Source organism: Perca fluviatilis, chromosome 19, assembly GCF_010015445.1.
Source record: "Perca fluviatilis chromosome 19, GENO_Pfluv_1.0, whole genome shotgun sequence".
Classification (NCBI taxonomy): Eukaryota; Metazoa; Chordata; class Actinopteri; order Perciformes; family Percidae; genus Perca; species Perca fluviatilis.
The window spans coordinates 14233968-14378146 of NC_053130.1; the positions used below are offsets into that span (position 1 = coordinate 14233968).

The 144179-nt window shown below is 39.1% G+C and overlaps 2 protein-coding genes and 1 long non-coding RNA gene across 6 annotated transcripts; all 3 read right to left on the bottom strand.

Annotated features, from left to right (window-relative positions):
• Positions 1 to 1261: 1261 nt before the first annotated feature.
• adam12b (ADAM metallopeptidase domain 12b) lies at positions 1262 to 100019 on the bottom strand. 3 transcript variants are annotated; one of them, XM_039783615.1, is made up of 24 exons: positions 99960 to 100019; positions 98793 to 99340; positions 73509 to 73630; positions 70594 to 70667; positions 47234 to 47312; positions 45079 to 45155; positions 43851 to 44040; positions 41562 to 41627; positions 39929 to 40000; positions 39338 to 39507; positions 38418 to 38502; positions 35792 to 35940; positions 24772 to 24949; positions 21444 to 21533; positions 18840 to 19035; positions 18612 to 18720; positions 17957 to 18155; positions 15831 to 15908; positions 13043 to 13151; positions 12594 to 12780; positions 11928 to 12036; positions 9678 to 9929; positions 4030 to 4205; positions 1262 to 3080 (listed from the first exon to the last, which is right to left on the bottom strand). In XM_039783615.1, exons 2-24 carry the CDS (start codon positions 98905 to 98907, stop codon positions 3029 to 3031), a joined length of 2934 nt encoding a protein of 977 aa, XP_039639549.1. In that variant the 5' UTR covers positions 98908 to 99340; positions 99960 to 100019; the 3' UTR covers positions 1262 to 3028. The 3 variants fall into 3 exon arrangements, with proteins under 3 accessions (XP_039639549.1, XP_039639551.1, XP_039639548.1); XM_039783617.1 differs by lacking the exon at positions 99960 to 100019 and adding an exon at positions 99622 to 99729 and having other exon boundaries at positions 12594 to 12732; XM_039783614.1 differs by lacking the exon at positions 99960 to 100019 and adding an exon at positions 99622 to 99729.
• A 3125-nt stretch (positions 100020 to 103144) lies between these two features.
• LOC120547625 lies at positions 103145 to 109615 on the bottom strand. Its single transcript, XR_005637087.1, has 4 exons — positions 108956 to 109615; positions 106056 to 106119; positions 105412 to 105511; positions 103145 to 103259 (listed from the first exon to the last, which is right to left on the bottom strand). It is a non-coding gene; the product is annotated as an uncharacterized LOC120547625 (long non-coding RNA).
• A 1528-nt stretch (positions 109616 to 111143) lies between these two features.
• LOC120547621 lies at positions 111144 to 116553 on the bottom strand. 2 transcript variants are annotated; one of them, XM_039783141.1, is made up of 4 exons: positions 116368 to 116553; positions 116140 to 116239; positions 113550 to 114658; positions 111144 to 111441 (listed from the first exon to the last, which is right to left on the bottom strand). In XM_039783141.1, the coding sequence occupies exons 3-4, from the start codon at positions 114295 to 114297 to the stop codon at positions 111266 to 111268; spliced, it is 924 nt and encodes a 307-aa protein (XP_039639075.1). In that variant the 5' UTR covers positions 114298 to 114658; positions 116140 to 116239; positions 116368 to 116553; the 3' UTR covers positions 111144 to 111265. The 2 variants fall into 2 exon arrangements, with proteins under 2 accessions (XP_039639075.1, XP_039639076.1); XM_039783142.1 differs by having other exon boundaries at positions 116494 to 116516.
• Positions 116554 to 144179: the final 27626 nt, after the last annotated feature.

Here is a 144179-nt window from a genome sequence, read left to right on the forward strand (position 1 = left end):
CTCACGAAAGGTCACAATTGTTGCCAGCATGTGACTATTAAAATGGATTAAATGCTCCTTACAGCACAGGCTACCACAAGTTTGTACATCTGTTATCACCACAACAGAACATTAGTATGATGTGAATTATACTGATCTGTTATCAGTAACGGTTTGACAAGTTTCTGCAGAATTAAGGCAAGACAACACAATAAAACTGGAGGGAAGAGAAGCGCTTCAGTTTTTGTAATGACCAGTGTTTTCTGATAGGTGGCAGTGTTGAACAACCATGATGGGCTGCTCCAACAGGACAGCAGAGCAGGCCCTCAGACAAAGAATGAGGCAACACTTTGATTGGGGAAAGTGACACACATACCTGAAGTGTTTTTCTTATTTTTGTGTCATTTTAAGACATCGAGAATGGTTGCTACTTTTTAGCGGAAAGGATAAGGAAATCATCTTAGTTTTATTGTTTTGTTTGTCACAACAACAAACAAATGACGCCAGTTAAAGGAACACGCCGACTTATTGGGACTTTAGCTTATTCACCGTAACCCCCAGAGTTAGATAAGTCCATACATACCCTTCTCATCTCTGTGCGTGTCGTAACTGTCTGATGCCCCCACCGCTAGCTAAGCCTAGCACAGATCCTAGAGCTAACAGGTTCCAACTAGACTACTGCTCCGATCAAGGGAGAAAATAATGGCAAAAAAACAAAAACGGGGAGGCACTGCTACTTCTGCTACTTGGTCAGAGTGATTTGCTAGCAGCACCTGAAGCCCTGTGGTGAGTAGCAGAGAGTTCGCCTGGAGTTCGCTCAGAGTTGAAGTAATAGAGTCAACAATTACTAGATAGTAAAAGCATTGTGACCTTGTAATTTGTACACCCTGTAACTATACAAATCACAACATGTAAACAGGAACATGTTGGCGTTATTTTGTCACTTATTGTGAGCAGTAGGCTAGATGGAGCAGGTTACCTCCAGGATCTGTGCTAGGCTTAGCTAGCGCTGGGTGCGTCAGACAGAGTTACGACACGCACAGAGATGAGAAGGGTATGTATGGACTTATCTAACTCTGGTGGTTACGGTGAATAAGCTAAAGTCCCAATAAGTCGGCCTGTTCCTTTAATTTTCCATGTTGATCAAATGGTGAAAATGTTTTTCTTATGAACCCTTTATTATTTTCTTTAACACACACTTTCTCTAAAGCTTTTCCACTGTAACACTTTTTGAATTATTTTTTAATAACTATCAAAGTGAGAATGCAATTAATACAATTTGTTAAACAGTCATGAAGGAACTTTTATTTGACTTTGATTTCATAAATAAAATCTCTCAGTTTAAATGTTATCCTGAAACCTCTGTTTCTGGCCTACAAGTTAAAGGTTGAAATCTTCTAAATCATGTTTTTACCACCCAGTGTAAATGGGGCACGACCTCAAAGTGCTTGTAAAAAACAATAAATAAATTTAAAAAAAAGGACCAAGAAGGAGATAAATGATAACTGACATACAATATTTACACTTTACAATGGTTTTTAAACATGATACAGTTATGCAAATAAACATAATACATTTAGGATTTACAAATGGCATAAACAATTAACGACTAATCGACACAGCACTAACAAATAGTTTCCAGCGGAGAGCGGTTACTGACTGTTGAACACATCTAAACACTTTTAAAACAAGAAAAAGCATTACTTGCACACTTCTGCTGGGCTTTACAGGCTTCAACCATTCTGCAGTGGTGAGAAGACAAGGACTACATTTGGACACTTTGATATAGGAAAAGGAATTGCACTGTAAAGTTTTTACCAGTTGAATACCTCCTTGTATAACAGCAAGTTAACAACAAATAACATAAAAAGTGGCAACTTAAAGTGCAACGCCAAGCTCTGAATCTAATGAACGATGCTGTGAATGCATGAATAATCTCAGAGTTCAAGAATATGAAAACCATACAAAATCCAAAAGGAATGTTATGAAGGCAAAAAAAACATACATACGGTAAAATATCTCGCTGGACAAGGTTGAATAGGAGCTTGGAAAGCTCACAGCACTGAAGTCATCCTGCTTGGCTCGCGCACTCAAGGACAAAGTGAGCGTAAACGTTAAACATACAAACACCAGAGTTAATGTTGAATTATTTGGTGTTGGTGTAATTCTCTGGAACACAATCAGTCTGTCAAATCTGTTGAGACTCTGCAGTGTCTGCCAGTATCAGGAGAACATGTGGAGCATCCAACACGTGCTCACAGCAGTGTGTCAGAGCCAGTCTGAAATGTGTGAAAAAGTACTTTTCCTGTTAAGTACTTCACCGCAAAAGTGAACTTATAAGGGAATAAAAGAGCCTGACTGTGAGGCTGTAAAATGAGCGGATCGGATTAATCCCACAATAAAAACAGTGTGAGGGGTTAACATGAGTCCACTGTATTTAAAAAAAAAAAAAAAAAAAAAAGAGAAGATTTGATTAGTATCTACTTTGTAGAACTGTGGCGAAATGGATAGAAAAGACGTATTTGGTATTGAATACATCATAAAAAAAAATGTAAAAGCTACAATGTGCAGAATTGGGCTCCATTTCCCTTTATCATCCTTTCGTCCAAAAACAAAACGTCTTTGCGCTTCAATTATTTAAGCAACTTAACTGGTTATAAAAACATCATATATTTCAGATTTTTGATTTTTGAGAAAAAAGTATAAAAAAATCACCAAATAATGAAAAAGAAATTTTCTAAATTACACCATGTTTCTTCTTTTCTAAACTTTTCCGTGGGGAAAAAAAAATCACTCTTAATCAGAGTGCTCTGTGCACAAACTGGTAATATCGCAGTTAAATACATAAATAGTTGATTGGTACCTGAGCGAGGGCAACAAAGCACCTTTTAGAAGCGTAGCACCGAGGTGTGATGTTAGCCCCCTTTCTTTGGAAACTCTGTGATACTTCCGACTGTCCAAAAGGTCTTACAGAGTCTCAGTAATAAGTGCAAATCAAGAAAGTCTCCGTCTGTTGGAAGGAGATCTACTCGTCCATGATGTCAAGAGCTCAGCAGTCCTTATGAGTCTTTGGTGGTCTGTAGGGCAACATCGGCACAGGTCTGAAACGTAAGCATGGATACATGACGTCATTACCACAGTAAAGATAAAATGTTAAAGATGTTGTGAAATGTAACTGTGTGATCCCAAATGCAATACACAATGTAACGTGCATGATTTAGCATTTGTATGAAATACAAGTCCATGTTATACTAATGCAAAATATCCCCTTTCCGACACGCACCTCGTTACGTTAATCTGATAGCAGTGACGGCCCTCAAGTCTGAATAAGCACGAGTCACTTAAAAGTCTACTTAAAAGTCACGACGGTAATCTTATTAGGTCGGACCGACTGTAGTAAAATCTTTGATTGAATTGAATGCCCCTGGATTAATGCCAAGGCTGCAGTAGAACAAGGTTAGAGCAGTGTAAAAAAGCTCTAACATTAATAAACCAGGAAACACTGCATATGAGCCTATTTTAAATTGTTGGGGAGGGTTTTCTCAGATAAAACATTTTTTTTCCACATGGGGTGGCACAAAACAAAAAACAAAAAACAGCGTAAAACCACAACAACAATCATACAGCACTCAAAATCGCATGGATGAAATGATGTCCAGCAAAACACTTGTGAGCAAATAGGAATTTTAACAAGAGTCTAAAAAGTGATGAAATATATTAGAACATTCACAAGTTAGAAGAGCGGTCAAGTGTCCCTTACGCTCATCAATTAAGGTTTTTAATGGAACAATAACGTGCAAACCCTCAGTGATGCAACCTTTGACAGAACAGAAAACACTTATCTGTCTCTGTGATCTCACTATTTCCCTTCAGTGCCACCTCTTCCTCTTGTCCACCAGGTGCCAAACATTGTGCAATACAGTATATATCACGTCTAAAGCCGTGACAAACGTTTACAAAATCACATTAAGAGATGAAGCCAACAATGATACATATTCCATGTCGGAAAAGGGCAATAAAAACAGGGGATTCCTGTCCCGTTGCACTGACCTGCTGGGTAAAGGGATGGTGGGTGGAGGCCTGGGCACAGTGGGGATAGGTATGGGGAGGGGTCCAGTTCCGGGGATGTGGACCCCCCCGGCTGTGAAACTGTGACCCAGCTGAGAGCTCCTCCCTAGTGGATCTGCAGGTAGGGGTTTCTGAGGTGGACTGGGCTTCTCAAAGTCCTGAAGAAGAGAAAAAAGTCAAATTCAGTCCATCTGGTCAATACTGTATACGTGCTCATTATAATATATAAAATGAAAGAGAATAGTGTTGTCCGGTATTTAAATTTCCCATTCACTGCATGCATAGAGATACATGATCAAGGTGTATCTGTCTTGAGGAATGATAGATTTGTTTCTGAATTAATTGATTTTTAAATGCAGATTAGCACTGTACTAAGTTGGTATTGAAACATCTATAATATATCCTTTTTGCTAACTGACATTAATTTGAAAAACAACACAAATCACATTACTTGTATCTTTAGACACAGCGTAACGAAGCCTGAATAATATCTCACATCATCTTCTACGTCTCTTTGAATATGGATCAGCTGTATAGCAGCCAAATCTGGAGACAAAGGCAGACATGTTTCACTAGAGGGCGCTGTGTTATCAGTATCTTCTCTGAATTCCTACAGCTAACATGAGATGAATCCCAAACCTCCTCCTTCTGTCTCCACCACCTCTGTGGCAGTGGTGTGTGAGTGTAGAAGGTTATCTGAATGAGGTGCCATCATGTGTTACTAATCTACAGCAAGGAGGCGAGGCAGTGATAAACATCTGTTACCAGCGGCCCGGATACCGTCACAAATGCACACATATATGCACAAAACCTCCACACACACACACACACACACACACACACACACACACACACACACACACACACACACACACACACACACACACACACACACACACACACACACACAGAGGAATACATTGACAAACTTAAATTAATTAAAATGCACAGAGAGAAAGAGAGAAAGAGAGAGAAAGAGAGCGAGAAAGAGAGCGAGAAAGAGAGAGAGCGAGTTCCACATCATGCATGACTGAGATTTAGAGAGCTGGAAGGTTTAAAACATTCATGAGTGCAGTCAAGACTTGACTAAGTTTATCACATCAACATACAGACTTCAAGTTATAAAACCTGTGAGCGAGAGCTAGAGGTTTTATTTCAGGAGAACTTTGCATGGAGGACATGTTCAGTAACATATTTCTTCACTATATGGCCAAAAGTATGTCAACACCCCATCCACATACTTTTGCGTTCTGGGCTCTTTGGTTCCAATTAAGGTCAATCTTAATGCTACAGCAAAAAATGATATTTTAGACAGTGGCATGGTGCTTCAACCTGTGTGGCAACAGATTGGAGAAGATCCGTACTTGTTTCAACACGACATGTTTCAACACGACAAATGGTTTGGCATTTTTTTGGTGTGGAGGAACTTTACTGGCCTGCACAGACAGAGCCCTGAGCTAACCCCATCCAACACCTTTGTGATGACTTGGATATCTGCTATAGCAGATATAGCATGGTCAACAATCACATATGAGCATAGTGTTTGGGTCTCCACATACGTTTTGGCCATGTATGTGTTGCTGCAGGTTGAAATGAGTTAGGGAAATTTGAATGCATTCAATTAATCTGATGTTTATTTTCTCAATTAAACCATTTTGATTTAAACAGGTCAAATCCCCATCACATTTTCCCACAGCCCAAGCTGACGTCTTCAAATTTTTTGCTTTGTCTGACCAACAGCGAGCATTTTAATTATCATAGAAAACAAGCAAATATTGACATTTGAGCAGACAGAACAAGATCATTTTTGGCACTTTTTGCTTAAAAATGTACTTAAAAGATTATCAAAATAGTTGCCTATGCCCATTTTTGTTGATTGACTAATCAATTTATCAACTAATTGTTTCAGCTCTATATGAAATACAGTCAGTGATGTCATAACATAACAGACATAACATTGTATTCAAAGGGTGTTTTCTTTCCAAAGTATCACAAGTCACACTATAGTTTATTACTGTCATTATTAATGTCTACTGGTAGTCAGTAAGAATTTAACAATTGAGAGAAAATTGTTTTTACAAACTCAAAATTGGCAAAACTCTCCATACAACAGCCCAAAACTTAATGTGCCATTAATGTCCATTAATGGTACAGCAGGTCCGTTGTACTCTGCGTAATCTGCGTCACAGTCCCGTGTGCATACTGTCCTTACTTGTTGAGAGTTTGGGGGTAATATAATGTACACAGTAGAGGATTCCTGTGATCCCATTAGATAAACTCTGTGAATCCTAACTAAAACTAACAGCATCTCACAGACTTCAAACATACGGTGACCCACCCACTGTGATCTAACATTCATTTCTGACAAACTCCTACATGTGTAACTTATGGATGGTTTAATTTGAGTTAAAAATAACCCCCAAAGCAGGCTTCAAAGAAGTGCACAGACAAAAAAAAAAAGATGTAAATGGACAGATGCATCTACTCAAATGCAAGAATAATCCAGGACCTATGTGCATTATAATGTCGCTCTGGGCAGATAACCTCACACTGTAACTGGAGTCTTGGTGGTGTTCACGTCTTAATTCAAAATGAAGGATTGCACTATCCTCCGTGGCTTGAGAAAGATATATGAGCCTTGGGCTTACAAGCACCTTTAAACCTCCGGAGGAACTGAAAAATGCGTGGTCGTCTGTCCAAAAGCATAGCAATTTTTTTAAGTTCCTGAAAAGATGACATTCTGGAAAGGCATGATTTTCACTCCTCAACAGTCTGATGCTGCACTCTGCTTTTGCAGTGCATCTCAACAGGGTTTGAGATTGTTTGTTTTACTTTTATATGGCTCTACAGGTATCGGATATGTATTTTTTCAAGATAATAACAAGCAGGGTCTGTTTGTGACTATACCCCAGCTCCCACACTCTTTTCATATACTCGCTCATAGCAATAGATGCAGGATAGGCTTTCTTCCCCTGGAAACACCTCAGCATTAATGGGGTGCAACTGGCACACAGGTATAAGATAGCCTGTGAAAAAAGTATTTTTAAATGAGACATATTGGCACAGACAGCAGGGGAGGTTGTGTCAAGTATTATAATAAGCTTGTAATACACTTTCTATTGAAGGATCGATGTCTTGTACGTCCTTGCTGGCATGTTGTTAAATCTCAACAGAATCCTCTCTCCTCTCAGCTAAAGTGCATCTTTAGTTGGCACACGTTAATATCAATCAAGGTTGATGTGCTGCAATGCTTGATATGGATGCCAAAAACCATCTAGAACTGGATATGATACCAGTTGTTTCTGCTGCTCAGTGGTAGAAGAAGTATTCAGATCCTTTACTTAAGTAAAAGTAACAATACCAATACAATACAACAATGTAAAAATACTCTATTACAAGTAAAGGTCCTGCATTTAAAATGCTACTTAAGTAAAAGTACAGATGTGAAAGTACTGGTTCAAATTAGAGCTAGTTTTACCTACTTTACATACAGATGAAGTTCTGCTACAAAACTGATGGAAATTAGTCAAATCTTTGCCTTTTTGTGAAATATCAAATCATTTTACATCTTAGGGCCGCAGTTATTCAAATGAAACCATCCGAGAAGTTTGAAGGGAAATTTTTTGGTGGAACTGCTAACAACTCCTTGACATCTGAAATGTGACAAGTGTCCCCAGGCAACTAGACCCTGCTTTCTTGTGAGGACTCACAAGCCCAAAAAAGGTTGGTTTAACCTTAACTAAACTATTGTATTTTATAAGCTTATCGTATGTTTTTATGTAAAGTATTCATTTAAAAACGTAACTAGTAACTATAGCTGTAAAATAAATGTAGTGGAATAAAAAGTAGTCTACAATATTTGCTTCCAAAATATAGTGGAGTAGTATAAAGTAGCAGAAAATGAAAATACTCAATTTAAGTACAAGTACCTAAAAATTGTGCTTAACTACAGTACTTGAGTAAATGTACTGAGTTACTTTCCACCACTGCTGCTGCTGCTCACCTGAGTGATTAACCTTGGAGGTATGAGAATTGGATCTCTTCACACCTCCCTCTAAATCCTTCATGGTTTTATTTTTGCTTTACATCTGGGATTATGTTATGCTCTTTTTCCAGCAGAGAGAAAGTGTCACATTGCAAAGGTAATGTCTTCCTCTTTTTTTTTTTTTTAAGCAGCACGTCTCCGATGATTTTCCTCTGCACCCTGCTGCGGCTCACAGAGTGCCAACATCCTACACAACTCTCCTTGCTGCGCTGGTACATGAACGTATCAGGATTCGGATGCACCACCAAATAGACCAGGCAGATGGATTTACTATCTCCACTGCATCCAATACTGCTGGCTCAGCAGAAAGCAGCGCCTTACTCAGGAGTGGGCTAACAGGGAGAGAGACGGACTGAATAATGCTGTTGATATGATGGCAAGCAAGCTGACCGAAGTGCAGAAATGCAGTGATTTCCGGTATCTGACGCTTTACTACAACCTTTAAAAATGACCATGCAGGTGACTCTACAAGGTTTAGACCATTAACTACAATTTGCATATATTTTACATTACTGCAGAGCATTTGTAAAGAGTACCTCGGTTTTTAGATTAATTTCCTACCTTCCATTTCACGCCAGTGGTTTCTGTTAATTTCAGTACAGTTTGAAAATCGTGAGATTCTAAATTTGCTTGACATAGATCATCCATCACATTGAGCATTTCGGATTTATTCTTAAAGTTACATTACTGTCACGTGGTAATGCAGCATGAGCAGGGAGTGATTTTAAAACTCTTCATCTGTGTGGCCATGTAAACTCTAACATCTGAGAAATGAGTAGACCTACTGTATAACTTTACCCATGTTTATTTGTTGTTTATCTCATAGGTTGGATTTCCCAACAACATATCTCATTTAGGTTAAAAGTTTAGTAGTTGACAAAATCATCCCACCTCCCATGGTCTTTCTCAGCAGATGGAGTTTATTCAGTAACCATGGAGTTGTAGATGTCTCAATTCTCATTTTTCTTTAAGGACTTAAAACTTGCCTGTCAGCGACTGTTTCTTAGGTCAAGGATGAACTTTCAATCTTCATTTTTAAAACAACATTTAAAGTGCTTCAGAAAATGGAAATTTGAACATCTACAGTTTCATAACAATATGATTGAAAGCTTCAGAGCAGTGAGATAGTTTTGTCATCATAGCCTATGATTGCAATACTTTTTTAGAAGGTGACTAAAATCTCAGATGTCAGTGTCCTTAAACGCAACACCAAGGACTAATTAGACCCAATGGGAATTAACCATGACATATACATGAAAAGAAAGGGCCATTGTGACCATTTTCAAGTCTCAGCAGGTTATTTTCATACTTTATTAAAAATAAATAAAATTGATGGTTGCCTAGATTACACTGTAGAAAATCAATGTAGAAACCTGTAGTATGGTTTAGAAAATGGTTAGGAATAATGTACAGTAAAATATACACAACTTAAATTGAATGGGCTTTGCCGTATATATGGTCCATTAAAGCTGTGGTCTACATCATTTTTAAATTTTTTTTTCATTTTAAAATATTAAAAGACAATTTATGACAAAGTAAAAGCTATAACACTTGTAGAATTTATGAGTTCTTGAGTCAAACAAACCTGGTCTACTCTGTATGATGACTGCTGGCGAGGCAGACTGAGAAAAGGTGGCACTCGAGGTGGTGAGAGGGACTTGTGGGCAGGCAGGACCCTGTGGTGGGCTGGGAGAGGAGGCAGAGTGGGCTGGCCCACGCTCAGAGACACCGGCATGGGCTGGCTGATGTGTAAGGGCTGGTAAAGGGGCAGCCTGCGTAGGCTGTGAGAGTGGAAGTTGTGTGGGGGCAGAAGAGGCTCTGCACTTAGGTGAGATGGCTGAAAAGACAATGAGAGGAAGTTATTTTCAGTAATTCCAGCAGTTATGTGTTATCATTTATGGCAGCAGTACACAGGCTTTTATTTTAGGTGTTACTCATAATGTTAACAATCTCTGTTGTATTTACTGTAAGTGCCCCAGTAAGCCATGACAGTGTGACAGTGAGCCAGCATGCCCAATACTAGCAACCTGAAACCAAAGTATGTCCCCTAAGACATATCAGATCCAACTTTTTAACACACTTTTACACTTCAACTCTCACTACCCCTGATAATCTTGTACCCTCCAAAATGGTATATTGTGCAGTGCTGACACAATTAGCAATGTTGTTTGACCAAAAGAAATCTAAAGGGCAACTATTTTGAGTATTCATTATTTGTCTTTTATCAAGCAACATTTCACAGATCTGCTGGTTCCAGCTTCTCAAATGTACGGAATTTCTGCTTTTCTTGGTTTTATATTGTTGTATTTTAAATATTAAAGTTTTAGAAACTTTAGGTCAGACAAAACAGGCAACAGTTTGAAGTACCTGGGTGGAGTCGCATTGTATTGGCATGGGTCAAGCATATGTGTCAATATGTATATCAATATAATTTATATTATATATTATTCTTAATCATGGCTGCTAGTTAATTGGTGTCATCATGAGATGCCACTTCTGGTATTCTCATTCTGTTTGTGTCTGTTTGGGATCGGGTATAGTTATCCTATGGTCTATTCAGAGTGTGTCTTACTGTCTTTGGGTCCCTTTTCAGACCAGGTCTCCTTAAAAAAAGAAAAAAAAAGAAATGTATGCATGTCCAGTCCTGGTACGTCCTCCATAAGTTTAGTATCAGGTTCAAAAGTCTGGACCCAAGGAGACCTCTAATTTAAAATGATCAATTAAATTGAGAATGGCCTTATTTTCAAAAAAATGATTTTGGACACCTTGTCGACTAAGTTATTTATTAAATTAATAAAAAAAATAATCAACACATTAAATAATTATGGAAATAATCATGAGTTTCAGCCCTAGTCGTGTGTAATGATTGTAGTGCAGGCATAAAAGGTAAAACTCCACTTTAGTCATGAAGCTCTCATTAGTGTGAAATAGCTGATGTCAGAATCAGTCATAAAACTGGAGAACAACATTATTAGATATGACGTTCTGAAATTGTGAAAGCCAGAGTCTGACCACATGTCCTGACCAGCTGTTACTTCTCTGCTCCAGAACAAACCAATAACACCTAAAATGGGCGGAAAGAATTTGGCTGCTGGATGACAAAACACACACACACACACAATGCAGATGTATTCAAAGAGAGATGTTGACTGACATGAGCGAGTGGCTGAAGCGGTCATAATAATAAGAACGGACAGGCTGTTTCAAATAGTCATTCTGGTGGACTGAATAATACTCAACATGAACTGGATGAACCTCTATGCTCAATTATGATATATGTATAACTTCTATACACAGTTGCTGCAGATACACTACAGTGCTAACACAAATCACATCCACACACTATGAATATAAATGCCTTTAGTTTTGTAGCAAATAGATGATAGTTCATCTACTGCTGTGCTTATCATTTCCAAGAAACAAATCAAAACCTGCTTCAAAACAAATATCAAGGGGGCTCAAATAACCACCTATGTCTCTTTTAAATGGAGCAATCTCTCAATTACAGTTTCTCTGCCTCTTGTCAACAAAAGCACAGTAATTAATATTTCTCAGAGAGAAATATAGTAAAGCTGAATCAATTATCTGGCATCTTGTTTTGTCAACAAGCCTGGAAGCATGACAACTCTAAATCGAAGCTTGGAGTTTAGTGAAAGGATCTTATAGAGTGTAATTACAAAGGAAATCAAATCAAATGGGCCGTGACAGAAATGAGCACACAAACACACACACACACACACATATACTGCAAACATATTTGTGAATAAGAATTTACAGTATATGCCGATACATATTGATTAATGCAGTAACAGATATATTGTAGGGAGTGACTCACCTTATAAATGTTGGCTGCAGAGGGTTTGGGTGGAGGCTTGCGCTGTGGGGTGGGCCTGTACATGGACTGAGTCCTGATGGGGCTGGTTGGCCTGTTGGCCTCCACAGATCTATAAGAACAACCCAAGTACTTAAAGGTCCAATCAGCACTTGATTTTTATATTTTGTAATATATATTTCATGTATATTTATATTAAATGTTTCAGGTTTATTTAGATTACATTTCTGGTATATTCACAAAGTTTAACTGTAGATGAAAAAAATAATTTTAGAATTGTTCAATAAAAAAATGTTACTCAGCTAATCATAATTTAAAAAACAGGCCTGTCTTCCTTTGTTTATGAATATAAACAAGAACAGTTTAAGATAAATACATTTTTGACACACAAAAACAAGCATTTATTGATTTGCCAAATGATATGTAGAGCCATCCAGGTGCACCCAAGCTAAAAATGTATAAAATAATAAAGTAACTTGTGCCAATAGAAGACATGAAGTAGGAGCCAAACTGTAAGATGCTGTTTACAGTAAAATGGTTTCGGATCAATGACTGATGAGCATTAAAATAAGTTGACACTTTCACTTTAAGACAAGAATTTAATTAACACAACAGGTGACAATCAAACCTCACTGGCTCTTTGTTTTGTTTCCTGAAGAGACATGTTACCTGAGTTTCTCCAAGGTGCTTTTCTTATTGGTGAAGATGAGGCGCAGCAGAGTCTTTCTCTTCAGAAAGATGATGACGGTGGTTACCAGAAGGCTGACCAGGGTAACCAGGATTGCCACAGTAATGACCACACTGTCGGCTGATGCCATATATGACAACACGCACATTAATACACACACACGCACATCTACAGCACAGAATGACAGGACAACGCAAAGACTGTTATAGCTGGGCCACGGTCAGCAGCACAGTTTGTAATTCACATTTCTCTGTTCTTTACTCTAAGGACTAAAATTCCTTTTCTTTCTCTTTTAGAGCTACAGACTGTACACAGCGTAATGTATTGCTGGGTGGAAGGGGTGTTGTGTTACAGGAAAGTTACATTCCAGTCCAAACCACACATCAATCCAGTACTGATGATGTCTCGATGAGTGAGGATAGAATACTACCTGCTAGTCTCATTGGCCCACTGTCGATGCTCCCACCGAAGCCTGTTTTCCCACAGAACGGAGGGGCCCAGTGTGCTTCACAGTGGCAGTTCATCTTGTTGTTGCACACCTGCAAACAAGGTAATGTTACTGTATATTACATGCTATACTGTAACTCCTTTTCTCCTGCATAAAATAGTATCAAAAGGTATTTGTATTCCTACCAGCTAAACTCCAGATATAAATGATGTCTGGGTCTGAATGAAAACTGAATTGGTTTATTTTTCATAAATAAACCAATGTCATTCAGAGACTTTCAATACAAGAGGACACTGGCTTTGCATGTGTGTACTGAGAGTCATAATAGATAAAACATGTGCTTGGGCGAGTCCATTCTGTAAAGCCTCAGGTTTTTAGTGCAGAAGTTAGATCCAGGAGGAATCCCTGGCAAGGTAACATAGTCTAGCTGTCAGTTGCGGGGAGGATGGAGGAGTGAGGGAGGTAAAGAGGGAGTTGTGCAGCTGTGGGACATTTACATTTAGCACAGACGTGCAGTCAAGTGCCTTCCCTGCCTCCAGGCCATGGACACTCCTTCATACTGGGTTATGGGGTTAAGAGGCACTTGGGGGGGCTCAGAGGGAGGTATGATTTTATGTGTAAGTGAAGGGAAAAGCAAATACAATCACAAGGACACATTATCTATCTCTCCTGATTAACACTCAGAAAACCCTAAATGTGAAAAGGCACCTAATTCTTTAAAGTCCTGTTTGCTGAAGATGCTATGCTGTTATGCAGAGACAGATTATATCCACTGTATGCTCATTTGCAAAAGTAATTTTACTATGTCTGAGGATATCTCATATAGTTGAAATGGTAATAAGATGGAACTGCAATCAGTCACTGGCTCTATCTTCAGTTTCTCATAGTATTTGATCATCAGAAAAGATGACACTTCACATTTGGATCTATTATTGTTGTTGAATATGTCTATATGGGCATATGGGGTATAGAAAAGCAACACATTCAGATACCACCTGAATACAGCCAATACATTCCTGGCAAGATAAAGTGAGTTGACTTGCAGGCAAACAATATTCTTTATCCCACAGTGAATTCAGATAACCACTTCTTTTCCAGTCAGGTCTCGTACTGTGTGTGAGGTGTTTGAGAAAATGGCAGACAAATTGATTCGGCAGATAATTCTGCAGGGGGCAAAATGAAGCTCAAGTCCAAACTCTTAATGGGAAACCGTTTCCCTTTACTTCATTTCTCTTGCAAAGTATTTTCTATGTGATTATTTTTATTGCAGTGCGGCTCACTCAACTGGCAGCTTTGTTGTTGAGCACATTTTTTTATCAACGGACTAATTTGGTTCAGGGGTGTTTGGTCATTTACAAGATAATAAGAAAAAAGTCTAAGGACTATAACATTTTAGGATCACAGCTTTGGTTTCTCATCTATCTATAAATTGCAGGAACGTCTGTCTGTCTGTCTGTGTGTGTGTGTGTGTGTGTGTGTGTGTTATGCGCATATCTCTAGAACCGTTAGTCCGATGGATTTCAAACTTGACAGGTGTCTTGTTTGGATTAGAAATGCAAAAGATATCGTTAAATATATATCGGTAAAAGAAGCACACATTGGCTCTCTCACACAGACACACACACATACACACACACACACACAAACACACACACACACACACACACACACACACACACACACACACAATCCGGTTCTGGTGATTGATTAAACTGTGCTGATGTGCTGATTGGCTCTCATAACGGGCCAGGTGGGTAGCACACTGCCATGAGTCCATGACGCTAATGTCTGATTACTCCACATTTCAGCTAAATCAGTAAGTTAATAGTTGAGTATACAGGGGAGTTGCATATGAAGTGGTTTGGGGTCCTTCTGTAAGTAATTTGGGGGTACAATTTGGTTTTGATGAACTATACAAGCAGCAATACCACAGGCCAAGCAATCGGCCCATTCCAAACAGGCACATTTTCAATGTGCACTGCACTAGTTGTATATAATCTCTGTGCCGTAAATTGCCATACTTTCAAGATTTATTTTGTTGTCATTTCTGCTTTTTAGTCAACATGGAGAGACAGAAAGGAAAGGCAGGGGAGAGAGAGCATATGACATGAAGCAAAGGGCTGTGGGCCGGACTGAAACCCAGGCTGCTGCGGTAAGGACTCAGCCTTAATGATACGCCCTTTACCAAGTGAGCTACAAGGGCGCCCCTAAATTGCTATAATTGACAATAAAGATCAGAGGTTACTGTAAACTAGCCCCTGGTGAGTGTTTTATTCTACAGCTAAACAACAAAGTAAATAAAACATAAAACACCCCCTTTTGAATTACTGATATGAAATACTAAGAGAGAAAGGTGATCATTTCTTGGCAGGAAGTGTTACTTTTATACTGCAACCAAACTCCTATAGTGGTCTTTCCCTGCAGTGCTGCTCTGTATCTTCTCTCACTGTACAGTCACAAGATGATGGACAACACCTTAAGTAGACCACAAATGATGCTGTTAAATGGGATTGATTTAACCTGAGTAAGTAATGAAGATTGATCGTACAGAGTAGGAGTATCTGCCATTACTTACAGGCTGCACTGTAAATACACTGTTGCTCTGCTATTGTGTGCAATTATTGGGGAAGTAAGACTTAATTTTGTTCAGTTAGTCAAAATGTAACTAAATAGATAAATACAGAGTCTATCCAGAGGTGTTGCCCTGTTTCACAGGCTGCAGTGTATAATTTAACACTAAATATTGAGATAGTAGGTACTTTGCACTCACCCCACGTCCATTGCACTTCCCAGAGCACTCATGCACACCAAAGACACTGACATTCTGGCACTCGCGATTCAGGCACACCTATAAAGGGGAAAGCTTCATTAGGCATTTTTAAGAGTCATAGAATTGGACATACTGTATAATGGATATGAATGAATATCTGTCTGGTATGTGCACAGGTTTAGTAGCAGTTGTATGATTGATACCTGCTGCATGATCTCTACTCAGATAGGAGAGTACAGTTGCAGTTTGCCTGTGTATAAACAAAAGTAACAATTCTGATTGAAATATATGAATAAATGTGGAATTATTGGAATACCATTTTTACGATTTACCAAATTAAACAACTTTTTCAGGCGAAAGTGCAGAGCAACACTCAGGTAGCTGCACCACATACACATCACAACCCTTACTGCAGTTAATAAGGTGAAGACACAAAAGGCACAATATGCAGTGTATCCCTCCTAGAATAAACAACAACATCAGACTGGCAAAACCAGTTGTTGCTTTTATGTAGAAAATAAGGCTTTCATAAGGCAAAGCAGTTTTGAGGTCTTCCTCAAATTGCCACTGTTGTGTGGGCCATGTGATGCCAACTTAACACCTGATTGGCATTGGAAATAGAAAATCTTTTTGAGAAGTACAAATGCCCATGACAATGACCAACCTTCAGGCCAGCAACATTTCAAGATAATGTCTGGAGCTCACTCACATTTTGCAGAGACAACAGCCAAGAGACAAGCTAACGGCCATTTTGCACAATAAAGCTCAAAGCCCTTTTAGCTCCCAGTGCAAGTCCCTTGAGGTAGCTGAAAAAAAGGTATGAGTAATTGTAGGACTGTAAGACACCACAGTTTGGTTCCATAGTCCAAAGGTGGACAAACTGGACAGCACATTGCACAAAATTTTGTAGGATAACACGGCCCTCACACATTCAGCCAAATTTAGGAGGCAAGTGCTCCAGCCCAAAGCTCTTTTTCTGCCTCGTTCTTGGCAAAAAATAGGCCATGATGTCACTGACATGGTGAGAGAGGTTTTGAGGGCAGCACATAGAAGGAGAAAAGTCGAGAGGCACACCTAATTAAATACTGGTTGCCATAATGGTCTTATCCAGTCCTGGATCACTGGGTTCACTCCAGAGTTAACTTCATTAGCCCTTTTCTTTAGGAAGGGCAACTTCTCTGTCTCTGTCTTGGCAGTACTCTTTAGTCAGCACCCAAAGGAATACTACATAGGCTCATACAGTTGTCAGCCTTTTAGGGTCTCTAGAGGACAAATAATATAGCTGCATGCTGTGGTTTAAGGGCAATAAACAACAAGCTAACAGCTACTTCACAAGCTTTAGAAAAAACATGTACATTAACGTAGTGAACAATCATCAACAAACATCAAATAGCAGGGATGGCCTATACATTTCTGGTCTATATCATACTTTGTCACTTGTGATTTAGTATTATGCATAGGTGTGTATTGTGCATAGGTGAGACCTATGTTGAAGCATAAATATTGAGCATTGTCTGTGCTACCTAAGAAGAATTAACAAAAAGTTGAAATGGTTGACAGTTTTACATACCCCGGAGTGACACTTGATAATAGACTAGCTGCGACCAGCAAACTAATGACATCCAAAAAAAGAGCCACCAGAGACAGAGATATCATGTAATGTTTCACCTGCTGCTTTAACATGTTATCCATTACTAATCGGGCCAAACTCACATGCCTAACCAACACCGCTTTCAGGATAATTGGTCTCCCCACACCCGACCTTGCAGAGCTACAGTACAATAAGGCCATTGCACGCATTTCAACCTAATAGGACAGGAAATCACAAACTCAATTACCATCTTACCCTACTGTTCTCCAGGCACAGGTACAGTGCACTGAGATGGAGAAGGGCTCGCTTTGGGAAAAGCCTAATCCCTGCAGCCATAGCCGCCTTAAACAATAGGCCTCGCTGAACAGGCCTGAGTGTGTACTGTGGTCTGTCATTGTACAGTATGTTGTTACTGTGTGCTGTTGTATGTACTCTTGTCTGATGTGTACAGTGCTGTGAAAAAGTAGGACAATAAGGTCTAAATACAACCTCTTTAAATGTCTCTTTACAATGAAATGATAAACTGATCACTCACCATGCCGTCTCCACACTTTGTACCAGCCAGAACCAGCCCAGGATCAGGCATGTCATCGCCCAGATAAACATGAGTTCCTCGACACAGGATACGCCCTCCTTCTTGAAGCGGGATGTTGGTTTCAATGGAAACGGCGTTTGTTCCGATCACTGGCCGGTTGGCTCCTCCCTGGCACTGAATTTTACCACATTTTGCATCCCTGGATACAACACACATGCGTGCACACAAACATTTAAAGACACATAGTAAAACACCTAATCAATAAAGCCTCAAACATAAAGGCCTGTCAATCACTGACAAAGATAAGTAACTGTAGAGACAAAAGACTGCTGAAGAGAGCTGCAGTGCTTCAGTCCTCCGTTTATTAAAGCAATTACATCAATTAACAAAGAGCTTGATTACAGAATTCACCCAAAGGGAAAAGATCTTTAGAACAATTAGCCTACAAGAATAGGATGAACTGATTTATGAATACTCTCCTAGTCCGTAATCAGCTGCTATCTTCCTCAAATTACATTTTTCACCCATGTGAACTTTTGTTTGAAGATCACATGTCAGATTCCACACAATAATGAAGATTGCTAATGACGCTACTTAAGCTAATCAGTTGTGTTCTTTGTACCTTTACCACATCAGTACAGCTGCACAGTCTTACCTTGCATCACATTTGGCAAAGGAGCCTTTGGAGTCCTTCCCACAGTTCCCATAAGGATCACCTGCAGAGTTGACTCGCTCAAAGCATATCCCAGGGGCAGGCTTGGCTCCTGCATACAAAGACAAACAAGTAACATACAAAATATAGTCACCTAAATTAAGTGAAAGGTTTCCTTATTAAAGTGAGTATGATGTACACAGTCCAACTTATTAACAGCCATTGATTTACCTGGTCCCCACAGGGTGATACATTGTTGCTCATGAGTCTGGCAGATGCCATTGTAGCAGTAGCCTTCAACGCTGTGGCAGGCATGTCCATCATGCAGATAAACGTTGGCTGGGCAGTGAGGGTTTGCACCAGTACAAAACTCTGGCAGGTCACATGAGTTACTAGAATCTCGACACATGGTGCCAGCTGGTTTCAGCTGTGAACACATACAAGATAGTACAGTAAGCCCTTTCAGACATGGAATTTGAAGAATTGCTGACTTCATCTATCTGTTAAAGTCAATGATTTTGGTTAAAAGTTCTGTCTTCATTTAAACATGGCAGGACTGTTGTTGAGACATTTAACTATGAACCAAAAATGTGAACCTTATTGTGGCGCTAGATGAAAAGTCAGAGGATTACTAATGCCATTAGGATTCACCCTCAAGCAAACATGAATGTCAGTTATGAATGTCATGGTAATCGATTGAATGGTCGTTGAGACCTTTCAGTCTGGACCAGAGTGGTGGCCAACGTTGCGATCCATAAAGCCATGCTGCTAGCGTGGTTAAAAATGAAATCAAGGAAGAAAATTGTACTTAATTGTCTACAGATGCATCAGTGATGGATTTTACAACTGGTTTTGTAGGTGAAGGCTTAATTAATGACCACTGTGAGCGTGAAGTATGATGTCCCCCGCCTCTCACTAGTGGATCTATTAATAATAAGCATTATTAAGTTCAAGCTCAAGCACTTTATTGTCATTGTGTAGCACAACAACATTACTTTGTGACAGCCCAAGGGTGTGCTAAAAAGTGATAAAATGCATGTTCGTTAGTACTGAAACAATTAAATAAATATAAATATATAACTAGGAGCTAACCATAAGTGCACATAAACTGCGTTATAGCATCAGGTTTTCTTATTGCCACATGGTTATATTGCACAGTAGTATTACATAAGCAGCGACATTTGTATTGCACATTGCCATCCTGATTATTGTTACATGCCATTTCCAGAGATCAGTAGTGTTGGCAGTTGAGAAAAAGTTATTAGTGCATATTCGGGGTAATCTGTAGCGCCTGTCTGACGGGAGGAGCTCAAACAGTCCATGTCCAGGATGAGTACTGTCCTTGACGATGTTCTTAGCCCTTTTCACACAGTGGGTCTTGTTGAGGTGTTCAAGTGATGGCAAATCAGTGCCGACAATGTCCTCTGCTGTTTTGACGACACGCTGCACAGCTTTTTTGGCGGCTTTGGTGCAGCTACTGGACAAGGCTGTCATGCAGTTTGTCAGGATGCTCTCTATCGTACACACAGAAGTTCACCAGCAGCTTCTGGTGGAGGTTAGCTCTCTTCAGCCGTCTCAGGAAGTAGAGGCGTTCTTGTGTTTGCTATTGCTGCCGAGGAGAGGTCCTCTGTGATGTTGACTCCCAGAAACTTGAAGCTGGAGATTCATTCCACATCATCTGCCTTGATATTTACAGGACTGTGAGTGGACTTTTTGGTGGTCCTAAAGTCCAAATATTTTAGAGACTTTAGAGAAGATCGATTAGGCTGATTCTATTTTTCCAATCACATCCTTTATGTTAAGTGTTTTTCTGGATATACATACCGTAATCACTTTGCATGGATGATTTTCATTTGTATTGTGATGATTATTGTGATTTTAAAACACATTTTTATATCTTCCATAATGATGTTGTGTACAGCATTTTGTGGATTCTTTCTTTTCTTTGTGCATAACAGAGAAATTCTAAAGGAGAAGACACATTTTCTATTGAAGATTATTATATATTTTTGACAGTGTAGAAAGGGGGAGGGAGAGAGAGAGGGGGTATGACAATCAACAAAGGTCCCAAGGCCAGAATCGAACCCAGTAAGTTGCAGTTATATGGCATGCTATGTTACGACTCGGCTATCAAGGTGCTCCACGCACTTAACCTTAATAACGTAATAACGTACTGCTGGTTAATTAGTGTATGTACAATAAAACATTGTACAATATTGATGTCTCATGATGGCTCATGCCATAAAGTCAAAGATGCTTTTGTGTAAATCACAGGAAGGACTCATTTACCCTAAAAGGGGGTTATGTACAGAAACATGTTTAAGGACACAATGAGCGGAATTAATGCGTTTAATCATCTTCAACAAATGTTCTGATTCAAAGAGAGAACACACATCTAAGATACTTTGTAAAAAGATTTCCATGTCAAAGCAAAAACCACTAATAACTTTCTGCAATCAAACTTGTGAACTGCATAATTGAAATTGGCCTATTGAGGTAAAATATAATAAATACAATACATATACAAAGTTGGAATGAAATGATCTGAGATATTAAAGTATATATGAGGGCACACTCGTATGAGTCTTAATAATCTACCAAAGAGAATTAACAGAGTTTTAGAAGTTTTTAGATCTTGCCCTTGAGTTTTGAAATTAAAAATGTTCATTTTTGCAGAGTAAAGCTTTGTGCAGTACTCAGAGGAGCAGAGGCAATACAATTTGAAAACTTTTTCAGCTATGAGAATGGCAGAAGAGCATTTAAAATGGGAAAAATGAGTTCCAAAGTGGCAGAAGAATGTGCAAGACAGACCCAGGCCTGCATGAAAAGTCTTACCCTGCAGTCTTCACAGCACTGTCCGTGGGCGCACACAGCGTCTCCCTTGAGGGTACATGTGGTGGCGTTACAGCATGGGTTCATACATTCCTTGAATGAGGGAAAGAAAACAAAATTTGTTGGACATGTGGACCTGATCATTGCTCTGGAGTTGCTCTCTCTGGAGTTGCTCTCTCAGCTGGTCCCCTGTCAGATCAAGACTTCCAGGTCAGGGGAACACACTTCCTGTCCGGGATTTCTCGCCTTACTTACTCTGACCTAGAGACCTTTGAATGGAAGCATATTAACTTAAGCTCATATGCTCCTGATTTGGGAATTCTGAAGACCTTTGGACCAGTGTTTAATGCGATGACCCATGTTGGGTCAAAAAGTGGGAGCTGTGAAGCAGAGGAGAAAAAGATAGAAATTGTGTGTAGCAATGTTATGATCTTTAACTCTGATTTGATAGTAGAAAGATTGATTATTTTGCAGGATTGACTATAGATTGACAATAGCAGAGTTGACCATTAGGGCACCGTGGACAGGAGCAGGAGTTGGGTTTGAAAGGCCATAAGAGGCAAAGATTGTAGCCACTTGTGAACCACAATGACAAGATCAGCTGGCAGCTGGCAGAAACAGACAAGAAGGTAGAGGACACATAAGGAAAAGTTGAAAGCGGAGGAATGCTGTAAAAGACTTCAGGGGAAGGTTTTGCAATGTTTATCTTTTATTGGATGCCAAAACACATCAGCTTTGTCGCTATCACGCAGAAAATAACTCCCACTAACATTTATCTTCTCTCGTGGGGCTTTAAGGTAATGAAAAGATGTGTTGAAGGCTGGGAACTGGAGGCAGCTGGCTTGTTGAATGTCTAATTTTCAGTTGATGTGTGGTTTTATGAGTCTGGCTGTTTACCTCTTGGCTCTGACGTAAGCCTATTGTTTAGAGAGGAGAGAAAAGGTTGCTTTCATCCCTCGATCTAAGTGGGCCGGCAGATAAAACAAGCAGGCCCCTTTGTGGTGACATCATTTAGGTTATGGAGGGGCAAGCTGGCAGAGACAGAGTTGGCAAATGTAAATCATACAGTTGGTTCGTTGGTGGTCAAACACAATGACTCCGCTAAAATACTACCAACAGCCTGTAAATGATGGAGTACATAGTCATAACACCATTTAACTAAAAAATCAAATACATTTTTCAGTCAGTTATAAGAGTTAGTTGAGCAAAATTACAAAAACTTAAATGCCCACTCAAAGATGAGTCTTTTTTACAGAAACAAAGCTCTGGTTAGTCCTGATTAGGGATGGACCCTGATAGCCGGATCCATTTAGCCAAAATACCTGGATTTGTTAAGCTCCAATACTAATGCTAACATGCAAACAAATCTTTTATCTAGCCTTTTCTTTCTTATTAAGCCTTTTTAGCTGGTGCTGACCATCCTTTCATTGGGTTAAAATGACTAACATCACTGATCATATCACATCTAGCTAAATAACATTTAATAATAATAATAGAAATATGGTAATTATTAAAATGAAACTTTGTGGGGGGAAAGTAACATCACTCTGTGACACCAGTTGACGACTGCAAGTGTGTTTTTGTGGTTCAACAAGACCAACGGAGTGAAGACTCTGGAGAAATGATCATGCTGATTGCATTACGTCAATTTCAGCAAAATCTCCTAGTTAAAATTTAATGCTTATAATATCAATATTTTAAGCTTATCAACTTAATAGCTCTGCATCGTGACCACCACTATTCTGCATAACAGCTTGTGAAAAATGAAGTGTAAAATTCAGTAGGCAACTAATTTCAATCTATCAGATACATATTTAATACATTTTTCATATCTTCTGCTGATCTAATTTTCAGGTTGTGAATATTAATTAGACTCAGACTGCCACTAAAATCTAAGGGCTTTATGATCTGAATCTTTTCAGTTATTTATAACTTCAGTTACCTGCAAATGTTAAAAACTATGTTTGATAATGTATTCAAAAGGATTCAGATTTGAGAAGCAGATAATGAAATGGGGCAATATGAATTTTTACCGGATGAAGATCTGAAATAATCAATTAATCAGTCAAAGGTTTAAAAAGGTTTAAGCAGGAATGCCACACCTCAGTGGTTCCAGCATCTCAAATGAGAGGATTTTCTGTTTTTCTGTTTTATATCATCATTAATTGAATACAACATTAACTGATTTTAGATGTTGGTTTGACAAACACGCAATCTGAAGAATTGTGAGGGGCATTTTTCAATATTTTTTCACCACCTAAAATTCCCCAGGAAATCCATCAATCTTGAGACTTTTAAGTTTACTAATATTCATCCTCAAATCTCCACACAGCTGCCCTGCTTGCAACCGATGGATACTGCTTCCCATACTTGATTCTCACTTCACTTCCCAGGGTGCATACAGTGTACGTGAGCCAGAAACTAAATGTGGGTGGGTGGGTGGGTGGATACGTGCATCAGAGCGTGCCCAGTTGTTTGGGTGGCAAAGCCAAAGAAAGCTTATTTCAGACTCGACCCGATTACACTTTTGTTTGTTTCCTTTGTCACACAGTTGGACAGTGGTTTGATTAATGGGCTTTCAGCAAGGACATGACATCACTGTGGCAGCTTGTCAGAGCACTGTTCTGCACATGTGGGAGACTAAGAGAAGGTGTGACGTAAATAAAACACTTATATTGGAGGCCTCGTGATATGCTGAGCTTTTAGGCTTTTTTTTTGCACAGCAGGTTTTGATGCTTTTAAGCTGCATACACAACGTCAATGTCAATAGAAACTTTAACCTAAAGTTTGTTATGGTTTGTCGGGGGGGTCTGAGGGAGCTGTTGAGATTTGCAGTGGTTCTGGATGATTGCTTACAGGACAGTCACTGTTGTTTTTTTCTGGACAATGGTCTTTAGGGGAATAGCAAGTTAACAAGAAAGGAAGAAGAAAAGTGCACACTGACTTTTTTATCATGATTCCTTTCTACCCATTCTTTCCTTATGTTTGAGTATTAATAAATATTAATTTGAGGAAGCAGTTTACTGTAAATAGAAATGAGAAACTTAAGAAAAATCAGGCCTCTTGTTTGGACATTTTGGGGAAAGGACCACCCATGGAATTCTTCTGAATCACATTACCTACACTTCACTAAATTTTGATTAACCGAAGACTTAATTGATTTTCTGATCTGCTTTTGTGTTTTCACTTCTGTTTAATCAGCAAGAACATGTTCTTCGTTACACACTGTTTCACATTCACATAGTTATACTGCCCAGTACAACCACAGTGTTGGAGACTGATGCAATCCACTGAAGCAGGTTGGGATGAAGGCATCTGGTCTCCACCTTACCTCTGGCTCCCCGCAGTCACACTCTTCTCCCTCCTCCACGTAGCCGTTGCCGCACTTCTGGCCACCGTAAAGCACCTTTACCTCAGGCATGTTGTCCAAACACATGCCCACACCTTTCTCCAGACTGGCAGCAAGGTCCTTCTTACTGCATGTACTGAACACTGTTGGGAATGGATACCTACGAGAAGAATAAAAGAACAAGATGACTGTAATGAAAGAATTAAGAGACATGACAAGATTTATTTTGGAAAACAATTCCACAAATTTGCCCGAGTCAGACGAAATCCTGCTTTGTGTGTATTTTTACTGTTTAGAAACCAAAATGATCTGGAAAAAGTGGACTAAGAGGCCTTTTAACTCTCCACATCAATAGATTTCCAATCCTACTCAATACATAAACAGGCTATCTAGAGAAACATTTTCTCTGGCAGCTACATTTTCAAGAGGCATATCATGGCACCGGGACAATTTAAGCAACTGACTGGAGAGGAGTGTGAAGAGGGGTATGTTGGATGTGAATAACTTGTGTGTGTGAGCATGTGTGTACGTGAAACTTTGACAAAATAGCGAGACCAAAACCACATAATTTCTAACACATTAATTTCACTCCCTGGTATCGCTTACCTTAAGGGCAGACTAATGTCTAATTTATTGAGGAAAGAAATTGGATTTCGTATTGAAAACGAGAAAATGTTATGACTTTAAAGATGAAACTGTGTGATGTGCCAATAACAGCTGTGAAGCCCGGGGGAATGGTTCTCCTGCTAGAGTGAGCTTTTGCAAGTTTAGGAACCAAAGACCAGAAATAAATAGGGAAAACGAGATGGAGAGTGAAAAACAAAAATAATATGTAGATAAGTACGAAAAAGAAACATAATTATACAGAGTGGGGACAGAAACAGACCAAAAGACACTGAGGCATGGACAAAGGGACTGAAAACCATCTATGCAAGAAATGAAATCATGGACCAGATGTGGGGTCATAGGGTTGACACAGACCACAAAGAAAAAACAAAATGAGGGGTAAAATGACAACACAAAATGACTAAAAATGGACACAAAATGACCACAAAGAGACAGAAAAGGAGAAATTAAATAATGGACAAGACTGCTTAACCTAAACAACCACAAAAGCAACATGACCACAAAGAGATGTTTTGTGTCTCTTTCAGTTTGGGTGTCTTGCTACTTTGTAGGAGGGATGGGAGGGTTTTACACGTCTTTGTCCAGGGACCCGTTGTTTTTCATGTCATCTGTGGCTGTACAAATAGCAGCTATTGATAATATTTCATATTAGAAAAGTTGCTTTTGGCATTCATTTACACTGAATGAACAATGTAACTTTTAACTGTGCTTTTTAAAAAGGCCTTTGTCCTGCTTTGACCTCTAAACACCTTGTGCTTCATGCCAGCTAACAAAAAAGAGCAGCCTCACAAAAGGACTGACAGAAAAGCAGGCTTTAGGGTGCAAAATGAGTAGCCCACAGCACAGTCATATTGGGACATAGTCTAGCATCAAAAAGAAGATGCGGGGTGGGAGGCAGCAATGGATAGCAGAGAAGATTGGCAGACATGGCACAGAGAGAGGCAGCTGGCATCGGATACTTGAAAAGCTTGACTTCAGACAGAAACATGTCATACACGTACTTATGCAGCGATAGACTGACTGGGGTCTTCAAACGCAACAGGGCATGGAGACTGTCTGCAAAGCTTGAGGCTTGATGGGGCAGATTTGTGAAAATTCAAAATTACACAGAATGTTTGTGGAGCCTTGCGCTGGACAGAGGGGGAGGTTTGTGTGTGATGCTTTGCCTTTGCCTAAGGGGGATTTGGCTGATGCAATTGCATGGATATTTCACTGCTGTTACTTGACTATAGTGAAGCTCCTCCTGAGGGGACTGGAGATAACAGTGGATGCATTCAATGGGAAAGAAATCAGCTTGTTTTCCCAAGAGAACACAGATTTCCAGAGAACATGGAACACATGGAACATGAAAAAACATCCTCTTCTAACGGCCACCCATGGGTGAAACCGCTGCGACCACTTCACTCAGACTGTCCACCTTTGAGTGTTGGCTTTCATCTCTCACTGACCAAAATCCAATCTACCTATCTGTCTGTCCTTGTCTGCTCCCATAAGCCACTTGTTAGAGCCATTTTACCACAGTAACACACATAGAAAAAGAGCTTTGCTGCCCTGTGCGTAGAGACCCATGCGCAAAGTCAAGGATAGACAGACTATGCAGATCAAACTACGTCACAGAGCAGACCATGCCCCTTGTAAATAGCATGGGCTGCCACTGATAACAAAACACAGGCATGCTTTTGGATCTGCATGAGGGGCTGGAATGTATATGACGGGTAAACAAAGTCTGTTCTCAGTAAACTGGCATTAATGGTAGAAGTTGGGAAGGTTGTCAGTTGGATATTTCTTCCCTGAAGAAAACAAGGTTTTTTAGTACCAAATTAGACCCACAAGATCCAAAGTATACATGAATTTTAAAAACAACTTAGAATTATTGCTATGTACAGTATAGGCAGCTTCGGGTTAACTCCCCTTTGCAGACTATTGACTGATTCATCTTCTGAAACACTGACAGTCTTTAAGCATAAACCAAAAGCACACTATCTTCGTTAACCTGTCCACGCATGTGTTGACTATCACTAAGATGGTGTTCAGTTCTCCCATTGGTTTGATGGTGTAAATGAGAATGCTATATGTTAGTAAATGCCAAAGTTGAGTGCAGCTGACTCACAAAAACAAAAAAGTAATGCAATATTACTGATTGGATTTTGAATGAAGTGAAATGACATTTAAAGCCAATTAAGCACAACTCTCTACAAGTGAGCCATTAGGACGTGCTCTATCATTTATATGCTGGTTTATTTAAAGCAGAGGGCACCTCAACAGCCATGGCGGAAGCCAAGAAATCATTCTAAATGATCTATCTTAAACCGATGTCCTGATGTGGCCGGTGATTGAGTATACAAACAGGGCTTTGACAATTGAGCTGCACCACTAAATTGTAGTTGACATTCCTCTAGGTAACAGGTGCAGTGTCAGCCTCACGCGATGTCCAGGGATGCTGCAAGAATATCTTGCTTCTCCGTCACTCACTGCCAGGTGCAGTTCAACGAGCACATACCAGACCGCAAAGGAGCTTACTGTCCGGACACTGATAAGTACAAATGCTTTCCAACTGTTTCTGTGCCATCGGCTGAATGTCTATGGCTTTCAGGGGGAGGACGGAAATTAATTAATGAACAGGAAAAGACAAAATTAAATTACTGTTCACTTGGTATGTGACGCAGATGCTGACTAAGAATTTTGAATGTTTTAGTGCAATGAGCAATGCAACTGGACACATGGTTGTTGGTGAACTGTAATATATCATAAAACTGTCAAAACTGTTGTAACATTGGCATAAAATTGTGTCTTCATGTAGGATTTCATCACTCATAGTAAGCTGCTGTTGTATTTAAAGGCAATACGTCAGTCAAAAGAAATTAAAAGGCTAGAAGATAACAACCATGTTCACACCATAGACTGTTCACACTATCAGGAAAAGAAGTCACAAAACCACAACCAAAATTGTCTATACAGAAAGAAACACCCTAAATCAGCATTAAATAATGTATGCACAGTTTAAATGTTCAGATCTCAGTCTGCAAATGACCAACATCGAAGGTGTGTATTATCACAGCTGAGACCACACGGCTGCTCTGCTGTTCAGGAAATTAGCCGAGCAGAGAGTGTAGGTTTCCCTGGATAATATTAGCATAAAGCCCTGCACCCTCTCCAGGTGTAGTTTGCTGGGGTGGAACTAATTTGGCTGTGCACAACAGTTATACAAAATCTAATTAGTCAGCTCTTTTCTGGCTGTTGGTAATGTTTGAAAGGCAAATATGTCATTCACACTGTAAATAACACACTGTTAACGATCATAATCTCATCAATGTCTTACAGCCTCATACATCTGTGATACCGTCAGAGGAAAATGTGTGGTGCTATCTCACTGATGAGCAGTAGACTCGGTTTGTTTAGCTGCAAAATCACAGAGACAGAAAAAAACATTCTGCTTTTTTTTCTGCTGTCTGTTGATTTTCAGAGAGGGGTATTTGGTTAAAGGGGCACTTTGGAGTTTTCTTGTAAACAAACAAAAGGTATGTTTGCAGTCAGTGTCACTCACCAAAATGAGTGCATCCTTGAGCTCTAACCAACGTCTTTAATGCATTTCCTCCTCATACAACATTTGCAATGCCAATTTTGAAGTATTTAAAATATTGTTTACTAGCTTGCAGTCTCCGGTTTCCCGATCTTTGTTGACGTACTGTATTGCTGCAAATCTTGGCAAATTATTGGCATCTGCAGCTCAGTGGAATAGTGTGAAACCACTGGCAGGAATGTGTATCACGTCACCCATGTACGTGTGTTCTTGTGCACATAATATACAATAAAAGCACTTACTCATAGTAAAATATATATATATATATATATATATATATATATGTCAGCCTCAATTTGTTTTCCCACAGGCACATACAGTATGTGCACACACATAAGTACCTCTACTGCTGTTTTCACTATCTTTAATTGAGCAGCAGATGATCTACACATCCCAAATAGAACAACAAAATATGATCATACTACTACACAACCTAAACAAGCCCATGTTCTGCAATTTGACAGACCCACTAATAAACTACAACACTGGCCTTAAATTAATGATTTAAATGTGTACTACAGCAATAGTATTGCATTTTCATTAAGTTGGGGGACTTGCGAGACAGATTTTAAAAATAGAATGGTCAAAATTGAAGCAGCAGAGGTTGAGATACCCTAGATTTTTGTTCCTAGAATGGGTCAAGCTCCAAAAACACTGAATCCTACATTTCCCATAATGCACCTCAATAGCATATTTCTAAGACACAGCCTGCCTCCTAAATGTGGGCTTCTTCCAAACGGTACACCTCAAGTTTGTCATGCTGGCTTTCTGTTAAAAAAAAAGGAAAATCTGCCCAAGCCCTTACACTGTACTGAGATGCAGAGATACAGTCTCTTGTGCACCAGGCAGCTTTTCCTGGATCTAAAGCCATATGTGCAGTGCAGATGATTCCTGTCAGTTTGATCATCTCAGCACGTGACGGAAACAGTAGATGCATTGGTCACATGAGGGCTAGGAGTGCTCTTCTATTTGCAGGCTTTCTGACTGACATTAAGCTGTCTCTACTGCTCTCTAAGCTGCTCTACAGACTGACATGCATTTAGTCCAAGCTAAGCAGGAGAGACATGTCTGACCTTTCGGTAAATGTTACACTGCATCACTGGCAGAAGCCTATGGTGATTAAATATCAGAAAGAAAAGCAAAACACAAGCTAAATTAACTGCAAACATTTACCCACTGGCAACCTAACTAGCTTTATCCCTCCTCTCCTCAGCACACATATAATGATATGTTGTACCTTCTCACTTCACTTGAAAAAAACTACTGTGTTGACAAAGAAATCCCTTTCTTGGTCTCAAAGTCCAGCCACAGCTCCCTGCTGGGCTTCACTTTCTTCCCAGTAACACATATAGACACAGGAAAGTACTTTTGAGCTTTCTCCCCACATTCATATGATGCAACTCTTAGCTCAACTTCTATAAGACATCCCCACTTCAAAATGTCCAACTCGGTTCCTCAAATTTCCACTCATTGTTAAGACATAAATCTCTCGTGGCCAGTCTTCATGGCTCATAGGCCTGTCATAGACGTTAATGTGTACCCAAACAATTCCTTCATTGTCATCTTTCTCCTTTTTGTCTCTTTACCTCTATCTCTCTGTGTTTCTCTTCCTGCTTTACCACTGAGGGAGATAAAAGACAAATAAAACCACTGCATCCTCGCTCCGCCTGTCTATCCAGGCATAAAGCACCTCTCTGCGGATCTCTCTCTGTGTGCCCTGGCCCTGATCGCAGCTGGCAGCGTCACTGATAATCACGTCATTTAGATGCAGCCTGTCCTTTCCTCCATTAGCAAGTCTAAGCTGAGAATATCCCAAACACACAGCCAAACTAGCTATGCCGCTTTACAACGATGTGTTTAACATTCTGAAGGGATCTGGGCTGAAGGTCATATATATATATATATATATATATATATATATCCAGAAACCATATAAAGAAACCAGATCTGTGATGGGGGAAATGAGTTCTAGATTGGTTTGTGAAATTATTGGTTTTGTCAACAGGACACTGAATTTGGGCTGATAGTTCAGGAAATTCAATTTGAGAGATAACTGGCTAAGTCAAGTTTGAACTCAGCTAAAGTCATACTTTTCATCTTTCAAGTTGGCTCAGAAACTCTGCCGAAATGTTTCCCATGACAAACTTCAGACTATGAACTCCATGGCTCATAGTCTGACGCAGCACAACTGATATCATCTAGACAACAACATTGTCTAGACACCACAGTTGATATCTCACCCTTAATTTCAAACATCAAAACAAAGGAAGTACATGTAGCAGTATTAATTGTTTTTTTTGGCCACTTGGAAGCAGTGGAATAAGCTGTAAACACAACAAATTGCCTATTTACACATCAAGCAGATACAGAGCAATATTAGCATTCATTTGGAGTTGTGTTTGTGTCCACCTGACACGTATAAGTCCAATATTTACTCTCCTTTTGCCATGTAGCATTTAGAAGGAAATATCTGGCTCATTAACTGCTAAATGCTCTACATTTTACTTTTTATTTTTTTTGCTGAAAACAGCTGCCAGTTGATGAGAGAGGTGAGTTTGAACCAAAACAGTAAGGTTATGTACCGTGAAACCGAAACAATGAGCAGAAAAATGCTAAAACAGTCCATAGATTGAACACCCAACATTTTGGAGGTCGAAAGAAATTTGTCACTATGAGCAACCGCTCATTATATTATATTAATTTTAAAATATTAGTAGTGCAATTAACTGGTCACTCAGTGTATGACTTTTTACTTTATCATCTTCCAGTTTTCATTTTTTTCATCTCAGTTCAGTACTTTTTATTGCAGTGAATGAAATTGAATTCAGGTCTCAGGTTCTATCTGGTTGACAACAGCTGGAATTTTGACATGCTCCTGGATCCATATTCTTCATATATGTTTACATTCTACTGTATGTATAATTTTTGTCATTTTAAATTGTCTATATTGTAATTGTATTATGTTGGTTATTCTGTACACACAACATCTATTGCATGTTTGACAAACATGTCCGTCCAGGGAGAGGGATCCCTCCTCTATTGCTCTTTGTGAGGTTTCTTCCATTTCTTTTCCTTTTAAAGGGTTATGTTTGGGGGAGTTTTTCTTGATCTGAAGTGAGGATCTAAGGACAGACGGTGTTGTATGCTGTACAAATTGTAAAGCCCCTTGAGGCAAATTTGTGATACTGGGCTATACAAATAAAATTGACTTGACTAAGATTGTTTGACTACACCATCATACAAATCAATGAACTCCATAAAATAAAGTATTCACCTTCACTGAGTACAAACATAGAGACTGCAGTAGGCAATAGTTAATGCGCAAATAAAATATTGATAATAGGGAAATATTGATACTTGGAGTCAGTCTACCAACACAATATTGACATGCAACATGTCAGCGTACACACTGTGTATGGATTTATTCCGCACCCTGTACTGAGCAAAAAGAGGAGAGTTCTAAAATGAAAGGTCACTGATCACCTCTCTCAACTATTAATGTGTCTGATCTCATAATTATATGGCACAGTGTGCTGAAAAGGAGTGACCGTGTTTCATTAACTTACCCACTTACATCATGTAGCCTAGTTATTTTTCTAAATGTCTGCATGACATCATTAGATAGCTTTGGCCAGTGATGAGCTAAAGCAAAGTCATCATGTCAGTACGCCAAATGCGTAAAAACTACACTGCATGAATCCAGTGGTGTTATTTCTCAGAAATACATGTTGTAGCATGAGAACAGCAGATGAGCTCACTGTTGCCAGAGGCTGCACACACATGCACAGTTTTGGACAGCCCCTCCCCTCCCTTTTGTTCTATTTGTGTAGTAAAAGGTCGTTCAAGTTTTTCTGGGACGAGTCTCGTACATAGTAAGTTACATTATTGATCTGTTATTTTGAAGATTTTGTGGCTTTTTTGAAGGATGTGCTCACAAGCCACCCATGGTTTTCTTCTACTATGTCTCTGCTGATTTATAAACATAACTGAAGCCTTTATCGTCTACTCTCTGTCAGTGTTTAATGACAATTGCTACAATTAGTGCCAGTAAAATCACACATCCATCCACAGGGACTTTTCAAAGATTGTAATGTATCTGCTCATTGCTCTAAACTCAAGCTCAGCTTCTCAGACCTTAGCAGATTGTTCAGAATGTAATTCTGAATAGACCACTTTACTGGAAACAACTTGATTTACCGGTTTCTACATGTCTATACATTGAGCCTGTTCTCATTAGGGCTGGGCAATATGCAGAAAATCAAATATCACGATATTTTTGACCAAATACCTCGATATCGATACTGCAACGATACTGTAGTGTTGACTATTGGTGCTTTCACAAAATATTTACACAATGAGATTTTTGATAAATAATCATCAGTATGTGGATATAATGACTAAGTGGGTAAAGACAAATAATAGAACATGAATAGAAATGACATCACTTTACTGTAATGCAGCCTTTAAAACCAGGAAAAGACAACACTTATGCCATATTACGATATCCAAAATCTAAGACAATATCTAGTCTCATATCACGATATCAATATAATATCGATATATTGCCCAGCTCTAGTTCTCATCTGTTTGTCCACCTAATAAACTTCCCCACGTGTGTAACTGTGTCTTTCATACCACACATCTTCTCCCTTAGAACACATTAGGGTGCAGGAAGAGGGAAGAGGAGCTCGGCTCACAGTATCAGAAATGTCTTGGCAAGTGGTCTGGCTCATTCTATAGCCTAACGCAGAGATCTTCAACAGGGGTCCGGGACCCCAGAGTCACTGCAGGGGGGCCTCCAATTTTTTTTTTTTTTTTTTTTTAAGTTTTTTCAAAAATTAAAATGTCTTAACATGAATTCAACATATTATTATCAAATATAAATCCCCACTGATGATAGGCTTACTGGCCTAGAGGTAAGGTAGTCACTAAGATAGCCATCCATAGATACAGTATATCCTAAGGATTCAATGTGCCACATGTACATGTAACATTAAAAGATGATTTATAAAATCATGCTGACAATTACTATTTTATTAGCTTAGTATTCTATACTCACTATGGTATAATAAGGTACGTATAAAGGCGCTAAGCCACCCTACACTTTCTTGTAGACCCAGTTAAATATGCAACTTAATTTTATACAATATTAGTAGTAGGGGGAACCTGCTCTGTCTCTCTTTCAGCTAAGGGGTCTTTGGCCTAATGGATACTGGAGTTCTAGGTTGATACTGAAAAAACGCTATAACTTTATATCAGCCAATAGTAATTTAAAACACATAACATACACAAACAATCTTGATACAGATACCTGGCCAATTTATCATTACATATTGTTTATTCCATGGAGGCATGGAATACTACAGTTTAAAGTACTTCACAGGCTCCATCTGACCAGCAGCAAATTAACAAAACTCTTTCAGGAGTAGATGAGGGTTGTGGGTGTGATCTGGGCACCCACAGCCATATGTTTTGGTCCTGTCTGCCACTGGAGGATTTTTGGGCAGGTGATTTTAATACACTTTAAAATCTATGTAGCATCGTTTTTTATCTTAACATTCTGATAGCCTAGATCACAGCTAACAAACCTACAGTTGCGGCCTACTTAACGGCCTGATTGACGACAGATTCACCTCAAATGAAAAAAGACTGCACTGCGGCGCCATCTCATAAAAACTTTCTGGAAGATGTAATGGCACACCTCAAACTCAAACAGCTACAGTATACTACTCTTAGCTCACTCAGAAAGTTTTATAAGATCTGGCAACCTTTCCTGCTACATTATATTCTCAAAATTGGACTATTCCACATTAACATCATTAATGTGTGGGACAGGCTATGGTTTATTTTTTGTGGTGGATGAGTCTGTGTGAGCAGTTTCTTTAATTTGTATTTTGAAACTCCATAACATATTTGAATAAAAACAGTAACTGTGTCTTTCAGCCTTTTTGTCAGTGCTGTGAAATCTATTCTGACCACATGCATCCGTGGTTGTGGGACTCACCATCAGACAAACCAGACTGGCACCAGACCAAGAGTGAAATCTGGTATTGCGTTCTGGGTTTGCCTTATCTGCTTGCTGTTTACTAACAGTCACAGAGTCCATCACTTGCAGCAGCAGTGTTATCACAGCAACCCAGGCAACACGAGTAGAATGCTAGAGCAGCTGCTTTAGTCTCAGGCCAAACTGTGTGTGTGTCTGTGTATTTGTATGTGTGTGTTTGAGCCTCCTCTCATACAACACCACACAAACAATGGAGCATCATGTACGGATGAAAATGATCCAACCTCTGGAGCTTAGTGGAGCTTAATAAATCTTTTTTGACTGTTCAGGTGAAACAGAAGGCCTAATTATTTCAGAAACATTAAGCTGATAAACGAAATAAATTTGAATCCCATAGCTGTGTGAAACAAGGCTTTTAAAGGTTAATTGTTTAACGGCTCTAAATCAATGCACTCACAACAGAGAGAAACAGACTAAAGTCCTGATTTTTAAACCTCTGGCTGAGCTAATGTTTTTTAATTATAAATAAAATTAGCCTAAAACTACAATATAAATACATATATAGTAAAAAAAACAACAACAACAAAACATACAGTAATCATTGCAAAGACAGTGTGGCGCAGTGGACATTTATTTAGAATTCTGCTACAAATTACAGCTGCCCCAACCAGTCCAGCAGCATGAACATTTTTTCTCACATTTGTCTTTACTTTTAATCGTCCAGCTTAATTATGACGCTTATAATCTCTTCATAGATACCGTATTGTATGAAAATGTCATCAGAATCTCACCCTGTGGAGGGGGTCATGATGCAGCCTCCACGGTCAACTGTCATCCTGCAGCCACAGCCGCGCTCTGGGGTGTCGTGGTTCATCCCAAAATTGTGTCCAAGCTCATGTGCCAAAGTCACGGCTGCACCCAGTGGGTTCTCAGAGTGATCCTGTAGTGGAAAAAAGGGAAACTCCAGAAAATTAGTTATGTGTAGTTACTGTTTGTGTAATCTTGTATGTTCGACTGTGCGTAAAGTGAAATCAAAGTAACAAAGTAAAAAACCAAGCCAACTATAGTGCACTGTCACTAAAAAATGTTCAGGACAATTTTTAAGCTGCAGGTTCCCAAAACAGTTCAGTAACTGTCCGATCTGCCCCCTCATCCTTCTTCTATTACTCATTCTACTCATGGAGGCCTGAATTTATCTGCCATTCCATTACCCCTGCAGACCCAATCATACCTGCTGCTAGTGGAGACGACAGCCACTGCAGGACGCTCCGTGAAGCTAACGCTGTATGACTCGCTGCTGCATTGATAAGCGAGACAACTGCCCTTCACAAGGCAGACAGAGACGGAGAATGATGAGAGAGAGGTGGAAGTTTCTTTTTTTGTAGACGCGTTGATAGGGAGACTGGGAAGACGAGGCAGACAGGTAGGGTGACTGAGAAATGAAGTCAATGTAGTTCTGTACATATGTATGCCAAGGTGAGACTAGGAAAGGAAAAACAGATGGAGACGGTAACCTATCAACTTCCAATGGGATTGTCTTTTAACGATAAGATCATTTTGTGCCATCATTTAGCTAAATTCTGCTGGTTGCAGTTCAATATACTGACCAGCAATTTTTTTTTTTAACATCATTTTATGTATGATGTTGCATACATTTCCAACATTGATATATTATTCTTTTTTTATGTTGTCACATTATTCACTTTCTTGGAGTTTAATGAGAAGATTGATATCGATCTCATACATGTACGGTAAATATGAAGCTACCTGTGAATGTTCACCTAAGTGAAGCCCAGCAAAGCATGTTCCAGCCTTAAGACAGATACATGTTGTATAAATGGTGGTATGTTGGTTACATATTTAACAAAGCTGATCGATGTATAACAAAACCCCTAACTCCTAATAATGTGCATGAATCACCATTTCAAATCTGGCAACCCCTGAGAAAGAGGTCACCCACGTACGGACGCCTACTGTATGTCTAACTGTGGTATCAAATGTTCTCTACATGAGAAATGTACATCCTTTGAAAGTGAGGTCATTTGTCAAAGTTGAGGGCAAGCCGTGCTATTTTCTGCTCTGATTACAGAGCAGCATCATGGGGGAGCTGCACTACGCCTTTTAACAAGAAGGATGGGAAAACTTTCCTCTGCTTCTGTCATGTTTATCAGTGTGTGTGTGTGTGTGTGTGTGTGTGTGTGTGTGTGTGTGTGTGTGTGTGTGTGTGGTGTGTGTGTGTGTGTGTGATTCATAGTTGAGTGCTTCCTCACAAAAAGTGTAATATCAGTCGGCAGAAATAGATGAAACTCTTGGAAGCCACAGTCCTTTCTTTGAAGCAGCTATAAGCCATTATTGTGACGGTGAGAATTTTAAAGTGTTGGTTACAAGAAATGCTCTGATAGTCTTTCTGATATCTTTTCCAGCCATGTGAGAAAGTAACTCCCTAAACAGAATACCATGTAAAAAGTGGATATTGCTAGCTGTCACAGTTTAAACCTTACCATTCACATATATTGTAAGTTTAATGGAAAACAATAAATACATAGCATTATGATGTTTAAACTGAAAGAACATGTGGACCAAATAAAGGATTTGAGGCTGATTAACACACATGGCAGCGAATGGTTTGAGAAATGGTTAATCTTAACTGGCCGCCCTCTATCTGGTTACATGGCCCTTTAATCTCAGTCCAAACCATCTGCCAGTTGTAAGTAATGGGGAAGACAAACATCTGGAGATGCCTCACCGCAGCCACGGCCAGCAGAAAACACATCAATTAATGAGGGATACACATCTGGGCTGGGGCGTAATAACATTGGGCTGATACCCACTTTGTGATTTGGAATGGTTGTCAAGTGCTACAGCAGGCAGAGGAGCCCAACAGGCAGCTAATTTACTATGTGTAATAATTTAGTGTAACAGGGGTGCGCAGTTGAGTGAAAAAAAAAAACTCAAATGTGTGCTCTGTAAGAGCTGGTATAAACAATTTATCACATCTAATAAAAATTTAAATGTAGTTTTGTTTAAACGCTGTGGCCTTTGATTTACCTCTTTGCCCCACCAACCCTTTTAGAGATGTCACAGGAAAGCCTGATTAAATGATAGCAAGACTTCAAATGACCTTAAAAGGGGGTGCGTATCTGCAGTCCAATCCTTCTGAGAGTATATTTTTACATATTCCTTTGTGCACGTGGGTGTGTGTGGTAATGATGAGGCCATGAATGTTGAGGGAGTGCCAGCACAAATATCATTATGTTTAAAAGTATGACTTCCTGCCAGCAAACAACGAACACCTTTCATGTGTAAATCATGTCTGGATTGTGTTAGCCTGCTGAATCTGAACAATGTCCACACTGATACAATCTGGCTACACAGAGGAAGAGGAGGGTGGGAGCAGTAAGAAGGTTTTATACTCACCATGACAATGCCGCCAGACTGCTCAGCTGTGCACATGCTCATAATGGGCGCCATGCCAATGGTGGTGCCCTGGAAGTAAACCCCGCTGCAAAGAACAGAGGACAGAAGTAGGGTGGAGAGAAGATAAAAATGTTGAATGAGAAAAGGGCTTAGAGCTACAGGACTACACCAGCTGTTGTGCATTGTTTTTGCTTGTTATCCACAAAGTGTGAATTTATTATTGCAGTTTGTTTTCCATTAAGGTTTAGACTAATTTCCTACCAGGTTCAGATGTAGTGTATCAACTTTGTTTGGAAATATATACCATATTATTTGCATTTAAAAATGTTATTTTCTGCAAGTACCCACAGTTATCAAACAGGTGAGGAGAGGTTTCATAATGTTACTACAACCAAAGACCACGAGTTAAACTAAAGGGGTTATTTTTGAAGGCAGGCCTAAAACATAAATAAGCAAAGTAAACTTTAACCTTCTTTGCATTATCAATGTATTATTATGTATTATTATGTCCTTGTTTTTGTCAAATGTTTGGTTGATTTAATGGTGTAATGGTGATATTGCAGCTGCTTTATTTACTGTAGGCGGTGTTAAGTGCAAACATTTGTTGATTATACTGTATATTCTAATATGGACCGTAGGAGGAGGTTGTTGTTACCAAAGTGACAACTAATGGGGTAATTCCAGTATACTATGGAAATCAACTTGCAGAAAGATGATTTACATACAACAGTGAAATCAATGGAGAAAAAAATGGCTCACTGGGTAGAAAATCTGTGTAAAAATCCATGGGATACACTGGGAAATGAAAATGTAAAGTATAAGTGACTTTGTAGCTAATGGCCCTTTAAGGATCGGTTTTCGTGTGTACAGTACCAGTATCATTTCTGGACTAAATTTCTTCTGTTAAATTAAATGTCCACCTTATGAGCTGAGCATTGTCGTGAGGTTTCTGCGGCAGCAGTTTGACTTTCCTCCAATCTAGGAACTCGTGCAGGGTGGTGAAGGGATCCTGGGTGATTGGACATTTATCAGAGTCACTCCACACCTCCAGACCCACCAGGGCCACCCGGATGTTCAGGGCCCTGTAGAACTGTTGATAAGAAGGGAGAGTCAGTGTGGATAGAAAGGCCAGGAGATTTATAGAGCTTAGATTACATGAATGATCAAAGACCTTCAAATAGATGTGTGAGACACACTGACCTTTGGTTAGTAATATGCATCCCTGAATAAATATATTACTAGCTCCTGTGTGCATTAGCACAAATTTTTCACATGATCAACATCTTTTCCATGTCTCTATCTATGCTCCCCTTAAGCAAATCCATCTGCCCACTGTATCTGCTAGCTATAGATCCACAACTGTGGCAGAGGTTTTGGACAGACTAAAAGCAGCTGTTTTAGTAGGACATTAATACATCACACAGTCATCCCATTAATCTCAGCTGGCAGCGATATTTCTATTTTAAAAAAGTGATTTATTCCTCCTGTGCAACGGGGAGAGGATGTTTTACCTTGTCCACGTAATTGGCTATCTCTGCCAGTCTCTGTTTCACCTTCTCCACATCCCTCCCCTGTTTCTGAAACTGAAAACAAAATGACATGTAATCAGAAATAGGAACATTTACACCTAGAAGACGTTCAGTTGATAAAGATATGAATGATACTGTAGTTTCAGTCATTTTCAGAACTAAAACCATGAAACAACACAGAACACCCGCAAAGTTAATATGTTTTACTGAGTGTAAGGCAGCTTGTCAAGCTGTGACCATCTGGATCTAGAAAAATCTCCTAGTGTTAGAGAGACAAATGGCAAGGCCTCAGGGAGCAGGTATATTGGCAGATCTGACAGCCAGCAAAGGTTGTCATCCAAATTGCAGCAAAGTCACACTACTATTTCCACCCTACTGTGTATCCACCTGCATTGGTGCTGGACCTCCAATCTGAGCCCAGTGCCCCCCACACTCACCCCACACACACACACAAAAAGAGCCCCCACCCCCCCGGAAAGAATGACAAAATTATATAATTATGCTATATATTCAACAACCCAAAAAAAATGGATGCACTGTTTTCACACATACAGGCAATTCGCTTCTCATTCCTCACCTTAGAAATTCAATTCATTTTAACTTACGGGCTGGCAACATTGCACGCGTAGCGTATGCGGAGCAGACGTCCCAACACTACGCTTTCACTATAACCAATGAAACTGGCTACACCGGCAGCGTAATGTACGAGAGCAGCATGTAATGGTGTGTATGCTCTGCGGAGATCCGCTCTACAAGCGTAAAAATAGGACAGTCTTCTATTTATATTTTTTATGCGAGGTATGTGTGGCCCTTTTACACAGAAATGGATCATAAAGTGTCATTATTTATTTTAAATTAAACTACCAATATACAGGAAACGACTTAATGACTGTGAATAAGCGTATTGGCAGTTTCATTTTGAGAGTTTCTGTTTTTTTTCTTGTGTCCCTCACCTTCGTCCTCTGACAGTAAATTGATGTTTTCACAGTGCTGTGCCAGCTCCAAAAAAACGGAAGAAATAACAACAATCCCAAAGCAAAAGCTCTCTGTCTCGTCTGTGTAGCCAGTTAAAACATACATTGCGCGGCACATACGCTCCGCTAACTGTCCGCATATGCTACACATTCAATGTAGCCAAAGTCGCGCAACCTTGCCCCTATTTTCAACTGTAACTAATGTTGCTAAATAGTTAAGCTCAACAACTTTTTGGGGGAGAATCACCACCTGCCCTGGAAAAAATCCTAGGGGAAACACTGGAGCCTGACAACATACTTGATCCCTTATCCATTTTTTTAATTTCCTTTTAGGTCGGGGTCATTTAGCAGAGGGCTGCCAGGAGGAAACCCCACAATGAGCTCATCAGTGCTTACGGGAGACTCTTCTGTATCCACAAGGGCTTTTCCTGTTTCCTATCTGTTCTGCTGGAGATCAGTTCAGCACTTCCTGTCAAAACTGAGCGCCACAAGACCACACTGCTTGCTGCACACTGACCTTATTCTGCAGCCCCAGTGGGACCTGCTCTACTGTGACTACAGCTTACCCTGCTTTTTTCTGCTTATAACATGAAGGGTTGCATTGTTTTCTGTTGGAATGGAAAGCAAGGTAGGTGCATTACCTCTCTGTTGTCTGCAACAATGATCAGCTCAACGTACTTGGTTGTCTTCTGAGCCTGCCTTTTATGCTGAAGAAAAAAACAGAGATGCTGCATGTTAGAAATATTTGGAGATTTGCTAAAACGATGTCTATCCATCTGATCCTCACTTTATATTTCAATCACTGGTAAATATCATAAACACAAAATTGATGTACTATTGTTCCCTGTGTACCTACATATAAAGCCTTAAGATAATCACATAACCCCGTAAAACCACAATTTATTACACTCAATTTTTTCTACAGATCAAAAAACATGATTTAACATGTTAATTGGTGAGCTTTAGAGATGCTGGTAGGCAGATTTTGTTACTTTTGTAAATAGCTAGCCGTTTACCCCTGGAAAAAAATTTGACTGCTAGCTGTAGCTTCACATTTAGCATACTGTAGAGATATGAGAGGTATCAATTGTTGGATCCCCCGGCGTGAGTCCCCCCTGGTGCAAGTCGCCCCTGATGACACGCGGAGCTCACGAAAGCGGCGAGGCAAAAGTCAGGAAATTTCACTAAATGCGAGCTCCAAAGTCTGTAGTGAAATGCAATAGCAAATTTCCCATTCATTGAGTAAAAGATCAAAACGTTTCTACCTCAACTATAGCGCCCCCTAAAGGCTGATCATCACCAAATCTTGTATAGAGCCGCAGAGTGGCATGTCGAACAATAATCTCAAGTTTTGTGATGATAGCATTTACTGCGGCAGAGATATTGCCATTGCAAATGTCCCATTTAAATGCATTGAGTTATGTGCCAAAACGTGTCTACATTCATTATAGTGCCCCCTAATGGCTGATCCTCACAAATTTTGGTACAGAGCCTCGGAGTGAGATGTCGAACAATTATACCAAGTTTTGCTCTAATACCTATTAATTTGGCCAAGATATGCTAAAGTTCGTGTTTTGTGACTAGCTACGAAAATTTGTTTGGTTGTAAATTGCACATAGTTTAATGTAGCAAAATTCTTTTGATAACTTTTGGTCCAGTCCATCTGGAGATGCTACGTACCGATTTGTGCAGATTCGGCGATTCAAGGAACACGTGGATGTAAGGGTTTCTAATGTGTAATGTGGGAGTTACAGGCAAAAACACATTTGACGTCATTATAACGCCACCTAGTGGTCCATATATGTAATTGTTGGTATGTGAGTTCCCTGACCCATTGTACATCTACACTGTAAATTTGAAGTTGCTCACATTAGTGTAAGTGGTGAATCCAAACCTGGTTCCCATAGGCCACGCCCACTTTGACGAATCACTACCCCACTGTAGGCGTGGCCTCAGGAGTGGTCCTAGATGGTACCCTCAAAATTTCGTAAAAATTGCATGAGCCGTTCATGAGATATAAACTTTTTGTACTTGTAGCACCCCCTAATGGAGCCCCAGAGGGTCATGGCAAACAACAATCTAAAGTTTCGCTTTGATAGCATTTATTTTGGCCGAGATATGGCAAAGTTTGTGTTTTTGTAGCTAGCTACACAAATTTGTTTGTGTGTAATTTGCACCCACACACACCACCACCACGGTTTAGGCTGTAGCATGAGTTTTATCAACGGAAGAATCAACGGAAGAATAATAATCCTTAGGAAAACAATAGGGTTCCGCAGCTCCGCTGGATCTGTGAACGTTCCCGGCCCCCTCGGGCTTGGACCCCGAATAAGCAAGTTTCCCAAAAAATATGCTACTAAGCCAACAGCAGTTTTATCCCATTTCACTATTAGCATTGTATATGTTAGAAAAAAATGGACGTCATCCCAAAAATGCTTAGTCATACAGCCAGATCATCGATCTTTTTGCCCAAATGTCCCATCTGTTGATGCAGAACTGATGCTCTTCTAAAACTGTGATGCTCAGATATTACTTAGGGTCATTAAGTACTGTATGTTGGTAAGTTTCACTTCCTGACTCAAATGGAGCTTTAATGCTTGGGAATAGTAGCAGATGGATGCTGCACCTGCTCCATGAAAATCATTGGCCAAACCTGCATGGACCCTCAATTTTGGGCTCTAAGTGCACATAAAATGTGTCGATGAAATGGCAACACCCTCTGGGAACTTATCCAAACTGGTCTGCTTGCCAGTTATTCGGATCTTCGGTCAAACGCCCATTTATCTTTCATCAAATGAATGTTAGTCTTACCCTTCAGAATAATTTTACAATAAAAATTCTGCTCAAATTGATGACAATATAGCTTTGAACTGTGATATCCATTGGCTCTAATACAAGCTTTGCGATAAAAGACATAATACTAATCTCACCCTTGTGTGGAAGGATTGAAAGGGGCTTTTGCTGTGGTTTTCAGGGGCAACAGAGGACATGTTGAAGCCGTGGCCGCAGGCTCCTGGGGTCAGTGTGAGTTCTTCCACTCGATAGATGAAGTGGGCACCGTTGTCATGCCCAGACACCGGCTCAATGATAAATGTCTTGTTTTCAAGCGCGATGAAGCCTCTGCAGAAACAGCAGTGCAAGTCTGAAAACAAAGCCTCAAAGCATAACCAATCACTCAAATTATTTTGGCAACAGGGCCAAGCCACATACAGATTCTAAACACTGGCCTTGTTAGCATTAGAACTCCTCAAGGTTTTATGCACAGAAGTTCTTTCAAATTCACAACTTAGCTCAGTATTCTTATACATCAGCCTTCTGAATGTGTATTTTTTTATATTAAGACTTTCAGGTCAATAATATTCATAAATTGTCATTAACTGTTATTGCATTAATAAAATGGTAGTCTATATCAACGATGTTTCACTGTCGGACATTCTGCCGGATGTCCCTTATTTTGGCGAATGTCCCTCACCTTCCGCTTTCTTTGTGTTAGCATTTTAAACTCCGGTGGATTTATGAGGACCATGGTTAACTGCTCCTCAGATCTCTGCAGGGTAAATCCAGACAGCTAGCTAGACTGTCTGTCCAATCTGAGTTTTCTCTCGCACGACTAAAACAACTTTGAACATACACGTTTCACCAAAACAAGTTCCTTCCCGAGGCTATTTTGCAGAGGCACCGTTGCTCTGTCCGGCGCTAAACGCCGCCCAAGACGATTGTGATTGGTTTAAAGAAATGCCAATAAACCAGAGCACCTTTTCCTCCCATTCCAGAATGCTGTGTGGTCTAGCCAGACCCTCCTCCGCAGCGCTGTGGAGGAAGGTCTGGCAATGCGAGACTAATAAAATGGCAACTAAATAGTTTCCTCAAATCTTCCAATTGTGGTTGGTCATTAGCAACAGCAAGAAGCCAATTACTGCCAAAACGTGTGCAGGTATTTGCTGGACGCCTCTGTGGACAAAGACAATGAGGTGTGACATTTTCTCATATTCCTGCAAGTCACACACCAACTTAGTGACAGCGTGCTTAAGGGGCTTTAGAGCGATGGGCTGCTGTGCAGAGTGACTTACGTAAATATAAACATTGCAGTAGCAAATAGCACTTAAAGGTCAGTGTTGAGATGCTGTTTGAATTCAAAATGATGGTTATGTTTCTTACCGAAGGCTTGAGCAGGTGCTGAGGGTGACATCAGAGTTTGGATGCGTTTGCACTTTCCCATGGTAGTAGCAGTTATTCTAAAAAAGGAAAATTGTTCATTTAAAAAAGTCTTATACTGTAGATGAAAACATTTTATGCAAAGAGAGCTTCACCCACTGAATAATATAATTAAAGATGTAGGCCTATTATATTTTAAAAAACAAAAATTGCTTGTCTTTTGTGCTATCCCCTCCCCATACAAACATTTTTATTTTATTTTACTTTTTAATAAATGCAACCTACACAGTTGAAGAAAGAAGCAGAAGATCTGGCACGAATGAGAGGTGACAGTAAAGTGGTAATTGTTTTTCCTTCATTATTCCACCAGAGTGGTCTAGAAAATAGGGATATTTAAGGCTCATCAGACAGTGAAAACACGGTTGTCTGAGCTCACGTAGAGCAGAGGAAGTGACTCTTGTTAAGAGGGAATACAGACCTCATTTACTGTCTAGCAGCACTCCAGCCTTCTTAAATCAACTGTCAATAGTCACAACGCTGACCATTTCTCATCTCACATATTGAACTGCAGGAGGAAATACTTTGGGGTAAGATTGTCATTTTCAATGATTTCTGTCTGGTGATTACAGTACAGGTTACTGAGCCAGGTGGTGATGAAATTGATTCATTACATTAAGTATAAAAATAGAACAGCTACAAATGCTCTGTGCTTAGGCTATGCTTAACCTAGATTAGTTGACCTTTCATACAAGAAAACATCAGACAGGGATAGTGATTGTCTTCCTCAGTTATCCTCAATGTGTCGTTGATGCTTTCAAAGTAAAATATTTAGTAATAAGCTTTTTATTTTTTATTGCCTGAAGCTACAAAAAGCAGAACGAAGATAGAATACATCTTGGTTAACCCGTAATATCCAGTTTTCCTGTTTTATTTCCACTTAAGTGGCTTTAAGGTTGGAAACATTGTCTTGATTTACAGTTCCTGCCTAGGTTTATTTTATAGGTGTTGATTTGTATGCTAGAGGAGCAGCAGCAAAATCATTATATTTTCACTGATTCTTTTGTCTTATCAAATAATTCAAAAGATGGCAGTTATTTACAGTGCACATAGTTCCACTGATCCCTGATTAACACATGGCTGATTGCTGAGTTCAGTGACAGCAGGTACTGAAAGTATGCAGCTGTGGGAGGCTTATCTAAGACAATACAGTGTTTTGATTTGACAGCCTGATGCAATACTTTTTACCAATACCCCACTCAAAATTAAAGGTGAGGGTGGAAAATGCTGTTTGCATAACTTTGCGGGAAACAGACTTGTCAGTCATTGCCGAATTACCAAACATTTCTCCTCCAAGCTGTAAGCGACCTGTCAAACTGTTCTAACTGCCATTTAATAAAAAAATGATTTCAATCCAACTTAGCCACAAAAGGTCAAGAGACTGTTAACTATGTTTAAAAAAGAGAATGCTTCTCAAAGTCACAAATTAAAGGTTTTTGAAATTCCACAGAAATGTTATCCTTACCCTACAATGGCTACTATAAATGACAAAGTGCAGTTAAACCCTCTTTCTACCTAACTTGAAGTAAAAATACCTTCATCATACAATGAAGAATCAATTATGACACAGTGCCACAGTGAGTGGCTTTAATAAGTACTCAAAATGAAAAATCTTTCTTCATTTTCAAGAGTAGCAGGCAGTCTGCTTTACACAGCTACCATACACACAGAATAGAAAGTTAAAGTATTCAGGAATAGATCAGCTGCTAAATGGGGATTCAATAATAAAAATCCTGATAGCAATGTTGGCTGAACAACTGCTAGTATAAAATGCTGTTTATCATCCAGTAGGCCACAGGATAAATGTCCTTTTCAGCAACAGCTAGAGGCTTTCAAATACACATTGGGTCATATTATATTGGTGAAAAAATAACAACCAATTAAAAATAATTAAACTATCTATTTTCAATCCTAAAATAGATTTTTAACTAGTGCATAAAATACAGTGTAGATTATCATTTATAATACTGATCCTCTGAGTAAAAAAAAACATCTGTCTTCGTGAACACTTTTAAAGGGTCAGTTTTTACAGCGTGACTGAGGAACACTGCTGCACGTCAACTCGACCATAAATGTCAAAAGCACTCGAGTGCCACCGTACCGTGAAGTTGTGAGCACCGGTGACTGCACTTCCATCCTCCCGGTAATGTGTCTCAGTGTAATGGCTTGCAAAAAGACCCCTAAGAAAAAAAGAAAAAAAAGAAAGTCAACTCAAACAAACCAATGTAATTTTTCAACACTGTGAATCTAAAATTGAAAAATATTCTGAGTTTTAAGACTACTCTACCTTTTTTATGTAGATTCAGTGTTGCTTGTAAGGATGTGGGGGGTAATGTGGATGAAATGCTTAGCATTCTGAAGCTAGCAAAGACTTGACTTTTTGTGAATTTATTAGGTGATTTGTACATGTCATTGAATCCCCTGGCACTCGGCTTGACTGAGTAGAATCCCTGCTGAGGTAATTATTTTGTCTATGTGCATTTCTGTGCATATGTGTGTGTGTGTGTGTGTGTCTGTGGATATATTTTAAACTGTGTCCGTGTGTTTTCCTCCTAGGGCCATGAGCAGATGGACACAGTGAGCCCTACCCCAAGCATTGGCAAAGCAGCAGCAGGAACACCCATCTTTTGCAGCTGCATAATCACACTGACATCAGGCAGGATGATCTCAGGATGTGTGTGTGTGTGTGTGTGTGTGTGTGTGTGTGTGTGTGTGTGTGTGTGTGTGTGTGTGTGTGTGTGTGTTTCATACTTCAGGACAATTTAATATCTTATCGGTGTATTCAAAGTTCATCTTTTATGACCTGTTTAAAAAATAATCAATCCTCTGTGGCCTGAGCTTGACCACATTTAACATCATTAAATACTTATTATTGCTTTAATGTGCCTTATCATACCATTAGCAATCTCTAAAACAAATCAGATAAGCCAGCGGCCAGTAATCACTTTAAAGAACCCCGTATGTTTCATTAAAAATGGATGACACATCAGAGGGTAGCATATGCTTAATGGAAAATCCCCAAATATGTATCTTTCTACTCAACTTGAAAAAATCAGTGTTTAAAAAGAGACACTGATAAACACCCACTACCCAATAACACCAAAGCAATACTATGATGTTTTTGTTGAAAGAAAGGCACATTTAACATGCACTAATACAGGATGTGTTTGCAGTAAAGATGGGATTTGTGTCATTTGAGCGGTAATTCCAAGCAAAGGCTCAAGTGCTGTACTTTGGGGGCATGTTTGGGTGAGCCAGCTTATGGCAGCGTGGCTCCTGGTACTACAACACATACTGTATTAAAGCTTTGGGTTTTACATGATGGAATCTGCCTGTAATCAACTCCTTGGCAAGAGTACACAGTTTATGAGGCCATGGATGTTTAGTGTGTTTGCAAAGTGTTTCCCTATGCCCTTGCTGGTTACCTTTTTGCTCTGTGGTGTGGGATTGTGTATCTTCCACAGCTGAATGCTGATGATCAAATGCCCTTGGTTCTCATATCTCTACTGCTCTAATGTTTGTCTCTTTGCCTTTTTACTGTCCCAGTATAGAGAAGTAAATCTGAGCTATTGGACTGACTACAATCCTTTAAAAACAGGCCTTGGCCTTACTTTTTCCTGAGCATGTGTATTAAAAAAAAGATTTAACATTTTTATTGAGACCAGATAGAGAATGTCATTCTCACTGCACGTAAGACGTGTGTCAACCCCAACACTGGAGGAAAATGAGGGTGCCTCTGTCAGATTGCCTCATTAACGTTATCAGGTTCCCTATTAACATTGGGTTTAAATCCGAAATATTACCAAACAGGCGCTTTTGCTTTGACACAAAATCCTCCGCCATTGTCTTGTTGGTTACTCCTTAGTCTCTATGTCAATGTTTCTCAAATGGTGGTACTAGTACCCCTAGGGGTAGTTTGGAGTACTGCAGGGGGTATGTGAGACTTTTTTATGCATAATTCCTAAAATAATTATACTATAACAATGAATGAATTTAGTGATGGATTCTAAACATTTGACTAGTGTTTGTCATTCGACTAAGTATTGATAACAAACATAGTTTTTTATTTGAGGAACGTAGCCGCTGATACAGGAAAATGAACATAATGGGTTTTATTTATTTATTTTGTAAAAAAAAACAACAGTGGGCAAATAATGAATACAGTGTGTGCCTGACCACCGTGTAATACCGGATACACAAACTACTGCAGCAAGCCTAGGTCCTACAAGAAACTGCTCACAATTAGGAGGTCTGGGAAATATCCAGAGTAAACAGGTCATGATTTCTGGAAGAGACATTGCTGATCAAATGTATTTTTTTTAGAGCTTTGAGCACCACAAGCCGAGTGCCATCTAGTTCCATTATAGTCAAGAGAAAGCAGATATCTCTACGGGCAACATCTCCAACACTGGACAACTCACACCAACACAATCTAGATTGATAAATAGCACTACAGGTAAGAGGAAAATACGCATGTTTTGTTTTGGGGTGAACTGTCCCTTTAAATGTTTCTTCTTCAAAAAATTTGAAAAATGTTTAAAAAAATATATAAATCTTCTATAACTGCTTGAGTCAATAACCACTGATTCAATGCTCCTAAATGTGTGTTGCAATTCATTAGACACAGTCTAACATCTAATTAATGATTCACTAATGGTTGTCCGGGTTAATTGTGATGAATGAGGGGCTCTTTAATAGCACCTCTGGGAGGCAGAAAACATAACGTTATTTGTCTTTAAAAAATAATCTCCCATCTCTTTTATTTAGAATCTTTCAAACTGCTCTTAATTAATTACATTTCTCTAAAAATACATTTACGGCATGATTCACTGATCGTTTCTAAAAGCTAGATGAATAGCTTTCCACACTCTCCTCCATGCTTATATTGTTGATTGTCATTGAAAATAATTAGGAGTATGCTTTCTTATTTTGAAAAGGCATTTAAAGGAGATATTTGTGATTCTTGGTCTACCTTTTAACCTCTGATCCCTGATGTCTCAGAAGAAGCTTCTCTTTCCTTTCCATCCCTTGACGTAGGTGGATTGCAGACACAGTACATCCCACACAACAATCACTGAATGGCTTCTGGAGATATGACTTGACTATCAAAATGCAGGGACCATACAGACAAGGACACAGCAGAAAAACTCATTACAGTGGACCATACAAAATCCCTCTTCCTGTTTCTGCTGCATGCCTTTCTGTCATATCTGAAATTACCTAAGATAGAACTGTTGTTGTTGCTGAACCAAAAATGTGTTTAGATTAGTCTTATTTGAAAAGAACAAATCAAACCTAGCAGACACACACTCGCTACAAAGGGATAATCGATGAAGCCGAAACTGGATGTGTCACACGTTGTTTACATGAATCAGTGTTTTTTAATATCATCCTTTTTTTTTCGGGCATCCAGAGAGTACACTGTTCCGTGCAAATTTAAAGTGCTGAGCCTCATTTACATATATGTGACTCCATGCCACATGTAATAATTCACCATTACACAAAGCCCCTTGAGCATGAAACCATTTGAGAGAAATGTGGCTCCTTTTGCAGTCTCTCTGCTTCCTTTGAAGAATGCTAACTTCAGTGAATTCTTTTAATCCCCTCTCCCCCCACGAGCCTAACCCTAAGCCTTCCTATAGCTGCTACTTATGGTACTGCATGTTTAACTCCTACAGAAGGAGAGAGAGATGAAGAAGAGAGGAGAAACTAAAGAGGTGTGGTTGACAAGTCTAATTCTATTTCCACATACGGCTGCGTTCCAAATTGATTTACATACAGCTCAATGTCCCTTCAGCTTAGGCTTGGCTGTAGCGGGTGCACTGGAGTGTACAAAGCCAGAGAAAACCAGGGAGAGAAGGAGATGAGGGTGGGAGGAGTGGAGAGAGAAAAACTGAAAAATCTCCTGAACTGCAGAATTAGAGGAGTGCCTTCCTTCACTCTACTTCTCTGGCTTTGTAAAAGATTCCTCAAGTACATCTGTGCCTCTCTGGGTAACAATCACATAACTGTAGCTTGTGAAAATACAATCCACGTGTCAATTGTATCACCTTAACTATATTATCAGTTTGGTAACAGGCATATTTTTTATCCTTAATCTGTGCTGAACTCTGTTGTCCCACTGAAATCAAAATGTGTCAAGCCATGCTAACAGCTCTGTGAGACAGTATTTAGGCACAGCAGCTCTTTGAGCATGCTAACATGCCCACAATGACAATGCTAACATTTAGCAGGTATAATATCTACCATCTTAGTTTAATTTTCAAATTAGCACAAGTACAGTTAAGGCTGATGGGAATGGCATATGTTTTGCAGGTGTCTGCTAATAAACAAAAGTATTGGACAAATGAAAAAAGCAATCATGCAAAATCAGCTGGTGGCACTTGACATGATGTCAGGGAATCACGAAAGTGATTAGGATTCTTCCCTGGGGATCTTGAATATGCCAACCTCATGGTGGCGCCAGAGGAAAGGTCAGTAGTTCACCAAAGTCATTAGGATAGATCCTCTGGGGCCCATGAATGTCTGTACAACATTTCATGACTATCCATACTATACTAAACTATACTTGTCAAGATTCTTCAGTCTGGGGGTGCTCATGGTAGCGTACCATGGTAGCGTACCATGGTAGCGTACCATGGTAGCGTGTACGAAGGCTCAGTCCTTACTGAGGACACGTCTCAAGCTTTCCTGTCTAATAAAGGCCTAAAATGCCCCCCAAAAAATCTTCTCAAAGTGTTGGACTGACTGACTGACTAGGCGTCTGAGTCCTGCTGCTAGTTTGGCTCAAAAGTCACATTAATGTGAGAGCAGACTAAACATGTCCAATATAAACACTCCAACAGACAGTAGACCAATATCAAACAAACTGATCGGCCATGCCTATTTTAATATTGACTGACCAAAGCAAAGATAGCTGCTTAATGAGTCAAGATCCCTCTTTGCTTAGTTAGAAGACACAGAGTGCACTTGCTCTCTACTGCTCATTTTTAAATGGTTCTGCTGTGAGTTTACAAAGGTCCAGATGACACTTTCCCCAAAATACGATCGTGAACATAGGGGGGGGGGGAAAAGACAAAAAGACATAAAATAGTAATTTCTACCATGTTCTTTTTAGAGATTAAAGACCCAGAATGGCACTGCAGATACAAATGTACCAATTACTTAATATATTAGTGCTCAAGCCCACAATTTACAATCTACAGTGACAAATGTTATGGGTTGCATCCAGTTTATAGTTGACATTCGGTTCAGATTCAGATCAAAACCTGCCTTTTTGCCATTCCATCACTAGGGGTACACTCATTCAAAAAACATTCTCCGTCTGCGTCCCTCACCTCAGGCTTCACAGCTCTGTGTGATGTGGAATCCAAGGCGAGTGAAGTCATCACATCAGTAAAACAAATTGCAGAGGGAGAAAGAAGGCTTTCTGCACTAGAAAGCAGAAGTGAATGATGAATCACGGTATAGTGATACAGATGGGGGAGGCTCTTTCTCATACACTCTCTAAAATTAACAAAATCACAGGCATTCGTGGAAAAACACAAATGCCTAAAAATATATTCAAATGACATTTTCCTGTTTGAGCTACAACACTGACCATATGATCGCTTTCATGACCGCTTGACTGGATTTCTGTGAAGACTGTAGGCCCCATGAAAGATAATATATTGATGTTGGCAGAAAGTAATAAGAGGAAATGATAGCAAGTGACAGTGAGTTCATATAGTTTTTTCTCCTTGGGAGATAGGAGGTTTCTGATGGTCAGTGACTGTTGGGAAATAGACAGCATCCCTCTAACAGGAGACATTTTACATTGTTCACGTTGATGTATTGCAGATATCCATATTGGATTGTACTGTACCCCTCTTCTGACCATTTTATAGCACACAGTGAATGGTGACTGTATTTCTAACTGTATAACGTAAGTATATAATAATAAATGTAGGTATCCATAGTGTGGGATTGTGTATCTTTTGTCAGACATCTTTCTAGTTTGTGAGAGTCTTAAGAACTCACAGATCACTGGAGTCAGTTTCTTTGCTCTGGGTATGCCTTTTCCCTCTGACATGCCAGTATCTTCTTTATCTCCAAAGTTTTTTTTTTGTTTTTTTTTATAGCATGACGATGGAAACCTTACCTTTTGTGCTTTCAGATATTTCTTCTTTTTACCACCCACTGCTTTTTACTGGGACTGCTTTTTACTATCATAGTCTTAAAAAGTCAGAGGAATTGATAACATAATTTGGTTAAAAATGCAAGGCTGCAGGTTCAAAACAAGGATTACAAATGCTGTGGTGTCAAGCCCCGAACCTTTTTATAAGGAAAGCACATGTCTGGTGGCTGTGAAACATTGCAATTTATACTGAAGTTAAATCAATAAAAGAATGAACTGTTTCATAGCTGCTGGTCTACACGTCCAGAATATTTAACTACATAAAAAAAATTCCCACAATAAACATATTTTTCCCCATAACTGTACAAAAAGCATGATGTCATATTCCCCCTGGACCTTTTAAAAGGAATAGTTTGTCAAATCAGTGGGAGGGAAAATGCGCTCTTCTACAGTACAGTAAGAGTGAACCCTGCACACAAAACGTCTCTCTGGGTACGGTCAGCCGCTGTAACGACATCTTTTGCAAAATCAGCCACTGGCATTTGTATCCTCTCCACATATTGCACCACTGAGGCCGTTTGTGGTAGTTAATGCTCCGAGCTTCCACAGCTAAACATTAGATTGTTATGAATGGGAAATGTGTGGCTCAAGGAGCGTATGAATTCTTTATTACGCTAACAAAGCAGCACAGAATATTTCTGGGCACCGGATGATGACGGTACAAACTCAAATTGCCGGGAGGCAACATCACCACCCACTAACAAGCAGTGAACCATAAACTCTTTATGTGGTGAGCTGTTAGCAAAATATGCTCTTGATAGCAAAACACACTGAATACATGCTTGATCAATCTATTGTATTAACAGTGCAAACAGTTACAAGTCCAAGGAGATCTTGTACTTATATCTTCAGTAACTAATCACTAAGGAAGAGTCCAAATCCAACCCAACCTCCTCTTGGCTGGAGGATTAAATGTTGTTGTTTTTTTGCATTTAGAAAAAATTAATTTACTTTGAGAGGTTCAACTGATAACTTCTATACCAGATGGTAATCCATAATTGCTTATGTTGAGTCACTTACCTCCCTGAACTCAAACTAATAATTAGTTAGCCAACACTTGTGTTGGGTGGTGTACTAAGTGACAAGCAAACAATATTAAACCCCCTCCCCCTTTTTCTTTTTACAGCATAAACGTTTTTGTTGTTGACTTATTTATTTTTATTTCATTATTTTCATTTTAGTGGAGAGTCACGTGGAGTTTAATGTGAAAGAAAATAATGATATCAGCACAAGCTGTCTGCTTTCATATTACTTTCCTTTAGGGAAAATAGGTGTGTAGTTGTAGTCTAGTCTAGTCTAGTATATTACATCATTACTCCATTCTGGAAATATACTTTAAATAATTGATCATCTACAAAAAAAAGAGATAGCAAGGAAGTATTGCTTTTTTTAAATGCTCTGAATGAAATCAAAGTTTACAGCTTGCTGACCTCAATAACGAGTCAGTTATCAATGTTTCCTAAAAAATACAGACATTTTTCTGCTAGCTAACGGTGCCAGTAAAACCTGAAATACACATCTCACAGGGTTAATGTACTGTAAGCATTGTACTTACTTAAATAGTGAAGAGATATGAGAAGAAGCATCTGTAACATTAATGTTTTAATTTAAACCATTTAAAAATGGTGTAAAGCTAATAGAAAAACCTAGCACACCATGCCTGAATAATCATCCAGGTGATAAATCTTCTAAAATAAATTACAATACACTACAAACATACTGAAAAAAACATCATACAGTACATTGTGTTTTTTGCAGAATTTGCCCAAAGGTTGATTATTTGCATGCTTGCCAGACTGTGCCTTGTTCTCCTGTATACTGAAGTTGGATACATGAACAACCAAGTGTTTGTGGAAGCATCTAATCTTTCTCCATTTTAAGTTTGTGAGAAATAAGTGTTCTAAACAACTTCTGGAAATAGTTTCTGTATGCCTGCCCAGTACTGAGAGAGGAACTGTTTTTTGCTTTTGCTGCTTCTATATTCCCATCCATAACAAGCTAGACACCGGAACTAATGAGTGACTAGGGATCTTCAAGGGAGGTGGCCTATTATTATTCATTGAAAAAGAGTAAACAAATGCATAAATGTTAATGTCAGAGGGTTCCTATCTGTCCAATTAATCTATGGTGGCTCCCCTGGGCAGCCTCATTGTTCAGCCATACTTTTTTGTCTTCAGGGGAAATATGCAATTAAGGGCTGAGCAGAAAAAAAATATTAAAGATGTTTTTGTCTTTCTTTTCATTTTTCTTCCCTTCCCTTTTACTTTTGTCTTATCGTGTCATTTCTTTCTTCCTGCAAAAAACACAAGAAATAACTAGTGCATATCAATATGAATCATCTCCCGCTCTCCCTCATCCTTTTTTAAATCCTAAAAGTTGACACACTGACAACTTTAAACTTCCAAGTTGTGAGGAGCACTTGTGCTGCACAAGACAACTGCTTTAATATAACATGCCGTCACTTCACTGACTGCACACATCCCAGAACATCAGCTCTCCAGTCCCAGACCGCACATGGCATTCTTCCCCTCCTTTTAAAAAATGTCTCACGTCATTAAACCCCTTTTTACACTTTCGTGGATGCTACGCTGATTCTCAAATAAGATAATAGCATACAATCTGTCATTCTCCACCCCATTACTTTGCAAACATGGTGGAGATGGAAACTTTCACTTGGCACTGATGTATAATTTTAACATGAGGATCAGGGTGAGCAATCTGTCACTGATGCTGATGCGGTATAACGTGAGTTGTCATGGCTGCTGGGTATTGAGCGGGAGATGTCAATTACTGGACGGGCTACGGCTGGTAAAACAACAAAGTGCTTTTAAGTTAATCAGGGCCCCTTATTCTTTTTTTTTTTTTTTTTTTTTTGTTTCTCTGATAGCTATGGCCAGTTTGAGCAGTCTAAAATACAAAATTGCACTTCATTTATTTACCCGCTGACCACAGGATACATACAGTATGGCATAAAACCGGTGGCCTCTCAATAAGGCCTATAAAAGGATTACAAAAAATGCCACTGACCTTCAAGAGTTTAAATTCAGACAATATATATAGTTAGTATATGTTATATATATATATAACCCATAGCCACTGTGTCAAGGACTGAGCCTCTGTATATGGGCACAACAAAATTATGACCTAAACTGCAAAGATTAAACCCCAGTTGTAAAAGTATCCTTAAGACTACCATACTTTACCAGTTTAAACATATACACATTCCTCAATTGTAAATGGGAATCATACATGTTTTCATGTAGATTTCCTGTTTCTGTCCAAAAAGAACATATTTATCACTTTCAATATACATTTATCTGCTTATCTGCAGATTCAGAACTAAATCTGCAACAGTATGCCTCTGTATTTTAGTCCATAGAAAAAAAATCCTACTGCCTTCTGTGTTTATACACACAGCCTGTGAATTAATTGTGCTGCTTCCCCTGTGTTGTCAAGTTCAACATGGACCCAGTACAGCAAAAACTTCCCCTCTATCAGTGATGTCATATGATACACTTCCTCTTTACCTTGTTTTCCAAAGCACATCTGGATTTACAGTGAACACATACTTCCTCTCTCTCTCTCTCTCTCTCTCTCTCTCTCTCTCTCTCTCTCTCTCTCTCTGTGTGTGTGTGTGTGTGCTTATGTGCTGTATGTAAACACCTGAACTGATGCATGTAAGCAGTCCGTTTACTGATAAAGCCATTAGTCACATTGTGCTGAAACCTACAATATGTGACCTGGCAGAGTTCTGCAAGAGGCTGCTGTGCATACAGTATGTTATACATGCATGGCGATATGCGTTTATAATGTTTAGTTGTTTATGTTTAGAGAGGCTGACTCTAAACTGAATGGATCAGGAACATACATGATAAGGGCAATGTAAGATCAGGAGGAGCAGCATCAGCAGCAATCTCAATAATCCCTATAATCTGTATTTTATATCACCAGTATGAGCTGATAGCATGGTGAGCGATATTGGCATTAACCATATCAGATAAACACCCCTGAGAGTGTGAAATAGCTGCTAAGCTGTGCCGTCTCAAGCAGAACAGTCCTTATTTCTCATGGGTCCACTACAAATGACCCATTCTCTGTGCCATGCTGAGATATAATGTAGGAGGATTTGAATCACACACAAAGCAATTTCTACTTTGAAGATAATTTCTCATTAAAGCTTTTATATCAAGCTTTTATGGCGAGGTTTGCGTGTGAAAAGTGATTTTGATACACTCTACTGCTGACTAGAGCTGCAAAGACTTATCAATTAGTTGTTAACTATTATATTAATCGCCAACTATTTTGATAATCGATTAATTGCTTTGAGTCATTTTAGAAATTCTCTAATTCCAGTTTCTTAAATGTGAATATTGTCTAGTTTCCTTACTCATCTGTCATTAAACGTAATATCTTTGAGTTGTGGACTAAACAAGACATTTAAGGACGTCCTTTTGGACCTTTTCACCATTTCCTGACATTTATTAGACCAAACGTTAGTTGCAGCCCTACTGCTGGCTGATTCCCTGTAATTTGATGACAAATTGTACTCTAAACCTGTCATAGGCAAATGCATAATCTGCATTATAATGTACTAACACATGCATTTTATTATCTTGATAAATCTATTTAGAGTGAGTGTAATGTAATTTCTCATCTACCACATTCTCCAGGTTTTTTTTACATCAGTGTTTCCTGCTGATGCAGATAAATGATGCTGAGGTTAAATATGAATATTATGCACCATCAACATGTAGCCCCACACTATCTAGCTAATAAATTGGGACACCTCTGTATGTGTGTGTGTGTGTGTGTTGTTCTGACTTGGCCAAAATGTAGCATATAGTATGCAGTATGCAAACAAAAGCTAAATCTGCAGTATGCCAAAAATACCCGGATGTCGTACTGATTCTGAGAAATTCTCCAGTATGCCTCGGACCAGTCTATCTCACCTACTGTATCCCATAATGCAAAGTGCTGCAACAATCACAACAACCGCGGATTGCCATTGTGGCAAACAACTGGAAACTATTTACATTGTTCGTCTGCTATTTCATCACTCAATTCACTTCGGAGACTTTTTATGCGAGAAATCAACTATGTAGAGCTCATATATGGGCCAGTTTACGAAAATTGATGGCTTGATGCTTGATTGGTGCGACGGTGTCAGAGTTCAGAAGCTCCACAGTCTGACATGACAGCCGGCGGGTGCCTGCCGGGGTCGCTGGCTTATATATATATATATATATATATAATGAATAGTAATGAGCTCAGGCAATATGATGTCAGACTGACCAGCTTTTGTAATTGGTCTGATTTCTCTGCTTATTTCTTTTCAGTGGCTAGAGCTGACAAAGGAGGTAGCAGTTCATTTTCACATTCACAACATAACACAAACATGGACCTAACATATTTCAAAAAATGCAAGTAAAAACGGTTTTGTATGGCAGGGCACCTTTAAATAAAACAACAAACATATCCACTATAAGATTAACTGGAACCTGTGGTTTTTCAAAGTTATAAAGCTCCACAAGAAATTGCGGGCCCAACATAACAAGCTCGCTGACCGGGCTGTCACTCACACACCGGCCACGGAGCAGGCAGATGCCAGGGAGAGCAGCGTCTGACAGGGCAGAGAGATACCAGTCTTGTATGTATATACATTAGATTTAATATTTCATTTCATAATAAGGGTTTGTTTTATTTGCTTATTTCACATAAATATTTTAGAAATTAAGTTTCAGTTTCTTAAATTTTCAGCATCTTATAAAGTAAACAAACAAAAAAATGCAAAGCTCAATAAGTTATATTTTTCATTTGCAATAGTGGTGTGAGTTCTTTTTTTCCCAGTGCTTTAAGAGCTTGTTCAAAGGCTCAGCCTGGTCTAACATAATGCAGAATAAAATAATTAAACTGTTTCATATTGCATACTGCAGTCGTCTGCCATATGTAGTAGGTGATTTCGAAAACTCGGTCCGGTTTTGGTGGTTGATTAACTCAGCTTGTTGCTGATTGGCTCTCATAACGGGCCAGCTGGTTAGCGCACTGCCATGAGTCCATGAGGCAAATGTCTGATTACTCCACATTTTAATTGTGATATTTTGTGATTAAATTCTGAATCTGCCACATTCTCTGTCAGGTAAATGTAGAAGTACAATGTCTTCCTCTGATGTAAGTGCACTGTAAGTCAGTAGCAGGCTATAGAGTGGAGATGCATATTAAGTGGATTGCGGTCCTTCTGTAAGTAATTTTGGGGTACAATGGTTCTAGAGAATTACAAGCAGCAATTAGGGCTGCAGCTATCGATTCTTTTTGTAATCGATTAATCTAGCACTTTATCGATCGATTAATCGGATACATTTTTTTTGCGTTTTTAAACAACCAAAACTAGGGAAAAAAGCAACATTTTCGGAAAAAACAACATTTGTATTGCCTACATTGCTTACAATATCATCTCTCAAAAAACTAAACATATTAGGTGCATTTAACTGCCATATTACATTGTTTTTAAAGAATTTTTTTTTTCCAAATGATATCAACCTCAAACTAAGGCATACATTAAACATACACAAACATTACATTAAGTTGTGCAACTTAACTTTCAGAACTACAAGTTTCAACCTGAGACTGATCTGTATATACAGTAGGCCTATATGTAAATATTAGTTATACTCAACCTATTTTCATTTATATATTTGATTATAATGTCACACAGCTCTGTTACACTTATGCTATTAGATCGTTGATCAGCTGTTTCTCCGTGGAAGAGAGAGAGAGAGAGAGAGAGAGAGAGAGAGAGAGAGAGAGAGAGAGATATGCGCAACAATCCGCTGTTTTTCCGAAGGGATAGTCAACGCGTCAGCTCTTTAGATCAGATCGTGGTCACCACTACGTATTTTCTTGTCTTTGTTTTTGGTAGTTGTTGTGTTTGGTGTAGTTTCATCGTCCATACGACTCTGTGATTTACTTTTGTCGGGTCCGCTTCGTGGAATGGAGGATTAAGTTAGACTCCATGTTTTCTGTTGAGATGCTCAAGCACTGACGTCGTGCTATTATCGTGGTAAGCTAGTTCGATTTCGCAGTAGACACACTTTTAGTTTTAATTACGTTTGAACTGATTCCAAACTTTGGACACTTTCTGTCGTTTTCTCCAGTCTGTAGCCCCTCGCTATTTACGCTCTAGCATGTGTCGCCAGCAGCAGACTGACCCGTGTCTGGTGTGCGACAGTAATAATGCTCCGTGCGGAAACACCGTCCGTCAGCATACAACGTTGGTAACATTGATTTAACGAAGCTTCGAGGCAAGTCATTTTGCATCGAGGATTTTTTGTAATCGAATTATTCGAGTTATTCGAGGAATCGTTTCAGCCCTAGCAGCAATACCACAGCCCAAGCAATCGGCCCGTTCCAAACAGGCACATTTTGAACGGGCACTATATATGAAGGTAAATATGGTGCAAAACGTGAGAGCTTGTAGAATACAATGTGAGAACTTGCAGAACAAAAAAATTTAACTTGTATGTTAAAATTTGCACTTGTAAAATAAAAATTTGCACTTGTAAAATAAAAATTTGCACTTGTAAAATAAAAATTTGCACTTGTAAAATAAAAATGTGCACTTGTAAAAATTATTCACATTTGAAGTCAGACAAAAGAAAAACATGAGAGCGTGTAAAAAATCTGAACTTAATTGTAAATTGAAATTTGTACGTGTAAAAAATATTCACAAATGTGTAGATTGATATTTGCATGAACAGCAATAACACTGCAAACTTCATAACAACATTAACTCAGTGATAAACCGGTTCGTTTCGCATCAGCAAGTTATGCTCTAATCTGCTACTCGACTTTTGCAACACTTGTTGCGATACATTTGGTGCAAAACTAATTTGTACCTGTGGACTTAGGCTGTGGAGCTCTGATCCAACAGAACGGGGAAAGCAGGGTTTCTATCGCCAGATGAGGGACAACTCTGTCCGGGTTATTTAGCTATGCGCATGGAAGCCTGGTTGAATAGCAAGCTAGTCTTAGCTAACTAACCAACCAGCCTGATTCTAAATAAATACCTTTTAATTATCTTAACACTTTTTAACAGTCAAACTGAAACACTGGCGGTGAGCTCCAGGTCCTGCAGACGGACCGTCACCAGCGGGTATCGGCCAGCGGGAGCAACATCGCTATTATTGCCAGAAAGCTGCTGCCGACCTCGACCTGCAGTCGGAGCTCCAGCGGACACGGAGAGCCCCCGCGCCGGTAGCAGCTCACCGCTAGTGTTGGTGGAATAGCAAGCTACGTTAGCTAACTAACCAGCTTCTAAATAAATACCTTTTAGTTATCTAAACACTTTAACAGTCAAACTGAAACACTGGCGGTGAGCTCCAGGTCCTGCAGCCGCAGACGGACCGTCATCAGCGGGTAACACGCGCCAAGTTCTGCATCCCTGCCAAGACTTCCATCCATAAGGGGAAATAATGATTTTATAAGGCAAAGTAGCTACTGTTTAATTAAAATGTAGGCTATATACATTCCCTTTGTCATGTTCATCAATGATGATTATAATTTTACAACGTTTCTGAGACATCAATGTTTTATCAGACTATCATTTCCTTGCTACCTGGGTGCAAATCTCGGCAGCAACGAGGGTTAAGAGATGACGCATTATTCGGCAAAATAATTGCTGCTGTCCGCGAGGTGGATGTAATTCTGCAGAAGCTATTGTTGCTGCCAAGCGGGTGCAATGATTGGCAGTGAGGCACAACATCAGCAAAGCAAGCTGTGGTCATGGCCCGGGGATGTGCCGATGCTACCGGGTGCGGGGCTCTGCGCGTCCCGCTGGAGCTCCGACTGCAGGTCGAGGTCGGCAGCCGACGCTTTCTGGCAATAATAGCGATGTTGCTCGCTGGCCGATACCCGCTGGTGACGGTCCGTCTTGGGACCTGGAGCTCACCGCCAGTGTTTCAGTTTGACTGTTAAAAAGTGTTAAGATAATTAAAAGGTATTTATTTAGAATCAGGCTGGTTGGTTAGTTAGCTAACGCTAGCTTGCTATTCAACCAGGCTTCCATGCGACATAGCTAAATAAGCCGGACAGAGTTGTCCCTCATCTGGCGATAGAAACCCTGCTTTCCCCGTTCTGTTGGATCAGAGCTCCACAGCCTAAGTCCACAGGTACAAATTAGTTTTGCACCAAATGTATCGCAACAAGTGTTGCAAAAGTCGAGGCGCAGATTCGCCTCTTTGTGATGCGAGAGAGCGCATACAGTGACAGATTCGAGAGGTTGTAATCACTGAGTTGTGGTTGTGATGGAAAATCAACCTGAGTAAAAAAAAAGTACATGAGTAAATGTTGCATTACAAGTTTGCAGCTGTCATTGTGTTCATGCAAATATCAATCTACACATTTGTGAATATTTTTTCTACAAGTGCAAATTTCAATTTACAAGTTCAGATTTTTTACAAGCTCTGCAGTTTTTTTCTTTTGTGACTTCAAATGTGAATAATTTTTACAAGTGCAAATTTTTATTTTACAAGTGCAAATTTTTATTTTACAAGTGCACATTTTTATTTTACAAGTGCAAATTTTTATTTTACAAGTGCAAATTTTTATTTTACAAGTGCAAATTTTTATTTTACAAGTGCAAATTTTAACATACAAGTTAAATTTTTTTGTTCTGCAAGTTCTCACATTGTATTCTACAAGCTCTCACGTTTTGCACCATATTTACCTTCATAGTTTATGTACCGATCTGATACCGCGTAATAAAGTCCTAAAGAAAATCTACGTTAAAGTAGTTTATTTATGTTCTTTTTCCGTTATAACTGTCAAACTGGATAATAAAAGAAAGTTCTGTGGCATTCATTGTTTGTGTTTGTTCATGTTTCACAAAGAGTTTAACCTGAGCCAGACCGACAACAAAGATATAAATCATATCACATCCATACAGGGATAGTAGTATACAAAACATAATAAAATATATGACACACTGGTATCGGATTGGTACTCGGCATCGGCCGATACGCAAGTTCAGGTATCAGAATCGGTATCGGGAAGCAAAAAATGGTATCGGACCATCTCTACTGAGTATATCACAGTCTAATTTAAAATTCTAAACCGACTGCAGCCTTTTTAAGGAGTTTGTGAACAAGGCCGCAAATGCATAACATCTGTGCTCTCATTTGGAGGCTTTTGCTCTCTGTTAAGTGCTCAGACAGGAAACAGAAAACTGCTTGTGCTCACAGGATCCTGATTGTTCTGCTAGCTAGCACCTTGACAGGCCCACTCTCTGTACAGTATATATAAGGTTAAAACCAGGTTAAAAGCAGTTAAATTGGGAGATGTTCCACTCAACCACAACTTGACTATATTGACAAAGTTCTTTGACAACACCCTCACCATCCTCTGTACTGCTGAGGGCCCCTAAAAATATGTATGGAGCAGTGAACAAATAGATGGTACACTGACATACTGCATTAGTGATTTAATGTATTTAACCCTTTAATTAAATGCAAAATTATGACAATAACTGGAACACATACATCATTTTGGCTTATTATTCCTTAAAATTCTTGACTTTATCTGTTGCACTCCAACTAATGTTTTAGGTAGTTGTAACATTTGTAATAAACCTATTGCTACATAATCACATAATTTTGTGAATAACAACATGCAGACACTTTATTACAGGTCAGAAGTACAGTATGTGATTTTCTTTAAGGCCAAATCAACTTAAACTATCGTTTGGTCAAAAAAACTGGCTTAACACTTATTTTTCCCAGAGATCACTGGGTCTGGTAAATCAATCACACTTTTAGGGAAGGATAGAAGCACAGAGAAAAAGTGAACCTACGGAGAGCCTTTGAGCTAGTTTGTCTCCGATGCTTGGCTCTGATCCCACTGGTCAAAAAACTACCACTCTAATCTTTTCCTCAAGCAACGCCTAAGACTGCTCTCCCTCTCTCTCTTACTTTTTGTCCTTCAAGACATGGCAACTTTCCCCAAAGACGCTCTGCATTATCCACAAACTCTTTGACCAACTAATTAAAGATGGCAGGAGGCAAAATGTGATTAGTGTGTGCTCTAAGCCTAACAAAAACTACAACTACAATGTCATCAGGGGAAAAAGAGGTGAAATTCACAATCGAATCAATATTTAAACAGACAGGATGTGTGTAAACTCTTACTATAATCCTTTGCTCCAGATCTCATCTTTCTAGACAAGATGTGCATTTAAGGATAGTTGTCACTGCACACGTGCACAAGTGAAAAGAGAAGGTCTAACTGTCAATGTATTTTGTTTTTCAACCTGATACTGACAAAAAGCCAGCAGCAGCTAAAGGACTTCCAGCCACTGCTGTTAACCTGTATAAAACGCTTGTTTTACGGTTGGTGGGGATTTATATTTCAGGTACCGAAATTCCAGATTCAGATAAGGTCGATTTAAATGATAGATCAATTACTTTAAAGGCTTATCAGACACTCAAACACCACAAAGTGGTGTATAACACTATGAGGAAGGATTTTATACCTCTGGAAAATAATACAGCTGCAAAAATCCATTTTCAGTCAGCAGTGGAAAATATGCTGTTCATACTACAAAGTAATCTGACCAGGAATGTGTGCATGTATTGCATATATATTTATTTGGCCAATGCAGAATGTTGCCCTGTGTTTTTTTGTTGTTGCTGGAGCTGTCTGCGTCGGCACCATAGAGACTCCAGAAAGTTACTTATTGCAGCCAAGTAATAGACTAGCACATCAAAACGGCAAATGTTATGGATTAACCAAACAAGATAACCTGTTAATTAATGATAATGTGCTGGTAGGCAGATTTTGCTATATGTAGACATAGCCAGGCTAACTGTTTCCCTTTATTTCCAGTCTTTGTGCTCAGCTAAGCCAACCGGCCTAGGTAGCATTATGTTCTTGCAGTGCATTCAAATATGTGCACAGATATAAAGTAGACTGGACATCAGTTTTCTCTGCTATACTGTATCATACCAGGAAATCATAGAGTAATAGGCATACACAATGAAGCAAAGTGCAGTGACACAGCTAATAGAAACCCCTTGCATGAAGGTGACTGGTGTTTAACCTTGTAATAATGTTTGAATTGATTGTGACAGGCAGAACAAAACGCCTTGGCATCCAAAGTAAAGTCACACAGAGACTTGGCACCAAAGTCTGAGTACACATGTGTTGGCACCAAACAGCAGCCTGAGGTCCAACGTTCTCCACTGGTGGCCTTGACAGGGTCTCAGGTTGCATGGTGACAGAAGCTGCTCAGTGAAAACACAAGCATGCATGTGGAGAGCGTGGGAGGAAGGGATAGGGGGAGACAGCAATAGATAAGGGGGGTAGAAAACCTGGATATAGACAGAGAGACATGTCACAGGAAGAGATCTTCACAACAACTTGATCACAGACATGTGGGAACAGAGGAAGTGGGAGTGATGGAAGAATTGGTGCGAGGGGCAGAAGAAGAAAAAGTAGACTGTCAAAGTGTTACTCGTGAAGTTTGCTGCTGCTCAACATCCAGCATCCATCTATTCCCTGACCTCATGCAGGTCATTATGTCAGCACGGCTTTATATAGACTGCATGGAAAGCCATCATTACTGACTATTTACACGCATAAAAGTACTTTTTACAACCCCGATTAGACATTGGGTTGACAGCTAGAAAAGTAAGCAGCCAATTCTTTTCCACATAAACAGCGCTGCTGAAAGAAAGAGCCACATACAGTTCAATTTATCTGATATTCTTGACAGATCCAATTAAAGTGCAAAGGAAACCTGGGATCTCTCTGTGTTTGGTTTGAGTTCCTCATCATTGAATTGACTGGGTGATATTATACATTCTCTGTGGTACCACCTATTGAGAGAGATCTTGGCATTATCAGCTGTTATTTAAATAGAGTGCATCTTCTTTCCCATAAAAACAATAACAAAAACATTGAGGATGGGGATTTTGTTTTTTTTTCTGTCAAAAACATAATGATGTTTTTTAGATGTGGCCATGTGTTTCATAAGGGGCTTTTTCCTCTTTTCTTTCCGGCCACAGAAGAATGAAAGGAAATGTTCTCACTAGGAAACGCATGGTCTTCTGTAAAGAGCTAGTTAGGCTATGAACACATCCAGTTTAAAAAGAAAAGCTGAAAAATTTCTTTTAATAAAAACAGCATTCTTGGAAAAGGATTGAAGTCACTCACAAAGACAATATATCATGCATGCCTTAAGAGTAAACTACATACAGCAATGCTAGCACAGGTGACACAGTAAGAATATGTTTCTGTTTTTTTTTATTATTTTCTCAAGAGCTGAGTTTGCATTTCAATGTTACTGTATTCTCTATAGAATAGATGCTTTTTTGGTACTGACTAAAATGCATCCATAGCACAGATAACTGAAAACTGACTTAAAGCAAGCATCAAGTGTCTGATCAGACTTATAATCTTGCTTTTCTACTGATCAGATAGTTTCTGGTTTTGATCAAAGTTTTGGCCATTATTGAATTGTTTGTTTTTAGACAACATTTGAGTACTTTGGCTTCTTTTATTAAAGCAAGACAATATTACTTTTGAAAGAAGAAGTAACACATTCTTCCTCTTACAAATTAAAAGTTAAACTAATGAGCAATAAAACACACTGTTGCTTAATTCAATACATTCAGAGGTTTTACTACAGCCTTAATTAGGCTGGTATGACCAGTAGCTTATGGTGACTATACTTGTGAAACTAAATAATTTTATAGTATTTACCTCTATCCCATAATTGTCAATTGTAGCGATAGTGGTAAAAAATCAGTACTGGTATTGAACTATTTCAAACAATACTGGGCCTAAGAATGAGCAATTATGATATTAAATGTAGAAAACTTTAGTAAGTGGGCCAAGATGTACATCTTTGATACTTCTCTCACACACACACTCACGCACAAGCACCTTTGTCCCCCAGACAGTGCTATTGAAGTCTTTAATCAAGACTAATGTGGAATGTCCCATAAGGCCACCATTAATCATTTGAAGATGGCCAACTGTGCCATTGATCAATGTTATACATCAAAGCAGCTGCTGCTGGCACAAGTCTGCATGTCTGTCCAGCTCTGGTTGCACTGTACAACACGCCACGCCTTAAATATTGTACATGACATGGCCATTTCTATTGACCTTATATTATAAAAACTACAAAAACATGACAAGAGTAATGGGAAAACTTTTCAAAAATGTTCTTCTTTTTAAACATGTTAAGCTACCAATTTGAAATTAACTAGCATGTGGGACAAAATCACTGTGTACTGCTTAAGAACAGAGCTGACAAAGACTGCAAAATAACATTAAATCTGAACAAACAGGAACATTTTGTAACTGAGGTTTGCAGGGCTCTTCTTCTTGACAACTGTGATACACTTTTGGTGATAACTTGTAAAAGTGACACACAAAATGTTAGGGGCTGTGTGAAATACAGAATATATAATATATAATAAATACAGTCCACTCACTGCCTATACTATATTTTACAGTGACCAGCAAGGACACAAAAAATGAAGTCGTCGCTACCAACCAGAAGAATCAAATCAAATCCAAGTTTATGTGTTTATTTATAAGCTGTAGGCTACTAAAACAAAGAGACTCTGGCTCTCTTAAACACACGTCTTCCTGTATGCTACCTAGGGAAACACTCCCCTCACACACGCAGCAGACCCCCACTGATTTCTCTCCTCAGTAGATCTGTAATGGTCTTGCTGTTGCCAAGTTTATCTGGGACAGTGCCAAGCGGCTAACAAACAGCAGTTTATTAATTGGATCTGGTAGCGTGTTTATATTGGTGAGGACTGAGATCATTTCACACTGGCCTTGGAGCAGGTGTGCTCTGTAGCGGTGCCAAATGAGCAAACTGCACAGGCTCAGCAGATTCAAGCAAAAAAGGATGAAAAAACTTGCCATAACTCAGCACAAAGAGGCATCACTAACTAAAATCCTGAGGTCTTTGCATTCAGAGCTTCCACAACGTAATGGTTGTTTGTTCCTTTTCCTTGATTCTGCAATAAATTTTTACTTCTAAACCATCAATGTTTTCACCACAGTTCTCCATAAGTAGCATTAAAGTTAACTTACTTCCATACTGTATTGCTTTTATGTTCCTCACCTGATTCATCAAAGAAATACCATGCTTACCCTTAGTTAAATACTCAAACATTAGATGCTATTTTGGACCATTACATTAAATTGAAGATGTGTTGGACATAATTCCTGTTAATGTCCTTTCAGAAATATCATGATCTGGACTAGAACTGAAAATAAGGTTTTGAGGGTCTGAACAGTGCTTCGCTATTCAAATGCCTTTGTGACAATGAGTAGTTACTGTCTAAGAGGTTTAAGGTTTAATTAAAATATTCCACATATTTCTTCATATATGATGAGATTTTGTTGTGGCTGTAGATACATCTCACACTAATGATGAAGTTCAGTATCCAATCAAGACATTCTTTAATGGATCAACATAGCAGTGTTTCCCCTATAATTTATAACTGTATTCCAAAAAAAACACCAAATATCCATTGTGTTTCCCGTATTTTCATTCTGCAGCAGTGGACTGCCATGAACTGCAGCGACACACTGCTGTGAATCCATGAACAAGGCAACTGTCTGTTCACATCTGTAAAAGCAGAACAGTAGAGAGAGTTATCTGCTTAGAGTCAGTTAAACAGTGATTCAAACAATACAAGGAAACATTTTTATTAATGGTGAGCAATTGTCAAAAGTCAAGCATATCTCAGCAACACCAGATTGGTTCAACTACTGTAACAATACTTGGACTATGCAATGTGCATATGTTGAATGTATGAAAAATGCATATCCGAGAAGGACTGACTGTTGCCAGCTTGGAAAACATTACTGTAAATTATTCATTATATAAAAATCGTTTGCATATTCCTTTTATGCGCCGTCATCTTTCCTTCTGCCCCCAGACTGAATGGTCACAGTCTCGACAAAACTGAACCACATAGAGGTCAGAGAACACCTGCTCTGAGTTGGCTGAACTGGTGACGTGATATCAGAGGACACATCTGGCCTGACAGACAGACAGGCCGGATGGGAATGGCAGCATGCTCCGGGGCCTCAGGATGGTGACGGATGACTCACAGCTGATGCTGAGGTCACTAGAGGTCAAATGGAGAGCGGGGAACGGAAGGTTCAGTCGGTACAGAGTTTTTCAAGAGAGAATGGCATTTCTTGAAAAGGGCAATATAGTTATAGGATTATTTTATATGTTCGTTTGGCAAGAAATTGGAAATGTGCTAGAGAGGCATGGCAGTTAGGCGGTGGGAGGGGTGTTTATTAAGTTATAATCCGCTTATTGAAATAGCCTTTTTATTGAAATATCTTTCTAATAGTGGTTTCAGAGTTGCAATATTTCAGAGTTGTTGGCTGTTATATGTTGGATGAAAAAGAGAAAAAGAAATCAGTAATTTCACTTCTAGAAGTCAACAACGTTCATTTTCATTTCCCAACTCCCACTAAGGTTCTGCAGTTTGAAAAGGGGAAGCAGCCAGAAAATCTCAGCAGTCCGATTTGTGTTTGCTCGTGTGTTATTAATGATAGAGGTCTGACCAGTAATGAACCAAGTCCATTATTCCAGTGTCAATATCTATATTCCAAAGCAGCAGGGGAAAATATTTTCCACCCTCTCTGAATAAGAAACTTTGGCAGGAACAAGACCAGAGACAGTGATGCCATCGTTCTTGTACGATTTTCAATGGCCTCGGATATGTAACCTGGCACTATTTATTCTGGCTTTACAGCAATCTTTCCTCTTTATATGAAACAGTTTGTGTGTGAGAATGTTTGTGTATCAACATATTTATGAACTCCAAATGATTCCCACCCCTTGTTTCACAGTTCACTGTGTTATTTTCTGCAGTCTGGAAGGGAGTGGAGTGATGAGAGGAAAGGGAAAGCAAAGCAGAGGAGAACAAGCAGGTCCTTAGAGCTCTCCTCTTCCTTATTCTTTATCAGCTTTCATCTCTGGGCCCTTCAGAGACACTGAACCATAAAAGAGTCCAATCACTAGGGGACATATTTTTTTCTCCCTCCTTAAATACAATATATTGTCGTCCAGACCCATACAACTTATCCTCCTCTTGCATATATACTGTAACTCCAGCCAGCCATAGCGGTGAGCGTGGGTTTATCTATTGGCTCTGTGTTTGATTAACATAAGAAATATCTAGTGTCCACTGTCCTTGTGCTAGTATGGAAAGAGAACTTCAATAAATCAGAGGAAAACTCACTCATTTTTTTCCAGCAACAGGATCAACTGTTCACCTTCTGCACGTACCAGCAGCTGGAGTGACGGAGGATAACTCTGAAAGACAAAAAGATGACGGCAGTGTTAAGGTGGCGCCCGGATCTCACCCATCCTGCCTGTGGATCAGCATTTGTGTGAAGCTTCACCTTTTAGTTTGACACACAGGCTGTATACAAGGCAGGATGTGGCAAGGCACAATAGTGCTAGAGGAACAGGAAGAAAGCTTCCACATCCTACACTTCCCAAGTCTGTGCATGACCCAAAAGTAGGTACATTGGACTAGTTTTAATTTAACTAAGCTTCAAACTTCAGTTTTCTATTCATACTGTCTAAGTAAGTAAATTATAATTGTTACAATGTTCATGAAATTAAGTCTCATTTTCATTGCTATACTGTATATTGTTAACATTTCTGCAACAGCCAATCAATGTAGTTAATGATCACCTTTCTATGTACTAGTTTTCACTGTTAGTCCACCATTCAAACTGCCTACTAAACCACCTATACACTAGTGATTCACAGGAAGCAATGCAAATATGCATGTTCATTTTAACTAAGTGAAAGCAGCCTCCCTGTTTAGGGTTTACTCTCTTTACACCGCAGCATCAGTGCTTTACTTTAAAAGTATTCAACTGCCAAAACATAGGGTGGTTTTTATTGTAGAGAAGCTACAGGAAACGTAATTTATTTGTCATTACAGTTAGCCCTAACCGCGATCGTTCATCTAAGATGCTTTTACTGTCATTTTTGGTATGTTTTGATAGCAGATCATATTTAATTTTTGCAAGAGAAGTAGCAGCTACAGTGAGCTGTTACATGAAGAGTTTCAGATGACAGTCTGCACACCTTCAAATCCTCAGCAAGGTGACCATATTTACGGTGCCCTGCTGTTATGTGGAAAACTACTTATGCTGCGCGCAGCATGAAATCAGATTAAGGTTGCTAATGAAATGATGGAAAAAAAAAGCTGATGAAATTGCAATTTTCTATTGTAAATTGTTGGTACCAAAAAGGACATTGTCTGCAAAAATGCGAAATACTAGATATGGACAGCACTTCTTACCTAACCTAGAACATGAGTCCAGTATTCATCAGGCATCTCAATATTGTTGTGAAGTTTCTTTGGCAGAAAAAATTTACAGTATTTCAGTGCAGAAGCATCTGTAATGACCATACTATGTGAATATTTCAATGCTACTGATATATGGCTGCAAAAACCCAGGACATGAAGGTGATGTAGGAGATTTCACTCACAATGTTATATGTCAGTTTGAGATTTAATCCTAAATCAAACATCAAAACAGCTCTAAGATGATTTAATGCTTTACAGAAAACAGTTCGTTATGAGTGAAGAAGTGCCCTTGTAGCAGGACAGTGGCAGAGTGTATTCATGCCTGAGCCCCCAGACCATTCTTACAGCATGAAAGAAAGACATGAAAATTTAAAAAAAGGATTCATGTATCCTAGCTAGCAGGGAGACAAAAATTGCCAGACATGCGCATAGTGAGGAACAGACATAGATTTTTGTATCATTGGTTGATATTTCAGATGTACTCTGTCCTCTTTCACAGTGACATTTCTCAGGTCTGCTGACCGATGCCTGCAGGCTAATTCTTTGCCAGTTGTTCTGCAGCTCTGTCTGAAAGTCAGTGTGTCTATGTTTGTGTGTTAGTGTGGCTGCAAGTATGTGTGTGTGTGTGTGTGTGTGTGTGTGTGTGTGTGTGTGTGTGTGTGTGTGTGTGTGTGTGTGTGTGTGTGTGTGTGTGTGTGTGTGTGAAGAGTCACTGTAAGTAATGACTCTGCAATACTTTACTACTTCATAACCTTCTATTGGCACAAGGAGCGGCTATATCAATCTGTTATCTGGGGAGGTTTAAGTCTTAGTGCAATCTCAGCTAAGACAATCACCAGCTGCCCTAGAAGTCAGTTTAATTTGGAAAGGGTCAGTTTGTAGATAGCCTAAAACCACTGCATATCCTCAACAAAAATGTTTTACGTCAGAAGTAGCTGGTGGTTAACATATCTGATGTAGTTGAAAATGTGATGCATAATTAATTCCATAAAGCTAAAATTACCATTTTCTTTTATGCCAATGTGACGTGTGTTACAATTCATGTAATTAACTTCACTGCCCCTCTTTACTGACAGACTCTGAGAGAGGAGCATGAGGCTGAAAAAAAAGCAACTCTCTCAGATGGTGACTACCCCGCACCATGAAAAAATGTTTGATTGCTCAGGGAGTTCTCAACACCTACGCATTTCCCTCCTCTGTAAAAGTTTCCTTAAGTTGTGGTGGGGGATGCCGAATTTCAATCATTTGCTTTTTTCCAGCTGTACTAATGTAGGTGGAACAGACTGATTTTCCCTGCCTGAGAACACAAGTCTAGAGAGTCCAGTGAAGGCTGATTTGACTGTACATACAGAATGTATGTATGCATCTTTTAATCTAGCATATATCTTATGGTGCAGGAAAGAAATGACAACATCTACAAGGTGTTACAAGGCTGCTTCAAGCTGTCAAACCTTTCTCACAGCTTCAGGTTTGTGCACTGCTGACTAGTAAAACTGTTGAAAGGAATAATTTTACAGTATGTATTGCCTACGGGGTAAACTCATATTCAACAAACAAAGGAGAGGGAGCTAGTGAGGAGAGAGACCACAACAGGGAACCGAGAGGATAAACAGAGCTAAGGAAGGGACTTTCTACTAAAGAAAATAAAGCAAGTGGGGAAAGAGGCAACAGGGGAAGAAGTCATATACTGTGGTTATGTCAAACAAAAAGCCAGACATCTGTACTTGGCTGAGCCCTTGAAAGCACACTGGCATCAGCTAGGCTGGCGTCTGAGCAAGCTAATTAGCATTAAGCTAGTGCTGCTTGGTGGCCTTGTGAGTATTTACCCCGGCCGTGAGCTGGGAGAAAGGTCTGCGCTCCTTGCCCTTCAGCAGCAGAGGTACTGTGGTCTCATAGCGTTCTGGTTCGGTTGCTTCCCCTCGCTGTTTAGCCTTGTCTGGACTACTTCCTGTAGAAAGAACATCAGAACAGATATTAAACATCAAACTACAAACAGATAACACTATAACCGATGCTTATACAGTAGATTTAGTTAAACTGGCATGCAGACAAAGGGGTCAGCGATAGAGGTTAAAACTGCTCTGTAATATCCTCAACAGCCTAACTCAAGCTCAGGATAAAAAGCACTGCAACGGCAGGGAAGCCTCAGCCACATAGCACAGCTTTACTAAGGGCTGCGCTGCTGAGAAAAAGTAAAAGCTCACTCTTGTTCCTGTGAGGAAATGTGCTGTCCCCCAAAGGGCCTCTGCAATCGGTCCAGTGCCACAGACAGAGCATCAATAAAAGATGCTCTCACACAGTTTATGAGGAACTCAGCCTTTACGATATCTCCAGATAGGAATGGAGTTTAAAAAAAAATACTGGCAGGATGAAATTGTCCTTTCCACTTCTTATTTATCTTTTCCTCTTTCACTTGATATAAGGACAGAAACTAGCACTGCACTAGCACTGCTTTTCTTTGTTTCCTCCTGTTTTTCACTTTCTCTAACATATAATTTTAGTCCTTTTTTAAACTCCTACTGAAGTGAAATTAACAAAGTTAGAAGCCAATTATGCTACTTAGCGATTAAAAGACTGCTCATTTGGGAGGCAAACAAAATGGGATGTATAGCATAGGATGAAATATAATAAACCGGATCAGTGGCTTCAAGCAGAATGTGGAAATCAGTCACAATTCCCTCTGCTCTCTCAGTGTGTCTCTCAAGCTCTCCTCCCTCTTCTCCCACAGACAACAGAGGCTGTCCCTACGGCCTTACTGAGCATGTCTGAATTGTAGCAGGCCCAGCAGGCTTCCTGTGAAGCCCAATAAATGTTACAAACCCAGAGAGGAGCTGTAGAGATGAAGTAGAGAGGGAGTGTTAAAGGGGAGTGGAGAGGTTGTTTGAGGTTTTACACTCCTGCTATCACCAAAGGAAGACTGAGAGAGCGTGCTGTGTCTCTATTTACTGTATGTCTTAGGTCTAGGCCTATTCCTTAATCCCTAGAGATAACGCACATAAAGCATTGGTTTGGCTGCATTGCATGTGTAGAGTCACGCAGAGTACAACAAGAGTTCAGTAGCACACTGAGCAGCGATACTACAGTCTTACATATTTTGTTTATTCTTCCTCCCTCTCTCCTAACGGCTGGAGATGTCTTCTTTAATAAGCACTCTGTCTCTTAAAAGTCTGATGTTTCTTTTCTTTGAAGACGCAATTCAGAGACTCCTGTGCCACCACAACTGCATTTCTTACAACTTCAAACAGTCTGTGACAGCAGTTGCCCTGTGCTCTCAGTGTGGCCCATTTATCCATAGTGCGTAATAAGCTAACAAGGGAATAAAAGGGACCTCCTATATTTAATGGGGTATTTAAACATGTGCCGATTGTAGTTTGTTGGTTTTAGTGGTGCATGAAAACCATGTTAGACAGATGGAGCAGCATGACTGAGACCACAGGCTGTGGCTAGAGTGCCAATAAAAAGGAGTTATAAAGGGAAAGTCAAGCAGACGTCTTGTTAATAAAAGACTTCACACTTCCACTGATGTCCCTCGCAATTCATTTCGACCTCTCAAATACTGAATGAGTTTGTGTTAATTAAACTATACCAATGCAGAGAGGACACTAAAGCAGAGGTATGCTAAAAAAGAATTGGCTTGTAGAACATCAGATCACATCAGAGGGCAAAGTGTTTATAGTTGTTCTGAATATCATATTTTCGTGCGAAAAGCCTGCCGCCATAGAGGGCGAGACACAATGAATTGCACACTTTTGGACAATCTTTCCTCAAAGGCATTCATGGTGTTGCACTTGTTTGTTCCTGTGAAAACCTGTGGAAATAGTTATGTGAAAATACAAAGGTGAGCTTGAAAGAAAAGTTGAAATTCTGCATACTTTCTCACTTTTGCATACTTGCAGCGTGATTGCTGGTTTCCGAACATTAAAAAAAACATTGTAGCCCACACACACTGACCCCTTGAATGTGTGAATTAATGTGCATGTATACAGTGTGTGCAAAAGAGCGGCATAATGTATATGACGTTGTCAAGGTTGTTGGGTGTAGGCCTCAGTACAAGCTGGACGATGGAAGTTTCCGTCATTGCTCCCCAAAAAGAACCCTTCCCTTCAAACAGCAAAGAAATATTACATTTATGATCATTCTCATGGGCTTCATCCTCTTTGGGAACCTTTGAAATTCAAACTAAAACTGGGTTAATCCCATATGTTTTCTGGAGAGTATCCTGATTGCTAAGCCAACCACAGTTGTATCTCCATATTGGACACAAGGGAAAATCAGCTGTGGGTCATAAATCTAAAAAATACAACTCTGTTTGGCAGCCAAAAACATATTTCCCCCAATCTCTTTTTAAAAAGCCTCAAAAACCAGATCTCTTTTAAAGCTAACTCCATTTTGATGATCTAACAAGGGTGATTCTTTTCTCCTGTTTTAGGATTCCACTTCGAGCATTAACTGTATTACTAACTATCCGGTAGGTAATGCAAATTCAAACAGGGGCTGATGTCCACTTTACTTAGCAGGGAAGTGACACAGCCAATAATATAAACAAATGTCGTAGAGAATACAGGATTAAAGCATTTGGTCAAAGTGCTTGAGACCACTACAATGTGCCTTCATATGTGTATAACCTGTTCTCATTCCCAGCTCGTCACATAAACGCTTGGCGTCACGGTCTGGCGCATTTTAATCCGTCCATTGTGTCTGCCTTGTATCAATGAGCGCAAGCTGCAGATCAGAAATTATCAACAGGTCAGTATTATGATGTAGCATTACTGATTATAATTTTTTTCTTATTGACAATATAAGTAAGTAAGAATTATAGCCAATGAGCCACGTTTAAAAAATTTTTTACGTAAATGTAAGTAAATGTGTAAGTACATATAAATGCAATATATATATATATATATATATATATATATATATATATATATATATATATAATTCAAGTTGTGTATTACTAAACTAGATAATGTAAGTAAATTCATCTATTTATTTTTAATTATGTTGTTGTCGATGCATCAAGATTTTTTTTTGTCATCGCGTCGTAGCCCTCTGAATTGGAATATACAGTATATATAATCACTTATATTTGTATTAATTTATTCTACTTTTGTCAACTATTAGGGGGACTGTTAAAGCAAGAATACCCTACTTTTCATTTACACCCAATACTGTCTCTGCTCACTCAGCAATGTTATCATGAAGTCCCTCTCTTGAGATGAACAAAAAGAATAAACAATGTGAGGAAGGTCAAACCAGGCAGATGAAGGACATGTGGTAATCTATAGGCAAGGTGCTCAGGGAGTACAAGAGAGAGCGAACATCACAGTGGGGCTTTAGCCACCTCCTGCAATCTGATTAGCCTAAAATAACGTTTGCATACAAACTATGTACAACATACTGTGTGTTCATGGAAAAGAAAAATGTTTTTTTTTAGGTTTATAGATTTTTTTTAGCATAGGAGCATAGCATCCGACTGCAGTGAATGTAGCATGAGATGACGCCAGAGCGGCAAGAGACTGATTTGTTTGGAAAACTGAGTGCCGCGAAGCGAGGGAGCCAGGAGTCGCGAGGAAAGGAGACACAGGAGGAAAGATGTAAAAACGGATTAACTATCTATCAAGAAATTTTATTATAATGAAAGCACAGTGCTAGCATAGCTGCAATGCTGATTTTGAGATGATAAAAAAGGGAAAGGAGAGTGCCTGGGCCATCACCAACGATCTCCAGTCGAGCTGGTCCACATGGTATGGAAATTGTTGCTGCATAGTATACTAAGTTACATATGAATAAGAACAACAAATGACAAAGACGGACATTTTGCTATAATATTTAAGAGACATTGCTTAGACTTCAAATAAATATAAAAATTCATGTTTGCTTAAATATGAATAATTGGGGAAAGTAGTCAGTGTGAAAGTGTGATGAGATGGGGAGATGAGTTTTTATATTTTGTGTAGAATGTATTTTAGATCTATTGCTCAGATTAAATTAACAAATTAAACAAATTAACCTAAAAATACTCTCCCAGGCTAAAATTTTAGTGTGCGTTAACACAGTCTGATGGTTATAACTAATCAATGACAGTTCCTAATTGATTATGTTTTTACTAGTTGTAATATTATATAATAAGTTTGGATGTAATTCAGTATGAATCTTTCCTCCCCTCCATCTTCTAGACGTAACCAACTAATGCGCGAGAGTTTCCCTAAGTCCCTCCAGGGAGGAGCCAGGAGAAGCTTCCGCAGCGACTGGTACAAATCTCATCCCTGGTTAGAATAATCGCAATCGAAAGATGCAGCTTACTGTTTTGCTTGTACGCATTTTTCCCTCCCCGATGCTCCAATCTCTGGTTTCACATCATTCGAGGGTTATCATCACTGGAAAAAGGCTACAATGAAAGACAGTGGTTTCTGTTCTCATGCCAGATCTGAAGGCCATGTAAATGCAATGTTTGCATGGACAGAGAACAAGAAAATTATGGATAAAAATACCTCAATGTTTGGACTAATGGAAGAGCAAAAAAAGAAGCAGGTGGCTGAAAATCAATACTACATTAAAACATTAGCTGAAATTTTAGTTCTAACAGCCACAGAAAACATACCACAGCGAGGTCACAGGGAGTTTCTCGACTTAGAAAAAAATGTGTTTTTCTGTCTATGTTAGACCTGCTGGGTAACCATAACCCCAGCATTAAAAAAAGACTTGAACAACAAGCCAAAGAGATATTTTTACAGCGGCTGGTTCATGAAAGCTTTCTGGAGTTTGAAGTGGCAAAACACCTGGATGCTGCCGCCTTAAGTGACAAGATTATATTCTTCCTTGAGAAGCATGGGCTGGAGTACAAGAAAAACCTTGTAGGCCAGGTCTACGATGGCGCAGCAGTGATGCGCGGGGCACATGCAGGTGTTCAAGCAAAAATAAAAGAAGTGGCCAAACATGCCTTCTATGTTCACTGTAGTGCACACTGCTTGAACTTAGTTAAAGTAGACGCTGTAAAAAGTGTGGCAGATGCAGGAAACTTCTTCTCATTATTGGAATGACTGTATGTATTCATGTCTGGGTCTTATGTACATAACAAATGGCTGGAAGTGAAGCGGAAGATGTTTGATGGTGCACCAAGGGAACTCCAACAGCTAAGTGATACACGTTGGGCCTGTAGGCACATAGCATGTCGCAATGTTATGGACAGGTTGCCTGCAATAGTACAGGTGCTTGAAGAGATCGCATCTGAGAACCATCCACAAAGAGGTGTAGAAGCAAGAGGGATATTGGCTCAAATTGATCAGAATTTTGCTGGATCTCTTTTTCTGTTCAGAAAGGTCCTGAGTGACTCCATTTTTTTATCAGACATGTTCCAGTCTAAAACAGTGGACTATGCTAAGGCTGTTGAACTTATTGAAGCACTTAAAGAGACACTGGTCCAGTACCGTAGTCAAGCCTCTTTTGAGGAAATGTTTTTGTACTTTTTCAGACTGGGAGCAAAATGTATTTTTATTTATAGGACTTCTTTTCAGGTTTGTGGAGATTTTGATGTAACATACCCTTTGTAACTCTGTGAGCCTTTTTGTTGATTTGTTGATACAGCAGCTCATATTTACATGCATGAAATGTCCCTTTCATGTCGCCTTAACTGCTGTGAATATTATATATACTGTACTGTATTGCTCATCACTTTTTCAGTAAAGACCTCATCTGTCAAAAAATTGTTCAGGTTACTGAGGGACAAATAGGGAGAATGTGTGTTCTGAGTAAACAATAAAAGCGATGTCCAGTACCTTGTTTGAGTGCCGTGACCCATTTATTTCCACAGTGTATTTATGCTCACTTTAGTACAACACAACAACACTTTAGTCCATAGATCTTCATTGGTAAGTTTTTCTTTGTATAGTTTCTTCTTGTCTGCAACACTGCCTCCCTGACACAGTCAAAAACTGTTTGCTTCCCCTCTCACACATCTGCTACTCATCACCCGTGTCTTACCTTAATGCCTTTCCTGTGATAATGCTCCTTACTTCTATCATACTTCTATCTCCTATTAAGTGAGATCACATTGTATGGTCACTTATTCCTAATATTAACTGTTTCACATGAAACCTCAAATGCAAGACATTGATTGCATGAGATTAAGTTTGTCTGTATGAGTTTGTAAATGGCAGCCTGTGCCCTTTTGTAGTGTGTACATACTATTTCTCATCAAACTGTGATTAAATTCAGTATATATACGTCTGCCATATGTTGCCACCCCTCAAAAATTCCTGCCCCCCTCTCGCCACCCCACAATTATTTTTCTAGATCCGCCCGTTTACTGCTAAATGGCCGGTGTGTGTGAGTGAGAGCGCGGTCAGCAAGCTTGTTACACCCGCAATCTCTTACCACAGTTTCCAGTTAATCTTATAATGGATATGTGTGTTGAGTTATTTAAACAAACGATCGGGAAAATAAACGCCTGATGTCCGCAAGTGAGCTGGATGGAGCTTGATCAATGAGAGCTAGCTAGCCTCCTCCTAACGAGACCTCTGAATTCACAAAAATGCATTAAATTTAAATTGGAAATTGTTAGCTAAGCTTTGTAAGACCTTAGGGTAACTGTGATATACATGTCGTGACAAAATTCAAAGTGTAAATATACGATAGTTATGCCGAAAGTGTAGCGGTGATCTTTTCCCATAGGATTGAATGGGACACATAGCCTAGCTAGCAGCTCCTCCTAACGAGACCCCTCAAATTCACAAAAATGCCTTAAATTGAAATCGGACTACAGTGTTAGCTTTGTAAGACCTTAGGGTAGCTGTGATATACATGCTGTGATGAAATTCAAACTGTAAATATACTATAGTTAAGCCCCGAGCCCCGGTAGTTCAGTAACCCAGAAACGGTGACTTTGCGCTGGGTATGGAGCCCAGCAGGCTGACGCTTTCTCGTCAGACTGTGTGGAGCTCCTGAAGTCTGACACGTCTTACCAAATTTACAATTAGCCATCAATTTTCGTAGAACGGCCCATATTTGAGCTTTATATAGTTGACTTCTAGCATAAAAGTCTCACAAGTGAATTTAATAACAAAATAGAAGACAATGTATAACATTGCAGTGTCTGAAACAGACCTACTGTCTCGTCTCCAATGTATGTGTATGTGGTTTGCTCAACCAATCAGCACGCAGCTCATCTAAATATTCATGAGCATACCATATTTGGAAGAAAAGCTCTTGTTCTAAATAGGGCCATATTCACAGGGTAGTTAAGGGCCCATAGAATAGCACTCGGGCCATTTTCAGCCCAACCAATGTTACATACCCTATTAGGAGCCCTTAACACTAGAACGGCCATGACGGTCATTTTGACCGTTTTGAAATTTATATGTGTAATAACTTACTTGAATAAAAAAATACAATCCTGCTGCTGCCTGACTTTTCCTAAAAGAGTCTGTATTTTAATTTAAAATTGTTTTTACATACATTACACGAAAGGCAAAGACAATACAATTACTTTTACCTATTTCAGCCAGCCAGAGACGGTCATATTGACCGCTGGGATTTTCGCGGTATTGTTTTTAATCTTTTGCGCGGTTGAAGATGCGTCTTGGTTGCTTAGTAACTACCATAGTCTCTATCAGAGAAAGGTAACTAGCGGTCTCGAGTAACAAGTGTGGGTATCACCGATGGGGTGAAGGCAAAGCCAGAGTCGGTAACGTAGGCTACTACGTCGTGGATGGACTCTGTTCTGAATCAGAAGGCAAACACCGGGCGTTCGCTCTGTGAAAGGCGCAGTACACGTAGATGGCCAGTGGCTGTTTACATGTTCATATAACTTTATACATCCTCGAACTGGCTGGAATCATTGCACACATCCTCTCCAAGGAGTGCACCAGCAGTAAAATTGTCCGGAGGAAGTTCATGCAGCAACTGGCAGAGGAGCTGAGAGCGGAGTTTATGGAGAAAAAAAAGGGCAGTGGCGTACGGTCCGAGCAGCGCTGCGCACCGCAGCAGACGGCTGTTATGAGTTAAGTTGAATGAATTTCCACACCATATTTTTCGGGATATGAATGTATGAAATAATAACGGTTTATATGCCGTGATATGAATTATTGAAACACATATTACTACTCAAATGTATAATTAAACTCGTTAAAATGTACATTTCGGTGTTATTACGTTTTTCTAAAGATATCCTGACACAATACATAATACAATATCACAATTAGGTATTTATCATGAGAGATTATAGAGTTTGGAATCTGGCGGTCAAAATGACCGCTAACGGCAGTTCTAGAAGTTATGGAATTCCGGCACTTCTAGTGTTAAGGAACACCGTGAAATACCCTATATAATCATTCTATCACCCCTTTAAAGAAAGACTAAATCACTATTGTATTATCAAAATTGATTTAGATACATTTCTGTCAATCAACTAATGGTTTAATCAGCTTATCATTTCAGCTCTAATGTGAACATATTCTTCATTTATTACCTACAGTATTTAATTTTGGCTGCTGACACTTGAAAATAGGACAGGAGAGAGTGAAAAGCAGAGAGATACCCAACAAAATCAGATTTATGTTGCAAACTGTCAAATAACCTCCGTCTTAGCTGCTCTTAATCACACAGGCCTGGCCCCTACAGCATTCAACTGATATAAAATATAAAAGCGAGAAAACACGACAGGGCCCCGAAGACATGACTTTCCAGATATTTTCGATGAACAGACCTTTAACTACCTGTGATGTGTCTGTGAATAAACTCAAAAGGTGAATTTTGACCAACAGTGACTCACTAGAGGAACATCTTTCAGCAAAGAAAAGATGAAGGTACCCTGATTATACACAAGGACAGATGTCTTTAAAAAACGCTGACAAGTAACACAGCAGAGGTGAGTTCAACTGTTGCACTTGGATTCGATGGAAATCTGGCTCTAACCCAGAATCATTTCTGAGAGTGCCAACTACTGTATTGATCATACAAATTGATCACAAAATGGCTACATATTGAGCCAAGCTGAAACCACTGTATGGACATGAGATGGTTTGAACAGGTTTGTTCTTTCTTTCAAGGCTTTTTTCAATAAAATAAATAAAAAATCGGAGCACCTTTGAAAACAATAGTTCTGCAATCTTTGTGTGTGAGTGTAAATGTGTGAATGAGAGGCAAATTGTAAAGTGCTTTGGATAAAAGCGGTATATAAATGCAGGCATTTAACATTTAAAATATTATATTTGTTCTCCCAAAATGTCAAACTATTCCTTTAAGTAAATTCAAAGTTATTTATATTTGACTGGCTTTCAAAATGAAATTAACAGCATCATTACTAGTTAACAAAAAGGGTGTATTAGTCATTAGTACACTATACCGATAACAATATAGATCCAATGGCACATTTCATACGACTAGTGAACATACTAGACAGGCTTGTCTATATCACACCCAGTCACAGGGTTTACACACGGGACAGGAATCTGAGAGAGGGGAATAAAAGGAAATTCATTAGAAGAGTGGGTACTCTGATTCAGTGAAGATCTTAGTATTTTCTTACTTCTGCCTCAGACACTCCAGGTTCAACATTTTCTTAAACAAGCTAAAATGTTTTCATCTTTTAAGGTCAAAGTGGAACAAAGGAGCTTGACAAACACTTTAGTGGAGCTTTCTATACACATCCAATTACTGATTCTGTATGAAAAAAAACACTGACCTAAATACAGCAACGGATGCTACACCTACGTTGTGCCCACGGAAATAAAGAGCCCTTAACAAAGAGAATGGTGAATGAAGCCGCTTTGTAACACAATACAGCTCATGACTATCTTAATAGAGTACTTTCTTGAAGTAAAAATGTCATGTAACTACTCACAATTAAACAGTGATACCTGTGAGGTTGTCCTGGCATTTACTCACTCAGAGAAATAGAAAGACATCAACATAATCTTTTGGACTGTCTTAGGGTCTTCCATATTACTACCGGTAGTTGTTACAGTGAGTCTTGCCAAAGTGTGAAACTCAGCACTAAAATAAGGCATTGGTTTCCTTTCATAATAAACACTCCTCCTTCCAGAACATCAAAGAGAGCACTTTACAATTCCTCCTGTTAAAAGGTTTCTGACTAATCCTTTTTTGCAGTAAAACAGCCTCTGCTGCTGACACAGTTCATCTTTAATGATGATGTTCCGAGACTAATAAAAGAGATGCAAAAGTATACAGCATTGTTCAAAAAAATGAGTACAGCTGTAGCTCTCTGAAGTGGTAGCTACGTACTTTGCTGCATATGAATTGATGTGATATACCTTATTAATCCATTTTAGAGAAATTCTGTTTTGAATTATTGTTGTTGAGAGATGTCGGAGTGATGGGGCCATAGTCATTATCTGAATTGACTATGGCAGCCCCATCACTACCAGATGGCGCTCTGAGCAGTTGGTGTTCAGTGCCTTGCTTAAAGAAACTAAAAGAAAAGTTTTAGTTGACAAAATAAGTCAATTGAAACATATGTATAGGCTTCCTTTTCTCTATTGAGAGCTTATGCTTTTTTCATCTCTGCATTTCATCTCGAGGAGCATAATGAACTGGCTAGCTTACACTCTGTTAGTTCTCCAGCAATAAAATGGAAATTACAGTATATTGTAGGTCTGTGAAATTAATCGAATTTTGATCAATTTTGATTTCGGCTACTAAGGATCACAAAAACAATGTAATCGAGGAAATTATTTTGCACGTTACGTTTTGTAAGTAAACTCCTATTTTGTCTTGTGTTGTGTTCTTAATAAGGAAAAAAAGTGAAAAGGGGAAAAATATTACGGGAAATTTCACAGTTCAAGGTATTTTCACTGTTGATTTTTTTTCTAAAAGTCAATCAGTAATCATGTAAAATAATTAGAGGTGTGAATCTTCACTGATCTCCCGATTCTATTACGGGACTGTCAGCGATTCAATTTGATTCAATATTTCGATGCATCACGATGCGTCAAATACATTTTTCTATTAAAGCCATGTAGGATATTTAATTCATAGCTTTTCAAGCTTAAAAAACAAAACATTCTGCAGTGCTCTAATACTAAATAAATTGGATACATAAAACTACAGCACTGAGCACATGGCACTTCCTGAATGTGCAAAACATAACAGAATATGTAAACAGAAATGTTGTTAGGCCGGCATTAAATTGTAAACAGAAATAATCGATTATGAGCCTGCCAATTATCGATGCAGCATCGTCCATGTCCACGATTCGATGCATCGATTATTTGATTAATTTCAACACCTCTAAAAATAATCATGATTTCAATATTGACCAACATAATTGAGATAATGATTTGTTCCATAATCGAGCATCCCTAGTATACAGTGCCTTGCGAAAGTATTCGGCCCCCTTGAACGTTTCGACCTTTTGCCATATTTCAGGCCTCAAACATAAAGATATAAAACTGTAATTTTTTGTGAAGAATCAACAACAAGTGGGTCCCAATTATGAAGTGGAACGAAATTCATTGGCTATTTCAAACTTTTTTAACAAATAAAAAACTGAAAAAGTGGGCGTGCAAAATTATTCAGCCCCTTTACTTTCAGTGCAGCAAACTCTCTCCAGAAGTTCAGTGAGGATCTCTGAATGATCCAATGTTGACCTAAATGACTAATGATGATAAATAGAATCCAGCTGTGTGTAATCAAGTCTCCCGTATAAATGCACCTGCTCTGTGATAGTCTCAGAGGTCCGTGTAAAACGCAGAGAGCATCATGAAGAACAAGGAACACACCAGGCAGGTCCGAGATACTGTTGTGGAGAAGTTTAAAGCCGGTTTGGATACAAAAAGATTTCCCAAGCTTTAAACATCCCAAGGAGCACTGTGCAAGCGATAATATTGAAATGGAAGGGGTATCAGACCACTACAAATCTACGAAGACCCGGCCGTCCCTCTAAACTTTCAGCTCATACAATGAGAAGACTGATCAGAGATGCAGCCAAGAGGCCCATGATCACTCTGGATGAACTGCAGAGATCTACAGCTGAGCTGGGAGACTCTGTCCATAGGACAACAATCAGTCGTTACTGCACGCAAATCTGGCCTTTATGGAAGAGTGGCAAGAAGAAAGCCATTTCTTAAAGATATCCATAAAAGTGTCGTTTAAAGTTTGCCAAAAGCCACCTGGGAGACACACCAAACATGTGGAAGAAGGTGCTGTGGTCAGATGAAACCAAAATCCGAACTTTTGGCAACAATGCAAAACGTTATGTTTGGCGTAAAAGCAACACAGCTCATCACCCTGAACACACCATCCCCACTGTCAAACATGGTGGTGGCAGCATCATGGTTTGGGCCTGCTTTTCTTCAGCAGGGACAGGGAAGATGGTTAAAATTGATGGTAAGATGGATGGAGCCAAATACAGGACCATTCTGGAAGAAAACCTGATGGAGTCTGCAAAAGACCTGAGACTGGGACGGAGATTTGTCTTCCAACAAGACAATGATCCAAAACATAAAGTAAAATCTATAATGGAATGGTTCACAAATAAACATATCCAGGTGTTAGAATGGCCAAGTCAAAGTCCAGACCTGAATCCAATCGAGAATCTGTGGAAAGAACGTAAAACTGCTGTTCACAAACGCTCTCCATCCAACCTCACTGAGCTCGAGCTGTTTTGCAAGGAGGAATGGGCAAAAATGTCAGTCTCTCGATGTGCAAAACTGATAGAGACATACCCCAAGCGACTTACAGCTGTAATCGCAGCAAAAGGTGGCGCTACAAAGTATTAACTTAAGGGGGCTGAATAATTTTGCACGCCCAATATTTCAGTTTTTTATTTGTTTAAAAGGTTTGAAATATCCAATAAATTTCGTTCCACTTCATGATTGTGTCCCACTTGTTGTTGATTCTTCACAAAAAATTACAGTTTTATATCTTTATGTTTGAGGCCTGAAATGTGGCAAAAGGTCGAAAAGTTCAAGGGGGCCGAATACTTTCGCAAGGCACTGTATTTAACAAGACACTGGCCAGAGCTATAATTTCCAGGCACTAGAAATGTTCAAAGAAAAACTCTGAAAGCTCTATTCAAACATGTTTTTACATTAGCAGATTTATTCAGAGATGATGGTAAAGGGGCAAGATTATAAAATTATGTTTCTGTTATATTATGTTTTCACAGAAGAGTCAATTATTTCCTGTCTGAACGTTTTACTTACAGGGATGCCTTGCCAATATTCAACCAAGTTGTTATCATAATAATGTTGGTATTATGTGTAAATGAACTATGTTCACTTCCTTCCCTCTTACCAGTGCCTGGATCTCTACTCACAGGCCAGCAGAAGGTTTTTCTGCTGGCGCTAGGACTGATTACAGACTGTACATCCGAATATGATTACTGTATTGCCTATTTCTCACCTAAAATGTTTTAGGAAAGATATTTTAGTGCCCTGTTTAGCTGAAATACGATTGAGAATAGAAAGTGGGCACCTGTGGTTCCCTGTATTGCAATAACGGAGGTTAAAAAAAACTTAGATGAAACTGTAAAACTAGGCTGTGCTGATCAAATAAAAAACAATATTGTGTTACTGCTTTGCCTATTTCTCACCTTATTTCCAGAAACATATTTCAGCTTACCATTAAACGCTTATACGAGATCATTTGTTACTAGCCGGCCACCATTCTGTGTCAATACGGACGACCTCACATTATGTCACAAACCAGCAGGAGTGTTCATTAGTCAGGTGAGGGGCGGTGCATGTCAGCAGAAAGCATTGTCTCTTAGATTTGCTAGATTAGATACAGAAAGAGGAGCGTTTACAATTTTACTTCCACAACATTATCATTTTCTTATTGACAAGGCCAGGCTGACAGACAGAGAAAAGGGGGCTGAGAGGCACACAGAGAAAACAAAGAGTCCCAAAGCCTTTTCGCAGGAGAGTTCCCTCATTGCCTCATTTCAACAATCCCTCCCTCTATCTACCCTGTGATGACACACTGAAGTAATTAACGCTGAAGTTGAGAAGGTGTTAATCCTGGACGTGGGACCCCCCCATCTATTCCAAACAGAACAGCCCATTATTGGCCTGATGGAGTAAGCTACGAGGTCAGCGGCTGACAGTGAAATAATGGTAATAGGAGACTTCCCAGGGTGGGTTAGTGAGATTTGCTTGTGTGTCCCATTCCCATCCTGTGGGAGCAACAGTGGAAAAGCCAATTCCCTTCTTGTCTTGCACAGATTTGGGCATTATGTCTCAGAGCTATGGGGAGTTCAGCTTGGGGGATTTGGGGATTAACAGAAATGTATCTCATGCTGGGTCACCTAGCAGCTATCTGTGGGGGAGGCAGGGTTCCAAATGAATATGAATTTTCAGCAATGCTAGAGGAATGTCTCCATGGATGGCAATGTCGGTAAGTTGATTGGATAGTTTGGTTAATTGATCAACCACTTTGGTCATATCCCAACAACTATGGAATAGATTGACACTAGTTTATGACCAAATACCTGCAAAACTCATAACATTCCATTTTCTTCAGATGTACTGTATGTGTTTAGTGTTAATTAGCACATGTTAGCCTGCTAACACGCTGAATTAAGATGGTAAACATGGTAAACATTGAACCGGCTAAACATCAGCATTGTCATTGTCATTGTGAACATGTGAGCATGCTCACATTAGCAGAGGTGTCAAAAGTATTCACATTCATTACTCAAGTACAAGTATAGATACTAGGGTTTAAAAGGACTTCTGTAGAAGCTGAAGTATCAACTCAAGCTTTTTACTCAAGTAAAAGTGTAAAAGTACTGGTTTCAAAACTACTTAAAGTAAAAAAGTAAAAGTAATGTAAGGGGAAAAAAATGCCATTAAGGACAAAAGCTTAGCCCGCCCCACAGGGGCCTATAGTGCACTACCCAACCTCCACAAAAAAACTTTTTTCTAAAGGCCATCATGTATATAATGTTATATTAAAATCATACCTGCAAACTCAGAAGGGCTGAAAAAGGTGACTCATCTCTTCTGTGTTTTTCAGACAACGGCAGCTACAGTCTGGTGTTACAATCCTCTCCAGTGAAATACAGACACACTTTTACACCGTTTAGCTGTCAGCATTTTAACCGTGTTTACTCCAGGTGTTAGCTAACGGTAGGCTAACGTTGCCTGCTGCCAACTGTAGTGTTAACTAGGGCTGTGACGGTATAGTATTTTTCTTATCGCGGTGACAAAGCAACATATCACCGCGGTATGGCGGTTAACCGCAACCCCCTTACAAGAGTAGCGTAAATTAGAGCGAGAATGGCAGGGGGCCTTAAAGTGATTGATGTCAGTGCCCGTGTGGAGAGCAAGCGGTAACGGAGAGCAGCGTATGAGTGCTGCTGTGAGGAAAAGCGAGAGGAAAAAGAGATAGCAAAGATGATGTAAAGTAAACAATAAAACAACAAGCTTGAGCTTCTCAAGACACAGTGGCTTTATCTGTTGTCAATACCGCCGGTAAAGTGAATGGCCGTTACCCCCCGATAAACATCGGCTTAACCCATAGCACAGTGTTTCCATTTCAGCTCAATGTGAGAGTCTTTACTGTGTTTTGCTGTCATTTATGGCCACTCTGCTTTCTCTCATCTCCGTTGATCTATTCCACAGACAGTTCAGAAAGCTCTATTGTCAATAAAGTAAAAAGAAAAAAAAAGGTTTGCCGACAATGCCAAGGGCAGACGCTCCGCAGCAAAGCGGTCTTAGCAGCTGAGCAGACAGAGTGCTCTGTCTAAGATAACCAATATAAGCTGCTCTGTTTAGGCTACAAAACGTGCATGCAGGCTGAGATTCAACCGTTCGGTTTTGTCAGGATTAAGCTATAAGCAGAAGGAAACTCCGCTAGCTGCTAGGCTAAGGTGCAATGGTAAACACTGCAGCGTTAACGTTAATGTGTCCACGTCCACCTCAGCTCAATGGACTGTCCATCCTCATGTGCAAAGCTGAAGTGACGGACAACTTTTTTTTCTCTCCATAAACTCTTGAATGTAGGATAGAAGACAGTCAATGAGGGTAACTAGACAATGATTATTGCTTTCATTATATGTCATATCACACAATATCTGTTCTCCTGTAAGTTACGCGGGCTAAAGGTAAAAAAAAAAAATATGCGGTGATGGCGGTGATGACGTCATGACCGCGGTAGTGGCACGTCACCGCCGGTATTGCGGTGATGCGGTTATCGTCACAGCCCTAGTGTTAACTAGTGTCCCGTGTGGTGATGTTTCAGTTCCCTCTAACGTCCGTTTTCAGAGCATCAGAGAGAAGCGCAGGCATATAAGTGGCACCTAAATAAGGCACCGAAATCTGCGTTGCTATTCGGTCCGGTAGATAACGGTCGTTAAGGCACCGGTGCCGTATTAGCACCAGGTCTGTGCAGGTGCGGTGGATCGCATACAAACCAATAGGGTGTCGGAAGGGAATATGTTTATTCTTCTCATCCAACCACAATCAAATTCACTCTCTCCGGATGGCGCGATTTATCTGGATAGGTTTTTTTTTGTGTGTGTTTTTTTGAACGATGACAAGCCGGAATGAAAACAAGCCGAACTGAAATAGGAGTATCAAGGCTATTTTTAAAATGTAAGGAGTAGAAAGTACAGATAATTGCGTGAAAATGTAAAGAGTAGAAGTAAAAAGTCTCCTGTAAAATAATTACTCCAGTAAAGTACAGATACCCAACATTTCTACTTAAGTAAGGTAACAAATTATTTGTACTTCGTTACTTGACACCTCTGCACATTAGCATTTAGCTCACAGAATCGCTGTGCCAAACAGCTTCACAGAGCCACTGGCATGGCTGTAGAGACGTACTCTTGTTTCTGTCATTAAATTCATCAAAATAATCTGTAATTATATTTTTGATATTATTGCCATTCAATGTGTACTAAATTTGCACAAAACAGAAAAAGCATGTTGTATTTGTCAGGTTTTTGCAAAACATGGAAGGAAGGAGTACAACACTCATACACACACACAAACGTAAAAATCAAGAGGTCCCAAATTGCTGTGAGCAAAGCACGACCAACCTCTGCCTCAGAGTACTTTCTTTACAAAAGATGTTCATGTCATATAATACTCTCTCAAAACAGCCTCTATTCCCTGCATCAAAAGCTCTCACAATGTGAAGGCTGATGGTTTAAGAACACGGCAGGACTCCAATCAACGATGTCTCACAGTAAATACACTGGCACAGAGGTGTGATGACCTTTCTGTTGAGAAATTATTGATGTAGGGCTACCTAGTGGTTCAGTCCGCTGTCCAACTGTGTGAGTCTCAAACCAGAATCATGTTGTTGCATCAGTTCACTTTCTTGTTCTATACTTACTCTCATCCAAGCAAAACCTAATATTTCTTGAGAAGAATGTCAAAGAAGAAAAAACAAACCAGCAGCAACCGCTGCTCTAAAGAATTCATATGTTCACAAGCTCTTTTGTCTAAGCCAAAATACTCACCATTTCTTCTATTACACCTCTAGCCTCTCATTCATTTTAAATGTGAGAACTGACTGCATGTGTGTGCACCACTCGTAAATCCAATAGCTGCTTTATTCTGCATTCAAGCATTGATATCAACAGCTTGCTGTTCACAGATATGTTGTGACAGCAGTGGCTTCATGTTCCCTTCCTACTTTACATCTATTCATTATTCCTTTCTTCCAGGCTTCGCTCCACAAAAAAAGTAATATTTTTTCTTCATTTCAGTGAAAATTGTCTGTAAATGGATGAGAGGTAGGTGACTGCCTTCACACCTGTCTCTATGTCTCTTTTGATTCTCTGAAGGCTGATGCGGATCGAGGGGAAATGCACCTACCTTCATCTATCACACACATGACTGACTTATTTCTGTCAAGGCTCTGCAGGTGGTGGTCTGCAGCTCTGTTGTTGTCTGTCACCCAGAATTGTCACAGTTTCGCAATACATCTCCAACATCTTCTTTCTTTTCCCTCTTTCTCATCTTCCCTGTCTCACTCATGACATCTGGAATAGCTCAAAGCAGTATTCCATGTGTGCATGTTAGTTTTTTCAGATTATCACACAGTAGTATGCATCTCTGAGTTGTGCGTGACGCTGGTTTGTGTGTTGTGTGTTTTGTTGCCATCTCATAACATCGGCTTATCTACTATATCTGTGATGCCGTCATCCTCGGGCAGAGCAGCACGTGGTGAGCAGGAGGAAGCTAAATCACACTGATGGCTATAATGACCAATGATGCTTAACAGAAGGAGATGGTTCTGACTGTGTCTGTCGTTCCCTCATGGCCAGCAAATCAATGCCAGCCTGCTCTCAAAATGTCAGCGACAGGCACCCCAAGGGTTTGAAAGACAGATCAGGGTGAGGCTATTTCCTAAATGGCTTTAGCAGAAAGGGGTTGTTTTAACCTGAATGAGAGCCATACATCAGCGTTCTACCACAGACTGCAGGATGGGTGTGAGTTACATCCCATGAAACTGTGCTGAAAGGTGGCCTATGCACCTGAGAGGACAAAGGGAGTGTGTGTGAAGTTTTAGGGTGCCCAGGTCAGGTTTTATTCTCCTCTCCACCAGTTTGTCTGATGCTGTGGTTTGACCAGATGATATCCTCAAATCTAATCTGGGTTATTTGGTTCTGTCTCTAATTATTTATTGAGTTTCCTTTGCCAAAAAAAAAGATCAGACCCTCAGAAAACCAGTTGATATGCAGAAGAGAGACAAAGAGAGACAGACAGAGAGAGCCACAGAGAGAGCAATTCATCAATTTTTTGTAAACACAGTCTGTTTATTTCTTGCCCTTATGGGACTTCTTTTATTTTTACTTTTAGCTTTTTTGAAACTAATGAGCAGACCAATTCAACTACATACTGATCAAATGACTTTGACTTTGTAGATTCTTTCATACACTGTTTTTCTAAAATGTAATTACACCAATTCTTTATACAGAGGTGGTTCCATTAATCCAGCTTTAAACAAAAAACGTGTTACTATTATGAGAATCACTTAAGAAGCTGTCAGCCAACTTTCAATAATTTCAAGTATTCTTTCTGATGTTGAAAGGATCCAACATCAGATTGGTTTTGTTCCTGATACCTTTTCTTTTAAGTCTCTGGCAAAGGGAGATGGACAATATGACATGAGTGATATTATATCAGTGAAATGTTGTAAACCTATTATAAATCTATTATCTGATGCATCACTGACTTCAGTAACTGCCAACAACACAGTTTTTGAACTTTATCCAGGTAGCCGATTACAGCTGATTGTTGGCAAATATCGGTATAAATGAGAAATAGAATATTATTTTAAAGAGAATGATATGAAGAAAGTCTGGGAAGGAATGCAGTTAATGAGTGGATGTGCAGGGAAAGGGAAGGTGAACAGATCCCAGTTAAATGGCACAAGGGAATATGCTAATAACCTAAATCATTTCTATAATAGATTTGACAAAATAGACTTCTCTGATGAAAGATAAAGACTTAAGGAAATGATTGGGAGCACAGAGGATGATAACTATACCCTGCAAACAAACAATCAGGAGGTATATGGTATGTTTATGAGGCTGAAAACTACCAAAGCAGACGATCCAGATGGACTGTCTCCAAAAGTATTAAAAGGCTGTGTTTTTCAGTGAGCAAGCATTTTTTTTCAAGTATTTTTAATTATTGTTTCTCTCATAAAGTATTACCTGATTTATGGAAACAATCTTGCATTATACCAGTACCTAAAAAGAAAACCGTTAAGTGTATGAATGATCTAAGACCAGTGGCTCTAACCTCTATCGTAGGGCTTTGACTCCGAACTTCGTTATTCGAATATAATTTGAATATTAAAAAAAATTATGATATGAATGAATATTAGGCAGCTCTTAATATTCAAACCTGTTATGGGCATTATTTTTTGTAAATGTGTTTGCTTGTAAACGTTGTTTTCAATAAAGATTCCGAGGCTTTTTCACGCATTTCAAACTGTAACTACACGTCGCGGCGACGCACGTCACGACTCATTTCCTGGTTCTCTTTCTCCATAAACAACGTGAAATCAAGGAGAGGGTTAACTTTTCCTGCTCCAGATGTCTCACCGTGGTCAGAAAGAACAGGGGAGACGCTTTGTTCCTCTCACTATGACTGTAGAGTCGCTACTCGCTCTGAAGCTACCGGTAATCACCGTCACTCTCTCACTCTACACACACACTCCCCCCACACACACACACACATACACACGCCGGCTCGACGCACACACCAAGTATAAACATCAGACCACTTACGTAGGCTATGGTGAAAGCTCTGAACTTCCAGTCGAAAGCATACTGTCTGTGTTTAATCCAGGGTCTGGCTTTTAATAATATTAACAATTTTAATAATTGTGTTTTTCTTCTGAAAACATCGTCTGCCTATTGACATTATAGACTGATACACTGCCTTCTGGTGGACAGAACATATACAACTTAAGTTTGATAAAAAATAGAGGTCTTACTGAAGGCATTTAATGGTCAAAATATTATTAATAAATATTCAAATATATTCGACTATTCCAGGTGTATTTATCTATTTCATTCTAAATTTCGTAGAGAACAGGTCTCAATTTGTTAAGCTAAACTCAAAAGTTAAGTCAGACAAGATCATGACAAACACAACTGAAAATGATGACTATAGTCACTATCAAAATGAGATAAAAGCCTTTGTTGATTATTGCGACATGCATTTCCTAGAACTCAACGTTAAGAAAACTAAAGAATTAGTAATTGATTACAGGAGAAATAAGACGACAACTGAGGCAGTGGAAATCAAAGGTTCAGTATTTGGGCATTATTTTTAATGATAGGCTAACATGGTCTGATCATGTTGACTTATTGATGAAAAAATTAAGTCCACGTGTATATTGTATGAGGAAGTCGCAGTCCTTTAAGGTGAATACAGATGTGGTGAGAATGTGTTTTATGTCAGTGATATGTAGTGTTTGGACTTACTGTGTGGTGGGTTGGGGTGGGAATGCTGGGGCAACTGAGAAGGCCAGGATTGATAGAGTGACTAAAAGGGCTGGAAAGATGGTGGGAGAGTTAAATACAGTGGATAAAGTATATGATGACCGTCTGGCAAAAATGACACAGAAAATAACAAGGGACCCGGGTCACCCTCTTCAGGTGTCAAGTAACGAAGTACAAATACTTTGTTAACTTACTTAAGTAGAAATTTTGGGTATCTATACTTAACTGGAGTAATTATTTTACAGCAGACTTTTTACTTCTACTCTTTACATTTTCACGCAATTATCTGTACTTTCTACTCCTTACATTTTAAAAAATAGCCTCGTTACTCCTATGTCAGTTTGGCTTGTTTTCATTCCGGCTTGTCATCGTTCAAAAAAACACACAAAAAAAAAAATATCCAGATAAATCGCGCCATCCGGAGAGAGTGAATTTGATTGTTGTTGGATGAGAAGTATAAACAAATACCATTCCGACACCCTATTGGTTTGTACGCGATCCATCGCACCTGCACAGACCTGGTGCTAATACGGCACCGGTGCCTTAACAACCGTTATCTACCGGACCGAATAGCAACGCGGATTTCGGTGCCTTATTTAGGTGCCACTTAAATGCCTGCGCTTCTCTCTGATGCTCTGAAAACGGACGTTAGAGGGAACTGAAACACACACCACACGGGACACTAGTTAACACTACAGTTGGCAGCAGGTAACGTTAGCCTACCGTTAGCTAACACCTGGAGTAAACACGGTTAAAATGCTGACAGCTAAATGGTGTAAAGGTGTGTCTGTATTTCACTGGAGAGGATTGTAACACCAGACTGTAGCTGCCGTTGTCTGAAAAACACAGAAGAGATGAGTCACCTTTTTCAGCCCTTCTGAGTCTGCAGGTATGCTTTTAATATAACATTATAGTCATGATGGCCTTTAGAAAAATGTTTTTTCGTGGAGGTGGGGTAGTGCACTATAGGCCCCTGTGGGGCGGGCTAAGCTTTTGTCCTTAATGGCATTTTTTTCCCCTTATATTACTTTTACTTTTATACTTTAAGTAGTTTTGAAACCAGTACTTTTACACTTTTACTTGAGTAAAAAGCTTGAGTTGATACTTCAGCTTCTACAGAAGTCTTTTTAAACCCTAGTATCTATACTTCTACTTGAGTAATGAATGTGAATACCTTTGACACCTCTGACCCTCTTCATGGTAATTTGACTGGCAAGGTTATGGAACGTAGTGGTAGGCTAAGGCCTCCTGTGACGAACTAAGCGGTATGCTCTCTCTTTTATACCTCACACTATCAGAAGCACAACAAGCACTTTAAACGTACATTTTTATAATTTATGTACTGTATTTCTGTTTTGTATAATGTATTTATTGTATTGTATTTATGCTCTATTTTTTACGGCCATTAAGGCAGGTATGAGCACTGTAATTTCCATTTTTATGGATGAAATAAACTTGACTTGACTTGACTTGATTTGCCTTGACCTCAGAAGTGTTCTGGCAATGGAGGATTTAATGTCAGTCGGCTCTGGTCTATACGGCTGCAAGTTTTAAGTTTTTGGGGGTGCAGACTTTGGCTGATTTAGGCTGAGAATCGGTTTCAGTTAGCAGCACTCAAGCTAGCTTTGTAGTGTCAACTCATGGCATTGTCCCAAGCTTGGCTGATTCTGGCAGGCAATCATCACAAATTTGTCAGGCAACTCATTGTAACGGATTTAGGCCACTGTTAGCCATTTTGGCTAAGTGGATATCTACCAGACACTTCACATACACCCTGAGCTTTGTATTACTACCAGAAATCTTTTTCCCCTGCTGATTAATAAATGTATCTTTAACCTGTACTACTACTACTTAATTTTACTTAATTTCTCTCTCATATTGCCACATGAGAGAGACATTTGGTGATGATTGATCTTTGTTTAGGTACATTAAACCACGTTAAGCTTTTTCCTTACAAAAGCCTTAATGAAGCAGAAACGCTTAATGTCAGATAACGTCCATAATAATTGGACTTTGGGTTACATTTTTTGACAGTTTTCACATTTTGTGATGATTGATCATTGTTTAGGTACATTAAACCACATTAAGCTTTTTCATATTAGGACTTATAAAGCCCATGAGAACCGTGGAGAATCAACCCACAGCCGCTCCGCTACCCTGCTGAAAATGTGAAGCAGAAATGCTTAATGTCAGATAACGTCCATAATAATTGGACTTTGGGTTAGATGTTTTTACAGTTTTCAGTGGTTATGAGGAGCAATATGAAGAGAGACATTTGGTAATCATTGATCATTGTTTAGGTGTTTTAACAGCACAAATCAGCACAAATGTAGCACAAACGATTTTTGGGGACATTCGGACATTAATGGGGAGCTGGGTGACGCTGGGACGTGTTTCCTGTTATGCCCACCTTGCCATCATTAAAGCTATAGGCTAGTGCATAGTTTCTGATGCCCCCATGAGGAATTCTAAGTAATGACAGCAACACTGTTGGCGCGTCCACATGACACAGCCATCCGTGATCGCGATTAATTAGCTTTGTAGCAACTCATTTGGTAATGGCTTGAATGTAACGGACGTTCATTAATATCAAAAAGTTACGCACTAAAGCTTTAAACCAAAAAAATCAGTCGAAACAATGGGAAAACTGATGGAGAAAACCTCTTCAACTTCATTCTGTCTCACAAACTACAGCATGATAAAGACATTGTAGCACGTTCTCCACTGAGCTGGAGGGAGGCCATGACAAACATTTCAGAGAGAGGCTGAAGTCAGTATCCTGCTGATATTAAAGATGTGGTATGTACAGCCCTATTTCAATACTCACACAACCCCTTTAAAACTATTTTTACTCACTCCATTCATTCATTCATACATCAGTTACCCTCTGAGTGAGAGCTGTAATGACCCCACATTGAGATAATGAGAGTGGTCAACATCTCCTGAACTGCATCTTTCTATTTCTCTGCCAGCGTGGGTAATTTTCAGTGAAGCTTTGCCATAATTTGTGTTACTATTAATGAGGCACCCTCAGGCTTCATGTTTGTTTGCACAAAATCATAAACAATGAGCAGTCTGTGCATTCTTTTTCTTCAGAAAAACTGTGGTCCTACATTGCATTTAACTTTTTCTAGATGGAATGCATTTAAATTATTAAGACATGACCCACAGTTCTATTTTTATCATAGTGTTTATCTTCTCTTCTCAGGATTTGGCATTTATGGTACCCGTTCTAATTGTGACATGCAATGTTGTTTTAGCAGTACGTTTTACAGGAGCACTATATGTATTTGAATCCCCTAAGATTAAGAGATAAGATATTTAAATTATTATTATTTAGAGGTTATTTTACCCTTATTTATAATTGGAGCATGCTGGACCCCAACTTGCCAACATGTCAAGATCCACAGAAACCAGTTTTACAGCTCAACAACATTTTAACCTAAAACATAAGAGTATAGCTATGGTTCACAAGGGGGTGAATCTGTAAGAATGTATGCTTCTGTTTTTATCTGCCTTTATCTAGCCATTGTGGATACTACATCCACAGCCACAGCCACACACACACACACACACACACACACACACACACACACACACACACACACACACACACACACAAATTTGTATCCTAGCTCGTGCTCTGCCCCATAAACACAATACCCGGTTATCACTGTCTTAGTCATTCAGCAGATTAACTTTAGCTGCTGAATAATAATAACATCCTGTTTGGTTTATGTTTACAACCTAAAGATAAAGCTGTATCCTCCTGGATCTCGTCAGTCCATCCTGACACTTCCATGTATTGTTTCATCTGAACAAAAAGATGGATCTAAAAAAACATAACTTCCCCTTCTGCATTTCCCAAATCTAAAATGCACAGCAAGATAATTAAGAAGGGACGGATGAGAAGAGAGTGTCAAAGCTGGTGTGTAACATTAGTATTTTAAGTGTCCCATTAAGTTGCCTACATCTATGAAAACAAGGGCGATAAGCCATTTAACATATTGTCATGTCTATAAACTAGTACAACAAGGTAACCCTACTGTTAAGACAGAGCTGCTTACACTTTATGTTTCCTGATAAAACCTAAATGAAATCCAGTCCAAACTATCTAAAAATCATGTTGCAGCACTAACTACATGCACATTAGGCAAATGACATGATGTTGTCTACTCACCTTCCTTTGTATTGTAAAGCGTGTTGTCAGCATTTTCCGTCGCCGTGGACAGGCACCAGACGCGGAGAGCAAAGAGCAGAAAGGCAAAGTTCTTCCGCCGCCTCCAGGTTCTCATGATGCCCGGGCTCGGTGAGGTGAAGTCGGAGAAAGCGCTCCGGTCAGAGTGCGTTATTTAAGCTGCACGACCAGAGACTTCACACAGGTAACAGGATGGAGATACAGATCAAAGCAGTTTACAGTGGTGTAGTGTGTGGAAAAAGCTTCACCACCAAGACTCCAACGAAATGTGGAAGGCTGTCACACCAAGAAAGAAGCTGTCAAAACTTTTCCTTCCTACGCCAGACGTTTGGCATGCAACGGTCTGGGGGAAAACGTACAAATACATGTGTTGGCTAAATGTTGCTCATGTGGTAGGGGTATGGCAAGGAGCGATAGAAGAGGCAGAATGAGAGGATGTTGGAGAGTAGTGAAGCGGACTTGCCATACCCATCCCCTCCAGGACCGGAGCAGCCACACTTCGCCATGTGCGCTTTAGGCTCCGCTGGGTCCTAAAGCCAGACATATACAAACACAATTTTACTATTACCACTTAAATGCATGTTACCCAAGTATAACGCACACAAAGAAGCATTAAGGGTGTATTATTATCCGAGTATATAAAAACGAAGATGTTGAAAAAGGTGCAAATGTACAATATTTCCACTGACTGCCGAAGTAACGTTAAGTTAGCTAGCTAGCTAGCTAACGTTAGCGTCGTATGAAAGCATTTACGGGAAAACATTGTATCCGTATGGACAGCCATTGTAGATATGTTAGATAACAAAAATACCTTTAAAGATGCAACCCGCTGCTGGATAACAAGTAAAAAAAATTATGTGTTGGCATTTTCCCGTAAATGTGCAGAGGGGACGCTAGCGCGCTTTTGTGTGTGTGTGTGTGTGTGTGGGGGGGGGGACGCTAGCTAGCTTAGTAGTTTGCAGCCCAACAGCCTACGTGTGTTTGGGTCAGTATAAGTGCTATCTTAACTTTTTTAAATAACATTATTGAAAAAACAATAACATTAATGTTACATGACAAACAACAGAACAGGATGTAAAAAAATATATAGCTAACGTTACAAAATAGAGAAAAGGAAGACAAAAAAAAATAAACATATAAATTAGCTACCTGCGACAATCTTGTACGAATATACTACGTTATTCATGAAGATGTTTTCTTTTTCAGTCAACAGAACTAAACTTTAAACTGAGCAGGATTTGCTTACGTTACACCATTATAAAAACAAGATGGTTGTAATTTGAATATTTTTGTGTGTTACAGAGACACACATATGTGGCTAAGTGTAAATTAATTGTAGCCTATAAACTGACGGCCAATCATAACAACCAATATTTTCTCCAACCATTGTGGATAAAGGTGTATCGATGGTGGAGGCTTCAAATTAAAACATTTATTAATTTATTGTATAACACAAATTGTCAAACATTATACAGTTAATAAGATCTTTGATGCATCTCCTTTTGTTTCAGTCCTTTGTGTCTCTATGGCTCAGTCTCAACTGCTCTCTGGTGTGCTAAAATGTCGTTTTTTTATCTAGTGGGTGCACAGTGGATTAAGATGATTGACTCCTTCAGAAACATAACCAAGTTAAATAAAAAAAAAAAAATTGAAAAGGGCACTTCCCAAGGTGGTTACCTAGTTCACTATGGCACTGCTTGGGATGTAATTGGCTGGAAAATGTAGTGTGAAACCCTTTGATGAGTTATGTACAATGAAATCTATGCATGTACACTGAAGGGATTATAAATTGACATTTCAAAAAATGTTAAGCTTTTAACCTGTTGAACCCTCAGTTCCCAGTAAAAGTTTATTTTCAAAATCTTTGAACTAAGGTTTTTGAAACTGTGTGCGTTTACACTAAACTTGTCTGCGCAACTCTCATAATTGAGGTTTGTAATGTTGAGATGAAATAAATATTATTAATAATAATATTATATATGTAATAATATTGTGTATTAAAAAAGTATTCAGTCCATGAAAATGAGTAATCCCTCATTTCTAAATACAAATACCCCTAGGATGAGATTGTCTCGTCTTTCTATCTCTGTGTCCAGACTCACACACACACACACACACACACACACACACACACACACACACACACACACACACACACACACACACACACACACACACACACACACACACACACACACTGTCATCACCCTGGCCCCATCTGTGTTTTGCACAAGCTACCTGGTCTGCTTTAGTCTAGTCTTTTTTAATTTGTGTACGGTGCAGGCCAACAAGTCACAGATGTCTCTGTGCAGGCGTCACTTCACTCTACATCTCGACTGAGGCTACAAACTGCAAAGAAAAGGATTAAACACGTGTCTTATTGTATTTGTCTATCTTAATTTTTATCTCTGAAGAGTTTTATTAAAATGTACATCCCAAAAAAACACCCTTATGTTCCATTGTTCTCTTTAAACTGTTGAATTGCTTCTGTCTGTGCTTTTGAACAACACCCCAGGCTTTTCTTGCCTGTTGCTCTCCCTAAGATTCAGTAAATATCTTAGATTTTAATTGGGAAGACTACTTGTATGAATGTTACAATCACAATCCTAGAGTACAGAGACACTGCTTGAAAGAGATGTCCATGAGGCTAGATGTTCAGATAAAATGGGTGCCAGTGCAATGACAAAATACTTATAATCAGTGTATCTGCTTCATGGTACACAATTAGCCCTGTAAACTCAGCTAGGGTTCTGCTTTCTAAGCCAGACATATCAGCCTTACCCTCAGGACATCTGAGTCATTCAAGGCCAACCGAGGGGTCTCTGAGTACACAGTCTACATTATGCGAAGATAGCAATGAGACACATGATGCCTTAGAGAGAGAGAGGCTGACTGACAGGAGCCCTTCTCCTCCTATACAACTGCCTGTCAGTCTGTGCTCATCATTCCACATGGCAGAAGTGCAGTTCTCCCATGTGGTTTATTCTTTTAAATTGCCTTGCTGGTAACACAGGCATCAGTAAAGTCAGTGGATATCAATACTGTTTACTACATATGTGCCTTGCTATGGGCCACAATCAATCCATCTGGATGCAAAAACCTTGTAGCACATGGCAGCTGGTCCATAATTTTCATACTGAAGGAGAATGAACTACAGCAGCAGACTAAAATTCAACATTTAACCTAGCATTTTGTTTGGGATTTACAGTACAACACTCAGTATTTAATGCAGAGAAACCCACTCACCAAAAGTCTGCCTCAACAGTATGCATTTATACAGCGTGTTTGTCTGAGACCTGCGGGACATGTCCTTCCGTTGTTTTCTCCTCATCCCAGCAGGCTCTTTTTAAATGCCTCAGAGATGTCAGTCACCTTTACACGTTATATGTGGGTTGCAGTTGCAGGCTGTAGTCTCCTCTCTTATTACAATGTCATCTCTGGTTGGGAGCTCTGTGACAAAGGCCCCCTTTCACAGGCGTTGCGTGTCTCCTGAGTTCGATTAGTTTGGAATTCCAGTGTTCCGGATGGGAGGATCCAGAGGCCTCGAGGCAGACATGAAGCCAATGACGAAACATGGTTCACCCCTCTCCCACTTTATACATCTACAGTACCCTACCAATGACAGAGTCAAGGTGCTTTGCTCAAATCCCTGAGAATACATTTCCTGAAAAATCACATTACTTCCACACAGAATATCCTTAAAATGCTTTTATTTTGTCTTGAGATACATTAGAGGAAAATGATATAGTAGATAAGGAATAAAATCATTAGGAAGCAAAATGATATGATTAATCTGTATTGCGTTTAATCACTGTTAATTTGAGCGGGAAAAAAAGATTACAATTTCATTGCTTTATTATTTCAACCGTCAAACCCTTCTTAATTTTTTATTATGAGTGTGTTGGCGGTACAAGGAGAGAAGGTTGGGCTTTGTCAATGTCTGCACACAACAACAATTAACGTATTACCATATGCCTTGAACATCATATACAATTTCATCAGTGGAATACTTTTACAGTATAATTTTGATCAACTAAAATGCAAATTTTGTCGTAATCTGTCATTGTGGCATAGACTGAAATATACAAATGTGTCTTTGTTACGTGTCTAATGAAATCGTGAATAAACGCTGGTGACAAATAAAAAGAAAACTAACTGCAAAATCTTGTTTGCAATGTCAGCAAAATACAATTTTTGTTTCTGTTGTTGCATTCCTTTGCACTGTAAAGCAGTCAGAATGCAATGAGCAAAGATACAACATATTAAACAGAAATTGAGCCCTAATCAAATGAATATATGCAAAGGCATGGAAATGATTTGCATAGAAGATTAACTGAATTTAATACAAAGTCATATTTAATATACATGTAGAAAAGTTTGGAATAGTCAGTGAATTAACCCCAATTGCTTTTCGGTGTTTTATCTTTGCAGGATCTGGTCCAGAAGTCTCTGCAAAACAACAAAATAACAAAAACGGATGAAGAACACATCTATCTTCACTCAGAACTCTCTTCCCTCAATCTCTTAGAGCAGCTCTGCATCACACAGGAGCGACTGCCGCTGCTACATTGGCTTTCCCTTCCATCCGCCTCACCCCTGAGGTGGCCAAGCCCAGGAAGGAGGAATAATTCTAGCTTGCTATCTGACCAAACACACTGCTATGCAATCACCCTTCTCTCACAGTACTACCCAACAACTGGAATCTCATTTCAGCCAGCAGTCAAAACGACCCACCCTCTACCTCTCACTATCAGACCCCTCTGTGACTCTTCTCTGGGCTCAACTTTTGTGTATGTGTTGCGGACTTTTTGACAGAAAATGAGGCCTCTAAAGCACACACAACTCAGCATTTATCGTGGAGGAACACACTCCTTTTTCTCCCAATCTCAGTGTCGTTGAGCCCGGCTAATAGCTTCATTTGAGAGGTGGCAAGGTCACACATCAAAGCAGTCACGCCTGCTCCATTTCCCCAAGAACATGTTTTTTCTCTTACAGAGCCATTTGACGTCACACTATGCTCTGTAATTGCTGGCTGTGTCAGTAAACCACACAGCGTTGATTTACTGTAGATTCACTGTTAAATTGAAAATTGTTGGAGGCCTGATGCAAAACAGTTCCCAGTTTACGTAAATGTACGAGAGAGATAAACGAGAGAGAAGCCAATCATCTTGAGATCATCTTAAATAACATCTTTGTAAAAGACACACACACACACACACACACACACACACACACACACACACACACACACACACACACACACACACACTCTCTCTCTTTCTGAAGCTGCCATGATTGTGTAATTATCTGTAAGAGATTGGAAAAAATCTCTTCACATTTTTCACATCTCACCTGACTGACAGCAAATTCATTGTTGTGGTAATAATGTGTCAGTGAGTTAAGGCTCACCCACACATGAAGCTGAATGGATCCGTCTGACACTGCATGCCCTAAATATGTCATTAATTTGCCACATGCTGCCACTGTTGGAAGATTTGGATGTGCATCATGTCAGCAGGGCCTAGAATAGGTTACATTTAGTTAAGTTATGTGTGAGCTTTGGTTTCTACTGTGCTGAAAGCCAAAACCACACTGTGGTATAAGGAGAGAAATGGGCTTAGTTGTGATGCAGTAAGGGTTTAGCTTTATCTTTATTTAGCTGATCTGATTTTGAAGAAAACACCAGCCACTTAAAAGTAACAGCTTCAACATAAAGTATAAGGGAAATTAATAGACAGATAGTGTGACAAATGGCAGAGGATCTTGCTTTAGCAGTCAAATAGTGACCTCTGCTGGATATGATCAAACCATGTTTCATTTTATGAACGATTCTTCTACAAAAACAAAACTTAATTTATGTACATAATGAGAATGTTTAATGTCGATTTCATTCAATTACAACAAGTCAAAAAAACCAAGAACTAGGAACACTTCAAGAACACCAAAATAAATCCAAATACTAAATTTGTTGTTGTATAAAGGTGGATATTTCTTTTTTGGTCTAGTTTGAACTGATGTTATTTTGTATTTAATTGTTAAAGTTAAATGTTTTGTCTGTCTTTTAACACCTTGGCACCATTTTGCTCTCTCTTTAATGTGTTATTCCTCAGATTGGTGTGTTTTATGGATTCATAAATATCCAATCAAAAACTCTGTGACACACTATGTTAAAATATTGTTGCCATAAAATTTACTGTGCCGACACCTGCTTTGAACATTTCTTATCCCCACCCACAGTTATAAGATGGCTGTGCTGAGATGATTGTATTATTACTTTTCACCCCTAACCCTAAAATTGGTGACAAATGAGTGTGAGTATTCATACAGTGGCTAATATCAACACCTCCAAATAAAACCTCCTCATCAACCCCATGTCTTGAAAAAAGCATTCTGGACCCTCTCAGACCCTGGTGCAGTGTTGAACAGCATGCCTTCAGTACAGTAAGCGCAGTGTTATAATTTGATTTTCATGTTTTGGATTTTAAACTTCTTTTGGTGCAAGACTGTTTGTTTTCTATTATGTTGAATTATAATTGTAGAAGTTGACACATTTGATCAATGTTTTGAATTGATTTTTGTACCAAAAATGATTCCTTACTACCTTTTTAAAGACGTCTACTCGCAATCTGTTGGTTTGTGATACAGCTCTCTTCTTCTCCTCCTCCTTTTTCTTTGTTACCTCCGGCAGCTTGTTGTAAATCCTACAGACACAAAAAAGGAAGTTGCATACAGGGCAGAGGAATACTGTATGGTATCAGAAGTATGAGGGTGGCTGAGCTATGCCAATGAAGTGGCATACCAGAGACAAGGTATTATCTAGTGAGACCACAGCCGGCAAAAACCTGGATCCACTGATAAACAGGTCTCCCACAGACTCCTTTTTCACTCCCACAACTACAGCCAATTTGTTAAGAGATCCTCCAAGTCAGATAGTGTCGCTTTTGAAAAAAATTACAATGATCAGCCATCATCTGATCAGGTGTGTCTTTCCAGATAAGGCAAGAAAAAAAAGAGATAAGACATACAGAGGGTAGCCCATATCTCCTGTCAAGACATTTGGACATAAAACATCTATTGTATCCGTACAGTATGTGGGTTTGTAAATGTGCATTGTGTTTGTGCACAAATCGGCATGCATGGCAGATATGATAAACAAGCTTGATGGATTGTGCTGAATAAGAAAAACAAAGAGCGAGGAGTGACGGAGTGACATCGTTTGACATGGGTTTGGTCTGGAGAACTCACCGTCTGGACCTCAGCTGCATCTCTCTGTCTGATATAGACCTCTCTCCAGGCTTGAAAAGGTTATCTAGGACATGCACACACACACACACACACACACACACACACACACACACACACACACACACACACACACACACACACACACACACACACACACACACACACACACACACAGGAATAACAAATAAGAATTAATATGCAAATGAAACCTTGAATATGTTAATGAACACTGAGGGAACACTGTGATCTCTCTTTTTCAGACACATTTGAGCATTAACACACATGTGCAAACACACAGGCACGCACACACTCACATGCACGCACGCACACGCACACACACACACACACACACACACACACACACACACACACACACACACACACACACACACAATCAAATACATACCATACATATCCATATCCAGTCTGGCTATTCTGTCTCTCACAGATTAAACGGAAGTGAATTGTCAGAGTGCTGCTGCTGCTGCTCAGGTCAACAGCATCCAGACTCTTTGTTCATAATTCGACTTCAGACTTCAGGCAGAGACCAGTGTGAGCTATTCATGACTTCTCCATGACCTTATTAAAAGTAAGTTGGTGCCCTGTAGTACCTGTAGTACTATGCCTCCCTACTTTATTAATGATTTAGTAGTGTTATAGTGGTCAGGTGCCTGGTAAAGTTGGATTTGCTGCAAAGAAAAAAAGCTGTAAACAATCTGCTGTGATGAATTTGTGAAAAAAGTGTCCATGCTGGTGTGATCAAAAGGTATTTAAGAAATTCTGATATTACTTAACCTATGACCAATTCCCTCGCTTTTACAATCCAATATTTTCTTAAAGCAGACAGAGAATCAAACAGTTGAGTTAAAACTGCTGAGAGAAATGTTTGATGTTGTGTGATAAAACAAGATAAAACAAGACTGACAGCGTTTACACTGAATATAACATTTCCTGCACTGAAATCATTGTCTACAACTTTATGAACATCAAAAAATACTAGTATTCTGTTACTATAAAAAGTTTTTCACTGACAGACATGTTACAGGCAATTTCTATATCTTGCTGGATAACATTTTTTGACAAATGCTTATTCAAACTAGGCATTTTGCTTAGAAATATGTTTTTCTTGCCCTTTACTGTACATTATGTCTAGGCCCCGATTAATTTTTTTGGCGTGCTTCTGATTTGCTCCGTTTGTTTTAGTTTTTAACGGTATTTGTGAATTTATATGCATTACGTCTTTTTCTATATGACAAATGCTTCTTTGTTGTGTTTCCCTTGTTTAATTTCTGTCTGCAAAACAATTTCACGTGGGATAAAAAAAGTTGCAACGAATAGAAAAGAAAACATCACATTTATATTATTATTATTATTATTATTATTATATTGGTCTCAGCTTGTGTGTATTCTCTGCATACAGAGTTGTTGAGAAAATATGCTTTAACTGATCTGCAATACTAGATAATGGCCAGCAGAGAGCAAAGTTGGATAATTGCCACTACACTATGAGAAGAATAATATGTATCAGCTGGCTGTTGAAAGATTATTTGATAAATAGTCCACAGTTCTTTGACAAGTCAACATGATTCAAAGCCAACATGACCACAAGTTCATTATTTACTCATTTCCCAGTGTATGTGTGGTATATGGGTTACATTTACCAGAAACATATATACAAACCAGAGCTGCACGAAGTAGAACTACTTCACTACTCTACTTAAGTACTAAAAGACTGTATCTGTACTCTGCTGGAGTATTATTTTTTTCTCCCACTTCCACTTTTACTTGAGTAGGATATTTTCGATGAATGAAATACTTTTACTCCGATAAATTTTTTATGTGCTGCATCGTTACTCGTTACTGTTGTGAATTGTAGTTACGGCTACGTTAGTTACGAACGATAATAACGTAACGTAAGAAATCCCAGAGATCGCTGTAAGTTTGTACTCTTTCTATTTAGCTATTGTTGCAGCAGAGTAATCTATTCCTGAGTAGTTTCAGTCTGAAATGAGTCCTGAATGTTAACCGTTTGACCCTGTGATATGAAGCTGCTAGTTTATCTGTATGTTGCTAGCTTGCTAACTTTCCTGTACATCACAAATGTTACTAGTTAGTGTGTGATACATTTTTGGGCGCTTTAATCGTTACTGTGCAGGAGAGGATGTTCATTGTATTTGCACAGTGTGATAACTGTACATTTTATTTCAGTATTTGTTAATATTTGTTATTTTTAATATAATATTTATATTTAATATTTGTTAATTCCTTTGGCTACAGCCTTAGGCTAAACATTTGACATTAATATAAACAATATGATATTCAAACTTTTGACTGCTTTCTTTAATAACTAAATAACACAATACTTGTACTTTTACTTTCAGTACTTGAGTAGTACATTTTAAAATAAACTACTTGCAATACTTAAGTACAAAAAATGTTGAATACTTTAGTACGTCTACTTAATTGTGGTGCTTAAAGAGCACTTCTACTTCTACTCAAGTCACTTTTTTGATAGAGCACTTTTACTCAAGTATGGGTCTCTAGTACTTTATACACGTCTGATACCCACTAAAGGAGCCTTTATCCCATCCCCAGTCCAAGGATTTGATGAAAGTCCCTGCAGAAGTGATGTAACGACACATGGGAAACATGGTAAAATATTGTTGTAGAAGATGAGGGCCTGCAATACACTCACCACTGGGAAACTATTTCAAGTGCTAGACTGTGAATTGCTTGCTGTCGTCACTACAGGTTGAATGCCAGTATCATATATGATCTACAGCTGGTGGTATGCTGCTGTCATCATGGGGGGTATGGCAGAAGCGTGGAAACCTTCTGACTGGTTAGGCAGCGATATGAAATTACTTTACCCAATTCCAGAGTTATTCAGTTGCACTTACCACTAAGTGGATCCGGAGTGGTGCAGTTCTTCTTTTGTTTGCCTCGATCCTCCCTGAGGCTCTGCACCAGGTCTGGATTGGAGTTCTGTGCTAGTCTCCTTCTCCTTGCCCTCTGCTCCAACCTCCTCACCCGACCCTGAGATCGACTGATGAAGTCTGGCCTGAAGAGCTCCAAAGCCTCCTGGGGTGGAAAGAGGGATACATCCAGTAAGATGCTTGTTGGTGGGAAGAATACAGTACAATTCCTAGACACTAATCCAGTGGAAAGAGAAAAGAAATCTCCATTGGGTTAGAATCTATTAAGAACATATACTATTCCTTAACCTTGGAGAATCCTCGTCACAGCCTTGTAATAGCTAAGAGGTATAGGCAACATGTTAATATTATGCTCAGCTTTAGTGGGGATAAAGGTAAGAGAGCTTTACTCACGGGGGATTCTGAATCCTTTAAAAACCTCACTGGATCTGAGAAAAACTTGTTATAATAACTGGGCAGGAAGACAAATCAAAATCAAAAAGAAAGAAGGAAAAAAAAAGCAAATTGTGTAATTATTAAAGATTGGTTTTCATTCCCCCTTCACTTGGCAGACGCTGTGTAAAACACCAACTAAAGCAACAATTTCTACAAGTGTAAAAAAAATCACCCCTAAGAGATGATGCTTCTGTTGTGATAATGTTTATTTCAAGAGTAAACACATTATGATTCTCTGTGTGGGGAACCTTAATTGAAATAGTCCAATACATCATTCCTAAAGGTTTAAAGTTTCCATATGGCACATACACTGCACTTTTCCACATAAACCTTATGCGGTTGCACTGTGTATAATACTAAACAGCTATTTGTGGTAGTTTCTTGACTTCATGTAAATGACCTTTAGGCTGTCAGCCTTGGATCTGTACTTTGTGGAACCATTATTTGTTGTATTTGCATCATCAGCGGCTCCACTCATTCTTTGATAGTTCTTAACTTTGATTGTTCACTGTGGACTTTCAGTTTTAGCTTGAACCTGCATAAAGTAATATCTTTGTTACAGCTGACATTCTCCCTAATGTTGTCAATAGGAATAATGATCTGAAGTACTTGTTTATTACGATTTTGTAGCCGCCATAATGCACATACACGCATATTATAAGTTTAAAAAAATGGTCAGGGTTTGACAAACAATTATTTGCACAAGATCCACTTAAAGGTGAACTCCACAGATTTTACACATCAAAGTCTGTTTACAGGTCATGGTGAGTACTGCATATGTAAAACAAAAAATGTATAAAGCCTTTTATGGCTCCAGGAGGAGTTGCTCACAATCTGATAAATTGCCAGTTGGGGGTGAAGACTGCAAGTTTAAAAATAAAAACATCTGGGGGCGTGGAGTTCTCCTCATAGCTTCTCATCTCTGCTTGTGGCTTCAAGCTCAAAGGCTAATTTAACTGCAATTAGCACAACGCACCAATATCTCCAACCGAGCTGTTGGCAGTCGGGTTGTATTGTGGGTAATGTAGGCGGCAAGTTTTTCATAGAAGAATGCGTGGCATAAAAGACGGTTCAGTTGTTATCGATGGCCATATCGAAAGACCATTCCTAAAGAGAGACAGGTAACGACCTCCTCCACATATATGATCACTTGTTATCCCATGACCAAAGTTAAAAAGCTAAAAGCTACAGAAAATGTCCAGTAATTGGACTTTGTGGTAAAGAAGTTTCTAATGTTTTTTTTTTTTTTTTCCTAACTTCTGAGTCACTTGAGAATTAACAGGCCTGAATGGGAGACTGAGATACAGAACATTTATAACTTTCATTTGTAAAGTCACATCCTTCCAAAAAAAACGTGGATTGAAAGACAAAGTTGTTTTTCACAGGGTAACTTTCATAGGGAGAACTAATTTAAAATGGATGTGTGTTTTGCAGTTGTGATGTAGTTTGTTACAGTTTGGTGCTATATAAAAGACATACAGTAGATGTAATCCAGACGACTGTATTCTTCCCCTCAGACTGAGTTATAGCACAATTTTCACAATGTTCTGAAGTTACATCTAAGCTTTTATGATCTGGAGAAAGCAGGAAAATGAACAGACCTTAAACTGACCCTCAAATACACACACACACACACACACACACACACACACACACACACACACACACACACACACACACACACACACACACACACACACACACACACACACACACACACACACACACACACACACACACACACACACACACTACCCCCACAACTCATAGAGAAAAAACACGGATGGAAACATTAATGTGGCCTATGAATAATGCAAAGATGACATGTGCATCCATCCTTCACTCAAAACCCCATTCCTTTACCTTTTGTGAAATAAATAACTCCACTGAATTTCCTGCCATGAACAAGTGGCATGTAGGTAGAGCGTCATCATCACATGCTTCAGGAAGCACACACAAATGTGTAATGCCGCCGGACAAGCTGTTGCTACAGGGTATTTCTTGCCCTTCAGGCACTGGAACAAACAAAGTGCCCAGTGAAAAGAATACAAGTTTAAAGAAGAAAACACATAGAGGTGTGAGATGATGCAGAAAATAAATGTAATGAGGTAAGAGAGTGAGTGCATTAATAATTAAAAAGTGTCGTATTGCAGTTGTTCTTCCTGATACAGCCCTGGTAACAGGGGAGGCAGTGACATTGCATTTCTTTTGGCATTTTGGACATCCACTGCCATATAAGCCTACTCACTAAATGTAAGGTACAGTAGGTATCCAGGACATGCAGTCATATGGCTTGCTGCAGTATCAATATAAATCCATTCAGCTTACCCTTACTGCTACACTAAACCCTAGTAAAGAAATAGTTTGACAATCTGGAAAATACTATTATTTGATTTCTTGTAGAGAGTTAGATGCAAAAACCTATACCACTCTCATGTGTGTCTGCAGGGCTGCCAACTTTCCAATTTAGTTTGGAGTGAGATAGTAAAATGACTTCAGATTTTATATGGTTATAGACAGGGTCATCATGAACAGGATTACATAAAAAATTTCAGCAAACCTTTGAAGAGTCTCTCCTTTTTGGATGCTCCAAGTTCAGGTACTGTATCAGCCTCAAAATCCAAACAACGGCTCACTTGACTGCAGTGTCTTACTATGCTGCTGTTGCGTTGTGCTGCTTTGTCTTGTCTGTCTGTGCGTGTCCTCTTTTCGCGCAACGTTATCAGTTAGCCTATAAATTTGTTTTTCACTGCGTGAGAACATGGACATATGGTGTGAGAGCAGGAGAAAAGTATCAGTCTCATGGTCAATGCATAAGAGTTGGCAGCCCTGCTGTGTGTTAAAGGTCCCATGGCATGAAAATTTCACTTTGAGGTTTTTTAACATTAATATGAGTTCCCCCAGCCTGCCTATGGTCCCCCAGTGGCTAGAAATGGCGATAGGTGTAAACCGAGCCCTGGGTATCTTGCTCTGCCTTTGAGAAAATGAAAGCTCAGATGGGCCGATCTGGAATCTTGCTCCTTATGAGGTCATAAGGAGCTTAGCATAAAGAATGTAAACAGGGGGAAACAGCTAGCCAGATGCAGTGACTTCCATGATCTTGTAGTCCCTGTGGGGTTTACAGGCAACCAGCAGAGACTCTAGGAAGTCACATAGCCCACAATGTAACCGTCCATAAAACCACAATTTGTCATTTATACATTTTGTTTTTTTGTACAGATTAAACAAATGCGATACATGTTAATTTAGATTTTGTTGCTGCTGGACAGAGTCAGACTAGCTGTTTCCAGTCTTTATGCTAATGTAAGCCTACAGGTAAAAGCTGCAGGCTGTAGCTTTATAGGCTACTTAGCGTACAGACATGAGAGTGCTATCAACCTTCATTTAACTAAACAAACAGCATATTTCCAAAATGTTGAACTATTCCTTTAAAATGGCATGATTGAATTACTGTAATAAGCTACCTCTCAGAAGACCAAACCTGCAGTGTGGTGTAACATCCAATTCTGTTGCTTTGGGACTAGTATTTTGTGGTACTTCTACACTTTCACCTTGAAGAGAGTTCAATCAACAATTAAACAGGAAGCTCCTCAGTAGCATAAACCAAATTACATTTCTTATTACAGCTCTCATATAACATTTATCTCATAACTTATGTACCAGGAGACCTGGAGAAATCATGCAAATGTAGTCTATTCTACCCGCTATACAGTCACGGTTCATAATTTAGGATTTTATATGGAAGGGTTTGGAAGTCAGAGTAGGATAAAGTGTTTGTTCTTTATGTAAAGCTGCAGTTGTACTGAGTGTTGTGTGTGTGTGTGTGTATGTGTGTGTGTGTGTACCAGTTGGGATTCATCTTAAACAATGTGAATGTACAGTAGGAGTGTACGTGTGGTGGGTGAGTGTGGTTCTATTAACAATGATTGAGGTCTGCCGAGAGGCAGAGTGAATGAAAGAGCTAAGACCACCTTGGCACCGCATTCAGCTTACCGTTACGTCTGGGAAATGAGATCTAATCTAAAATATTTTAAGATTATGCGGGCCACTGAAAGCAATATACAGATCAATTGCATAGGTACTTTAGACTTTCACTTCTTAAGCAAGGGGATGAAATTCATACCTGGGGCAATATTGGAAGTGTGCTGCCTGTGCCTGAACTTGCTAGTGATAGGGAAGGCTGCCTCATCTGCATTCCCCTTCTGCCTGCCAGCCTTTGTGTTTGAGGGGCTTGGCCCTCTGAATGACAATAATCCCAAAGTAGTACTATGGCGCTGCGTGTCTGAATCATCAGCCTTGCTGTTAACACCATGAGCGGGTGCTATTTGCTCGGCCTTGTGGTCCCTGGGCTTTGATTGAGGGCTTCTGCAGTGACCCAAACCACTCTCACGGCCATTGCGTTTGTTTTGGCCCAACATGGCTGCTCTGGGACTCATGTAGCCGCTGTTACTTTTGGCTGGTTTGTTATCTGTAGAGGATCTGCAGCAGGATGAGACACCAAGGCGAACAGACACGGTGGACCTGTACAAGATTGGTTGACCTGCTCTTCTTTCCTCTAGTTCCACAAGGGAAATGGAAAGTGACTTGTCCAAAAACACAACAGAGCTAGTGGACCTCAGTGGCAATTCAACATGGACACAAGACCGGAAGAAGGGTTGTGAGGATAGGTTTGTTAATGTGCCACCTAACTCTTCCTGCTTCCTGTCGCTCTCTGTGTAGCTCAGTCTGCATTGTACAAGTTGTACTTTCCTCTTTCCTTGATCCTTCATTGCCAATCCATCAGCTGGTGAGTAGGCCTGTCTGAACTCATTTGGCGTCACGATGGTAGGATTCTGTCTGCACACGTCCGGTTGGCAGTTTGAGACTCTCATTGTGCTCGGTATGGATGAGGCTCTTTCTCCAAAGGTTTCTGGTAGTTTTGGTGGAATTGATACCTTCACAGGTTGTGTTGGAGTGAATGGATACACAGGGTCCTGTGGGGTGGAAAGTGATGGCAAAATCCTCTGGGCTGCGATGGTGATGAGAGAAAATGCTGACTTTAGACTTCTTCCCACCTCATCTGGGAAACTTGCAGCCTTGAACAGGTTGGAAACTCCACTGTAAGATCCGCTATCTGCAGTCTGAGTGTGTTATTGCTCGAAGAGGCACACTCTCCTTCTCCTCTTGCCCCCACCACACACCCCATGACAGGACATTCCTGTGCAGTGAAGCAGTGATACCCTTACTTGAGGCCTATGAAAAGACAGAGAAAAGAAAAAAAAGCTTCATATCAGAGTGCTCAAAGTGCGCAGTCGACTCCTCTGCAAACTAAAAGATTCTGTAACTGAAATGAAACCAAGAAAGACTGCAAATACACAAATTAGCCACTATGATGTGGTTAGAGGGACTTATTATCTGCTCCCCTGCTCTCCTTGTTTCTTGATCTTTTGCTGTTGCCATGAGAATGTGTAACTTGATGGGCAGCACTTGGGGACAAATTATCCATGACATTTTAAAGCAACAATCCAGATTTGTCTCCTGAAAAAAACCCACTATGGTAGTAGTCCTGTATTTCTATTTCAGTTAAAAATCAAACAGACTTTGAACACACAGTAGATACTTAAGTTATACCCACTTTCCTGCTGCTTTTGTACACAGGTTACATTGCTGATTAACATTTTTCTTTTCTCTCTATTTGAAGGGCAAACAATTACACATCTTTCTCAAACAGCTCTTGTGTTGGCTCACATTCCCAAGACCCAAATATCAGGAGAGCTTAACACAATTATAATTTGGCTTAATGAGTAATTTTGTCTCTTGCTTGAGCACTATTGTAAACCAGAGTAAAGGAAATCTGAAGACATCACCTAATTAGATCAGAGCAAAAACATCATATAATTATGGAGGAAACTATTTTGTTTTATACTCCGACATGGAGTATTTACAGAATATGTATTTTCAACTTCAACTTTCAACTTTATTTTTCCTCCAAGGGAAATTGGCTTTGTAGCATAGAGTGCAACATAAAGCAAACATGAAATAACATTAGTCAGAGTAACACAGACTCAGCAGCACTCCATCAATGACCAAACATAACAAGCCTCCTTTATTGACCCCCAGCGGGTAAATTTGATTGTTGCAGCAGTACAACCGAAACAACATAGATAAATCCAAACAAACAAAAAAGTATAGAAAGTAACTACTACAACAACTACTACTACTACTACTACTACTACTACTACTACTACTAATAATAATAATAATATATATAAATAATAAGAGGTACATAAACTAATCATCAGAACAGCAATAAAAACCATACATCATGACTATCCTGTCATCCCCAAAAGTATGACCAGCACAGCATTATAATCAAGATCAAAATACATCAAACAGAATCCCCCAGCGGCAACAATATAATCAGATATCAGCATAAACATAAAGTATGACAAGCACAAAATTGCATCAAAATACATAACAACAGTTGAGAGTGATGAGAGTGAAATTGCTCTGGCATAGATATCCATATTAACAATAAAAAAATATAAATGCATTTTGTTCAACAAGCATGTACGTCTTCTTCCTTCAGGCAAAACCATTTGCATCTTCAAGTAACAAATACCATTTACAGTACAGTGACTGATCACAGAGTGCAGCAGTGTATCCACCCAGTATTTTCAGAAACAGTGTTTAGTAACTTCCCAGTCATAAGTCCTGTCATAAGAGCTGTTTACCTCATTGATGTTCGGTGTCGATAGGCTTGGGAATTTCCAACTGTAGACACCCACTAACATCGACCAGCTGTCTTCTCAGTTCTCAATTTTCAGTTCACAACTGAAAAATACATATATTTTACATTAGATCACTGCAGCTTCTGATTTTAACAAGACTGCACACACCATACATGACATAATAGGGAAGTCCACTTCAAAGGCAACTTGAAACACAATTATCAGCCTTACCTTCTCATCACATAAGCACAGCTATATTTTTACTGAAAATAGTCTTTCTGCTAATACTTCAATATCGCAATTTTCACTTCATCCTTTCATCATTTATTCCATGCTTAGAGCCATGTTCATTCTCACCCATCAGCACTGAAAAGAAATCTCTTTCTCTCTCTTTCTCCGTGGCCTTCTGCTGCTCAGCTCAGCTGATGATGACTCTTAACATGGTTATCTGCCTTGCTTGCCTGGTACATTTTTGATTATTCCTTAACAGCAAACAATAGCTTATATGTTTAGGCCTATTGTTTCAGAAGGAATTGGGAACAGGCTTATCGACTCATTTTATACACCACTCAGTGTAATTCAGTTTTTTAATCATGATACACCGAGTGCACTGCTCTCAGTTCCGCGGGTATAAAGCTTGATGTAGCTATTACAGTTAATAAAAGTGAGATTATAACAAATGGAGGCATCATTTTCTCTTTAAACAAACTTGTCAAGCATGCAGAGAATTCCTTCTGTGCCACACAATGTCACATTGAGACCTTTCAAATTGAAGTCATGTTGTTGGCCTGTTAATACGTTTGCATTAATGCTACAGTTCATATACTACAAGAAAAGTAATTATGTTTACCCTGTGTGTTCCACTTGAGGTGAATCACTTGGGATGGGAATGCAGGCTCGAACAACAACACTGAAATTTATACATTTACAGGTTCACCCCATTTTTCCTTTGATTTATTTTTTACCCAGCCAGAACGTGTAATTGGAGGAAGAACATTTTGCTAATGTTGCACTCAACAAAGGAGGGTTGGTTTAGAGTGTGTTTGTGTGAGAGAAAGTACCCTGAAGGACACATTCACACACAGGAATTTAACTAAATACCTAGGATGAACACAATAGAACAACAACAATGGAGGCAGAGTGTGACAAGAGTTGTTCAACTAAAGACATTAGGCAGCATATATACACAGCACAGCTTAGAAAATGCAAATGAATACTACTGTATAATTGGTCAATGTTGTATGTGCATGTATGAGTAGAATGTATAGCTTCTTCTACATTGTTGTATAGCCATACAAATGGGTGACAGAAGGACAAACCTGATTAAATGAGTAGGGAAACATAACAAATGTACAGTAGGTGCTTCCATATATGGAACGAGCACTCACTGTAATGTTTATGTATGTAAATGATGAGAATCCTATGCTGCTGCATGGCCTTCACAGTAACCTGATCGCAACCTAACTCAACGGATTTGGGAGACGTGTTAGACAGCTCTCTACACCACCATCCTCAAAACACCAAATGAAGGAATATCTTTTGAAGAATGGCGATCGTTCCTTCATTAGAGTTCAGAGACTTACAAGCAGTATTGAAGTTGTTAAGGAGACCCATGGTGGCCCAACACCTTACTAACAAAATATATGCTGGTTGTTACTTTAATTTCTGTACGCATCTGTATACATTATTGTATGTACAGGAATGCTCTAATTCACTCCACTGTTCTCTACTAACTTTTTTACTCTCCTTTAAACAAATGATAAGTCATGATGATATAAAAAAATGCAAATGAAAACAAAAAAAGTATAAGCCTGGCGATATTCTATATTTTTGTTATTGTCACCCACAAATCTCACAAAAATACCATAATCAAGAATTAGAGGCTGGCAGTAGCTCAGTTCGTGGGGACTTGGCTTGGGAACAGGAAGATCACCAGTTAAAGTCCCCGAACGGAGTATAGAGTGTGGACAGCCAGTTCACCTCCTGGCCACCGCCCTTGAGCAAGGCACCGAACCCCAAAACTGCCCCAGGGCGCTGTACAATGGTTGACCCTGCCCTACCCCCTGGATATGCATGTGTGTATAAAGAGGAGTTTTCAGAAGAAAAGAGGCTTTTGGTCTTGTTGACATACAAATATAGAATAAAGCAGCCCCTTTGAAAGTAAACTTTGTGCACTAACCAATGGGTTTGTGAGAGACAGAAGAATATGCAAGATGTGTGCAAGAGAAAAATAGTAATAGAGTTTGTGTTTGTGAGAGAGACAGCACAGGGTTTGTACTTGGCTAATGTGACCATATACATAGTGTTACATGCATGGAAACCAGTGATTGAGTAAACCTTTGTGCTCCTGACAGTGCCAGGAACAGACTGAGAGGCCATGGGACCTACAGCTGGTTAGGAAGCAGACAGGCTTTGCAGAGCTGTGGGTATATAGAGAGATAAACCCATCAGCAAAGCCAGTGTTGAAATGCGGCTCATTGAGGGAGCTCTGGGACAAAACGTGGGTATTCAGATGTGTCATACGTGCTGGTGTTAGCTCAGGTTATTTTTGTAATGGATTAATCTTATAATCCTGGCCTTTTACTTTATGTACACAATGTGTTTTATTTATCTACATGCTGTCCTTTTCCTTACATTTCTTTGATAAAAATAAAACTAATGACTTGAAATTGCCTCCTTTAATATGTATCTATATTTCTTTTTTTGAGTGTGCTCTTGATGCAAATTACTTCCTGAACACACTTGCATTATTTGTCACTGAATCATGGATTATAATCAAAATGTAAATGCTCCTTGTCATTATGTGCAGCAGTTACATACTAGCAGCAGTTTCTGGATTAGATGAGGAATTTGTCAGACTGAGTCAAGCGTGCTGCAATGGTCCTGACTGTGGGTCACTGGAATGTGTTCACATGGGGCTTAATCTGTTTGAATTTGCAGTAGGAAAACTCAAGTGGTCTCAAGAGTTATTTGTATTTGATATTCAACATGTATCCCCACCTGATACAGCAAGAACAAACTATGAATGCTCTACAAATTCTGTAAATGACATTCCACTGCTGAAAAGTCTGCTTGATTTCAGTAGATCATATTGGCAGTGCCAGTGAACATAATATCTAAAATATGTGGTATATTCTTATACCTTTGCCATAAATGCAGCAATAGTAACATTTTGCAAGAACATTTATTTATTATCACTCTTTTCATTGAGGATCACATTAGAGGGTGACGAAGGTTCGGTTGCCTCCTGAGCATTCAAGAACATCGAAGATAAGTTGACTCATTCACTTTTGTGTTTCATTTCAAATTTTACTATAAGATTTGGTAGAAAGAATGCAAGTAGAAATGGCTCCTTTATTATTTAAGAAAGTAATTGTGTTTTCCTCTATACACACAATTAGGGGCCGGTATGTAGGAGCCCAATTGAGCTTTGGGTTTATTTTATGATTCTTTCTTCTGAAAAGTAGTGAGTATGTGTGTGTTTGTGGATGAGTGAGTATATGTGGCCATAGGTCAGTCTACACCCACCTACAGGACGGTTGGGAGGCTGAAGGTGGAGCCCAAGGGGAAAGGCTTAAAAGACAGGAAGCCACAGCAGTGGGCGTGGCCTGAGAGGGGACCGTGTGGTGGTGTGCTGTGTGGTGCCATGACGTGACAAGCCGTTTGCTACCATACAAGAGACTGCTTTAATTTAATTGTTACCTCAAGTTTTTTGTTTATGTAACATTTCATCTACATCAAGAATAATAAATGATAATTGAATCGGGTACATCAAGTTCTACTCCTCATCTTTACAACTGCACGCGTCAAGATATATCCAGCTCAGCCACAAGTAGCAGCAAACCAGGGAGCAAAGGGCCAACAGGAAAAAGCTTCTACACAAGTCATTTAGCTGACGCTTTTATCCAAAGCAACTTACAATTGCTATATATGTCAGAAGTCGCACGCTTCTGGAGCAACTAGGGGTTAAGCGTTTTGCTCAGAGACACATTGGTTGATGTATGTCAGTGGGATTCGAACCATGGTCTCCTGCACCAAAGGCTTGTGTCAAATCCACTGTGCCATCACCTCCCCTCAAGTTTGACATAATTACTGTTAAAAACGTATAAAAGACAATACAATACAGACAATGCAATTCTTAAATCTACTGTCCAACATCCACAGCACACATTGTGAAGACATCTTACCTTATAAAGCAAATTGTCAAGGCCAAGACTGTTGGATCCACTTCTTTCAACAGAGGCCACAGTGCAAACTCTCCTGCACTCAACCAGTCGCTCAGCCGAGAGCGCTCTATGGTCTTTTCTCAAGCCCCAGTGGAAACTCCTCTCAGCAAACAGGGGATCAAGGAGCAAAGCACAACTCATCAACTGAGTCAATATGTTCATACAAATGACCCTGTGAGCTCATGTTAGCTGCCTGAGTTTTAAAAGCTGAATATGCTCAGCAAATAAAAAAAAAGAAGGCAAGCGCAGTGGAGCTTGATATTTCTCAGATAATTCATTCTGTTCACACACCTGTAGGGTTAGTTGTGCTGGTTAAAAAATATCAACAGGGATCCCTGGAGCTTCCAGCTGTACCCAGGCCTTGAGTCCATATGAGTTGAGTCCTCCAGGCAGGCAGCTGTCTACCCTTCTTCTCTCCTGCATCTGTCCCCAGAGCCCAGGCTCAGGTAGCAGAACAGGTGACTGGCTCTCAGGTTTCAGGCCTTACATAACAGGTCCCCACTGCACAAGTTATTAATTGAGTCAGAGGCTCTTAATAGTTTCTGCAGTTGCCTACTGACGCAGCAAAGAAAAGAAAACACATAGATAAAATAAACTGAGGCTGTTTGCTCCCTCTTTTACTCTTACCAGTGCTTACACAAACCGATATGTCACAGATGTTCTGGCAAAGCTTCTCTGAAAAGACGCATACATCTTCCTGGGAATAGGTAGACGTGCATGTGGACAAAAGAACAGAGAGAGTAAAGGCAAAACTATAAATAAATGTCTAGATATTGTACTGTACAGCTTCGAAAAAGTGCTGAATATTCAAGTTATTGTTTCTCCCCAGCCAAAGTAGGGTAGCATTAAAAATCCCAGTGAAGTACAGTACGTTTACACTGTCTCAATGATAAATTACCCTAAAACAGTAAAAACATTGAAGTATATTTCACTCCTGTTATGACCCAGTGGTTACGCTGATGTGAACACTAAATGAAGAAAGGTGATGACCAATAACTTATAACTTCACCTTTTAATATGAGGCATGTGCTGTAACACTTCTAAATAGTTGTGGGTATACACGATAATCATTTATGAATAGCAAGTTGTTTTCTTTTATGATGACTTTTATCTTCATTGGTATCCCTTTTGACCCATTCCTATACAAGTTGATCATCTTCATACAGTTATGCTGTAGCAACTGAGTAATGCAATTACATGTTTTAAATCAAACATATTAAATTGCTCATATTATGCTTTTTGGCCTTTTCCCTTTCCTTTATTGTGTTATATATCTTTTTTGTGCATTTTATAGGTTTACAAAGTGAAAAAGCCCAAAGTCCACCCCAAAGGGACTTACCATCTCAAACAGAAAACACTGTTCACAAACTGCTCCAAACAGCTCTATTGTAGTCCAGCCTTTACTTCAGAGACAAACGTGCTTCACTTTGTAACACGCGTTATAATGCTCGCCTAGCTGCTAGCATGGCACTCCCTCATACTCTGCTTCTGACTGGAAGTAGTCCTTACCTAGGTACTGCGCATGTGCAACTCCCAACAAAGATGGAACAGAAGTGAGATGCCTCACTCTGTAGCTAAAATAGGGAGCTCAACACACAGGGTGTAAATAGGAGCTGCAGCAATGTGCAGTACAACAAAAATATGGTGTTTTTTGAAAATTAAACCATGTAAACCTATTCTGGTACAACCTCTAAATACAATTATGAACCTGAAAATGAGCATAATATGAGCACTTTAAATTATTTAGCTTCAGTTGCTCCTAATGTGACATATTGACTATGTTCAATATTTGACCCATACTGTAAACATGAACATATCACTGGCAAAACAGAAAATAAGTTGATTATACTGCAGACTTTAAGTACAAATAATTTTGCTTTATTGACCTTAAATTGTTACATCCAATATATTATCAATCAAGTCAATTCCACTCAAACAAACAACAGTTGAACACCACATAGACCATAGTGGTTGTTTTATCCAGCTTCAGTGCATCAAACTGTCTTTTTAAGTCATCCTTGTACCTCCTCCCACCTCAACCTTTTTTTTAAATTCCTATTTGAAGTTTTGCTATAGATGGAGTGACTCTACAATATCTCTTGAAATAAACAAAAAAATTGCAGTTCACGCAAGTAGGCTACTCCAGTTAAAATACCTTTTTTGTCACCGTGCCTCTAGATATGTGAAGAGGAGTCTATTCTGAGCTAATCCTATTAAAATTCTCATGTTGTACAGTATGTCCAACCTAAGTCTTCCAGCAATGTCACTTTTCATTTGATTGCCACTGTTTCAAGTGTCACAGGGATTCATTCAATCAATAGTGTGCTCTATACTGTAGCTGCGCTGTGTTCAATAGAGAAAATCTAAGCAATTTCTCTTCTCTCTAACCCAAAAGGATCCTTTTGCCTACATAAGAAACCATAGATATAAGCTCTGTTTAGGGCTTTAATGTTAGGTTTTGGCACAATGGCATAGCTGGATTTATCATTTATAACTGGTTTGGTTAAATACAACTGCTTGGAAGAGTTTTAATAATGCATATCGGGATCATAAGGTACATACAAAAGGCACTTTAACTTCATCCAATCACAGAAGGTCAGCTTCTAATCAGGGGAAGGTTGCCTATTTTATTGTCTCAAGTCGTCCTCTTCTTGGTGGACTTTCACCAACAAAACCCCACCTTTGTTCAATATAAAAGTATTTTAATTTGGGGGTTGCGTTCAGTGGGAAGATTAGGGTCGAGGAGAGTTATGAAAAGGGGCCAAGGAGAGGATTGAAGAAAGGGGCGTCGATAGCCAGGGGACGAATGGGGTCGAACAGAGTCGTGGTTTGGCTGGAAGGTCTGGGAACCCGGTGGTCAAGACTCTGGGTGTGGGAATGCTTCAATGAGCTTCCGGCTTCATCATCCCTCTGGGGTTAAAGTCCAGAAGAATGATGAAGCCTTTGTTGTGAGGAGATGGTGCTTACCACTGAGCTGCAGTTGAATCAAGAGTAGTAGTAGTAGTAGTTTTTTTTTTTGCGTCCAAACAAAATTCAAATTCAAACTAAATGTAGCCATCACAGGAAAATAGTACTATTTATCAAAACAAAAACAAAAAAAACATACAAAGAAAAAGCATTTTGTGGTTCAGTCCAAAGACCCATTTTGCATTTGGATTTACTCTAATTTGTGGATTTAAATGAAAATGGATCCAATTTTGCATTTTCATTTGACTAATTGATGTCCCATGAAAATTAAAGGTACAGTACATTAATGTTGGCTTGGCTTGTTTTTTACTGTCAGTTCTTTCTTTGGGCGTTATCATCATCAAGACTTTAGGCTACTTTGAATTTACATGCAAAAAGACCAGTGTGCATTTTCATTTCCAAGTTAAGGTCTGCTGATATGAAAATGAAATGGCGGGGTTAGTTGTGCAGTAAGGATGTTCTCCTTCTCAAAATATTTTCCTTAGGCAGAGGGCTGCAGGGAGAGCAGATGTAGATTCCTCCAATTTCTGTATTACTTCTAAACTCTACATACATGTGGGAAAACAATTTAGTAAAATATAAACAAATTCTAAGGAACAGGGTTGAATTGTGGGGAGTGTCAAAGACTTAACTTTTTAATTTTCAAGTTGGTCGATTAAACCAGAAGTCCAGATTCTGACATCTGTTTTCTATGCACGTTATCCTCAATACAATGTCTACCTTCAGTTAGTTTTGTGGGAGTATTACACTTTTGCCTGACAAGAAATCTGTGCCAGAAATCTGATCTTGCCTAAAGTTGTTGTGAACACAAAAATAACAGTAAAGACGTAATGTCTCCAGGCATTTCGATGACACTTTTGTGTTGATTTTCTAATGAAATTTGAAGAGGAGGCAGCTGGATTTTGAGGACACAATAGTTTGCCTGATTTTACAACGATGCCAGAATTAAAACTGAGGCAGCAAAAGAGAATAGGATGACTGTGTGTCATGTGGAGGGCTTGGATCGAGAAGATGTTGGTAGCACCTGCTCTTATGAACCATCCGCAACTCTCATTTTTGGTAAAATTAAAGTTTTAAAGTTCTACTGCAGTAAACATTTGGTCTAGTAAATGGAAAATGAGCCTATGGGTGATTGTAAATTCCTCAGCACATCTAATAAAAAGCGTATAGTTGCTTCAGTCATCATAGATTTAAGTGATATGCACTTGTTTTCTTTTTTTTTGGCATTTTGAGATAAACATTTAAGCATGCATGTGACACATATCTGGTGATGGGACAACCAGCAGTATTATTGTCAGTACTTGTACATGGAAAGTATGAATACTGTTGGAACAGACAGACCACTGAAAGAAAGAAAGAAAAAATAGATAAGTAAAACAAATAAATAAAGACACACAGGACAATACCAAACAATAGCATACTTCAACACTCAGCAATGCCAAATACAGCAATAATGATGAGATGAGATGTAGTGCAGGCCAAATACCCTGCCACAGAAAGAAAAGTGAGAAAGCACATTGGAAATGTACCTGAGTCCCACAGATTGATGTTGGAATTTAACTCTTCCATTTAAGTCTGTGTGGCCTTAGGCCTTCCAGGCTGGTTTACCTAAATGATTATGCCAATGATTTACAGGGAGGGGCAGAGGGGGGTTTCCATTCTGATATAATGAGTTTATCCTCCAGCATCAGTGCAGTCTGAACCCATTCTGCATCAGCGGGGTGGGAGGTCCTTGAGGAGCTATTTTACCTTCTTACTAAAAAAAAAACACCAGTTGATCCCCCCGATAGCTCATTTAGTAGAGCAGGTGCCCATATGTAGTAGTTTACTCCTCGACGCAGCGGACCTGGGTTCGACTCTGACCTGCGGTCCTTTGCTGCATGTCATTCCCCCTCTCTCTCTCTCCTTTCATGTCTTCAGCTGTCATGTCAAAAATAAAGGCCCAAAATACCCAAAAAATAATCTTTAAAAGAAAAAAAAAGAAGAAAAACACCAGTCCGTCCGCCCGTCAAGACGCTGTCAAGGTTTGATTGTTCTTGCAGAATATTACAGAAAGACTTTATTTATAAGATTTAACAAGTTATTGGAAACCAAGTGGAATTTCAATGGTCCTAAATGTGTGACTGTCACACATTGCTATGAAAACCTGCAGTATCCCAGGAGCTTGGTAATTATGCTGTCATCTCTGAACAAGAATCCCCTTAGACGACTTTTGGCTAGTGTTTGACAGAATACACCACTTGTGTATTTCATATAATTCATAGTAATTCATATTTGATTCTCTGGGCAAAATGTTGGATGCCATTAAACTTGGCTGTTAAAATACAAACAGAACCCCAGACATATAAAACACAGGACACAGAATACATGCATGCTCACACATAAGTCTATAAAACATTTGCACAGAACATCAATGTTCCATATTTTGAATCAGCGGCAGAATAGTACAACTCGGCTGTGGTTTTGTTTCACATGTATGCATACACAAGAAAAAGTAGTATTGGTTTACACAACAACCAAAACTGGAGTCAAAATACATGTTGGCAGGTGTTTCCATATATGTGTGTTACACAACCTCATCATCTCATCATCGTCTCATATCCACCATTTACTTTGAATGACAATTTCATAAATATATCAAGAGTTATCAGTCTAAGCAGAAGCCCTTAAAATATATCAAGTTTACATTTACAGAATGTGTCCTTGTATGGGGTTGTTATTGATCTTTAACAAACATCTTACCATTTTGCCTTTGGGTTTCAGTGGCAACACAAATTGAATAAGTGACAAACTAAATGAAACAGTGGCAAATGAGACAAAAATAGCTAATATACCAAGATGATGGCATTCTAAAATTTCAAACAGACTTTTGGTTTAATCCTCTGGCAGTAATCAAACACTTCCCAGGTGATCAGAGGTCTGGAGTGTTCATCAGAAATGTAATTTCGTCTGAAACCATTAAGTTCTTTTATAAACAAGTAATACAGTTCTTAAAACCAATCGTCTGGCACTTAGATAGCCAGTGCAATGATCTGAGAAGTGGAATAATTTGTTTTGCTTCTTAAGTTTTGTAAGAACTAAGTTAGATACAAAAATGTTTATGTCTTTTAAGATTAATATTATGTAACTGTCTTTTGCGGCTGTTAAAATTTAGGTCTGGGATTTTTGGGTTTGTTATTAATTTTCAGTAAAAGCAATTTAAGCACTGCATTTTGAACTTTGTGTGGTGTGGTTGAAGTTATTTGAGGCCAAGAAAGTGCTGAGTTTTTTTTTTGTATTTTGACAGCCATAATAGAAAGCATGGAAAGAGCACATACCTCCACCAAGGCTGTGTATTGTAATACTATTTCCATAATATGGTTGATGGATTGATGTTAACCTTTAATCCAGCACCTGCACGTCCTGCAATATGGTATTTTGTAAAATGGTGAAAAGGTAAAAAAAAAAAAAGCCCTAGGTCACTATGATTAGAAATCAAAACTATTTCTGGATCCAAAACAGCAAAAAATAAGAATCACTTCAACCTTGACCCATAGCTATCGTTCCACCAAATCTTATTGACAAACAAACCAAAATGACTGAAAACATTAGTAATACTTTTTAGTAATAATGAAGCTACAGACACACAGCTATTTCAATCTCCTGCTCCTTGAAAACAGCACTGAGATTCACATTTAAGTCATTGTGGGTGAACACAGAGGAGAGGATTAGACAAGTACTGTGAATTATATTATAACAGTTTCTATTATTTGAAGCAACATTGATTGCAATGTAGTTGCATAATGTTTCTATTATCACTGGCTGCAGGAGAAGAGAAGCATCAGAAATGACTTCTCCTGCAGTGAGTCTATGACCTGAGAATGGTTTGCAAGATTAATACTCGGATATTTGCTATTAGGAAGATATAATTAGCAGGTTGTACAAGTCGCTACACTTTCCAACTTTTATATAAAACCCGATGTGGGGGTACGCTGGTGTAAATGTCAGTCATTTGCACTCCATCGCACAACATTTGTGACTAAACAGCAGGCACACTGGATAGCAGAACATGGGGAAGTTTCTGTTGTTTGAATGACAGGCAGGGAGGACACATGAGGCTTCACTGACCTGACAACCCTGGCAGAGACAAACTTATACGGAGAGAAACAAACATGGTGGAAAACACACACGCACACGCACACGCACACACAGTATTTAAAAAAAAAGTTAGTTGTTGAAGTTTTAACAACAGAGGAAAGCCAGTATTGATGTGATTGCTCCTCAGCTTTGCCACCTGAAAAAGTCAGAATCAGTCCAGCTATATTTTGGACATGTCATTGATTCAAATGAGTTACTCATTACACGTGTACAAGCCTTCAAACTGTCACGTTTTTGCAAATGTTATCTGTAGAGTTTGCACAATTTTGCGTCCCTAATGATGGTATAGTTATTTGTAGTACTATAGTCAGAAACGATGTCCATGCTTTACAGTCAGCCTTGGTAATTCTATGCACTATTTCTTTTCTATTCTCTCATTAACTCGTGCTACAGTAATTGCTTTAACTCAGCAGATTATACTAGGTACACCTCCTAATGCGGTGAGTTTGTTCTGATGATCTGTTGTTAACACAGATAAGAAGCGTGACATTGTAAGCGGCTGACAGGACTGGCTGTCATGCCATCTTAAATCACAGGGCATGTATATGTGTTTGAATTGTCTGGATGGAGGCTGCTTGTTACTCTCCTCACCTGTGACAGTCACGCCTACAGCATGTGGGAGGGAGACTCTCGCTCTACACACACACATTCATAGACACCTCAACCCTGGCAGCTCTCTGGTTTGTTATCAGTGCGTTGCCTTGCTGAAGATGAATCTTTAAAATGTTGTCCTAGATAACTACAATTTCTTTTAGTTGTTTTTAGAAAAGGGTTGGTTTGCACTGTATTGCATTTTTCATGACAACAACTTTGAAGTGTGCCATCTGTTCTTTTCCTTTGCTTGTTGTTATCTTCTAATGCAGCATGTATTATTTGCATCATGAACATCAACTGTCTGATGAAAAAAAAAAACTGTAATTGCTGATCTCATACATGGAAAGCTCACTGATATTTACTCAAACAAACTTGGAACAGTCGTTAAATGTGAGATACATGGAATATTGGATGTACAATATTGTTGCTTTGCTGATTGGTGACATTCTTACATTATGTTCAGGAGTCAGTGCCAGGCCAGCAGCTCTTCCAAAACCATCTCAATAATAGAAAGCTGTAAGTGAGTGCAGCGGCTGCACGGCCCACTAGATTTGTTGTTGTAATAATAGAAAATGTGCAGAAAGTGCAATGTTAAAAAAAAAGGTAGATAATGGGCAAACATGTCTGTGTTTTGCATTATTAAGAAATAATCTGAAGAATAAAAAAAATGTAGGTCCTCACCCCAAAAATTAATCAATTGTATTCCTTTGCAATCTGATTCTTGAGATACCCTGCTAACTAGTGAAATGATAAACAAATGGGACGGCAAACATAACCTCAGTGGCAAAAGTAATTACAATATAGGTATAACGGAGGCATACAAGCTGCTAATCAGTTTGTCAGCCTTAATAAGACCTTGCTCCCGCTGAGAGAAAGTAATTTACTGGAAACTGATTTGTCTGATGAACCTCCAAATAAACCACCAAGCCAGTGAATCCATCATATTATACAGCACATTATCCTAGTGTTATTATGGTGATCACAGAGGTTAGAGTACATACCTTTTCTGTCATAATTCTGACAGTTTAGATAGTGATGATACAACACAAAATTATTTATGATACTGGTACCAGGTAGTGGTGAAATTACTGTAAGTAGTTTACAATAAGCTTTGTTACAGTTACTTCTTTGCTAGACCTACATCCAAAATAAAGTAATTTCAAAACTACATCTTAAATTGTATGCAAATACTTTTTATTAAATAATGTATTAATTAACAAACAAAATAAATTATCATTAAATCTGAGTAAAAGCAAAATGATGATATTTGGAAACGGTAATTCCAATGCTCAGGAAGCAATTGAGATAGAGGGTGTTGTTATAGAGCTGGTGCATGAAATCAAATTTCTAGGAGTTATTATAGATGATAAAATTACTTGGCACTCTCATATTAAATACTTAATCACTAAAATATCAAGAAGCATTGCAGTAATTGCAAAAGTAAAGCATATTTTAAACATCAAAGCTCTGCATACTTTATACTGTTCTCTAATCTTGCCCTATTTACATTATTGTTCTGTGGTATGGGGTAGTACTTATAAAAGCACATTAAAACCAATAGTAATGGTGCAAAAAAGAGCTATCCGACTAATTCATAAAGTTGGGTTTTTGGACCACACAAACTCATTATTTTTAAAATCTAAGATCATGAAGTTTTATGACATTGTTGAGTTCCAATCGATACAGATGCTATATAAAGCAAGGCACAAATTGTTACCAAGCCAAATACAAGGAAGGTTCCAAGAACGTACTGGTGGTTATGAATTACGTGATGATTTAAACTTTAGGATGCAGAAACATAGTACAACTTTGAAAAGTTTTAGCCTTACAGTTAATGGGGTGCATTTGTGGAATAAGTTGGAGACCGAGATGAAACAATATATCAACCTTTTTAAATATAGACACAAACAAAAGATTCGACAAGTATAAAGAAGAAGAAATGATTAGCCATTAGGAGTATTTCTACCATTGGAAGTGTATATAATCCATTTTTGTTCTGTTTTGTATTTGTTTTGATTGTTATATTGTTTGTTTGATATTGTTTCGTTGTGTTGTTTTGCAATATGTTTTTTTGTACTATTGTGAAAGGAGAAATTTTATTGTATTATTTTATGGGGGGGCGCTTATAAGCTCTTTTGCTTCTGCCCACTCCCTTTGAGCAGAATGATAACTGCTCAAATAAACAAATAAACTAAACTATTTCACTGAGCTATTGCACTTTCCTGTGAAGGTCAGTCATGTGACAATGTGTATGCTTTTCTTTACCCCCTCCAAATTCAATGTCAGAATATATTGTTTAAAGACTGAGTTGGATCCATATTCACACAACACAGACTGCAAAACATTGAGCCTATTAGGATTGAAATAGAGGGCCCGGTGACATTGATACATTTAGAATAGCATCGCAGTAACTGCCCTTCCCTTCTCCCCTACTTAAAGCATTAAAAAAACACATACTGTATATTGTGGATATGATGAGAATCTGCTAATCATGATCACTTTTCATACATTGAAAAGATAGCTGAATGTGCAGTGTGACATAATAAACATGCAGTAATGGGACCATCTGTCCATATGGTTGGCAATTACATTACAGTTCCAGCTCTATAAATGGTGATTGAGTGAGAGAGTGCAATAGAAAGATACAGTGTGCATGACAAATGTTTTACAGGATGATACATTGTAGGTAGAGCTTTTCTCTCCCATTAAACGTGCCTTGACAAACAACAGATTTATAATACACTTGCTGGTCTTCTTTCTTTCACTCACATTGATTCCTGACATGACTGCCTGCTGCTGTGCAAGAGTTTAATGTTTTCTGTGCAGAAGTACAGAAAGGCCTGTTGTGTATGCATGCCCGTGGAGGACATGGTCATTTTAGTGAATGGGACTCATTAGAATGAAAGTGTCATGTGACAAGTTGTGACAATTGTTTTGCACAGAGAACAGTTGCCCCTGTCCTGGCAGTGTTACACAGAACGGCCATCTGCAGCCCACATGTCAGAGAGCAGCAGCCAACATGGTGGCAGATAATTGGTGAGGAAGGAGGGCTAGAACAGGAGCCGGGGTCTAAGCCTACTGAAATCAATTTGGAAGAGCTGGACTAACAAAACATGCATAGACACATTTGTGTGCACAAATGCAGAGTGTGGGAGCGCATTACCATTTACATTTCCTTCCTTTTCCTCTACAGTACATGCGAGAAGCCTTTAGATATATTCACTGACTGTGAAGGTCTCTGAGTTATTCATTGCCTTAGGGGGGACATCATTCTTATACGTTTCATTGCACCATTTACTTCCGTTTAACATCAATCATGTGAGGTAATGACAAAAGTCAATATGTAAAAAGAAACGAGGAAGCACTACTGTAGCAGGACTGTTGACTCACACAATATTAATGTACATTTGCAGTAAAGTGCTGTGCACAATGCTTTTTCATATAAATAAGCATTTGCATAAAGTGTTTATTTTGTGCTAGGTCAGAATGACATCCCATAAAAGATACATAATTGATTACCCATGCCAAAATGTACCTGTTTTTCTGAATTAATGAAAATACACCGTTATTTTGAACTTTGCCTTTTGCACATTTCGGCCTCAACATAAAAATAAATGTTTTTTTGAAAACAACAACAATGGGACACAACAAAGTGGAACAAAATTTATTGATATTTCAAACCTTTTAAACAAATAAAAACTGAAATATTGGGTGCAAAATTATCAGCCTTAAGTTAATACTTGTGCGCCACCTTTTGCTGCGTTACAGCTGTAAGTCTGGGGTAGTCTCTATCAGTTTTGCACATCGAGACTGACTTTTGCCCATTCCTCCTTGCAAAACAGCTCGAGCTCAGTGAGGTTGGATGGAAGCGTTTGTGAACAGCAGTTTTCAGTTCTTTCCACAGATTCTCGATTGGATTCAGGTCTGGACTTTGACTTGGCCATTCTAACACCTGGATATGTTTATTTGTGAACCATTCCATTGTAGATTTTGCTTTATGTTTTGGATCATTGTCTTGTTGGAAGACAAATCTCCGTCCCAGTCTCAGGTCTTTTGCGGACTCTCATTGTATGAGCTGAAAGTTTAGAGGGACGGCCGGGTCTTCGTAGATTTGTAGTGGTCTGATACTCCTTCCATTTCAATATTATCGCTTGCACAGTGCTCCTTTGGATGTTTAAAGCTTGGGAAATCTTTTTGTATCCAAATCCAGCTTTAAACTTCTCACAACAGTATCCTCGGACCTGCCTGGTGTGTTCCTTGTTCTTCATGATGCTCTCTGCTTTACACGGACCTCTGAGACTATCACAGAGCAGATGCATTTATACGGAGACTTGATTACACACAGGTGGATTCTATTTATCATCATTAGTCATTTAGGTCAACATTGGATCATTCAGAGATCCTCACTGAACTTCTGGAGAGTTTGATAAGAAAGAAGGGCTGAATAATTTTGCACCCCACTTTTCAGTTTTTATTTGTTAAAAGTTTGAAATAGCCAATGAATTTCGTTCCACTCTCTATTGGGACCCACTTGTTGTTGATTCTTCACAAAAAATTACAGTTTTATATCTTTATGTTTGAGGCCTGAAATGTGGCAAAAGGTCGAAACGTTCAAGGGGGCCGAATACTTTCGCAAGGCACTGTATCTATCTCAGGAATTCTGAGATAATATTTTCATGAAAAAAAGATCTGCTCTGTTTTCTCGTTAATTCAGAAAAACAGAGAAGATTTTTTTTTCCCTGAATGTATTACGCTTCCGTAAAAATTGACTCATCTTGTTCAAGGTGATTTTTATAGATGCATTGACATTTCTCACATTTGGTTTTGAGGGAATATTCATTTGTGAAATGGCAATATTGTCACAAAATATCCAGAAACAAACACACCAAGACAAACACACACACACACACACACACACACACACACACACACACACACACACACACACACAAAACACAACAACACACACACACACACACACACACACACACACACACACACACACACACACACGTGCAGCAAATGTTTTCACACACTGAATGACAGACAATCTGTCAAAACTTGTGTACGTCTCATTTGTCTGGGAATTAAAACAGGAAGACAGCTGAGGAATCTCACACAGCAATCTATCCCTCAGACAATATGCGTCTACCAAATGCCAAAATGATTATTTACAACCTGCTGTAAGCAGAGAACGTATGAATAAATTCATGTGAGTGCGTTGGACTGCATGAGGCGCAAGAATCAACTTGCACGTCTTCCATGCATGAATTTAAGAGTTATTGATTCACAGATGGCAATCATCACTGATCCAATTACAACTGAGAACACAACTTGTTATTATTAAGCATTTATGCTTGTCTTATTTTTAACTTAAATTGTATACTGCTAATCTGTTTTATTGAGAATGTAACCTGGAATTTCTATAATTTAAAAAATCTTTAATTACATTTTTTCTTAATCTTTTCCCCCTTGATCAATGTCACTAGCCATTAGTGTTGATTAATGTTGTACTTGTTTGGCAGCATTACAAGCCTGATGTTGAAAAGACAGACTACAGTGTTTGGTCCAATGCATCTCTGGGACGCTTCATGTCAAAGTTGTCAGAACGGGCTTCCAGGCACCAGTGCTGATCCCAGACAACAAGCTTTCATCGTCCAACAGCTCAGGGCTGTTGTTTCCTCAACAGACAAACGAAGGATCAACTTGCCCATTAAATGATACATACAGGTCAGTAAGTTCTTCACAGATCATTGGCTGCAGCAAATGTGGGTTAAAGGATAGAAAATATAAGAAAAGCATATGTAATTTGTAATTCGTCTGTCTGAGGAATGCATAAAAATAGGGGGTTCACCTCAAAACATAATAACCTCCCCCGAGAGAATGTGCTTATTGCTCAGAGTGCAATCTGTCCATTCAGATAGTTTCCCTTAGTTTTGCTGCGGTGAAGTAGCTCACACTAATACTTACATTTTGATGCAAACTTGTTCCTATATCTGCCTGGAGATAGACAAACAGCACAATTTAGTAGAAAAGCAAAACCTGTTAACAAGTCTGGGGATTATCATGTGTGACGATGTCACTAAATTTGGAAAAGAAGCCTTGCTGTTGTCAGATGTAATCTTTTGCTATGTAGAACAGCACCAGATGACATTGCATGGAGGCAATGTATATCTCCAAAAATAAATAACATCAAAATGATCTGGATGAACAAATAATTCTTAAGGTGAGAGCAAAGATATCCTTGAATGTGTTTTTATGTTAGTAAGTAAGTCGTTTCGCTTTAATATCTCTTTGTATGGAAACTTTCACAGTGTTATTTTCTGTTTATGCTGTAGCTGTTATGCACACTTTTGAAAGTCAGCCAAAAATCTTTGTTGTGTGATGTTTACTTTATCACAGCCAGCAGCCATTAGACAGAATACTTTTGAAGCACACAGAGAAAGTTAATTTTCACATAGTGGATCACAATAAATGCTACACTGTGACTTCTGGGTGCATTTATCAAATACCGTTTGCACATCAGGGAGTTTATTCAAGGGCAACTATTAAGTCTGCATTTATCAGCTGTTACAGAAACGAACTGTCCAGATGCATTTGTGATAAAAAGTCCTTGTAACCAAACATAATTTAAAGAAAAGTCTGCATTTATTGTTTTCTTTTACGTATTATTGAAACATGGTTTTGAGGTCTTTAGTTTTCTTCCTGCAGAGATCTTGGCTTTCACATTATCCTTAGCAGTTTACCAAACAATATGTTGGCTGGATGCATTCATTATACCCATTAAAACATGCTCTCTTTATCACATAAATGGCAAAATTACATTTATAAGTCCACAAAATATGTCAGGGTGTTGTATTTTTCTTTTATTAAGGCATTGGCTTTTGGCTTTTTCTGCAAGCACATCAGTGTATAACATCTCAACTGGACTTATTTTGATTTGGTGTGTATATGGGACATGTGGAGATTAACGATATAGTATATATAGTATATTTAATCTGTGATGTGTCTTAATCATCATTAGGTTGCTCTATTTCAGTATGTACATAAATCCACAACTGCATGATGCATGTTATGGTGTGAAAGCCACTGAAAAATACACAGATATTGAACCACTCTACAGCTAACATGACCATAAATTACTTTTGCATACATTCAGACCCATTATTAAACATAAAACCTTCAATTTTAGTGTGGCAATGAAGAACTCCATTCTTAACTTTTAACCCAACACAATTGTCTGAGTTCTCAGCCTATCACACACAGAAGTTAGTTCTCAAATCTTACATTTCAGAAAATTCTGCATGACATTCGAGATGGGAAAGAGGACAATTTAGGTTAAAAACTAACCTTCCTTTTACATACTCTAAGGAGGTAGCACTGGCCCAGTGTAAAACACCCCACCTTTGCATGGTGTCACAGTCAAGTGGCACTATGAAAAAGGCTCCACACTGATAATGCAAAGGTCAACATCTAACGGCTTTATGCAGCATCAGCATTCTAGTAAAGAGAATGCACAGGCACTGCTAATGGCACTGTCAAGAGGAGTATATAACACACTTATACACACTTCACCTTTTTACCAACACTTGCCTCAATGCCCCCCTGAGCAATGTTATGCTGATTATCCATTTAAAAAATGCGTGGTAGTTGTGGAAATCTTGGTATAAATGGAGTATCGTGATCCTTGATATCTAATAGAAGAATGCATATGTCTAAATCCAGCCTCTCTGCATTGGTTACCCTTGTGCTTTATTGAAGATTTAAAGATTTTAATTATCATGTAATGGCATTTATGGGAATAGTTGCTGACTGTGTTACTGACCCCAAATGAGCCTGAGTGCAGCCTGAGATACCCCGGTGGGTCTTTGTTAGTGGTTCTGATGTTGAGGCTAAAAACCAGAGAAAGGGCTTTTGCAGGCCCCTTGAATCTGGAATTAAATAATGCAACCTAGCTTTTTATCTTCTTTTAAATCTCCTTTTAAAGCACATCATTTTCTAAATGTATGTGTTTTTGTAAATCACTTTCCAAATGACTTTTGAAAGGTGCTTTACTTGAATAAAGTTACAGATGTGCACTAATAAGCTTACATATTTTGTAGATCTGGTTGTCCTTTGGCTTGAGTCTTATATTTGTAGTTTTAGCAATTATTCCTGTGGGCTAAGACTTTTACGTATGTTTTTCGAATACATAGAGTATAGCATACAAAAAGTAAAATACATACTGTAACAGCATGCACCCAAAACACACACATTTTTGAACATATTGAAAAATGAGGCCCAATGACAGATACAGTAACTTCAAGGACTATGAACCTTAACCTCCCTGGAGCTTATCTGGGTTGCTCTCACTAAAATCATCAATTATTTACTTAGAGCAAATCTCAGTATTCATTATCGAGCAGTATCATAATTGTGTACTCATCTTCTACAAATAATGAAATTGCACCATCTTTATTTAACTGCTTGACTATACCAAGTCATTTTAATGATCACTCAGTGGTTACTCCACTTCTTTTGTTACAGAAGCAGCAGCAGTGTCGAACTTCTTACTGTGACTGACTGGCTGCTTCCAGTAGTGCCCTCAGCTCTGGGCTCTGTGACAGTTCAGTTGAAATATGGATATAGTTCATGAGAGACAGGAAGGAAAAATTCTCTGTCTATACCAGCATCAATTGTGTACTAATACAGAATAGGCATCCTGCTCTAGCGCAGAACAATACAACCCTCAACCAACTCATCCTCTAGCTTTGACTAATAACCCACACTCACGGCGCTGTCTGTTTGGGGGGCTGCAGCAATTGGATGTTGAATGTAATGGAGTCTGTGGTTTATTCGGGCTTGTATGTGTGTACATTCTTGAGTGGTGAAATGTGGAAACTAAAATGAAAAAAGACAGATGACGAGAACTACAAATGGTTGTGTTCTTTATCCAAAGCGTTTAGTCTTTGTTTTCTTTCTCTGTTGACATGTCCCATATGTTAGAGGCATGACCAGGAGCAGGATGGATTCTGTGCTTGTCTTATGACATCTTCAAGAAATAGGGAGACTGATAAATTGGCTGTCATACATTGTCATACCTTTCATTTGTTCAACAGAGTCACAGTTTTCATAGTCTCGCTTTACCAGACCATCCACACGCAGCGGAGCAGAGGAGGGTCTGGCTACTCCACACAGCATTCGGGATGGGAGCAAAATTTCTCTGGTTTATTGGCATTTCTTTAAACCAATCACAATTGTCATGGGTGGCGCTAAGCGCTGGACTGAGCCGCTGCAAAATAGTTGTGCGAGAGTAAAACTCAGATTGGACAGATAGTCTAGCTAGCTGTCTGGATTTACCCTGCAGAGATCTGAGGAGCAGTTAACCATAGTTGATATACTTACATATACATTATTGATATCCAGAAATGCTCGTTTGTTATGCAAGTCTCTTTACATTAATATATTCAAGTTCTGAACTGACCATTTGTCAACAATTTCTACATGTGTAGCAACAGTTAATAAAAGTGGGAACAGGTTCAATTGAATCATTTGAATTGTACTTCATGTGACATTTCACATCATTCACAATTTGTGTGAACCTCACTTTCACATTATTGGAATTTTTACAACTCAATTACAAAAAAATAATGCATGCAACCTCAGTTTCACTTCTCAACTTACCCAAAGCCACGATGACTGTGAATGGGGAATTATTTAGAATGGCAATTTGCCAGACTTGCCTCATGAGATGACAAAGCCAAAGACCTTTTAGACCTTTTTGTTAATTAAAAACAGTGGTTCATATTGAAATACATTTTACGATTGTGTGTAAATTTGACACCATTTAAAAGACAAAACATTATACATTTTAATCAGACTAATACTTGGATTATCTTGTTGAAGAGAGGTTTATATTTTGCTCCCTCATTGGCACAATGTTTTATGAATTACAAAAATGCAAAGGGTTCTTCATTAGCAACTAAACATACTGCATAAAAAGCATAACAGGATGGATTAGATAACCATATATTGTATTTACAGAAGGTGAGGAAGACTTTAATAGAAAATTAATAGTATGCATTACTGGGATTTTCTCTAAAATGTTAACAATAGAAGATATTAAATACTCCCAAAAACTGTTAAATTCCTTATCATACTGTGACACAACTAACACTCAAAAGGAGCAAAAAAGGAAAGCATTTCTCTGAGCATTTCTCTTTCCATCAGTAGATGTGCCAGTTGGACATCATTCTTTTGCCTCCAGACACCGTGGATGAAGGAGAGCAAAGAAAACAAGTTGGGGAGTAGCAGACAGTGAGCGAGTATAAGAAGAAATGAGGGATGGCAGGATGAAAGATCTGTGACTGAAACAGAGTACAAATCAACAAGATGAACCTAAACACTGCTTCTCCCCCTTTCCCACCTTTAAGTATGCTGCACAGATGCTCTCCTGATTCCTAAAAGTCCATTTTAACAATTTCTCTACTTCTCCCCTTACAGGGTAAATTTAGTGTCCCTTGCGCCCCCTGCGTCTGATGACTCAGTAAGTGGTCTTGAAATTAATTTGATCACCACCACCATGCCTCCTGCTCTTCTCTCCTTACTGCCTGTTTCTCCTGCCTCTTTGGAGGGTTAAATGGTTTGAGAGATTCCTGGCCATGGCAGAAAAGCATGCTGACAATGGGGGGCAGAAACTGAGGGCTTGCATGATGGTTTGGGGTGAGGCGATTGCTCTATGTTGTTGTGATGCAGCAGTTTGACACAGCAGCTCAGATATGGGTATCAACTCCCGACCTGATCACATCCAAGAGAAACAACCCAGCACCTCCAGCTGACAGATATCAAAGCAGCCTCCATAAAGTAGTCACATGTATGAAGCCGGTTTACCCATTGGAAAATATATCAAGCAGTATGTTTGTTTGCATGATAAGATAAGTTCCAACTCATACATAATGCATAATAGATTTTGATATAATTTTAAGTACAGTGTCTCTATAGATATGATCGAATGGCACTACCTTTTTTGAAAAGTCATCAAACATTGGACACAAATCTGAATATTAGGATTTTCATGATTCTGGGATTTTCTCATGCATGTGGGGAAGAATAAGTAAGATATTGGGACTATGGACTATGGGATTTTATGCTGTGAAACGTCACCAATAAAGGCTTCTCAACCAAAAACTACACAACTGGACATGTTCCAGCAGCAATATGTTTTGCGTTCTCCTGCAATATATTTCGTCCCCTTGCAATATATTTTGCGTTCTCTCACAATATATTGTGTTCCCTCACAATACGTTTTGCATTACCTGGCAATACTTTTCTTCTTCCGTTCCCGAGTAATGGGTCTATCCACTCAGCTGCCCAGCGCCACGTCACAGTATGGATCAGCTCGTTAAATTTTACTTTGAGCTGGGAATGCTGATATACTGCTCAATGGGCACATTCATATCTGTTGAATGAAAAGATAAAGTGTGTGTGTCGCATGTGGAGGTGAACCAATACTGATCGAATTATCAGAGAATCTGCAGCTCCCCTTGGAGCTTCATAGAGGCTCCGCTCAGCTTGTATCCATTTTGTTTTCTATGGTTGTATCAAATTAGACAAATAAATATGTTCTTTATCAGACAGTAAACAAAGATGTACAGATATAACCTATTTAGACACCACTTAAATTAGAAACTGCATAATATGCCGCAATAGACCCAAAAAGTAGGCTATTAGACACTTTAAATTTAAAACCAAATACCCTAATACTTGTAAATTATTATAAGACACCATTTTATCTAATTTGAAATCAAATACAATGCTATTAGATCCCAAATGTGTTACAGTAGATGCAAAATTGTAGACTTAGACACTTTTACCAACCTGGACATTTAGCTTAATTAGACAGCAGGCTGTTATTAGAAGAATGTAATGTCATATCGGGCATAGCCTTTAGTCAGACAAAAGGAATGGAAGAAGAAAAGTTTTGCGAGGGAACGCAAAACTTGTTGCGTGGGAATGCAAAATTTGTTGCGTGGGAATGCAAAACATATTGCGAGGGAACGCAAAATATTACGAGAGAACGCAAAAGTAGTTCCCTGAAAAAATCTAGCTGTGACCGTTCCGGGGCTCCGTAGGAATGTGATCCGAAATTGGAGAGAAATTAATAACATCTGCAGTCAAGATTACAGCTTTCTCTAGCATTAGCATGTAGCTATGTGTAGCAGAGTTATGTAAACAGCTTGGAGAAGAGGACCAGGCACGCTATTCCAAGAGTAGAAAAAACTGTTGAAACTAGAATGTTCACAACAATGTGAAATCTGAGGTTTTGGTTCACAGGGATTTCTTTTAAATATGTTCACCTCGTACTGTATACTGTTTGTCTATTTGTGTAATGGTTTTTAAACTATCTTATCCCTTTTTGTAACCACAAGAGGATGTTAGGGTGTGGGTTGGGGTGGGACATGTTTTTGTTGTGTAACGTCTGTTAAATACCAATAAATAGAACTATAAAAAAAAAATATATATATATATGTTCACCTCATTATTTGAAGCTTTGTTTTTGTTTTTTAAACTATACTACCTTGGTGTTAAAGTCCACCAAAATACACAAAAGTAAAAATATAATATTTTGTTATATGAAATGTAACTATGTAACAAAATGTAATTAAAAGTATGCTCACTATACAAACTACCAATATACTGTTCACATTTTGAATCTTTATCTGCATTAGTTGGGGCAAGGATCTTAAAAAAACTCAGATACATATCAATATAAACCAGGAGATTGAAATAATGTTGGGATTTTTCTCCTTCCTCCTTATGTAAATGAATCACTTCAGTATTTACAAATTGAAGGACTGTTCAGAGGGCTAAAAGCTAGAGGTCATATTACAGTCTTTTTCAGATAAGGCTTGTGTTCTGATTATATCTGGTATCTGATGAAAGAGATCTGTAAAATGATGACCAATACAGGTTGAAGTGGAGAAGTATTTAGTGGATACTTGACCTTCATAAAAATTTGTTCCAGAGAGAGAGAGAGAGAGAGAGAGAGAGAGAGAGAGAGAGAGAGAGAGAGAGAGAGAGAGAGAGAGAGAGAGAGAGAGAGAGAGTCCTCAGAGAGAATTATTAGTCAGCAAAATGCGCTTTGTTAGGCATCAGCTGTACTTGATCTTCCTCTCATAGTTCAGGCAGGCTATGTTGGAAAAACATCACAGATAACTTCATAGAATTAGAATGAACAGCAAAACATACAACTCTGTGTGGTTGTGCAGGCTCATCAGCAACAAAGATAGCTGACTCTGGAGCCACACAGGTATACTACAGACTAAATAAGAGAATGTCCAGATGTTGTCCAATGCCCTTATGTTAACATCTAGTTATTCATTGAGAGAGATCTGTGATGTTGCTCAAGCTAAAGGAAAGTTGCATCATGAGGGGCAGCTTGTACAGTAATGTTAGTGTCTTTAGCATTGCCTCCCTAAAATATTTACAAACTCAATGCATTTTAGTTAGATGTTTAGGTAGAGTCAAACTTTCTTATTAAAGCTAAATGTGCAGGTTCTGATCATCACTAAATTAACCTAACTTCGGCTTTGTATTTATTTATTTTATTTTTATAAGGTTGTAGTTGGCACGACTATTTTAGGATCGCCCCATGCTGGCTGTAACATGAGAACAACATGCAACGCGCCTAACAGCAAGCCATCTGTTGTGCTAGCGAGCTTCCACACTGTAGTTGCCCCACAGCACAGGACAGAGAAAAAACAATACAGTGAGTTCTGTTTTAGCCATAGCTACCTTTATCATGAAGAGTCATCGCAATGGTTCCTCCGGTGTTGATAACCAGGACTCGCGCCTCGGTACATGAAGTCACCGGCTCAATGCACTCGATCGAGGTGCAGCTCGATAACATTCTCCTTCGGCATGGATGCAGCGGAATCATTCTCACAGGACTAACATCGCTCAATTCTGTCAAATCGAATGTAGGCATGTCATGTTGTTGCTGGAATCCGCCATGATGACTTACAAGTGAGCCTGGTGCTGCACCTTTAAAAGCGGTTGTTGCTAGTGTTCAAAAAACCAGTGGTCTTCAAGTGCTGCGACGTTGAAAGAAGGTATTTCAAAGAAGGTTTCTTTGGGCTTTCTCCCTACTAGTGCCCTTTATTTAGAGAGAATGGCCAACTAGGGAATAGGATGTTCTGAGCTATCCCGTTATGCGATTGGTTCCGCAGTGGTCACGTGTTTCATGGACTCCATGTTTGATACCAACATTCATCTGATTCCCATTGACATGGTGCAGGTGTGACAGGATGAGGTTTGCCCCTCCCCCTTACCTGTGCACGAGAGTGCGCACTAGCACACCTGGGGCTCATCCCCTTTGATTGGGAGCAGGTGGGGGCTCTATTTAAGCCTGTGTGTAGACTCGTTCTTTTTCTGTCTTCTCCTGTTGGGTGTGGAGGTATGTCGGGGCTGGCGTGCTGTACACTTTTTGCCGCTGCCCTAGGTCGTCCGTTTGCTGCGGTGTGAGCCGACTTTGTCTTGGCTGGGGATGTCCCCGTGTGGGTAGATGCATAACCTACCTGTGTTGCTGGCGTTGGGTGTCTCGGTAAGCTGCATGCCTCCCTGTTTCGACCCATTTGGGCGTGATCAAGATCTGACATAGGTCTTATTTGTTATAGTGTGGGCCGCTGCGTGCGTGCGCGGAGTGGGTGCCCCCGCCGGGGTCTGAGGGCGGCATGTCCTGTATATCGGTAAGTTGCTGTGTCTGCCTGCTTGCTTGAAATTCATTGCGGTCCTGTTTTAACGGTGTGTTTCACAACACAACTGGACCGTGCTGCAGTCTCAGACATGCTGCTGTGGGGCTATCGTGGTGCCACAACTGATTAAAGGGCCAGTACTCCCGGCGCATTCTTCAACCCACTGGTGCTATTCTGGATACTGGCTAAACTGTTCTGGATACTGGCAAAACTGTTCTGAATACATGTACAAAAGTGGTCTGGATATTATATTAACTGTTGTACATATTGCATGTGGGTTTTTCTTGTTTAGTTTTTTGTTTGATTTTGTTTGCTGGTTTCTCATTATGCATGATGGTTTATTGATTTGAATTGTGTTTTTATTTTTCTAATATTACTCATCTATTCACTTTTAACAGAGAAAGATTGCCATTTTAAAAAGATTTAACTAAATAAAACTGTATACTTTTATAATTACTTTATTGTCTCTGACCCCTGATTTTGGTGAATGGATCAGTGTGCTTTAAAGGTCTTGGGCCTATCCCAAGTGGCGTTGTCGGACATTTTGTTGCCACACAGGGAATAGTGGAAAAATGTAATAAATTATTTTAAAAATGACATAAATCACTGAAAAAATGCCAAACTACTGTGCGTTTGGCTGCAATGAAAGACAGGGAAGTGGCAAAAGATTTCACAAGTTCTCCCGTGAAGCAAAAAGTATGGGCGCTGTTCATTATTGTGTGAGGTAAATGTCAATCTCTCTTTGATATGGTCAGGAATTAAGACAAATATAGTAATACCATCGTTAATGTGTACCTTGCTGTAAAAAGTTCTAACACTGCTTTAGAAATGAATGAAGTTAGCCTTATGCTAGCGTTAGCTTTTTTGCTAGCACTCCATGTACCTAAATGCTTCTGATCTTGCCACAGTCATAGCTATGGCTTTTGGTCTCGACTGAGTCCAGGTGTCTTTATTATCTTCATAATATTGGAGGGAAAGTGAAACACAGCATGGATGGGGATGTTGTCGGGCTTAGCTGAGCGAGCAGGTACAGTAGTGAGTTGTCTATGGAAAAAGATGGATAAAGCTGATTTAATTTAACCTGTAACTGATAATTTAACCTGTAACTGATGCAATAACATTTAAGCAATATTTCAGTGCCATATCTGGCCATTGTTGATCTAATTTTTAAACTTTTTAAAACTCTGACAGTGTATCATATTTCATAATCTAAAGATATATTTTCTAAGTAAAACAATCTGTAGTAATTACCAAATATATGGTTGTAGGGAATTACGTTTATATCATCCTCTGAGGTGGAAGTGTTAAGTGGCATAAAATGGTACAAGTAGACTATCTCTCAAAATTGTACTTAAGTATATGATAAAATATTTAAGTAAATGTACTT

Coding starts and splice junctions, on each gene's coding strand:
- LOC120547621 (XM_039783141.1), bottom strand. CDS start 114,297: ATGAGAGTCTCAAACTGCCAACCGGACGTGTGCAGACAGAATCCTACC. Junction 111,442..113,549: donor CACTTCCAATATTGCCCCAG/GTATGAATTTCA, acceptor TGTTTGTTCCAG/TGCCTGAAGGGCAAGAAATA.
- adam12b (XM_039783615.1), bottom strand. CDS start 98,907: ATGAGAACCTGGAGGCGGCGGAAGAACTTTGCCTTTCTGCTCTTTGCT. Junction 47,313..70,593: donor CTGTTGCTGGAAAAAAATGA/GTGAGTTTTCCT, acceptor TTTTTTTCTTAG/GGGTCTTTTTGCAAGCCATT. Junction 44,041..45,078: donor AGCACCTGCTCAAGCCTTCG/GTAAGAAACATA, acceptor CTGTTTCTGCAG/AGGCTTCATCGCGCTTGAAA.